This window comes from Cyrtonyx montezumae, unplaced genomic scaffold (genome assembly GCF_038088225.1).
Source record: "Cyrtonyx montezumae isolate F1298 unplaced genomic scaffold, pur_monq_1.0 scaffold_2, whole genome shotgun sequence".
In the NCBI taxonomy this organism is placed as follows: Eukaryota; Metazoa; Chordata; class Aves; order Galliformes; family Odontophoridae; genus Cyrtonyx; species Cyrtonyx montezumae.
This window is the reverse complement of record NW_027071936.1, coordinates 23,078,339-23,222,517: the sequence shown is the minus strand read 5'-3', so window position 1 is coordinate 23,222,517 and position 144,179 is coordinate 23,078,339. Positions and strand designations below refer to the sequence as shown.

General features: G+C 34.7%; 1 protein-coding gene and 1 non-coding gene across 2 annotated transcripts; both read left to right on the top strand.

Annotated features, from left to right (window-relative positions):
- The first annotated feature begins 27,026 nt into the window (after positions 1-27,026).
- On the top strand, positions 27,027-114,648 carry GPM6A (glycoprotein M6A). Its single transcript, XM_065736583.1, has 7 exons — positions 27,027-27,503; positions 87,167-87,359; positions 99,178-99,334; positions 107,368-107,521; positions 109,016-109,092; positions 110,337-110,402; positions 113,869-114,648. Exons 1-7 carry the CDS (start codon positions 27,467-27,469, stop codon positions 114,019-114,021), a joined length of 837 nt encoding a protein of 278 aa, XP_065592655.1. The 5' UTR covers positions 27,027-27,466; the 3' UTR covers positions 114,022-114,648.
- On the top strand, positions 83,609-83,734 carry LOC136049098 (U6atac minor spliceosomal RNA). The gene has a single exon (XR_010622266.1). It is a non-coding gene; the product is annotated as a U6atac minor spliceosomal RNA (small nuclear RNA).
- Positions 114,649-144,179: the final 29,531 nt, after the last annotated feature.

Genomic DNA, 144,179 nt, shown 5'->3' with positions numbered 1-144,179 from the left:
CTGAATAATCCCCATGAAAGTTAGAACACTGCCTCTGCAGACTTCATGATAGAAGGGAACTGGAAAGTCTAAAAAAGATCAACTTCAGATTAAACAACATGTTATTTTAATTTTGCCTTGATTTAGTGGGTGAGGTCAAATCAGTGGATTTTCAAGAATTGCTGCTACACAGTTCATGTAGCACATCCAGTGCAAGAGATTCAGCAGAGGTTTATATTTCCAGGAAGCTATGTACTAGATTGGAATAACCCAGCTTTGTTTATTCTTAAGGGATAGAGTTCTTACTTTTAATGAGCTTGAAGATCTTTCTGCTTAATTGATTAGGTAGATTTTAAAGTAGTAGCACATGATTTACGTAGCTCAAAGTTATTTCTGTCAATGGATCAGGATGTTATCTAGTACAGCCATAGAAGATGCATAACTTGTTTTTGTAGTGTTTTCTATTTCTCCCTTTTCCCCTGATTATTACCTTGTTTTATCCCTTGGATGTCTAATAATTTTTAACTTTAAATTATTAGTCTGATACTATTTGTATCCTAGATTATCAAGTCAAAAGATCAGTCAGTGGAAGACTAAACACAGTGCTACATTGAATATAATAGTTTTGTTTACAGTAATATTTGAGTAGTTTTTAGCATCTTCAGAATTTTTGCATCTCCTGTTACAATCAGCTGAGAATACTTTTTATTATTTGTAATTCCTCAGTATTGATATCTTTTTGAAGATTATTTTGTATTAATGGCTTCAAGTAGACTTCTACTATTACAAACATCAAGAAATGGCAAATAAGGTAAAACGAGGGTCTTTTGAGGCTGATGTCACTTGGTGTTGAGTGTCAGCTGGCTTTCAAATTTCATTTGTATTTGACCCTGAGGGTAGTCAATATTGATATCTTGTTCTATGGGAATAAAGTGAAATGGAGCAACACAGATAAAACCCAGCCAAGTTAGTAATGACTAACCCTATTAAAATCAGTGAACTTAGGCAATGATAAAATCAGTGCTGCATGTGTGCCAGAGTAAAGTACAACACTATTTAGGACTAAGTATTTCCAGTGCTATTTCTACAGCCTAGTACTTGTTTTATTGTCACCTGGAGCATCATTGTGGTGTCAAAGCTCTCCGTAGTAGCTCTGTGCCTGGCTTGATAGTAACCAAATAATTTTGAGAAGTAGCTGACAGAAGGCCTTGTTCATAAGCTCTGTCCTAGTGTGCTATAACCAAACCTGTAAATAATCTGCCTCCTCTGCCTGCCTGCTACAATGTTTGCTGAAGCAGACTTTCCCTTTTTTAAATAGCATAAATTTGTGTATAGTGTGAATAAAGAAGACTAGGCTACTAAGGTCTATTACAAATAATTGTTAGCCAATTTCAGATTTCTGTAATGGTGTAAATTTAATAAAATTTCTCTTTAGCAGGAGATAAGTGGTAGTATTGCTTTCAGTGAACTTTCCTGAACTGAAAAACTGAGTGAGAATTTAGATGAAAAGGAATTTATGACTTAAAAATAAAAGGGATGAATGATTGTCAAAAGACTTCAGCAAACTTAGGCAGTTTATGGGATGGTTATTTGTTGGAAAGCAACAATGCAGAAGATCTAATTACTAATGAATTTGTGGGCTGCAGCTATCCTGATGTGGAAGGATGTCGAAACTTTTGATAGAATTTCACAGAATGTCAGGGTCTGGAAGGGACCTTGGATGATCATCTAGTCCAATCCCCCTGCTGGAGCAGGGGCAGAAATAATAACAGTCATGATAGACAAGTGACCAGTGAGCCTAAAACCAGAAACCTCTGAAAGACCTGAATATTATAGAATGATTTGAGGGTTGGACTAGATGATCTCTAGAGGTCCCTCCCAATCCTTACAATTCTGAGAAAATGTGGAAGAAAACAAATATATGAAAATGCAGAGAATTAGTAAGACTGAGAAGGTTAAGATACTAAATGAATTAAAATAACTGATGAACAAAATAGGAGTATTTATTTCTTGTTTGCTTGTGTTTGAGAAAAGTGCTTATAGCAATATAGAGATATGTCTGATGTGGACAAAGCATTTAAACTTCAGTCTTCTCAAGCAAGATCATTTTTTGGGTTCTTATCCTTAAAAATAAACAGCTAGCAAATACACTAGTGCAGGGGAGCTAAAGACTGAAGAAATTCAGGTCTGGTGACCTGGAGTAGTTACTGTGTTAATGGATGCCCTCTTCAATGTTGAGGATTTGAGATGGGTAGAGGAAGCCCTGTGAAAGGCAAAATGCAGTCAGCTACTGAAATGTCAACAAGTATAATTATTTATCTTTGTAATAGCTGGGGTAACTGGCTAGCACACAGAGGAAACAGCATATCCAAGGTAGAACTTTACTGACAGTTTCATACTGTCTCATACAGCATGGTAGACTGGGGGGAAGGGGCGGGGGGGGGGGGGGGAGGAATTAGTTTAATCTAGCCATAAGTTCAGTGCACCAATAGCTGACAAGTTCTATTCAAAACAGATAGGGAAGTAGTTGTGTTTTATGCACGCTGTCTTGACGATTAGGAAAGGAATGGTTTTTCAGACCTCCATGTTTTTTCCTATGGTGCCTTATTTCAGCTACATAGTTTAAAGTACATAGCATAAACGAAGAACAAAACAAAGAAACATTTGTTATACATATGCATATTTAAAAAAAAAATCAGTAGTTTTTTGAAGGCCATTATTTGAATCATATCAGTAAAGAGAGTTAACAGCCTTCTGCTTCAGTTCCTTAGGGACTATATTGTAGCATAATAAAGTAAGTGACATGAAAACCCTTTTAGCATCTTGGAACATGAATAATTGTTTAAACTTTTATGGAGTAAACTGATATCAAACTGAAATGATCTGAATTGGTATTCTAAATACATATGGTTATGTAATGAGAACATCAGACCAAGTGTTTTTCTTCCTGAAAGGGTAATACAAGTGAGGCATTTTTGTTGATAAAAGCTGCTTTTCCTTTCAAGTCCTTCAGCTATTTTTCTTCTCATTTACTTCTGTTTCTTTATTCTTTTCATCCTTGTCTTTGACTTATCTTACAGAAGAGAATTGTGTCAAACTGATTCAGAGGAGGATGTTTTACTTATTCTGTATGTGTTTGTTTTCTCCTCATCTCGTTATTCATTTTCTCAGCTAGCCCTAAGCAAAATAGCCACTGTTTCATTTATTCCTTTGTGCTGTTTTACGTCATACCTGCTCAGGTAAACTGCAATCAATTCTGTCCACTTTGGCTAGAGAGTCAGTAAAAGCTGCTGTTACTTAGCTGAACCATGAAATGAGTAGACCTTAATCCTTGCATGACAGTGCAGGCTAAAGCCAGTCTAGCTTTCTCAGGTAAGAAGCTGAGATTTACATTTTAAAGATTTAATTGAACTAGGAGTTTCAAAGGCAGTCTGTAGTGACCTGGTTAATTTGTAATGTGTTTTTTTTTCCTGTGTATTTCATTAAATTTTCTTAATGCAAGTGGTGGTGATGCCATTTAAGTGTGTGACCCCTGAAATATATTGTTTTGGGGGGACTTTTCTTGTGGTAATACAGAAGACTGTAAACTAACTGTGTCTTTTATGCACCTCGTTGCTCTTTGGTGCTCTAAAATCTAATTTTGCAAATGTGGAGCTGCCCTTTCTAACCTAGAAGAATGGTGATGGTGGAGAGTTGTGCTGATCTGGATCACCAGATAAATCTGCAGCCAGACAAGTTGTGGGATGCTGCTCTCTGTGTTGCTGAGGAGTTGGCACTCTGATAAACATCTAGATATGTTAATTTGGCCCCAGTGCACAAGGAGACCTGAGAATAACTTTGCTTTTATTACAGGATCTGCAGGATGAGAATACGTATTCATGCTGTGTTCTAAAAATCTAGATACAGCATCCCAGGAGTGTAACAGAAGTTGAATTTGGGGCAAAATAAACTGGTGGCATAGGATGTCAGATACAAAAGCAAGCGTACTACTCAAATTATGTCATTCTGATACTGTCCCTTGCCTGTTTGATTTTCAACTCATGAAAACTGAAGTGTCTGTGGATTTTCTAGTTCTTTGTTACTGTTTCTTTGTTCTGGGACTTTAAATTTGTTAGTGCTGACCTGTTGCACAAAAGTATTCCCTTATATGCATTATTTTACTAACACTCCATTAAAATATTGAGTACCATATAACGGATCTTACTTTCTAAAAATGAATAGGTATTAGTTGCGTTATAAATACAACCCTATTGTCCAAAATAGGATACTTTGCCATATATTCTTGCATTGGTTTTTGGCTTGTACTTTTTTACACTAAGGTGATAAATTGAATGAAGATTTCATGAATAACATTAAGATATTAGTAATTATATGAATGTAATTAGACCTTGAAAATATTTCTGGTTTCTGGAACCATTAAGTTATTTTCATTGGCAGAGCACGAGTAGATGAAAATTGAAGTCATAAAGGGTATACTTCTGCTCTTACTAAGTTTTTAGTGCTTTCTGGAAGCTATGTTTATGGTTTCAAGAACTGCTTTGTTCTTTATTATTGGCTTATTTAAAAGTAATCTTCCATTGGAGGAATTAACACTAACTCTGTGAGTGCCTGTTGAGATTATATATATATAATTTAAAACACCAACAAAAAGCAAATGAGAACACCTATTATATATTTCAGGAAAATCATGTCCTATTTTTTTTCAAAGTTTAAGTATTACTTGCTACATTGAATCTGCCCATTTTTAATGTACCTTTGTTCCTCAACCTCTCCTCATTTCCAGTTAATGCGACTTTAGCTTTCTGGTAATTACAGGGACATGACAGATTGTTTTGGCCACTAGGGTTTGATGTCCTTAATATACTAGTGCCTATTGATAACCTTCAGTTTAAGTCTGTTGCATTTTATTGATGTTTTTCATTATTTTACTTAAGGCAATAGCATGAGAGATGACTGGTTAGATTTTTTTTTTACTGTGTTTAGTAAAGCTAATAAATAGACAATCAGGTTTTTTGTAAATTGATCAGCTTTGGGAGTAAACTAGAAACTGGAATGACTACTCAGTTGGAAACTGAAGACTTGAAGTTGTCATAATTCCACATAGTTGTTCTGACTAACATAATAATTTAAGCTAATTTGTGTGACTCATTCTTACTTTTCAGTAATAATTGATATTAACATGTGTATGCCCTAATATTCCAGCTTCTGGCATCTACCTTGCCAGAAACTTGCAACCTGGTTATTTCTACAATAGTAAATGACAGTCATTAGAGAACATAGTTCTAACATGTGATAACTGTTGTGGATGAAAGGTCTTCCAGAATATGAGGGTTGGATGTAACTGAGTGGAAAATGAGCTGATTACTTTCCTTGATACTGATAAAAAGTAGTGGAAGTGGGTCAGTTAGCTAGACACTTAAAGCATCCAACGCAGGAGATTAGTAGTAAAATCATATTTTCAGGTCTTCACTGAAACAACCTTGTCTACATCAATGGGCAAATAAACTGTCCAGATAATAACTGAATTGGAAAAACAAAAAGTGTAATGTTGTGAAATGAAAAATGTTTAATAACTCATGATGCACCGAGATACAGGCATTCAGTGATCTATCAAGGAGGATGAAGTTAACATGAGAGTACACACTGAAGCAGTAGAAAACTTTGCTGCAGTAATCAATAAACAAAGATGTGGTTGCATAGGGTTCATTCATGTAGCAGCATATATTTTAATTAAAAAAATTCTATGTTTCTTGTAAATCATATTTAAGCTTACCAAAGGCATGCAGAGAAAAATTTATTAGCGGACTACATATGGTTAAAATTTGCATTGCAGAAAATTTTTCTTGATTCAAGGCCAGGTTGGTTAGGGCCCTGAGCAAGCAGATCTTGTGCCTGTTTTAGTGGTTGGCAGCCCTGTGCAGGGCAGGGGAGTTGGAACTGGGTGGACTTTTAGGTTTCTTCTAACCAAAGCCATTCTATTATTCAGTGCTTAATAGTTTATTACATCAGGATTTGAAGAAGCCTATAGAACAAATATATCAGATGATCTGACTTACTATGTTGTTGGTCACTGGCACCTACCTTTAACATGATGAATATGATGATTTGTTGTTAGCCTGAAGTTTAGTTTTGCTGATTAAAATTTTGGATCTTGATTAGTTTTATTCTTTCTCTTTTGTAATGTTGTGCATTAAGTAGATGGCCTTCTCAGGCTAGAAAAATATGGGGAAACTTGTAGTTGCTGAAGAATAGCGTTCATGGGTATTCTTATAGAAAGGATGTATTTCTTTGAAATAATGATGTTGAATATTATATGTATTTAATAGGAAATAACCCACATTTTTTGCAGACTTGGTTTATGGTGCAGCTTCTATAAAAGGTAGGTGTAGAGAGATTATAGAAAATGTTCCAATGTTTGTACCCCAGTGGATTTTCTGTAATAGCACCAAGAGTTTGTGTTCACAATTATATTAAAGCAAAGTGATCTGAAAGTATTCTATTCTTCCTTACTCTGAATTCCATCCAACTCTTCTTATGAAAAGAATGTTTTCTCAAATCTGAATGGGACTTAATGGCTGTGAGTTATCATTCATCAGTGTAACCATTCAGTATCATGAGTACATCATGCACAGAAAAAAGTGACATGCTTCTATTCAAAGCATGTACAAATCTGGCCATATTTGGCTAGGAGAAAATTCCTTAGGTAGTTCTACTTTGTGTAGAGACATAAGTATGTAACTTAAGCCTGTATTTCAGTGTTATTTTTGCACTAGCTAGCCTAGCAAATTGACAAAATGAGCGTAGCTCAAGGTGTAATATCTCTGATCAATACTGCAGTGGATATTTAAGTGTTAGGTCAGTGATTTATCTTCAATTAATAAAAATGAATGAACTTTTGGTCTTGCATGGAATTTCGTCACAGTACCAAAGTGGTCTGAAGTTTGAGAGCCCACTAGATATCATATTAAAGTTATGAATATCAAACCTGTGTTCCTAATCCCCAGATGTTTACTAACTCTTTTACCTTATGTCCTCTTGAACTACTGTCCAGATCTTTTCTTGGCCTCTTATTTTTAGTGCTATTTCACGGGATATGTAAATGGCTTTGTTTTTCCAACAGGGGATTTGCTTTAATAGCTCAGATGAAAGAGACATGGCATATGCCTTTGATTTTTCTCATTCCACAGTATATGGCATTGTAGGTCTGTGATACTTCACTGGATTTCTAGGCATCATCTCAGTATTGCAATATGTATTGTGGTTCACTTTCACTTTATATGTAATTAAGGTTACTGATTCAATAGGAATTTAATATTTTTTACATCCTCCAATGCAGTATATGGACTTTCTGGAAGGAGATAAAATAAGTAGCATGATATTTCTATCAATATTTATTATAGGAAGTTGTACATATGCTCAAATACATATGCTATGCATGTACATATGTTACATATTCTGAAAGTGGGATCATCAGGCTCTGTTAATCACTAGATAAAATGCTGCTCACATTACAGTTCGATGAGACATGGCAATGTTGAATTTTCTTTCACAGGTTATGCCATCTGGCTTCACTTTCATTTTGTGCATGATTAGTGTTAACTACTAATTCTTTGCATGTGCAAAATGCCTAAATTAACTCCTTTATTTCCTATGTCTTCTAAATCATTAGCCTAATTAAGAGCTCAGTTTGCAGAAAACTGCATATTAATTGCTTGTCCTCTTTTAATAGCATGCTAATTTGATTAGGATAAAATAATGTTGTAATATTTCAAGAAATGGAGGTTCTGTGGTGTTTCTCAATTGTCAGAATTATCAGTGGACATCATCCTTACTGAATTAAATGTGGTGTCAGTACTTTGGAACAGAAATTTAATTTTCTTCATGGTTATATTACTTAGTGTTTTGTTTTTGTGACAGTGCCAGCTGCATAATATTGACCTCCTTCAGAAAGAGATGTCTTTCTGTTACTCTGTGGTTTAATCTGTCATTTACTTCAGGAAACACTGAGTGTATGTGTGCCTTTGAAATTTAATTCAAAACCCCCAGAGCTTCTCTTTTTATAAAAAATCACCTAGAAAACTAATTTTCAATGTCTGTATCACCTAGTTACTGTTTGTTATTGTGGAGAGTACAGGAAGTATGATTTCATTTTGAATTCTTTTGAAATAGTATGAAGAATGGCATTTATCACATTAATTCAATGAAATAGTCACAATTTTTTTTCCTGGCATTATGTATCACTAAGCTAATATGGTTGTGTGAGTGGTTTGATCAAAAACAGTTTGGCTGGTCAAAGAAACGTATGGATATGGTTTAAATAAGTTGAAATACTAAGGCTAATTTGTACTTAATGAACTTATGTTGTCAGAAAAGTTGAATGATTGCACTGGGTAAACTGGTCAGAAAACACAATCTATTCTGTCTTTTATAAGTGGCACTAAGAGCTTGTAAATTTTGTTTGGCAGCAGGGTTGGTAGCACCAACTGTTGCTCTGTGCTCAGGTGCTTCTGAATATGCAGATATATTTTATATACTGACAATGTTTCTTTTAGCTAGTATTTGGGTAGTCAGAGCAAACAGTGAGTTTTCAGCTCATCTATTTAAGCCATACTAATTAAGTTTAGTTTTATTTTCCATGCTTGGAGGTTATGATGTTCAGAGACTTTCCTTGCTGTAAAAGCATGCATCATGTTTTTCAATTTCTTTCTTATGAGAGATGAAATAGAACTAGAAGGCTTTTTGCAGGCTAAAAACTAGATTTTAGGTTCAACTAGAAGGCTTTTTGCAGGCTAAAAACTAGATTTTAGGTTCCTAAAATTGAAACAAAACTATCAAAAAACTTCTACTAGTAGCTTCTGAGAACCAGAAATAGTGTTAAAGCTGTTCCAAGATCGGAAAAGGAATGAAAGAAATTAATATTTGCATTCTGAGTAGCGTGATGCTGATCTCAGGCAAGAGATTAAACAAGTCTCCTAAGAACCATTTCATCAGAAATTGAAGGAATATAATCTAATTAATTCAGTCAGCTGGGATAAATGGGAAGTAGATCTTGACAAAAGAAATGCTGTAAGAATGTATTTAAAAGCAGGTTGGGGACACCGAAAGTTAGATTTTTTTTTTGGTACTTGACATTTTGATTAGAAAATGTAACATTTAAAATAGTACAGTTTAAATAGAATAGAAATTGGTTGATGGCTCTCAAATTAATTCTCAGGGAGCTATAGACATGTGCTGTGTTTTAAGGAACAGAATGGATTATATACTGTTGAACGTTTTTATCAGGAATCTGGAGCAAAATATATAATCAACAATCATAAAGGTACACAGCAAGAATGAAGAACATCATCCATCTATAAGGATGTTCTGAGGTGACCCAGTCACAGTCTTAAAGATATAAGAAAAACTATAAAATAGGAAGGTGATTCAATGTAGTCAATCAACATGAAGACCAAAATGCCAAAAGTAGAAAATATTTTCAGGACTGATGTTGAACTAGATAGAACTTTAATGCTTCTGATAGTTTTGCACTGGATCAACTTCCTAGCTGGTACTGTGCTGCTTGCTTGACTTTGCCATGATGCAGTCTGCATAGATGCATAAATGGAACTATACAGCAGGAAGATCTGATGCTTTCCAAATGTTGGCAAGCCTCAACTTTTTAATATTTTTTGCTTTTTTTACCCACTTTTTGTGCCTGCTGTAGTGTTGATGTGTGCAGAATATCGGGTTGATGTTACTCCTATGTTGGAATAGGGCTCTGACAGAATTCTAAAAGCCACGTAACTTTACTGTCGTTACTGTCTTACTTGTCTATTATGGCCCAAAAATTCTTCTAAGGGAAGAAAATTCTATACTCTTTTTCTCTCATGAGCTTATGAGGCTCTGATTTTCATTCTTTCATAGCTCTGTTCTTCTGCTGAAAACTGAAGAACAAATAGAATAGTTCTAGGATCTTTTTTGGCATTGAGAATATTTCACTTGTATTCTCCTTTTATAGCAGTGAATTGCAGCTAATAACTTTCTGAAGTCACAGAATTAAAGTGCCTGTATATATAAATTTCTCAAATAGCTCATAGCAACACTTTAATCAACTTAATCCTTGCTAAGTTTGGAATATATTTATTATGCATTATATATTATACCCAAATAGTTTGATGTCTTTGCTATATCAAAGATATTTTTTTAAATATTGCACTGTGTTAAACAGGAATTCCAGAACTTGTCGTAACTTCTGAAGTATGCGATTCAGTGAAGGCTTTGTAGGTATTTTTTCCAGAGTTTTGTTTGAGACACTGGACACCAAAAAAAACCAAACCATTCTCTTGGGGAGAGAAGGGAGACAATAAATAATATAATATAAATAATAATAAAATAAATATAATAAACTAATATAATCCTTATTTGTCAAAATAAGGATTAGAATTCACAGACTATCAACACATCCATGAAAAAAAACTTTAAATCAGATTTGCAGTTTATTGCTGCTTTTCTGTACAAAATTTTCAGTTTATGGGGATGAAAGAAAATGACAAAGATCTTTGTTGTATTACAACTCATACGATTTATGGCCTCACATAATAGGAATGACATAAACATCTAATTGTAAGGAATCAAAGGCTGCTTTGTGATAAACTGTTGTGATAAACAGATGGGATGTAGGAGTGAGGTGAACAAGAATGTTCTAGATTAATTCTCATTTGAGATACTAATTTTACTCCTGGATGAGCCCCTTGTCTTCCCTTAATGTTAAGTTGCAGCATGTTTTTGAGATTAGACTCCTGCCCAATGGTTTCCACTGCAATTAACTCCTTTAATCTGAGTTTCTTCTGATTTATAAGTAGAAGTAGGGAAGAAGGCAAGACTGTTTATTCTCTAGCCATATTTCTAATAGATTTATGAGTTCACTTTCCTATATAGCTTTGTCATTTTGAGCAGAACAAAGATGTATCAATCTCACTGTATATAATGCAGTCAGATTGGTTGAAAGTATATCAGGTACTGAGAATATTTATGCTTAGAAGAATTCAGAGTTGGAAAGTCAAAATCCGGCAGGATGGGATTGTAACTCCATCACCATTGCATCACAGTAGAAAAAATTCATTCTTTCTACTTCATTTAGATCAGTTTTGGTGTCCAGTAGAGTGAATGAAAATTAGTGGAACTATAGTTTGACAGGAAAGGTATGTTGCAGATAAAATCTATAGTAGTGACAAGTATATAACACAAAGTAAGTGGCAGGAAATAAATGCATTTTTTTCATCAGCCTAAATTGAATGCATTCATTGTTCTGTGTAGGAGCCTTTGCAGCACCACTATCTCCTTGAGCGATTCTAGCCTTTGTGTTTAGTCTTTCAATAGATTTATCTGCAATGGTGCTATATTGTTAGCAAGAAGACTGAATTGGAAGACGGTTCTGAAAGTGTTCAGTAGCCACTGAAAGAAGACTCTTTGGGAGTTTAGAATGTTTTAATATACTTCTCAAATTTGAATTGTCTCTATTTTCATTGGCTGTTATCCCTCTTTTCATTGCGAAAATATTGTATCACCACAGGATACTAGCAAAGGAAAGTTTGGGAGAAGTGATTTTTTTTTTGGAATAATTTTCTCCTCCTCTTTTAGAGGGGCAATTTCTATTACTCCTTTCCACTGCTGTAGTAAGAAAGGGTCCTGAGACCTGTCTTAATCTAAGATGTTAGAGAAAATACTATTTTTTCTATTAATCAGAAGAACTCTGCAATACTGTGTGCAAGTAAATTAGACACCATTTTAAAAAGCTTAGATTTTACTGTCTAAGTTGACAGCTCTGTACTTGTATAAGAATGAATTCAGAAAAATTATACCTGATTTAAAACCACATCTAAATTTACATACAGATTGGAGGATTTACCTTGTATGTATATATAAATTCTGAACTGGGAAATGATATGGTGAAATAGCTTGTATGTGTGCAATCTTACATGTGAGCAAGAAGTAAAAATGTCAAATTAGGAGTTAGTAAATATATGTTTAAGTGATACTTTCATAGTAAATAAGTGATGCTGTGATAGTATCACTCAAATGTACAAGTCAATGCGATGCAAGCTTTTTTCCACTGTGTGGAAATCATAATTTTTTTATCCATATATTACATTTCCACATTTTTAATTTATTCTTTGAATTTAGTATTCATAATTTCCTTCAGATCATAGAGCTGTAATAGATGTCCTAATTCCCTTAGAACAGCATGCATAATGCAGTGTCTGTTCAGGACTTTTGCCATGTTTTAGCATACTGACTTGGGATACCACATGGCTAAGTAAATAGTTGATTCATGAGTAGTTTGGCTCTAAAGACTAGACAAAACCTACTAATTGTGTCTTTAAGAGTTAGAGGGTTATTCTGACTCTGAAGGAGAAGTTGTGTGTGCATTATATATAACAGTGGTGAAGAATAGGATAGCTGTCAGTCTGGATTACAATCTAGAGATGTTTCTACAGAGCTCTTTGCATTAGTGTGTGACCTCTGTCAGCCTCCCTTTATCACTTTTCCTTGATGTCAGTGGGATGGAGTGAAAGAATGTTTATTCATTTCACAATGCTCGCAAACACAAGTCTTCAGGGTCTTGTTTCTTTTTTCAAAGTAAAAAAAAAAAAAAATTAAGCTTCAGTAGTTATCTCCTGATTGTGTTTTCAAACTATTATACTACATTCAATTACTCTTTTTCTCTTTATAGTAGAAGTACAACAGGAAATGGAACGTGGTGTTAGGAAATTGCTAGCAGTAAGCAAGGCAGTGATAGAACTGTATGAGATGATCATACATGCTGGCAGTTATTTCAGGTGAGCAAGTATGGGGAATAAAGTGTTGGTGGACCCTAACCCTTTGTGAGAGAGGCCAGCCAGTCAGCTGCAGGTTAGACGTGGGTTTTCATGTAATGCATGCTATTCCTTTTAGTGTCTTATGTCAGAAAAAGTTGTGGAAGGGTGTCAAATTAGCATCATCTTCCTAGTGGCCAGATGGTTTGGTCTTACTCCTGTTGGAATTGCTGTTGCTTTTTCTGTAACGGGTAAGAAAACAAAAGATCTAGAATTACACTTCTGGTAGTAGAGTTTCTCCCCGTTATGGTAAATCATTTTAAGAACTGAAATTATTATCCTACAGTGTATCCAAAAAAGAAAAATCCATAAGGAAAATTAAATTTCTCAAGTATTTTTTTTTCTGCAGATTTTCCCTTCCCTTTTTCTACAGTCCCATTTTATGTGTATGAAGTGAAGTGGAAAAGATGTTAAGAAATAATTAACTTAAAGGTTCCTGTCTCTCATTCTCCAGAGCTCAGATGTTGTAAATGGAGAAATGAGGAGTCAGATCATAGCTGCAATGAAGGAGACTTTATGTAAAAGATAAATGACTGACCTCGGTACATTTCTGACTTAGGCATGTTGCTCAAAAATATGGTCTTTCTAAGAGTTAGAAAAAAGGAACTGGAAAAATACTCTGAGAACATTTAGGTTCTTTTTGTTTGTCAGCACATTCACCAAACACTTGTAAAGATGTATTTGTCTGGATCTGAAATAGACCGGCAGGCTAAGGCATGAAATGTCAGAGTAGGGGGTGGGAGGGCATCATTGGGACTGAATAGATGCTCAGAAACAGCAAAAACTAGGTGTTGAGTGTACAGGAAGAAGCCTGCTTTGCTCGATAGCTGCATGGTCTGGAGCCAAGCCAGGCTGGATGACCAACCAATAAGTTTGCAACTAAAACTGTGCTGCTGGGAGCATTTCACGAAGCACTGCTATAGAAAGGAGCTTTCCAGAGTAACCAGATTATAGCTTGTTTTGACAATTGTTCTGTAAAGGTGGCTGCAGGCACTGTGCTAGTCAGTCAAGGAAATTGGGACTGTACTTTGAGAAAAGGGAGGCAGATATTGGGCTGTCTTTAAAAATGTAAAGTGGCAAAGAAATGCCCTGAAGGTGCTCATAGCTTCCTTGCATAAACCATTTAAATAAGGGAAAATGAAGATTTGTAGGTTCTTCAGGCTGGACTTGTAATTATGTGGTTGCGTATGTGGGGAAAATGGTGAAACAATGTGTTAAGATGTAGAATTAGTGGAATAACTACTTAAAGTCTAAATAGAGGCTTGCAGTGTTTATGAAAACATTTAAACAGATTTAAGACTAGTATATATCTACCTACTTTTGTCTACAACTCTAGTAACCACCATTGCTGGTTCAGCTCTTGACGCTTCTATTCCAAGGAAAGGTGAAAAATATTTTTCTCTATGACTTAAATGTTTTAGTACATCAGGTATACAAACAGTACTACAAAATGACAACAGGGAATATGTTGGAGTTTGACTACACTTGCTGAGTCTTCTCTTGCATGTTCTCACTCTCAGAAGTAAAGAAATTATTCTGTATACTTCTGGACAACAAAGTGGTAGTGCAGTATGTGTCTATTATATCTTTAGCACTTAAGCTAGTAGACTATAGCTTACCTAAGGTCAGTTATCATGGAAGTACTATTGTAGTGAATGCACTGATCTCAAATGTTCATATGCCTTCCATGAAGAATATAATCAAAATACATCAGTTTTTCTCTTTGACTTAATACCAAGTGGCTTGTTAGGTTCCAATTAAGGCATTGATGCCTTGTGAAGTCTGGCAAGGTATTTTGGAGGGAGTTCGCAAGTAGCAGATAGTTCTTTGATCTGAGTGAGCAATTTCCTACATGAAATTGTTAAAACTAGCAGAAAAGTATAACCTACTCTGGGCAATGTCAGGAGGATGTGTACACCCTTGAAAGGGTGAAACTCCAACAGTTGAATGGACAACTGCCAATCATCTGAGGCTACATACTTGTATTTATTTCATTTAAATAAGATTTGAGTAATTCTTCAATTTTGTTTTTTTTTCTCTGACCTCAGCATTTTTTGTGTTGAACCTGTTTCTCTGTTCTGGAGTTGTATTTCTTGTCTTTTCTGTATTCCAGGAAAACTTAGACTTTTTAGTAGATGGTCATTGTTCTCCATCATTTTTAACACAATCAGTCATATGTTAGTTATACCATTCAGCATTTAGGATCTTCTGCTGTTTTACAGTGGATAGTTCACCTTTTAGTTACCTTTTTTGTTTAATATTTATCATTTCCCACTGACATGGAATATTGTTCCACTGAACTAAAAACAAGCACTTTTACACCCCATTAAGTGTGCAGTGTGAGTAGTGCTAGGTGATCTAGGTGCTGATGGAATGTCCCATGAATGCCGGATGCTTAAAATGTACTGTTATATTTAGTATGTGTCAATCTGATTTAGTTCAAAAAATTGTAATGTATCAATCAGACATTGGTCATATATACTGGTAGAGTATGTTAACAGTTCTCACCTAGAGTATGTTGTATTACAAGTTTAGAAGCTTATGTTCCTGGGATGTTTTAAAAGTGCCTACATTCTATGAATGTTTATCAGTATCTTGGAGCAGTAGTAGTTCTAATTTTTATTTTTTGAAGGTAGAAAGGCAGGAAAAAAAATTAAGTTATCACTTTGCACAAGAGAAAGGGAAATAAGTTCCAGAAATATTTTTTGGTACATAAGAAATTAAAAAAAAGGAAGAACTATGAAGTGAGAAGGTTGTTGGGTTTTTTTTTGTCATTGATAAAATGAAAGGAAGTACTGGCAGTGATGAAGTTGGATTGGGTCCTGAAATTATGGTACTGGAAGGGTGAGTCAGGTTCACTAGCTTAACAGCATAATTTAAGCTTACTATTATATAGCTAGAATTCTGTAATTTTATAATGCTGAAAGATATTAGGGAGAATAACAATATGGAAACAACATCTTGTTAAGATGAAAGGTATTTAATAGTGTAAAATAATGTGTTTCTCTAAGAAACTAAAAAGAATATTTTTTGTTCAGAATGGGGAATTTCTGTAAGGTGACTGTATGGGTACAGCTAATGTTTAATAGGAAGGCTGGAAAGTAGTGGAAACCTGGTTCTGTTTTTCATATGCATTTGGCTAAATGTGTAAAATGCTGGGACATATCATGAAGATATGGTGGTTGTATGTGACAATTAACAAAAATTTATAGAGCTATAAATAACAATGAGATACTAATACTAAGAGATTACAATACTAAGACTGTTGTACAAAATTACATTGGTTATCTAAATGAACTTAATGAGAATGGTTGTACAAGAATTTTGTTGGATTTCTGCAGTTTTTTTTAACTGATTGGGCATCTGCAAGGCAAATGCTTTCACTGTGTTACAGTAATTTTCTTCCCTTTAAGTGCAGTGTGGCTTTCTTGCTTACGTATCCAAATAAACCTTTATTTTATTTCCTTATCAGTTTATGGAAGTTTTCAGAGGAGGAACTTTTCTGTTTAAAAAATAAACAAATAAAAATGCAGCCAGTGTACACTCTGATATAGAAAACAAACCCTTTTGAAGTGTTCTGGCCTTTGATGATGTGCATCTGTTGTCATGGAAATGGAGAGGCTTTTTTCCAGTTAGTTTATTTGTTCTACTTTGCTTTTGAGTCTTTTCATCATAAGTTTGGTGTTGTACTAGCAGTGATGTACTTCACGGAAGAGCAGTCATCCTCTTTTATTTCTCTTTTATGTCCATTAGGATTTGATGTTGAAAAGACTTGAGGAAGAAACAAATGCTGGCAAATACCAAGATACCAGGAGTGTACTTCACCACACTGAGGCAGTAGTCTCAGAATGTCATATATGTTGCTTTTGTTCTGATATGGTGCTTTAATCTCTCTTATAATTTTTATATTATAATAGCAGTTGTGAATGACATCTACAGCTGAGATTCTTAGAGGTAGATCTTTCAAATGTGACATCAGCAGTTAATTTTTGTACACTGTTTGGAGAAAGGAAAATGTGGGGAAATACATGCTAGCAATGATTTGAAAAGATGTGCTAGTAAGTTAGTATTTCCTTTAATTGTCCTTTGAAATTGGTTGTAAAGGTGATTATTTCACATTTGAACATCTCAGATTACCAAATAGTACCTAGAAACAGTAAGTAATTGAGATATTTTGGAATGACTAGAAGAGAGTTGAAGTGGATAAGCTGTCTTAGAATCTACAGTGTTAGCAGATAAATTCAGTAAGACTTAAAGAATCACGTGCAATAAATTATAAAAAATGTAGGAAACAATAGTTGAGTTAGTATTATCCACATTCAGTATCTTGATTTAAAAGAAAAGAATATCTTATGACATCTACCCTACTAGCAGAAAATCATGTGCTAATGACAAAGAACTTATGATTTTTTTCAGTCAGTAGTTTCTTCTATATTTATTCTTCGGATCATAGTTTGAGACATAGGCTTGGGGAACTTCTTTAGGGTCTGTAAACCAAATAAGTCTTGTATTTAAAATTATTCCACTTATCCAAGAACTTGTGGAAAAATATTTTTATGATACTTTATTTGGCTAAGTTTCCACATTGCAGATTGCAACTTTATGCATGTTTAAACATTACGCCTCCTTTGCACCTACTAAATTGTAGAGATATCCAGTATCTAAAGTATTCTGATTTTTTTTTTTCCAGAAAAGGTGGTAGTTCAGGAAACGTGGTTTGATTTGCAGTGTTTTTAGATCACTTTTTTATTTTTGGAGGGAAGGAGGTCATCTGAAAACTGATCGGCAATCCATTTATGTGATTTAATTTTCTGGATTAGGAAGATCATCTAATTATGCTATATTAAGAAATTACAAGTAGAATTTGCAAATGAATCTTAGCTTGAATACCACCAAAAATGTGCTACTTAAAGTCTTTGCTTTGTTTCCTGCTACCTGTGTTGCAATGTAATAAGGACATTGTATGCCACTTTGATCCTAAGCATATAACAGATTAAACAAGGGATTATAGGATCCAGTGAGCTCGCTGAACCAGCATCACTAAATGAGGATATATACAAACTGCTCTTTTGTAGCCTATGATTGCACAGTCCATTTCAGTTATGATTTGATTAACTTTTTTCCTAAGGAGTGGTAGGGGGTGGGGTGAGGGATGCAGTGCTACACTTCACCTACTGCATCACTCATGATCTGCTAGGATGTGATTTACAGGCTTGTTTTTTTTCCCTGGGCATCCATATTGCTGAAAGCTCTCATTTGCTGAGTACTTTGCAGCCAAATAGAATTGTGTAGGAGTATGTGTGTGTGGTTTGTGTGTCTGTACATGCTTAGAAACATATACAATAGAACTATAAAACACATTTGCCTTAGCAGTTCTATTCAGATACATGGAATATGCACATATATGTGTATGTGCATGCGTATATAAAACATGTATGAGTGATCTTTATTGCTAGCAACGTTTTCTTCTAACAATGAAGAAGAGACTGTGTACCTGTGAAAGCCTGTCACTTGCTTAGGAAAGTGATGTTTTCTTTAGTTTTGTTATGAATGCTACTTTAAGATATCTGTATACAATTTATATTTTATGTGTAGAACATCACATGGAGTGATGCATTTCTCATTAGAGGATATGCTAAGGAGTAAAAAGCTCGCTGGTGAATAAGCATAGTTCAACTTGTATTTTATGAATCAAAGATTTCAGATCTCTCCAGTTTTTAGTAAATACAGGCAACTAAACTTGACACATTAAAATAAGCAATAAACATCTATGGTTTTTATCAGCTTCTTAATTCTCCATAGTCCTTGAACTTTCTGTGCCAGTGGGAAGACCCACCCAGCATGTTTTTATTTCTTTTTTTTACTTGACTGCTAATCTCCCCTTTTTTGGGAGGCTGTTTTTCTTCTGTATTCCTTTCAGAGCTTGGATAAAATAGATGTAGTTCGAGGAAATGTAGCTGGCATCTACACAAAGAATCTACTGTAGTTGCTTCCTAACCAGGCCTTCAAGAGCCCACAGTGGGACATCTCAAAATGTTAGTAACCAAATATTTACTTCCAATGCAGGGACATCTTTTTTTGTTGTATCTTTTTCTTTCTCTATCTTCTTGTATTCAGAAAAATTGTGCATTAGCTGACATTAAACTTCTCTTAAGCCAAATGTACTCAGTACCTTGCCTGTCTCCCGTAAACTTCATGATTTGTGAATTATCTTAGAAACATAATTTTCATTAGTGATTCTAGCTTTAATTAGAAGGCTCCTCTTTTAATGAGGAAGTCAGAATTGTATATTATACAGTCTCAACTGTATTTTTTCAAGTGTGCAGTTACCTCTTTTGCAGTTCTAAAAAGCAACAGTTTTATAAATCAGAGCATTTTCATGTATGTTTTGTTCATTTCAATTCTGAGTTTCTGTTGAGAATGTGTCAGCTGCATGTGAAATCATGTGGATTTTTTCTATAGACTTCTGATTTAGGATTTGGCTGTATCATTGATGGAGTTGTATTGTGCGTTCATAATACTTTACATGACTTTTTACTCCAGAACATGGAAAGCCAAGCACTGTGAATTCCTTATTATACTTAACTACAGAAGTTTACAAAGACTGTTTCTGTACCAAATAATGTGTGACTGAAGTGTCTAAACTATGATTTTTTAGAACAGTGGAGATAATTTCAGCTGATTTGGGTACTGCAATTAGTCTGCTTAGTTTACTGTTCTATGGTTTGCTTGTTTCATGTGAGAAGAGAAATAGATTTTTGTAGTATTGTGGTTTCTGTGGAGAAAATATAGAAATTGAAGTATAAAGCAGAAGGAATGGATAACAGCTAGGAAGGCAAAAGTAGAAGCAGTACTTAATGATTTTGTAGATCAATCTTTTGCATTTCGTAGGTTATGAGAATGAGTCATAAGTTTGAATTATTTGGATTTAGAAAAAAATTAATGTACAGTATATAACCCATATCACTAAGTGCTGTATATTAACAAATAGAGAGCCTTGAATAAACACCCTGCTTACAAGATTCAGATTGAAGTATCATTTAAACTTATGATTTCTTAAAAGAGAGCCATGAGGTAAGATTTAAATGAGAACTGTGTTTTGGTGCTGGCTTAGTTTTTGTTGCTTGGACTTGCAAGAAACAAGCAATGATGGAAGTGAAGTAGCATGAATTCTACTGGAAAGATTTGGTGTTTCCTTCTTATGCGGCATCTTATAGAAATCTTTTATGTTGTTTAATAAGGAGGAAGTCAAACATTTCTTTCTCTCTGATAAGTAGAAGACATTTCTGAATGAAGATCCTTTCCTCAGGGCAAAAAAGATCCTTTGTTGTCTGTGCATTATTCTCTTATTATTCTTGCTACTTCATTTACATGTTGTCCTGCATATTCTTCTGTGCCTATCTATCATCTCCACTCATAATTTGAGACAAATATAGTCCTTGTCAAGCCACGTTAGGTCAAACTCAACCATTTGAAACCATTAGTAGATACTTCCAGAAGTCTCAGGCTTTGAAGGCATACTGAAGGAATCAATGAGAGAATTCCTATGACCTAATTAAAACAAAATATTATTACAAAAGATTTTTATTCATTTTTCCTGACAGAGAATCTAATCTTAGCAAATTTTTCTGGTGTTTTAAAGAAAATTGTTGAATGTAATATCTGTTGTGAATTTGTCTAAATCAAAAATTCCAGCAATACTTACTAATGTGACAGATTTCCATTAGATTATCTTCCTTGTAAATACTTCAATGTAAGTGCTTGTTAATTTTTTGTTAAATTTACTTGACCAATTATTTTAAGTTTAAGGATGTTTCTTTTAACCATGTCTGTGGGATTTTTTGAAGCTTTTTTTTTTTTTTTAGCAGCATCTTCACATTGTTGATACCAAAGCTGTATGAATATGGGTAGGGAATGATAGAATACAACTGTAGTGTGGTTTAGTTGGAGAAAGACTTCTGGAGACTGTAGATCAAGTCCCCTGATAAAAAAAAAAAAGTTGGGTCAACTAGAACATGTGTATACTAATTTGTGAAATGTTCTTTGTGTATCATAGGAACATGTTGCTATCACGAAAACATGGGATAAATTGCACATCTGGGGTACTATAACTGAGTGGTACAGACTTTTCTGAAGGTATAGGTAGGGCAAGAGAAATAGGAGAGACTTGTCCTTTAGGTCTGCTCTCTAATTTTAAACATCTGGTGGTTGGGGTCTAAGACAGGCCACCTGATTGAGGAGTGACTGATGACAAGGCTTTCTTGCTTTAGCTATGAGATGTTGCACTTTCAGGCTCACATCCTGATGGGGGATGATGCAGATAACTGAACTTGGCAAGGGATGTGGAAAAATGAATTGGGATTCAATAAATACATTGGTGAAGGGAGAGTTACTCTGTGAATGGAAATGGAGATCTGGCTTCCTCAGACGCTGGAAAAGCTGAGGTCCTCAATGAGTTATTTGGCTCAGTGTCCAATGACAGTCAGGCTTCCTGTGTTTCTCATGTAGAAAGCCAGAGCAGGTGACAGGAGAGCAAAATCCCTTCAATTGTGATAGAGCAAGTCCAGCACTGCCTCATGAGGCTGTATCAGAAGAGGTGATTGTCCCTTTCTGCCCTTGTGAAGCCCCATCTGATGTAGTGTGTCCAAGGCTGGGGGTTGTGGGTGCCCCTACGCTGGAGGTACTCAATGCCAGGTTGGGTAGAACTCTCAGCAGCCTGATCTAGTGATTGGCAGTCCTGCTGACAGTAGGGGGTTTGGAACTATTCTCTATAGTTATATATAGTTAGATATCTATAACTACTATCATCTTTAGGTCCTTTACAACTGAAGCCTTTCTGTGATTCTATGGTATCTAATCCCCTCATTACACTTTAGAGGGGAAGAGCACTCTTATAAGATCATAATGCTGTGCTTTTGGGATGTTCTCCAGTAATGGAAAGGGATGCTAGTAGCCAGCTGCTGTTAGGCTGTAGCACTTACATGCAGTTCATATGAGTCAGGTTTAGAGTGCCTGTGTTGGAAAATCTAGCCAAGCGATTTAGTGTGCCTTATGTTTAAATGCAATGAGTGTGGGAGGTTTCCTTGAATTCTCTTGTGCAGCATTCATGTTCTGTCCTCCATCGTCCTCTTCTCTGACAGTATCCTTTGGTTATGTGTCTAGCTATTCTTGCTTCTAAAGGCTTTACTTAACACGTGACCATTTAAAAAAGGCATAATTTTATTTTTCACTAGTGAAGTAATAAAGTGGGTCAATGTCGTAAGAATTTTGGGAGATCAAATTAGAGATAACACTGCTAAGTTTATGTATTTTCAAAAATAAATCCTTACTGATAATTATCATAAAACATATCATGCAGTCAAAACTGGAAGTAAATAGTTAATAGTATTAACTATTACAGATAATAGTCTGGAAGTATATTAGGAGTGGTTTTCTGAATATAAGGTCCTTTTAATCTCTTATAATTCTCCTCTTGGTTAATAAAGCATAGGAAAAGATATATTTGACTACTGAGAGGAGCAAGTTCTTATTGTGTTTTAAGGCTGGATATCATATGCAGTAGTGAAATTTTCTCACTAAAAATTTTTTTTAACCAAATGGTAATTCCTCAAAGGTGTTAGTTTCTTTCTGAACATTATAGCTGAGTTAATAGGGATTAGCTTACAACTTAAGGGCATCCCCCTCATGCTTGTCCCTTCAATCTAATTTCTTTTATTAGAACTGTTATCTTAAGGAAAGATTTAAAAATAAATGTGAATAAATTTAAGATGTAAAAACAAAAAAGGTATTACTGTCAGTTGTAACTCAAGCAAAATATGAATGTAATAACTTCTTTAACCTCTTTTATAGTATTATGGTATTTGTGTGTCACTTGTTTCTCTCTGTTTGGCAGTTAGTTACTGATGTTAGACGGACTGAATATTTTAAGTAGCAATAGACACAAATCAAGTGAAGGCCTGTTTAGAAATATGCCTATCACCATCCTGCCATTTCTTTGGTTATAGTTTGATTTAAATTGCTGCTGTTCCTCTAGATGAATATATTGTCAGCTCAATTTTTAAATTTATTTTTGATTAACAGAGCTATGTGCATCCCACCACTGGGATGAAAAACAACAGTCAACCAAAGTTACATTTTAGTGTCCAGTTCCTTCCTTTCTCTGTTAATATTCCATTTCCCTACTCATTCTGTTAATTTGTCATGTCATTAAGCATTTCTCCTTTCCCCAAGACACTTCCATAAATGTCTGGCATGAGTAAAGCTCTGGGATGGACTGTTATTTATTTGACAAGCATAATGTGAAGCTATAGATAAGAAATCTGTGTCATAGAACATGTGACTACAAAATCTGTCTGATTACAGGTCTTTCAGTATGTCAACTAAATTTATTTGGGTGTCTTTGTTCTGGGATTTTATAGTTATTATTTTTATATTCAATAAAAAATAAATACTAATTGTGGAGCGCCCTAAATACCAAACTTGATAATCCAGTTTTAGCTTTCCTGTGACCCTTTCACAGATTTCCCTAATCTGCTGCCTAACTTTCATAAAACTACTACAGATTTGTTTTTGTTTATATCAAGAGTGAGCACTTAGTATGTCAGTTTTCCCATCAGCTGTGTTTTGGCTTGCTTCATGAGATATTTCAGAGACCATAAAATGGGTTTTTCGTATATATATTTTTTTCATATAAAGAAATTGGACATGCGTCTCAGGAGTATGCCTAATTCATCTGATCCCTGTGGGGCAGTGAATTCATGGGAGTTAGCATGAAATGAGTTCCCCTGAAAACAAGCAGCACCAGTAATGCTTCCCATTCATATCCATCCAGCTAAGCTTATGCAGTCATGGTAGCAAAGAGCTGGGATAATTCTAGCTGGCTTTGATTTTTTTTTTTCAGTTATTAAGATAAAAATACAATTTTACTTCTGTTTTTCTAAGTAATGTTTTCTTGTGCTGATCAAGACATCATTGCACCACAGCATTATTTTTATTATGTACTTGAAAATCAATAGGGTAGAAGCATAAAGTGGTAAAACTGATTTGGAGGCCTTATAAAACTGTGAGTAAAAGTCAGGTCTCTTGTCATACTGTTTAAAGCTGTAAGTGCTCAACCACATTTCATAATATTGTAATGGATACCAGGGGATCTGTTAATGTCATCAGCTTCCAATTATTATCTTGATTAACTGTTTATTTATTCATTATACATTTGGATGTTCTGTCTTGCTTTGCTGCTTACAAATGGCATAGTTATCCAATATCATTTGCACCCATAATCTCATTTTGTGTTATGAGGAAATTTTAGGCTGTCATATGCACCTTCTACTAAAATAACTTACTTGTGTCGGAAGCGTGCCCAGTAGAAGTTTAGCAGTTTTGGGCTGGCTTCTGGTTATGACTTTAACAAAGCTTCTGTGTCATTGGTGTGCAATGTTTCAGTGCACTGAAGAATGGAAACCACAATGGCTGCATCCTAGAAAATCATTTAAGATAGCATTTATTGGTTTTTGTTACTCCTGATGTTTGCAGGATTTTCTAATTGTAACTTTATTTAGGATTAACACCTATTTGTAATTTTGTCTGTGGAGGTTTTCAGGATAGTTCTTCAGTGTCTGGGAGTCAGATTTCTGTTGTAACATGAACACGTTACTAGAATGCAGCTAAATATGATGGAAGATGGTGAGATCTGTGGTACTGATTAATAACACCTGAAACTAACCCAAGTCTTCTTAAGAAGCTTCAGTACTTATGTAGAGTTTTGTTGAAGCTTTAATGCATTTATTACAATGATATCTGCACAGGAAAATAAACCACTGGAGGGAAGAACAAAACAAAAAAACATTTTTAAGCAATTATTTTTGCAGTTTTCAATTCTATTTTACTGGTCACTGAGATTTCACCTTAGCCTTTGACATATGTCAGTATTCTTTCAGAAGTTAAAATCCCATCATCAAAATCAAAGTGTGTTTGAAAATGACCTTACTGGATGAGATCAAGTATTCACAGAACCTGAGATCTCATCTCTTTGTGTCCCAGAGCAGATATTTCTGGAAGCAGTACAAAAAAAAAAAGTTTGAAGATAAGAAATTCTGTAGAATATTCCTTACCATTCAGTAGTTTGCTGCTCTGGGACCTCCTGATGTAAAGGTGCATCTTCAGATCTGTGAATTTTCATGTGATCCAGATTCTTCCTTTTTTCCCCCTTTACAAGGCCCTGCTGCAACAAGGTTCACAGCTTAACTACATATGTTACTACACCTTTGTTTTCTTCTAAGCCTCCTTTCTTTGCAGCCCTCTCCTTTTGAAATAAGCAGTAAAAAAGTTGTTTCTTTACTTGCCCCTTCGTGATTGAAGTTCACCCACTCATGAGTGTCCAGATCTAAGCTGTAACCTCTTTCATTTATCCATTTCCAGCCTATTTTCTATTGTGTGCTTTTTGTATTAAAAAAAAAATCTGTATGTTTGTTTCAAGAAATGAGGATTTGGCGCTATAAGGAAGCTACAGATTCACATGTTGAAGACAACCCTGTTCACGTAGTCAGTTCTTGAATTTTTGATGCTACCCAAAAGAGCCAAACTTTAAAAAGTGATAATCAAAGCACCCTGGTTTGTTTTTGTTTGATTTTTGGTATACGTGAAGATTTAATAATGTTTACGTAAGAAAATAAGTTGAACACAAAATACAATTGTTTAGTAGCAGCTAAGAATGTAATACAGAAAGGACAAGAGACCTGTTATCTTCTAGGCTTTTTTTCACTTGTGGTATCATTTCTGGTTCTGTACAGAATTCCTTCACATTTTTCCACGCTCAGGATTTTGCTAGATCATTTTGGTTACGTGAACTTCCCCTCCCTCATTTTTTTTTTTTCCTTTTCTCCAGAATTGGTTGTGGGGCTGGAGTGATTGAGTCAGAGGTCACTTCTATAGCAGAAGAAACTTACACAAGAGATACTGTGTAGTGGAGGATGTATTATTTTCTTTCTTAATTGTTTTATTTTCCTGAAGAAGTAATTCCTTAAAAGGGGGCAAGACAAAGAGAGGCTATGTTGTTAGAGCACTTCCATGTGTATGGAGAGTCTTTGAGACACTCAGTTAAATCTGAGAACTAAAACTACACATCATATTTCTTATTCCAGAAAAGGGAATCCTGGGAAAGTGAATTTAAAAGAGGAAAAAGGGGCAGGATGTACATTTAACTATTCATTCAGTTACTAAATTATATATACGTTAAAATGTATATAAATTGTTCTGGTGTGATTCTGGCTTGAACAGTTTGATATGCAGAATATATAAGAACTTTGTTTGGTGATGTAGAGTGGTCTTTTGCTTCCTCCTTTTTAGGCAGTATAAAGAAAAGGAAGTTATCATTTACTTTTAAGTAGGAATTTTCAGCCATAGTAGATTTTAATTGTATTTAAGTTTGTCACATTTTTGAGGAAACTTTAAAGAAAAAGTTTATAATCTAATTGCAGTTTTGGTGAGATAATGAATCTCTTGAAATGATTCTACGTCACCCATAGACTAAGGTACAAAAATGCTAATTTACTGCTAGACTGCAGCGTCTGATTTGCATTCCAAATCAGACTGCAGAGCTTCCCAAATGATTAGGTGCCCTCACAGTGTATTTAACCTATGCTTTTCCTGAGTCAGTCCATAAATGTGTGTATACATGAGGAAGCACATGTGTTGTGCTTCACCATTTTTAGACTATCTACTTCTTAAAATGCCGAGTAGAAGTATACAGATAAATTTGAATTCTAGCAATCAGATAAAGAGTTTATACAAAGATTATTTTAAAGCCCTGAACCAGCCCTGAGTTCCTGTTTGTTGTGACACTGATGGCACAAAATGTATAGGGTGTGTATTATTTACGGTGATTAATATCATATATTAAATTCTGCTTTGTGTATGCAGAAATGTTCACACGCATACATAGATGTTTGCTATGTTTTCTAGTATATTCTAAATATGTGCATATTTGTTGTTAGCTCCTGATGATGCAGAATATATGAGAATGAGGGAAATGAAGACTGGTATTATTCCTAAATGTGCTGAGAGAGGGAGGGAGTAAGGGAGGCAGAGGGAGACGAGTAATACAGCATAAAGAACCCACAGGCATCTGGGCTTTCCCACTTCAGTAGCAAATAGGGGGAATTATGGGTTGGTGGTCGGCTGCACATTAAGAGGACAACCCCCCTCATCTGTTTTCAGTACAGCCTGTTTCCACTTTAAAACGCAGATTTCAATACAAACCTCAATTTCTTTTCTCCATTTTTATATGCAAAGTGAAGTTTATGAATTAGTGTCATTGCTGTAAGGGCTCAGACCAAATCTTTCCCCCAAAAATTCAGAGGCTGTTCATTTGAATACCTGCTTACAGTGGTACACAATGGGCAGCTTTGAGAAGAAAAATTGATAATCTTCACGGAAGAGTAATTTGAATGAAATTACACTTGACAGCCTGTCTCCAAGCAAACAAGGAGAGTGAGGAAGCCTTGCTAAGCTCCGAGGACTTGCTTAAGCCTCTGCTGTTGGAGCTTCCCAGGGAAAAAAAATCAGCACTTTTTCCTACATCTGACTGAAACCTTTGATTAATTCTCTGTAGCTGTTTCTAGTGAAGAAAGGTAGCCATGGAAGAGAATATGGAAGAGGGACAAACACAGAAAGGTATTGTGATAATTGTTTTCTGTTTGCAAAGAATGATTTTGCAGTTCCTTATTTGCTTTAGCACAATGCTGTAAGGTTAGTGAATGTCCTTATGTGGCAGATGGGGGAAGATTATTTTTTCTTTCTGTACTGCTTACATTCATTTGTTTCTATGCAGTAGCAATTAGCATTAACATAGTGATTGTTGTCTGATGTGAAATATTAAAAGGATCTAAATAGTGAATTTTTTTTATACTTAAGATATTGCAAGCATTTAATGCAGACTGCTTCCCAGACCAGCCTTTGTTAGCCTTCATTTATTTCATGTTTTCACGCTTGTCTAGCTGGGTCAAGGGAGCTGAGTGCGAACTATAAGAGAGCTACTCACACAGCATTTGAAGCTGGTTGCTGTTGGATATATAACAATGTAGCCAGTATTTACACCTTGAATGAGAGTCCAGGCTGAACAAAGACATGGGGTATATTTTGTAGATATTCAGGAAACGCTGATCTTTCTGCATTTTTCATCTTTTCCTGTGCTGTATGTTGAAGTAATCTTAATATTTGCACTGTCAAAATTGGAATCTTGTTGAATTTCATTTTGAATATAGCATCTGAAATTGCTTTAGCAAGATGTACACAGCATGTTCTGAACATCTTTTTTCTAGAGTTTCTGGTTAAGCTGATAATAACACTAGAGAATGTGCTAGCAGTTAAAGATGCAACGTAAGATGATTGCTGACTATTTATTGATTTCTGAATCTTTGAAAACTGCAGGGTTTATGAAGTCCTTGCATTCATGTTATTCTATACAAGTGAGGTTACAGTAGTGAAAGGAATCGAGTATTTTTTCATTTTACTGCAAGCACAAAGAATAACCCTAGGTAATTTTTGCCACATTAAATCATGTATGGGCTTCATTTTGTATTTTGAGAGGGAATGAGGAACTCACCAAGTTCATTAATATTGTCTGCAATGGCTTATTTTTTTCTGAGATGATGCCATATTCTGTTTTCTGCTCCCTGATCAGTCTGTTTGCTACATCTAAATGTCATGCTTTCTCACTGTAAGTGACCCATTTAGACTGAATACAGCTTTGGATTGTTTATGGTCTTAATTTTGTCTAGAAACTTAGTCCATAATCATGAGAAGACTGAAGGAAGATATAAACACACTCTGTGTGTACATATATATATGTATTATATATAAAAACACTATTTTTTGTGATTTATAGCAGTCTCTTCAGTTTTATAATGTGCAAATGACAGAAATAATGGGAAATTACAAGAGGCTTTTCTGAATGTAAAATCAATACTTTCATTGCCTGGTTTGTATTACTTACGTTTAGAAATTGAAGACATCCTTTTTCTTAGATCTGAAGTACATTGAACTGTTTGGTCACTGAATGAAAATGCTTCATTGTTATTGCCTGAAGAAACTGTGAAATTTTTTCTAGTAAGGATTTGGAAATATCAGGAAATGGTAATCTATTTGTATTTTAAAAGCACATGTTATTGATGAACTGTGTCCTCATTGTTCATATGGTAAGCAGCTGGATGACCAATAGCCTCTCAAAATTGTGTGATTAATAGTCTGATTACAGCAGCTAACACTACCTACTCCCCACCCCCACCCCCTTTGCATTTACAATGCAGCGATTTTGGCCTTTTTTTCCATTGGTCGTGTACCCAGCTGTCATTGTGGACAGTGATAAGAATGTTGAGATGACGAATTGTATTTTTTCCTGATTGGTGTGGAAGGGGGGATGCTGCATAGTTGCTGTCACCATATTTGTTAACCTGTCATCTCAACCTGTCTTGTTTCTGCTTTGGATTCTGATGACTTTAAAAATGTACTTAGACTTTGAAGAAAATGTCTAGTTTAGGAGCAAAATGAGAAATACCTTAATTTTCTGTGAATTCTTGAATATGAATTTAGGAATTTTTTGCAAAGTATAGGGAGATCATGACGTGATAGATCTCATTAAGATTTGTACTTTGCATATAAAAAGTGTTGGCTGTTATCAGTCTGCCTGGATGTTCTTTTATAATGGTTGTTGGTTATTTTTTTTGCTCTACTGTTTTACTGTTATCCGTGATATAGTTCCAGTTAATCTGGACTGGTTTTTCTAACTGTACTGCCCCAGTGATTTTATCTGTAATTTCTATGGTCTGATTTACATCTTTCTGACATCTTGAGTGAAACTGTTTTTCTCCTGTTTCCTCCAAAATCAATGGAAGTGTAATTTGTCACTGCTTACCAACTCCTGTGCTCTTTGCAGCAGATGCTTTGAACCTCCCACTGAACAGCATTACGTCTTGCTAGCAGCCATGATGGAATTGAATAGTTTCATACTGATGCATTTCATAAATATGATAATGATAGCTCTAGTGAGAGGCTTGCAGTTTTGGTACTCTTGTTATTTTAGAGAATGTTATGCAATAAGTTACTGAGCAGTGCAAACAGAATTCTTACCATAGAGATTCCAAATAATGACACTTTGTTTTACACAATTTCAGTACATTCTAATGTTTAACAAGATTTGTTTGTGGCTTTAACCTGAAAAATTATCAGGAGTGTCACATCGGGCTTCTGAAAATAATGCATTACTGGAAACTATCTGGTTCAAATTAATGATTGGAAATCACACTTTTATCAATATTTTTTCACTGTTTTTCACATATCCTTGTTTTATAAATGGAGCTAATGCTGTTGCCAAGCAGATTTCATATGTAAAAATGAAAACAAAAGCAGGAATATTTTTATTCTTTTTCTGCTTTAAACTGAGATTTTTTGTTATTTTTAAGTCACCTTTGGTGATGCTGTTCTCTTGACTCGCAAGCCAGTGCATGCTCGGGGGTATATTTAACATTTGTTACACAGTTGTGTACCCTTGCTGACCAAGAACTGAAGTTGTGCAGGAAGCCAGACTGACAAGTCTACAAGTGAATGCCTACAATACACTCAAGAAATACCAGCTTGTTAACAGTTTCTGTAACTCTGGCATTATGCTACATGCCTAGGAACTATAAGTTTCTATACCTTTGATTGTAAATTTGCAGTCTGAAAAATCTGGGTTAACTAAAGCCTGGATTTTAAGTGATTGACTTGTTTTTCAAAAATGATCAGCTCCATTTTAAAGCATGAGTTTTCCTGATGTCCGTAGGGATGCATGCTAATTCTGAAATTCTAATGCATACATTAGCGTGTGTGTTAGTGGTAGGTCTCAACTGCCAGTATTTGAAAGACAATGACGTCAAAAGCTCCGGCTCCTGCGGCACAAGTCCTCCCTACATGAAAGCTCAGGGATTGCAACCATGTCCCCCACTGTAGTCATTAACCCTCATAGAAAGCGTTTTAGAGGGGCAAGCACTGTAAATTTTGTATGGAGACTTACCAGAGTGGAGCTCAGAATATTCTCACTATGCATCTGTTTCAACAAACAAACAAACAACCCTAAGTATTCTGTAGCACAGCAAGACATGTTTACACAATTTGAAAATATTTTTTAATGGTATAGTAGATTGAATTCCTTTTTAAAATAAACTATAGAGCAACTATATTTATGCTGCAGCAAGTGCTGTAACTGATTGTAATCTCTCTTGGCTGTATAGTACCTGACAAATATAGGCATTGTTCTGGTGGTAGCAAAATTAATATTTTTTGTGACAGGTAGTGGTTGTATACTAGAATAAATGAGTTACCAGAGCATCAAAAGGGAGAGTTAAGCAGTCTAGGATGGCCATCAGCCCTATACACATAGATTCTGCTTCTTCAGACATGAGAGAGATTGAATTGCTTTTTTACTTTGGAATTAGGTAGTAGGCTAATACCAAGTAGATGAAACTAATTTTTATTCCATACTCAGAAATAAAACATCAGCTAGAATATTGCAAACATTCCTGGCATTTTTACATTCTTCTAAATATTTCTCTTTACCTCTAAAAGAGAACAGTTGTCTATTCTCTAATTTGAGTATTGTTAGAAAGTTTATTAAAATGAGCAAATCACCTTATTTGGCGCTTTGATTTTCTTGGGTGGCTCTATTTGTGAATGTAGGGTTAATTTATTTCCTTTTAGTTTAAATACCTAGTAGTAAGTGTGGGCCATGTTTGTGTCTTCAGTTGGGTTCTTCTTGAGTTCTTAGCAGTCTGGCCCTCTAGAATCCCTGAATTATAATCAGCTTTCTGAACTATTTGGAAATTGTTTTTAAATTTGGCCTTGTAAGTCGGAAGTAGTGTAGTGGAATTTTGCCAACAGATATTCTTCATTCTAGATCTGTCTCTTTCAATGCTTTCATCTTAAGGACAGCTTGATGTACAGAGGTCAATATAAAATACTTGAAAATTGGAGAGCTGATAGCAGAGTAATTTTTTCTTAAAGTTTAGTATGGAAGTAAATTTTAGCATCTGGCAAAGTCTCTCACTCTATTTCCTTCTTAATACTCCTTCGTTAATCAATACATTTATCAAAGAAAAAATCCCACAGTATAATTCAATATGAAGTGGTAATTAATTGTTCTGATATTGTAAGTTATTCATATTTTATGTAGTAACTGTGGACTAAATTATGTAAGTTTCTTACACTAGCATCTGTAATTTGAATATCTGTTATTATTCAATCCATTATGCTCTTAATCACAGACTATGATGGAAATAAATTTAGCCTTCCTTGTTTATTTAATCTTGAATATTGAAATTTCTCTTAGTAGTAGAAAATAGTATTTCTTACAGGCTTAATGGCATACTAATTATAGGCATGAAAAGTCAGGTTTGGTATGACATATATTCTTACAAAAAGTATTCTAGCTGTCCTAGAGCAGGATCCTCAGTTAAACCTGTGGGAATTTAACTCTGTATGGTAATTTTGACACTTGTTATCTTTTTACAAAAATGTTTATGAAATAACTTCATAAACTAAGCTATTTAAATATTTAGGGGAAGGAACACTGAAGATATTACAAATGTGTATAACAATTTTTCAGTGATACATTATCAAAGTACTGCTCTAAATTTTTACCAAGATTTTTGTACAATTTGTGAAAGTAAAAGTTTTGCAAGGAAAACTATTTTAGATTTCTAATTACTGAGACAGTCAACAGCTAATGACAATCTTCATATATGGCTAAAATAAATTATATTCAATTTAGTGCTTAGGCTCTAAGAGGAACTTACACACCTGAATTATTTATTCTAAACTATGCATACCTTACACGATTTTGCCAATGTATTTTTTGACCTGTTTGAATGATCCTCAACAGGTTAGAGAATATGCTCTTTCCTGTTGATATTTCATATGGAGTATGAAGAAGAAAGCAAGAAAAGCAGTTGTTTGGGTTGTTCTGCCTCAGTTTGTGGACACTGGGTATAATTATAAAAATTAAGCACATCAGCATCTGATTTGAATTAGAATGTAAAGTCAAAAAGTGAATATGATTCCATATCAAATGTTGCCTCTTACTTTTCAGTTTGAAAATTCTGTCAGAATCTTCAGCCAATTCATACTACTACAATGCATAATTCCTGCTAATAGGTTATGTGGCTGTTTTGAGACATGCCACCAAGCTCCACATTGATGCATTGTCACAAGTCTTTTGGGTATGCAGGACAAAAAAGAAGGAAGCTATAGAGACAAATTCTATTGTGCAAAGAATGGTTAAGAATGTCATTTTCTATTGCTGATTGATCAGACTTGGGGTATCAGAACAGAAATAAGGCATGAAATTGCTTCCCGAGGGATTCTGAAGTTTAAAACTGCTATGGAAAGAGAGCAGAATATTTGATTTAAAGTAATGAGCTGTTTGATCTTTTAGGCCAGACCTATGGGAAGTTGATAATCTCCCTGTGAGTTTCTGTTCCAGTTTCTAACCATTCTTTCAGAATGAAAATATTAATGGAAGTGTTGGCGGTCAATGCATGAAGTCAGTTTTGAAGTAGGGTGTTTTTTTAAATGGCTTCTAAATCTTTGCCTTTTGCCTAAAAATCTGTTTAGATGTTAATACAATGATTTCAGCTTCAATCATCTTAAATTTAAAAACGAACCAAAGCCCTACAAATAAACATTTCAAGCAGAGTAATAGTAGATTGATATTGTGTGGTCATGTGTTGGAACAGGCTGTTCAGGGAGGTGGTGGAGTCACTGTACTTGGAGGTGTTTAAGAAATATTTGGATGTTGTACTGAGGGATGTGGTTTAGTGGAGAAATACTGATGGTAGGTGGATGGTTAAACAAAATGATTTTGGAAGTCTTTTCCAACCTTGGTGATGTTTGTGTTATTTTCTGTACTATGTTAAATAAAACATATGGAAAAATGTTACACAAAAGAGCTACCATAGAGTAAGTTCAGATTCCCTTTTTAAAACTGTACCAGTTTTTTTTTCCCACTAGGGAAACATTCAATATTCTACATTCATGGCAACTACATATATGGTAATATTGTGATTATGAGAGGTGTCAAAGCTATGCATGGGTAATTGAGAGAGCAAGTTTGGCTTTAACTGAAAACAATGAAATAGGAAAGATTTCATACTTGGAAAAAGTGACTATACATCTTCCCTTTACTGGAGAAAAGCTCTCACAGTTGACCCATTGGCCTAGTTTCTATGGTGAAGGAAACTGTGTATCTTGCCTAGAGAGGTGATGTAGCTAGTCTAAGGAAACTTCTCTAGAGCAGTGGCACCATTTTCTACTGGTGAATCAGATTAGCTTTTTCTTTTTTATATACATTAAAACTTGCCACTCCTTGATTTCCCACCAAATCTTCACGTCTTCTTAATATTATATGTAATACTAAGCAGCTGGTGTAATTTTAGGCCAGTTTAAAAGCCTTTAAAAATCTACTGTAGGAAGAGCTTGCGGTATCTTTCTACAACTTTCAAATGAGCTATCTGAAATAATTTTGGTCACAGCTAAAAATTTAGTCTTGCAATTTTTCACATAGGAAAGAAAAAGCACTAAGTCCTGAGTTTCCAAGGACATGGATTTGGTTTGTCTCAAGAGATAGCTGAGGAAGCCTGCTCAAGTGAGGGCCACATGCCTATGTTTTGATGAGAAGGATCTCTGATTGTTGCCTTTTCAGAACAGGAAAGCTGATCTGTCCATTCTGTCAATGTTCAGCTTCCATTTACCAAATTATTTGCTACCTATCTTCTATGCCCTTCTGCACATCTTCTCAAACAGCTCTTCACCTTCTAAGCTCTTTTTTTTTGATGTGCAGGATACAAACAGTACCTTGGTTACTTTGGTATGCATTCATAATTGAAGGCTAGAATCTGCATGCTGAATTGATAGTAGTTTATAATAGTTATATTATTCCTGTTCTGTCACTAAATAAGCTCTAATTCTTTAAGGCTCTTCTTTAATGTTTACTTCACATCAGTAAATATCTAGTATTTCAGGTGTTTTAATTTTTATTCCAGAAAATAAATATGGCCAGGCTCTATATTATTTATGGTGATATATAAAGCACCAAAAGACCTTGCAGACAAGTCTCTCTGTTAGCCTGTAGAAATATGCCACGGAGACTTATAAAGCTCCTGTGTTTCAGATTTTACCTGGTTGTCTTTGCCTTTTGGTGAAATCAGGTCATGAGGTTTTTATCTACCCTACTATATGATGTGAAAATTTAAGGAGTACCTTGAATTTTGTGCTAATGTAGGTGTGCTGACAAAGATGTCTATGTAGTCAACTGGCACAGTTCTCCCTAAATATTTTTTTATATACTGCTGTCATTTTTTGTAAGATTTTAGTTTCACTAGCTGGAACTGCAGAATTTGCATGAAATATTCCTGTCAGATAAGTGGAGTTAAATACACAGTTCCAGTGATATAAAATATCACCTATCCTTCATTACAAATATGATAGAATTAACATTTAGTTATTAGAGATGCAGAAGAATGTTGTCTCCAGTGGCAGACAATACTCTTGATCTTTCTTGAGAGAATGTTTATCTGTGGCATGACTCACTGTTAAGTGGTTCATTGAAAGACTGCTTTCTCTGTTGGTGAGTGGCAAAGGACCTTAATTTTCCTGGTAAATCTTTTCAATTTTCCACTTAAATGTAATATTGCACCCTTGTCATATGTATGAAGTGATTAATATTGAGCAACTTCTTAGCTTGGTACTGACCTTCTTTTTCTGTGATGTCATTAGTCAAAATTGTATTTACAACTCGTTTATGTGCACAACTTATTTACTATGGCTCATGGGGCAACCTGGAGGCTGGACCTAGTCACTAAGATGCTTAGATCTGATAGGCTCCTTTTTATGGGGAGGATGGGAACAACTCATCAGTATGGCAGCAGCACCTTCTGATAAGACAAATGCTTATGGGCCCTACCTGAGTGCAATGTCAGTTAGGGCAGGTGGCTGCTGTAAAAGAAAATGGGATGCAGTTGTTGTATATAACTGTTATAGCAGTATAATATATAACAGTTATATGCTATATGTCAGCATATAACTGTTGCTGTGCACAGTGAGCCCAGTTCAGCCTCTCTGGCTGTTGAATTGGTCAATTGTGGAATAATCTTAGCTCAGGAGATTTCCCCAAACGAGTTTTAATTTTTGCTTATAATAATGGTAAATTGTACCTTTTTGAATCCTGCATGTGACACAGACTGTAAATCTTAAAGCAGGGGTGTTTTAATTAAAGACTATATACCAACGATAAGTGTGTACTTTATGGGGCTAAAGTTGTAAATAGCAGATCAATATGTATAGCTGAGGATGAAAGTAAATGTTTGAAATTCCTGTGAGACTGCTGGCCACTGTGTTGTTCAAAAAGATATTCAACCATTTTATTGAATGCTGTTTTACTGAGTTTTAAATGGAGTAGATTTAGCACAAAATGCTTTCTTCTTAACGTGTTTTGCTTTTGTCCGTGACTTGATAAAACACGAATATCTTACATTTCTATCTCAATGGCATAAGTACTGTGATTTAGTTTTTTGAGGAAGTGCTAATACTTTTCCTATTTGTTGTGATGCTTCAACATGTCTTTAGATTTTTCTCAGCCTTCTAATTTCTCATTGAGAGGCTGATGAGATCAGCCAGTCAACATGATCTTACCTATATTCTTTGAAAATTATAGCCAAGCATATTGATGCTTTACCCCTTTCCTTTCCTCTTAGTAGGTTGTAATTCTTTATAAAAATCTCCAGATTCTTTGTGGTTCTCATGCTGTTCAAAAGTATCTTATTACCATTTTGCCTAAATAGATTGCTGAACTAAACTGGAACAGGGAACAATCTGTTGTTTTCCAACTGTTCTGACATAACTAGTTTGAGATCTACTCTTTGAGCCATAAAATATTTCGCAAGTTCTGTTGCTACAGAGTGCTTCCCCTTTGCTGGAGAATTCATTGTCCAATAATTAAGGACCACTTTCACTCATGCTACCCACTGCTTATAAAAATAATAGCATTTGCTTGTAAATTCATACATTGCCATTGATGTTTAGTGTAACATTATGTTGCTGAAATAATAGACCTACGTAACTTCAGTATTTGGAAAGTCAGTAATCAGGATTTTGGTCCTGGGAAGACTTGCATGACTGTTTTTGCTGTCATGTACTGTCAGTAACCCAAATGTTTTATTCAATTTTTTAATTTTTGCAGAAATGAAGCACTTGTGCAGTCTTTAACTTTGCAATGGAGTTATTTACTATCAGGTCTTGGGCAGAAAATCGGTGATAGGGCATGATGATGCGATTAAATGTGATCTGAGTGGAGACTAGAAAGGCTGAATTTAGTCTTCTTCATTTGTTTGCATGATGTTACAGTACATTAATATGCTTTTAAATTTACAGTCTTCTTTTTTTTCAGAAAGTAATGTTCTTTTTATTTTGGCTGCTTCGTTTTTTTTGAATTTTTCCTTTGAGGTTGTTAGATATTGGTCAGGACAAACTAGACCTTGTAGTAGCAGTACTGATATATATTGCTGGCATATTTTATTCACACGCTTAAGCTAAGTTGATCATCAAATTTACTGTGCAGAAGCAACTTTCCCCAAGGCAGACTATGTGACCTTTTTACCTCTCCCCTGTAACATGGCATGGTATGCTTTCCAAGATTATCTAGAAGTTTAATTTCATGAAAGTCCTGCTTCTAGTGTGCAAGGGCATACAATATTGGTGTTATCCTTCTTGTCATCCTATAATGAATTACAGGTGAGAATTTGGGGCTTTTAATGCTGATCTGATCTGATGAAGAGTGCAGGATAGTTACCTGTCTTTCATTGTAAGAGTAGATCTCTGATTAAAGCCTTCTGAGTGGAGTGTCTCTTATGTGGTTATCTGTGATTACTGGACTCTGACAGTGACTGGTGTGAACACAGAAAATGGATGCTTAATTTTTTGCTTCCCATACTAGACTGCATTACTAATAAAGAAGAGGATACGATATTTAGCCATTTGTAGAGTTAGCAGGTGTACCTTCATTTTATAAGACTGTTCGGTTACAAAGAAAAATATCAAAAAAGATGCTTCTGTTTGTGGCTAACCTAAGTTTACTAAAATATGTATACTACAATCACACCCATAGCACAAAGTGTGGAGGGCCAGAAAATCAAATTTATTACAGTTGTTCAATGGTACATGGAGGCTATAATTTGCCGAAGATGCAATCTTTCAAAATTATTCTAGGTTTGAGCAATGTTCACTTGTGAAAACACTGCAGTAATTATGACTTAGCGGAGATTAGGCCTTTCAGGTCAGCTGTGTTTATACTATTGATTCAGACAATATATGTTTTTTGCCCAACCCATCTGCCACACTCATTAAATATTTAAGATGCAGGGAACCTTTTATGTACATTTGGAGTTCTTCATCAGCTTTGTGGATGTGTTTGCATGTGGGAGACTTTTGCTGTTAATTTTTCATTTTTTTGGTCTGTTACGTATGGCCTGTACCATCTCCATTGCCCCTGCTACAAGCAGATATCTTTCCACTTTTACCTGTCACATCCCATGTGAGATGAAAACCACTATTTTATATTTGTTGGCAACCTTATTGATTTCAGGATGAATCTCAAGCACCTCCATTCTTCCTGACTGACTGGAATATGGAGTTTTGATGATCATGAAGTACCTGCAACTATCTGTCTAATATTTGCAAGATATGTTGAGAGTGGTGGAATACACCATTCTTTACTGATTAAGAAGTATAGTTATGTCTGTACTTGTGGAGTTATCTTCTAATGCACAGTTACTTGTCTTCCTTGATTTATTTCGTATATAAGTTTGTTTTCATAACCTTTTAGTGTAGTCTCAATTAGATTTGATATAGCTGCTGCAGTTGCTAAATCCTGTAGTGTTCCTTGTGATCTTAATTTTCTCTTTTGGTTGTTCTTGCCCTTGTAATTCCTGGTCATTTTTTTGTGTGTGTGTGCCTAAAAACTTGGTATTTTTTGCTGGTAAGACTGACCTTCTGCTATGAGAGCTTTGGAAGTACTGCCACTCAGGAATGGCTGATCTGCAATAATTCCTTTAATCTACTATCCTTCCAAAGCAGTAGACTTCAGTGTTACTACAGAATGCTGTTATTTTACTTCTAAGGGTATAATTTTATAGTATTTTATAGTCCTTCCAGGACAGTGAATTACACAGGGACACAAACGTTAACAAGCAGTATAAAAGTAGAAATCGTTAAACTACTGCAGTCATCTTTACTGTTTGTAATCTGTTGTTTTTTTTCCCTATAACAACCTCAATATGATAAAATGTATAACTCAGTCTTTCCTTCAGAACTGTGATGAGTAGTAATTTGGTTAGAGCTAGTAGTGCGTAATCACGCTGCTGAGTTTTTTCAGATAGGTTTGGCCATAAATTCTGCAATAAATTCGGCTAGTATGAAGAAAAAATACTTGCATGGGATGAATGTAAAGAAACAAACTTATTCTTTTCAAGTGGGAAGGTATATGAGAAAAATTCATGTAAATTTGTTCATTATTGTCAGAATATTAAGAAAGCCTTACTTTTTTGTTTTACTGACATATGTAAACAAGGTCAATTACTTTCATTTGCTTTACTCTACTACTTTGACTGTTTTTATTCTTTGTCCATTATGGCTAGCTTTCTGAAATTATTTTTCCTTTATTAACAAAAATTGAGGGTACACTATTCTGTTTGAGTGCCTTTATGGTTGAACAGCAGTTGTTCTGTCAGTGCCACAGTGTTTATTTTAGTCTGAACTAATTTTTTTTGGTTGCTAGGCAATTTTACTTCATAGTTTTAATGGAGATGACTAATTCAGGGTGCTCTCATTCCAGAATCTGTGGTTGTTTGAAACTCGATTTGTGATATAATGCTTGACAAGTACTCCGATAAGAGTACTTGTACGGTTCTGGATTGTAGGCAAGAAATGCCTATATTTATAGTTAATAAAATGCTCACACTATGTCCAGTTCTGTATTCCTTGTATGTTCTGATAAAGCCACTGTAAATCTATGATATTAAACAAAGGCAGAGTTGGGCTTTCATGTATGTATGTAGGGGGGGGTTGTATAGTATGTGTTCAGAGCTGGTAACCAGCTGGGCCTTCCTACCTTTGCAATGGCAGTGGTATAATAAAAGGTGCATGTCTCAGTTAACTAGCTTGTTGATATTGTCAATATATCTTGGTATATTATTTAGTAGTGCAGGAAAATAAAAAAAACTATGAATATTCAAAGTACTGATAATTGTACTGCTGAATAAAAACTCCTAACAGTATGTTGTTCTGGAGCTATTTTTGTACTGAAATATATAATAAGTGAGGACAGTTTAAAATGTTTTCTATTTCCTTCTTAATTTTGAAGGACAGATATCGGGGAATATATATTCCAGAAATAACTGGAAATGTTACTTGACAGAATCATCAGTATTGAGATGGTGCAGAAATATAAGCTTTGTTTTTCTTTGCTGTCGTCTATACTTTTACTTCTTCCAAATTATCTGCTAGTAAGAACATGCTCTTTTGGCTTATCTTCACTCTGTTCTTATGTTTCTGTGTGAATGAACTGCCCAGTTTAGAAGCAAATGAAATTCATGTTGCTTGCTTATAATGAGAAAATATCATGTGGGCCTAGAATGCCAATGACATCTTTTAGGCTTTGTGTTCCTAGCATTGGTTCAAGGTTTAGCAGCTCAGTTTCCTTACCCTTACAGGCATCATTCTGGCTGCTTAATTGTTCTTTATTTTAATTATCTTTATAGCAAGCCTGTCTTCTGGTCTGTGGCAACCTTTTTGGTGCAGTTGGTGGATTGAGGCCTGATGTGTTTTGTCTGAATGATTTGCTATCAAAAATTCCAATTTGGTCCAGATCAAAAATATGTTATCAAAACAGAAGACTGAAGATATTGTGTATATTAATAATTTTATGTTAAGCATGTAATTTGTCTTACCTATTACTACAGCTAGCCTCTGGCAAAATCTCTCAATTGCTGTTTTACAACTTGAACTGGAGCTGTAGCTGGTGTTAAGAAACAATACTGTGCTATTTTAGAAGTCTTAATGGAATTTCAGGAAAAAACTTCCAAAGAAAGCAATCACAGTTATAAGGATTTTCAAGGCTTTTGAGTAGGATACAATCCAATAAATTATAGCTCATTCAGCTTTTACTCCTTATAGAACAATGTTATTTTTACAGCTATTTTTTGTACATGAGATAGTAAGGTGGACAGACAAACTGTAATGTTTGTAATCGTAATTATAGGGTACAATGAAAGAAGTTGGCTTATTTATGCTCAACATCTACTGGATTTTTTGAAGACCTAATTTCTTCATAGCTGAGAGATGTAATGTGCAGCTAAAACTCATGTGGTACTGAGGTGATTGTTTTCCAGTTTGTGAAACTGTTTATGAAGTGCTTTCTGCTACTAAAGGTTAAATAGTGTAATTTGAGTATACCCAACTTTAGATTCTTTGAGTCTTGCTTAAACAATGGTAAAGAAGGTGAAGTCATTATAGATATGGTATATGTAGTGTTAAAATTAAGAGTGACAGACAGGTAAATGCTCAGTATGCCAAAGGAGGGAACAGTTCAGGAAGTTGTAACTTCTGTCTTTTACTTGAACTCAATATCTTAGTGATAATAAACATGTGATATGGAAAGTCCAGGACAAATATTATTCTAATAGGTATCAATCTGTTTTTGTACTCATTTTGTAGAACTGATGCCCAAAAGGAGCACGTGACCTATGTTCACTTGCTTGTTTGTTTAAAAAAGATCTTAATTTCTCAGAGTAACTTATTTTTCAGGAAGATGACTGCAGTATTTTTATTGAATGTTTTTGATAGCACAGCATAGAATGTAACCTGAAATGTATAGAAAATTTCAGACTTAGGTTACTTAACGCGTATTAGAAATATCCTCAAAAGTCTGTTTTTGTATTCAGAGGAAGCAGATAAGTCCACTTGGTGTACTGACTACACAAGAAGAAACCCTGAGTGTCTTTTCCATTTGTTTTCAGTCTAAAGTACTCTTACTGAAGTAATCAGACTTGAAGAAAATTATGGCAGTTGCATTTCAGGCTTCATGATTTTGGAGAGAAACTTCTCCAATTTACATATGTCATATTCCATCAATAGTATACATGTTACCTGGAGGTGTTGACAATGCTGCTGACATGCATATGCCCTATTATTTTTCATTTGCATGCTTCCTAATAACTTGAAATGCTGTTTGTTTTGTTGTGATAAATGAGTAGCCTTCGGGGTTTTGCATTTCAGTTTAGTTTCAGAGTCAAGCACGTGATGGACCTAGCCCTAGTAGCTAATGTGCTGAATAATAACGGCAAGCAATTTCGTCTTCCTTGGGGTCTGACTGCCCACAACAAATGTGATTGAATAGAGCGTCAAGAAATTATCCACCTCCTTGTGTGTGTATATATAAATATATATATATGTAAGGATGTATTCAAAGAAAACGGAATAAAAAGACTTGAAGAGAATAAAGAGTAAATAAGGAGACTTGAAGGTTTCTGAAATAGGGCTCTCTAGTATGAGACTTGAGGAAAGGAGTATGAAATTGGATCTTCAACATCCAGCCAAGAATTTTAAGAGCATAAGAAGCTCACTAGAGAATATTAATAACACTAACAAGTCTGTCCAATAGATCACCAATCTATGTGCCACAAATATGATGAAATATGGCTTTCACCCTGAGTCTGACACAAGTCTGTATTTTTTTAATGCTTAACAGCATTTTTATTTTAACAAACTTTTAAAATCCTCTTATTTTGTGGGGGAAAATGTTATTTCGTTTTTTGATTTTTCTTTCTGATAATAACTGAGTGTCAAAGGAAAGTGATTTCTCCAGCCTTCCACAGAAGGTGCTACATTTTTTTCTTGGTTATTTTTTGAGGACTGCAAATTTTTTGTAATTTTACTTACTCCAAAATCATTCATTTCCTTGAACAATAGGGGAGGATTTAGGAAGTAAACAAAACAAAAAACCAAAGCTAAATAGCAGAGTTTTCATAATAATCCAATACTAAAATGTAGACTAGTCATAATTTATCAGTGCACTTGTCACTGCTCACAGTGATTATCTGAAAGTTGATCCAATCATTATCAGAATGATCTCTTTGAATTAGTATCCTTGTAACAGTAGAAGGATTAAGCTTATTTAAATCCGGCACATCACCAGAAAATGTGAAGAAATTGAGATAACTGAAACACAGATTATCAAGAGCAAGCAAAAGGAAGGCATTATTGCTCTGAATTTGGAATGGTTCTTTGCTCACAAACAATGGACTTTCAGCAATGAAGTTATATTCATCAACCATTTGTTCTTTGTCACAGATAACATGAATGTGGATACTCATAATTTGGCAGAAAGTTTTCTGGACTTTTTCCTTAAAAAAAAAAAAAAAACACAACACCACCTTACTACTACAAAGCTATCTTTTTCTTAAAAAAAAAAAAAATTTTGCTATGTATTTGAGAACTTAGAATACAGAAACAGCATAAACATATCCCTGGAGGGTCCAAAAATTTTTTGAATATGCATAAATTAAAATGAATTTTAATTGTCAGTATCCTGAAATGCTGTACAACTAAGTGTTTGATTATGCTAGAAATTTGAAAGGAGAGGGTAATGGGAGTGGGAGAGGAAGAAGGAAAGTAAAAATATCATTGCTGGGTGTATGCAATTTATTTTCCCTCAGTATTTTCCTACTTGTATTAATTTGATACAAACCTTTGGGCTTGTAATTAGTAATTAAAATGTTTGGAAAAATATGATTATTTTCCAAATTCTATCTAATCTTATGTCAGTTCTTGGGGAAGGCTGAAAGTTCAATATTTTTCTCTATGTAAGTAGTGCATTGTTTACATTGCGACACACACAATTATTTAGTCCATAAGTAAGCACTGCTGTTTCTTAGGGAAATATATAGGTGATAGAGGCTGTAAATATACAGTAGGCTTTTCTTATTCATAAAAAGAACTAATGCTTTCATGAGTTGTGAACAGAGGCAGATGAAGAAGCAAAAGGTGCTCAGAAGAGAAATGTAATATGTGGCCCTGCAATTTTTCACCTGGGTACACTAGATGAGTTGGGGAGTCATGGCAATTTTATCTTTTTCTTTTTTGTCTCCAGACCAATAACTTCTGTAATATTTTTATGAAATAAATTTTCTTGTCTGTAGAAAAGCCAGGCAAGGACCCTGTCCTTCCCATGATGATGAATGTAGCTTCAGGAGAATATATTGAGGAAAGTGCACTTTGTAGAGCACCTGTCTTTCTTTAGAATCAAACATTAGTCCATCGTGCTTCAGGATCATGATATCAGAAGACCAAATGAACTTAGCAGTGTGGGTGAAGCAGAGTTGAATGTTGGTGTTGAATGTTTGTATTTCTTGCCAAGTGAAATGAGGAGAGAATAAAATGGAAAGTGATTGCCGCTTTCCCATGCTGCGCTGTTCAGCAGAGCCAAGGTCTATGGGTGAGCTAATCTGGAAGAAAGAAATGATTACCATTATTAATTGTCACGAGCAACAGAGTGAATAGGAGTTGCATCATGAAGAAGCTTTGAGCAGCTATTCAGTACACAAGGTAACTGATGCTTGTTTTTTTTATGGTATGTCTGCTTCATCTTACAGAATTTCCAGGCACTGCCTAAAAAGATGCAAAGATCAGTCTTCATGTCATAAATATAGAAAACATTGAAAATATGAAGTGGATGCATTGGAAAGGTTCAGGAATGAGAAAATGAAAGAAAACAAGCAATGTTTTCCATTTCAACTAAAAAATTCAGTGTTTGGCAGCCGCTTTGGTGACCTGGCACAAGGGGCCCAATTTTCCTTCCTTTGTATTTTAAGGCAATTAATATAGTCTTACAGGGATAATTAGTTTACAACAGCAAAGTTTGTGACCCTACAACAGCTGCTGCTTGAGTGAAAGCTGTCCTTCAGTTATCCCAGTAGTTCCTTTTATTGAGCCATGCACTTTTTGTTCATAAAGCAGGTAATAACAGGACTGTTCAGAGTAGGAGCTTAGAGCCTGTGTGTCTAGGGGAGCTGTAAAATGCAGTGGGAAGATAGATACTATGCATACAAAATTAGGTCATTGTATCAGTTCAATGAAGACCTTCAGTGCTAGAAGGAGCCCTGTATTTGACAGACCAGATACTGCCTGGGCTGGATGGTGATTGAAAGGGAGCTGCTGGAGTTGCCAGCGGCTGTCAAAAACAGTGTATAGATGCAATAGGAGTGTTTAGTGCAAGAGGGAGCCATTAAGCTGGGAGAGACTCTTTTATTGTGTATCTAGTGTGTGTGATATGATATTTTATTTCTGCTATTTACTGTTGAAACAAGGGAGCCAGAATCACTCTTCAGCTGGAAGGCATTTGGTCGAGGTTATGCTGAATCTGTGCAAAGTGGTGTCAGGAGCGGTGCTGGCACCGTAGCTTTAGCCAGAGAGGAAGCCTTGTGGACTTCAGCATTTCCTCTAGGCAACAACAAAAGTGAGACAAAAATGCTGACTGCTGTTAGCTGAAGAGTTCTCATGAACTCTTGGCCTTGTATCACTAGTTACCTTGCTGTGATATGTAGGATGTGCACATTAATTTTTACAAAAAAACCTGCTTGCTTGGAGTGCTAACTCAATATAGCCCAGTGATAAAGCTGATTTTTTTTTTTTGGAGATACTTACCAAAAGCTGAGTGCAGCATTTGTAATCAATCATAAAGTGTTTCTCTAGTACAAAAGAATGAATTATCTCACTTTTACTGCCCTCAGCCTTTGGCTTTAAGAAATGCAGCACATTGTCAGGAAGCATTTGTTACTGGTGAATGTGCTTTGCTACTCTTTCTCATGGAGATGGGAGGAATTGGACTGAGATCTGCTGGGGGTTTTCCCTGTTCTGCTAACTAGGAAAAGGGGCCAGAATTTCAGAGGAATTGCTTCCTTGCAGTGTAAGGATACAGAAGAGTCTTGTTCTCCATTATAGAGGTGATTTGAGATGAGAGGAGAAAGCTGCATTAGTGCTTAATTCTGCTCCTGTAGGCAGTGATGCCAAGTAAAATTTGTGAAGCTTGGTTTCCACATAGGCAAAAAGAAGTCCAAACTGTTCTCTGTTTCTCTGTTAGAGACAGGTTGATGATAAACTAAGGTACCTGCTTTTAGACAATGGCAGAGGAAAAGCGTATGATCTTGGTGAAAAAAGTGTAAACTTTTTTCATGTCCTGCAGTCAAGGATAGCAGACAGATATGCTAAGTTTCCCACCTCTGAGGGCAAACAAATTTCTTTTAATTTCACTCTTTGGAAAAGCAGGAGGGCTTTTTTTTTCCTGGAACTTTGAAAATTTCAGCCTAGAGGGACATCCTATCATCCCTAATAGTTAGCTTAGAAAAAGGAAGAAATAAACCCAATGTTTTTACTGTGGAAAATATTGGTATAATGACAAAAATCCCTAATTCTGAGAGAAATTGAGTGTGAAAATGAGGGGAGAAGAGTAGAAATGAGTACAGGTATGTATTCATTTTGCTGTTGTGTGACATTTGTGAAGAATGAGAGGTAAGTTCAATTAAAAAATATACTATGTAAGCCATTAATAACGTGTATTTTTACAAAGTGCTGTAAAATTTTAAACAGCAAGCATGGGAATGAATGTGCAGTGAAGGGAACAAGGCAAGATTATAGACTAAAACAATTCTCCTGGAAAACAAAGTAGAGCATGTGTCTTACTTTTGCATGGCACAGTAGTACATATTCTGGATTCTAGAGGAAAAAAGGGAACTAGAAAAGCCTAGAGAAAGGTCTGAGTGCTCAGTAGCACAATTCAGAAGGTATGTGAACAGGACATGTGGCTGGAAGTAAAAGAAGTGTGAGTGGTTCACCATCTATGTACTTCTTTAAACCAAAAAAAAAAAAAAAACCAAAAATCCACAAACACCCTACAAAAAGCATTTCAGGTCTGGGAAAAATCAATTTCATGATGTGAAGAAAACACCACTCATTAAAAAAAAAAGCCTGCTGTACATACTGCAAAACGCTACTGCTCTGTTTTGCTCTCTCATGTTTTTCATGACCCTCAGATAATTTCATTTGTTAACTGGTGAAAGACAAGCAAAAAAGTCATTTAAAGCCACAGGCAGGACTAAGAAACTAAAGTCTACCCTAAACATGTATAATTATGTGTATTTTGATCTCTTGATGGTAGCTATTTTTTTAAAGCAAAGTATTTAAAGTAGTGTAATCTATTTCCAAAGAATAGAAATAACAGGAAAAAAACTGGGAAATGAAAGGAGGAGCCATTAAAGCTTGACCATGTTTATATTAGTGTACTCATGAAGGTGCAGAAGAGCCTGGAAAGCCTGTAACTAAGCTGTGTGTTGTTTTAAATATAAATGCATGACATAACTATCTTGCTGAAGTCATTTTTTTTTCCAAAGATTTGCTTCCACAATTGCTGTCTGAATAAAATGTGCTCTAATTGAGCATTACCTCCTTGTAGCTGGAAGGAACATTTGTATGTGCTAATCTGGACAATTCTGGCCAAGGATGTAATACTGTGTTTATTGAATTAGATTTGTGAGTGTAGTTAAAAGATGAACACACAGATAACGAATGAGGATGATGGTGGTGGAGATTCCCTCCGTAAAGCCCCAGACATGCAGGGGATTAGGAAGCATTAGGGCTTGCTGTTGGTAAGAGTCCAGCCCCTTATCATGGCGACTGCCCTGCGGGAACTGGGTCACAGTATATCCTTTTGTGCTTTTGCTGATGTGGGCTGTGCCATCACCTCTGTCCGTCCATCTGTCTGTGTTGTCCCTCAACAGTTAAAGAAGGGCTAAGAAACTGAAAGGGAGAGTTAGCCTTGCTTACTGACACAAGAAGGGGGAGGCAATCTGTGGGCTGCCAGTTTCCGTGTCTTTCTGTGCTCTTTACAATGAATGCTTTTGAGATGGTCTTGTTGAGAAGTGTAGAGAATGCTGAGCAGTTTGTTTTTCCAGTGTAAACAAAGTCTGCAGGTTCTTCTGAGTTTGGTCACTCTGAGCTATTTGTGATGAATTGGTCAGTGATATTAGGTAAAAATTAGTGTTGCTGACCTCTTGTGCAGTCACTGAATTTCTCAGGATCATCTTACTTTGCGTCAAGATGTCTTACTTTAAATGTTATTATATTCATAGACTAAATTATAACTTTGTTGGCTTAAAAACAAATAAATTACTAATAGTATAAGCCTTTTTAGAGTGAGTTTATAAGAATGATAAAATATGCAATTCTGTAGTATAGTAATTAGTGATAGTGTTAGTAGTATTACAATAGTAACAGCATGTACTGCTATTATCACTTATTGCTATTATAGTCATGCTATAGCATGTTCTCAAGGAGGCATGATGTAGCCACATCTGTAGGTGTCTTGAAAATTTTATTTATTCCAATATGTAGTTGTTGGAAAGTTATTTTGAGGTAAAACTGAAAACAAGTCAGAAAGCTGGGATTAACGAATTTCAGTATTTGTAGTGGCATGATCTTGATATACTTAGAGACAACTGCTAAATCACCAGTTAAGTAAAAATAACTTGTGCCAGCCAGCTTTATTTACAGTCACAAGATGGACTCAGCATGTCTGCGTAATTATCAACAATGATGTTTAAAGCAAGTGGAACCATGTTTGATTCTTACTTAAGTGAAATAAGTTTGGACTCTATGTCTACATAAGAATCTCAAGTGAGAAAAGAAATTCCTTTACCTCATTGAAGAGGATTTAATCTCTGTCCCACTAGTGTATCTAGGACTGTGAAATAATATGTGGAATTAGTTGGAGGCTACCAAAATGTAATTGTTAAAATGCTTCTCTATTTCAAATCATGAAAATATTTTATTTTGACTTGAGGCGGTTTTGTTCTCATTTAAACAACTAGGAATGTAAGAAATGGTTTTATACTGCATGGTGTAGATGCTTCTCTCTCCATAACTTAGGAATCTTCACTGGCAAATAAGGTAGATGAGAATAAGTGGAGCTGTTCATTATTTCTTTAGCCTTTCTCAAAGCATGAAAGCTTCTAATCTTTTCAAATGGAATATAAATTGCTAGCACTTTCTATTTATTATTAGCATGTATACTATAAATTGACTGTTTTGTTTTAGCTAGAAGATTCCAGAGTAGATAGTACTGTCATTTTATCTTGATCTTTATAAGTTAAACAAGGCCTCCGACATTCAACAGAGATCAGTGATAATTGAATTCATTTTCCTAAAAGTGGTTCAAGTACTGAGGAAACTGATTTAAACATCCCCAAATTCATCACTGATCTAATTAACTGATTTCTGCAGTTGAAGGTGAAGACTGAATATTACCACTAAAATGCTTTGTGAGAGAAGGACTGTGAAGGGAAGGGGTTTTCTAATTGAATGGAGATTGAAATCTTTCCCCTGACCCAAGTCATCAATGGAAGTCTGGCATCTACAAGAAACTATCTTTCTTAGCCTCCCAGTTACATTGGCTTCACATTCTACAATTAAGTTGCTGATTATTGCAAGTGAGGATGATTCAACTGTTATCTTGAGGGGCTCAGCTAAAATCATCATAAAAACATTGTGGCGAACTGAGGGGCGTATCATTTTCTGTAGCTATGAAGGTTTTGTTTATTTTATTTTCAATGGACAAAGCAACTCCTACCTATAATTTTTCTCATGGCAGCTGTTGTAGAACTGGTTACAGTGGCAGCAGCTTGTAGCATCACTGAGGCTTGTACAAGGGACCTGGCTCCCTTGCATCTTCTCTGTAAGACTCGGTTTTTCTAATACCCTGGAAACGCCAGTGTGACAATGTTGCACATCAGGACATTGCAGAGCATACTACTCTTGTCACCTTCACAATTCCTGTGCTTCCCATCCCCATCAGCTGTTCAATATCACTTGCTTTTGCTGAAGAGCTAACTCACACTGCATTACAAACATTTCACACTTGAGGCTGCAGTTGTTTCAGAAGCAGCTTTTTAAAAATATACTTTGGAACCCTGTTACATATTAACAGAGTTGAAACTGCTTTGGAATTTCAGAGGGGTTTTAAGATATTTCAAATTACATACACTTGTAATGAAATAGCACACTGGAGAAATAAGGAGGTAAGTTCCAACTTAAAATAGAGAAAAATGAAGGCTGGAAAGGTATTTATAAATATTTAAAAACTGTGGGTAGGTGAACATTGAGTCATGATCTGGTGCAATGCCCATTTATACTCTGCATATATTTTTGACAAAACTGGAATAATGTGGTGCTGGCAAGTCTTGGTCTTCTCAATACCTTTCTCCTTGTTTTCTTATTAACCCTTCCAATCTGACTTGGTTCTTGCTCTGCATAGTTAAAATAAACCAACATTTGAATAGGACGGTATAAAGTTAGTTGATTCTTATTCCCCTGTGAGGAGAGGCTGAGAGAACTGGAGCTCTTCAGCCTGGAGAAGAGCAGGCTCTTAGGAGATATTATAGGGGTCTTCCAGTACCTGAAGGGGGGCCTAAAGGAAAACTGAGGAGGGACTTCTTATAAGGGCATATAGGGACAGGACAATGGGAAATGGTTTTAAACTGGAACAAGGTATACTTAGACTAGATGTTAGGAAGAAATTCTTTACCGTGAAGGTAATGAGACTATGGGACAGGTTGCCTGGAGAGGTTGTGAATGCCCCCTCCCTAGAAGCACTCGAGGTCAGGCTGGATGGGGTTTTGAGCAACCTGGTCTAGATGGAGATGTCCCTGCCTATAGCAGGGGGCTGTAACTAGGTGATCTTAAGTGTCCCTTCTAACCCAAACCATTCTATGATTATGTTTGTAATGAGAAAAGTGTATTAGTGAGAGAGCTTCCAAACTAGTTAAATTGCTTGTTTTAACCTTTGTTTTAACCTTTCACCTTTATTGCATAATTATTTCCTAGACAATTACAAATCTTTTTCAGTTAAAAACAAAGCATGTGTAAGAACTTTTAAAGTCCATTATACATGTATTAGCTAGTATATTTGTTCTCCTTGGTCAAAAGAGCATGGAAAACTCTTGTCATTCATTTCATGTATATGTTTGGAGGAATTCCATACCATTTGAAATAATTAGTTATTACTTGAATAAAATAAAAGTATATTTTTAAGCATTTTACTACTATTTTCATAAAAGGTTTTCTTCTTACTTCTGTAATTAGGTTTCATTTTCAGTAGGTTCTATTCTTTGATATTTTGTGTTTGTCTTTTCTGAGTAAATTAGGCAGATGTACTGCTCTTCTGTTTTATCCAGCTGGTTTTGGACTATTTTATCCTTGTGGCTAAGAGCTCAGTGTTGTCTTCATTGAAATGCATTTTGAAACTTCACAGGCTTCAGTTTTATACTCAGACCTTAAATTACCTACCTCTGCAGTGCGTTGAATTTCTTCAGGTCACAGAGTAAATATTCATGTTTAATTGAGAAAAAAAACCTAAAGAATCTGAGGGATAGAACTGCAAAAAGAATGGAGAGTAAATAAAAAGTGCCACAACTCCAGTCTTTTGCAGGAGGGCCTCAGACTTTTAGAAACTGTGCTGAAGGAGTTTATGTTTGAGACGATGCATGAGATAGTGGAGGGCATATGCTATTAAATCTCATTGTATCTCTCCCTTTTGTTTCTTGTTTTTAGCAGTGTAACTTCCAATGTGTTTATGCGTTTTCAAAATGAACTGTTGATTTACAGAGGACTTGGGAATTTGATTTCATTCACCCATAGCAACATGCTGTACTCCTCTTGTAGCAAGATACCCAGTGTGTATATATCTGTTTAAACAAGTGGTCAGCAGTGAGTGTATATGAAGCTAGTGTCAGCTTCTAGTCAGCAAAGGCTCTTGGGGATTAGGATATCTTTAAAATGTTGAGGAAAGTAACGTTTGCCGCAGTAAAAATGTCTGGGCTTCCTGAAATAAGTCTAAAAACCTGAGCCTATTGATTTTTTTTGATGAGTAATTTGCTTCATACTTAAAATATGTATTTTTTCTCAGAAAAAAACTAGAGAGGCATTTTCAAATTAAAATCATTTTTATTTAAAATAATCAATTTATCATGTTGAAGTGCCTTTTTAATTGGCATGTTCATTATGTCTTTCTGATGGCCTATTGGAAGTGAAAGGTAGACCAGAGAAATTTAAAACACTGTGGAAGATCTTTGTACTGCCTTGGATTGGGCAGGGCAGGTCTTCTCCTTACAGAGTGGTTTCTTCCAGTTATGCTTAGTTTGATTGGTAGAAGTGTCAGAAGCTTTGGAAGTATCAGATGCGACTCCTACTTCATTCTTGAGAAAACAGTCCATAGCCTAATGGTTCTATACATCACAGGGTCTGTGTACTTTTTAAAATATATTTTAAGATATTACTAAAGTTAATGGAATTGCCTCTAAAGCATCTCTCTCCTCATTTCCTATTTGCACAGTACGTGGAGTATTATTGGATCATATTGCACAGTTCTCTGTTTTGAAGTTTCCTTGGAAACTCAAAGTGTCGTCTTTTATTTCTGGTCTGTCACAGGGAAGAATAAAAAATAAAGCAAAAAAATATGAAAGCAATAGGGGGACAGGTAATTTTTGTTTTTCAGATGCCTTTCTGGAATAGGGATGCTGAGGCCTGACTATAACCTTATCAGTGCATATAAAGAAGAAAGGGGAAAAATACAGAAATATACACAGTCCTAATCTGCAAGTTACTCAGTAGTGCAGTTCAGTGGTTTGCATTAAAAAAAGTCTCCAAAGAAGCTAAATTTAATGACTATCTATCTAGGATTAATAAAAGCTAGTAGGGAATACAAGCTATCCGATAACAGTGGAGTCATCTAAAACTTCTCAGTGTTTGATATATTTATCTTTTTTTTTGCCATTCTCATCTTCCCAAGCTTTCCTAGATGTTTATCCCTGCATGGCCTGCCACAACTTGGCATTGGATTTTACTGGTGGGAAGACTTCTTGGAATCTGTTGCAGTAGTTCACGTAGGCTATGTTGGACAGAGACACTGTGTTTTTTAGGTTCACAGCCTGAATCTCCTGCAATTGTCCACATAAAGCAAGAGGATGTTTCAAGACTCATCCAAAAAGTGCTTAGAATGATCATTTTAGATTTCTGATCCTTGTTTAATTGGTTTTGCTTAATTCTGATGATTTCTGAAATCTATATTTATGCAAATATCTAATCTGTATTAGAAATGTCCTGAAAGAAACTTATCAGGTTTCTCATCTTTGTGCAGTTCATGTACATGCAGGGTTGTAAAAGGCCAGCAAGGATTTTGGGGTATTGTGAATGAGATGTGATACCAAGGTTTCTTTAGGACCTGTATCTTGGTGCATGTATAATCCAGGCATCTGTACTGAAAAAAATCTATATTGTAATATAGGATTAGTAGCTACAGTGTAATGCAGTAAAGGTATACTGAAAGTGCTTTTTGGTTAATACAAGATGATGAATGTGAAGATCTCTAAAAATACATCTGGTACTCCCAGATGCCCAGCTTCTATGGTTGTTACTCCTTTACAATTTTTACAGGAGGGTTCATTTTAGCATGCACAACTGGATTTAGTCTTTCATAGCATTAGAATACACAGGACAATGCACTCCAGATCTTAATGCTTTTTGCATATATTATTAAAGCACTTTAAATCTGGCCAAATATGTAATAAATGTAACCTCTTGTCTAAACAGCTTAAATCTTAAATGATGATGCAAATTAAAAATGTAAGATGAAGATGAAGCATGTAGTTGACACTTTCCCCATGCAAATAATAGACATTTTAATATTTTATGCATTTTTTCTTTGATAGAATTGTAGAAAAATAAAAGTAGCAGTTCACAGTATTACATTGAAGATATTTTATGATGAATGTGCTGAGGGACAAACAAAGCTTATGTAATGGGTGAGACAACAGCAAGTGAAACAGTGAAAGCCTTTGTTCTTAAAGTTTCCATGTGAAGCTGTTTTATTTGGAGCTTATTGTTAAATTAAGTATTCGTAAGTGAGGCTTGAATAATACTATGAAATGTGATAAAGAAACAAAGTTCCATAAAGTTCAAATTGTTGTTTATTCTGTCATTGACGATGGTTTTTTTTATGTAAGTTCCTTCCAAATAACTTTAAAACTCTTTTTCAATTACTGGCATTAAATAGGATGAGGAGACAGGAAGAAACTGGCTTAGTAAGCATCAAAAATAATACATTGTGAGCTGATAAAAGTAAACCAACATGGGAAAGGGAAGCAATCTTAATTATTTGGATTTATTGTTGTTATTACAGCCATACTTACTAGTTTCCTGATGGTCTGAAATAGCTGTTTAGCTAGTTCATTCAAGTATAGACTTCATCAAATGGATTTGTACCACTTTCCTGTGATCACAATTTATTTTGTTTTTCTGGAGAAGTTCAGCGACACTGATCAAAATTGATGATTGTTTCTACCAATAGTTAAAAATTATAGCCTCATTTTACTGGAAGTGTTCAGAAAATGTGAATAATTACTTCAAGTTAATTAAACTGAAGATCATTTGTTTACCAGTTAAAAAAAATGCATAAGATGGCATAGAACAATTTTTCTGTAGTATAGGATGTTTTTCTGAGTGTGCATTGAAAACACTTTATACCCACCTCATCCTTACACAGCAAGAAAAATAATAAATCATATTAATGATTAACTTGTAGTCTGTCTGCAATTTATTTTATGTGACTCACAAAAATGTAGTATGTTCCTGAGTGGATTTGCCTGTGGTGGCTGCTGGTTTGCATAGCCAGAAAATGCAAATTTATAAACATGCTGTGTGAAGACAGTGTCTTGTAAGAAGCCACATAATTAACACTTGTTATGACTGTCATGCATTTCCAGATTTTTTTATTTAGCCTATAGTATCAGTAACTGCATCTCTATTCTTTGCAGTTCATTAAACAATGGTTTTCATCTTGTTCTAGCATTATCTGAATTTGCTGGTGTGAGTATGCTGCAAGAAGCTGGCCTCAATCAATTTTGATAGAATCTAGCCTTTATTTTGATCTATAAACAGTCTGAATTTTTTCTGTTGTTTACTATTTGCACTTTTACAGTCCTCACAAGAGCATCTTGTATTTGCATTGCTAAATCCCTGGTAGAGTTTGTTTTAATACACAAGATTATTTATAGAATTATCAAGACAATAAAAAGACTTTAAATAACCTTCAAATCACACATACCCCTTTAAAAATGAAGTTCATTTGTTACTGTTATTAAAAGCTTGTCTATTCTTTATTGAGCCTTGTTTTATTTATATAATGAGATGTAGGCCCTTTAAGCAAACAAAAGAATATTAAAATGTATCAAAACTAGTTGAAAAGCCATAGTTGTATATAGTTATCTTACATTATTAAACCAAATTTTGCAATAATATAGGATAAGTAGTGGTTAGATGGTTCAAAAATGCACTTGCTGTTATTTGGCTTGTTAGATCTATTTAGCTTCTGATATTTTGAGGCGGTCATGACTGTTTTTTCCCAAACTATAGAGCAATCTGTAATGTTATCCATGATTGATTTTTTCACTCCAGCTTTAGCTCTGCAGTGATTTTGTTGTTGTTGCTGTTGTTTGATTACTGGTGTACTTTCTTGAGCTTGGTTGCCAAAGCAGGTAAGTTCCTCAGGATTTATTCAGCTAAGTTATTTTTCCTCATATAAAATTTGCTTCTGAGTTCAGTTGTCTTGATCTTGGTGTTAATTGATACTGAAAACTAATCCAGAAAGGCATGTTGCCCTTCACATCCTGTACAGTCCATCCTTGTAGTCTTTGCTGATTTAATCTCAGTTGGATCAGAATGTCGAAGTCCCTAAACTGTTCCTTAACCCAGACTATTGGTTTAGTTAGAGCCATGCAATTCATTTAAGAGGGAGCCTAAGTTTCTGGTTTTCTTTAATTTAAAGCCATCAGATAAATGATATTAATTTTTCTCAAATTTTATGAAGCCGTGAACATGGACTTTAATCACTCTGAAGATGCCTAATGGAGATACCAATAACTACTGGTTTGTTTGAAGAATTTAGATCAAGTCTATGGCTTAAATAAGTCTTCTGGTTTTCAGATTTTCAAAATTGTGCGGTGAAAATGTGGTAAAAACAGAAAAATTTTATTTTTTTCTGTCTTTTGCAGTAGCTGCACAATGAGAAGGGAATGGGTATTGCTTTTTAATTTAGCTGATTTCTGCTTAAAAATTTTATAGCTCAATATGGTTATTACTTGGAAATCTGGACCTGCAGACTGTAGACTGATCTATTCTGTAACTAGATTAATTTTTGAATATTTGGTATTCACTGGTTTTCATTGATTTATGATTCAATTTATTCTGTAAATATGCCTGTAGTGCAAAGCTGTGGTAGACATACTGACATCTAGACTGGCATACTTGCATGGTATTTGCTAGAGAGATGTCTTGTTGACTTTCAGGTTTGCAGTTTTTTTCTAAGAAGCTTGGATTGTCTTTTGTCACTGAAAATTCTCTTGTACTTATCAGTACAAAACTACTGTATTTGAATGTGACGGTGCTGACTTATACTTGCAGTGAAAGAATCAAATGCAGTTCTTCAGTGTGCTTTTCCTGTTGATACGGTCTTCTACTTTAAGAAGATTTTATACTTTTGCATCACGCCTGTACAGTACATTAAACTGGCAGTGATTCCTCCTAGCTTCAAGATTTCTCTGATTCTGGGATCATAGCCAATTTAATTCCGAAAACTAGAAAATTTAATAAATACTGGCTAGTTAAATTTTCTAGTTTTTTAGCCACACTTACTCTGAAATGCTTCTTTTTTTTTTCTGTAAAATAAAGCTACTTTGATTTAGCTACTGTATTTTAAAACTGAGTAAATGTATACTGTAGGATTCTTGATTTATTAATTATCTTAAATGTTAGATATCAGTTGCTGGTAATCAGTTCTTTTAACTTCACAGTATAAGTAGTAAACATAAAAATTAACTTTGAAAAACTTTGTTTAAAAGGAGCAGATAAGCTTGTTTTTCTGTCCAAATAGTATATGCAAACTCAGAAGTTATGACTTGCTAGTTGTAAATTTCTGTAGGCTACTATATGTATATAGTTTTGTTTGAGTAACTGTTGAAATATGTGGAATAACTTAAGTTTGTAAAACAACGTATATATCTCATCTTACTGTGACTAACTTATTTAGTATACTTAAATATATTGATAGCTCAAGAAAAATCATGGAACTAGATAAATCATCATGGAGTATGGAACATCTTGTTGCTTATCAGCAGAGTCCTGTTTCTTAGGCAACTTCCAAAGTTCTGTCTGTATATTTAATCCTATGAAGATAACAGTTAGATTTCGTTTGTCTGAAACAAAATTGTAATGAAACAAATTGGTCAATGGGAGGATGTGCCTTGGCTTCATTCAGGAAGAGAGAAAAATGGCTTAAGATGATAAGAATTGGGACAATCACTCTTTATGAAGAAAACCCAACTTGCTAAGTGAATTTAATTGAATTGTAATTTTCAGCTTAAGTTTTTGTTTATTTAACCAATATTTAACCTAAATTCACAAATTCTTTTAACCATAGAAAACTGATTTCACATATGTCAGGAATATGCAAAGAGTGTTTTCTAGCTGTTCTTGAGATGAATTTCTGTTATAGTGGCACAAAGGACTTACTGATCTGTTCTCTAATGATTGCTGGGGGAGAACCTCTGAAGTCTCCAGGATACTCAGGGAATGGGTGCAGCCTTCTGAGATACCTGCATACACTTCTAGACATTCTGCCTATCTACTCAACTACATTCCACCATAATTTTGAATGTGAAAGCAAATGTAGGACAGACAAGGAAGTTTTTTTAAATCTTGCAATTTTATTTTGCTTAGTAACTTGCCAATATTGGAGAAGAATACTGATCTTTGCATCATGAGAGAGCATTCTGGCTAGACTCAGCCATCTCATATGCTGTGGTAGCTGTGGATCTGCCACAGTGCTAAGTGTAGCTGCTCATCTTTTTCCTGAGGCAGGTGGCACTCAGGAATATCAAGCATTCAGCTCACAGAATATATATTTTTCCTGTAAATCAGATGGAAAAAATAATTTTATGATGAAAACAAAGAGTATACGTGCACTGGTCATATAGCAGTAGAGATCCGTAGTTAGAAAGTACTGTTGAGGTTACAGCCACTTAACATTTATCTTTCACAGTTAATTTCTGCTTATCTACTGTCTTACTCCTAGAAATCTATGTAATGCTGATGATATGCTCCTTTGGCAATGAGCCTACCAGCATGCCCTTTGTACAATTAAGCAAACTTTTGGAGTGTTTGATATGTACTTTGACATCTGGTTGTGAGATGGAAGCCATTCAGTCTGCTGATCAAGCTCTGGTGTTTTGTGTGTTCACTGGTTGTTCTCAGATGAGTATTGTTTTTCTGAGTTGTGAAAATATGGAAGTTAAGCAGTAGATATTTAGAGCCAATAGTGATATCACTTTCCAATTGCTTCACCTTGAATTTTTTTAGGTGTACACACTGCGCTTATTAAAAGTTTCAGAAGTAACACAAGGCTGCTTCATGTGTGCTTTCTGTATTTATTGATATTTAGCACACCTTGCATGATAAATTATTGAATATATTTTCAAGGCTTACTAGTGAAATTGATTATTTTTTCAACATGAAAACAAAATATTTTTTTTGTTCTAGGAAGGTAATAAATTATTTCCTTCTATCTTACATATAACTGACTTCTCATTGATACAGCTTGATATTTAGCCACAGAAAGTTAAAAGCACGTAGAGTATAGAAGAAAGCATAGAAAGATGTATGAACACACCAAGGTAGAGCATGCTCTGATTTGTTTGTTCCAACTCTGACGTATGGTACAGGGGGAGTATTGGTAAAAAAAAAAAAAAAAAAAAAAAAAAAAAAATCTACTTGTAGAGTATTAGAAAGAATTGTTGGTTTTAAACATCTATTTTAAAACTATAGTTTTAGCAAGATAAATCTGTTTGCTGCAAAGAGGGAAAAGCTGACTTTATTTTGCCTTAAGGGAAAAGGATGTGCAAAGTGACCTGAAATCTTGTCCAGTCCTTCTTTCTGTCATCATATAGCTACAGATAAAATAAACAAGATCCAGTTTTATTAATGTCTTTTCTAATAGGAAAAGATGTGTGTTTCTGTGTGTGCTAGAATATGCTATTCATTTAAGTAATAAAAATATTTTCTTGGGTTTATGTATATTTACAGCTCTTAAAGCTCTGATTTTGACTGACTAAAGAGTATCTGTGCTGAACTTAAAAAAGCAGATCCATGTAATTCAAACTGCTAAAAGCTTGGTTTTAAACCACAGCCCCACTGAAGACCTACTAAAGTATTATGAAATAAGTGTTGAATATTGAAAAAATTGTTTGAGGAATGAAAAGCATGGTGCTACTACTAAATTTAGTACCAAAAGAAAGCATACCCTTCCTGTGAGGCATTTAATGTTGCCATAGTTGCAAATTCAGGAGAGTGAACATTAAAGACTTTGGTCAATGCTGAAATGTGACCCATTTTCAGAGAGCTCTAGTTTTCAAATGCTTGAATTTCAGTCATGGCAACTATAAATTGAAGTCACTGGCTCAAAAGATAAGACTTCCTACTCAAAATTTTAAATATTAGTAGATTAGAAACAGTATAGTAGGGAACCTGCTGTAGCTGGGGGATGGACTTGATGATCCCCAGAAGTCCCTTCCAACACTTGTGGATCTGATTATGTAATTTTAATATCATTTTTTGCTGCTGCTTATTGTATGCTTTAACCACACATTACACTGCCTTGGCAGTTTGTAGAGGAATGGCATTTGCAAGATATGCTTCATCTGCAGCTTTGTTACTATAGAAACTGTTGCCTTTTTCTCCTATATCTTGTGGTATTCTAAGTTATGTGGGCAGAATGGTCCAATCCATTCAGTTTGTTTATATGAATATGATTAATTTTCAACTCCAACAATTGTTGGAGCAACATTGCAGACAAATGTTTCTGAATTGTTGCTACAAACTCTTTAGCTGGAGAAAGTCAAGGAGGAGGGAAAAGGATGTGACAACTCCAGTGTAATTTGTGTTACCCTGCCTAAAAAATAAAAATCAGTGGTAGTTCCTCTACGTTGCTTCCAAAATTTCTATATGTTTTGAGTTGCCAGTAGTAGATTGTATAGCTCATGCCTTTGGATCTCTGGCATCTTTTACATTTGTAAAATAATCTTGAATAAATAAATGTTTGCTTGCTTTTCATTTCTGTTCAAGTAATCCAGAATAAAAACATTGTTATCAATGTTAAATACATTGATATGCCAATCCAGTGGTTACAGGGTGAGCAGGCTTATTTTGGTTTCCATTTTCATAATTTTAACAAACTGTAAATGGGATATAATTTGTTTATAAACAATTTCTACCAAAATGCTGTAGAAATGCAGTGTGTAGCAATGAAGTTTTATTGCCAGATTACCAAAGGCACTTTCCTTTGGATAAAATAATCTTGGCATTTGTTTAAGGAAATTACTTTTTTTCCTTAATCTTTCTAAATGTACAAGAATTTCACTTAAAAAAAATAATATTCAACCTATAGTTAAATCTGTTTGAGCATTTGTGCATGCATAAGACGTAAGATTCAACCTTTGTTGTTGTATTTATTAAAGGTATTATATGCCTAATTGTTGAATTATTTTGATTTTGTGTAAATATTGTAAATGTAAATTTTGTTTTTTATTGCCAATTTTTTTTGCCTTGTAAATATTAAGATAGGATAAGATCTATTTTGTTGAACTATGAATTTTAAGCTGTTTCAGCTTTCCTTTGTATACAGTGTCCCTCATATTGGACACTTGTCCCATACTGAGTGTCAGGAGATTTGAATATAGAGATTTGTTGGAAAACGTTTACTTGCAGTGTAGTTCTACACTGCTTTGTATCCATTAGAGAAGAATTTCCTAAAGTTTACCTTTATGAGGAGAAGAGACAGACATCCTTGCCTTGATCATAATTTAAGGCCCATGCTGGATATCTCCAAGCCATTCTTATCGTGTTGGAAACCAAGACAACAGCTGTGCTTGTTTTAGCTTGCAACAATTTCTTTTTCAAAGTTGCCTGAATTTTTTTAATAGATGGCTTTTAAATGCGTGTTGGAATGAAAACATATATTCCATTGGATGTTCCTCATAACCTCATTCAAGTTTGAAGTGTAATTGCCTGTTACTGGCACTGTCTTATCACACTAGTTGTTCATGCTGACCAGATTTATTTCAGAATGGATTTTAATAACAGACCAAAGATACTAAACCTACTGAACCTCAACCACTTTCTTCAACTCACGATGCATTTATAACTCAAGAAGATAATATTCATTTTTGATAAAAATATGAATTTTGAAAATATTTTGTTAATTTACTATTGCAATAAATGATAATTGATTGTTAGTACATGCTGTAAAATTTATTCCCTTGAGACTTCTTTCTCTACCTTAATTTCATGCAAGGAGAGGATGTTTTCCTGATACTTACCTATTTTTTAGTTTTCTGTGCTCTTCTCGTTCATATACAGGAATCTAGAAGTTATGGCTCCATTTTCTAGACAGACAGTTGATTTTAGAAGCCTTTTTTTGCTGTCTGCTTTCTGTGGAATAAAGTAGTGACATGCAAAGAAAGCATTAATGCTGTTTGCCTTAATAGGCTTCTGTATTTCTCTGGAAATTTGTTTACAGTGTCTGAGTTGATGCATGAGACCTCTCTAAATTTTGCATCTTTGGATTCTGTATTGCAAGTTTTGTTTTTCTTGCAAAGAGGAGTATGAGATTCAATGTCCTAAGGCACTGGATTTAATATTTCTGTGGAACAAAAGCCATTGCTTCAAGGCCATTCATATGATCTTGATTTTGAGACAAGATCCAGGTACATGCAATACCCATTGTATTTTTTTCCCTCAGTGCTCTGAAAGAAAAGTAATGAAAGCTGAATATGTGATCTCAGTATCTAACAGTATTTTCATTTTACAAAGGAATACTTACGAAAAAGGCATTTTGTTCTGATAGGAGATGTGAAATGGATAACTGGGGAAGTAGCTAACAAAAAATTACAGAAGGAATGATAATGAAAGAATTGAGGAGAAAAGTTTATTATAAAGAGCAAAACTTGACAATAATAAAGCTGCAGTAAGCTGACTCTATTAAATGTTAATGATTTTCAGTGTTTCAAAATCTATTTACCTATCATGTATGTATCTCTGGATAACAGGGAAGGACTTGATGATTATACTGATAGTTTGCAGAACAGTATTGAGAGTTAGATGGCCATCTAGAGACTAAATATGTTTCTTTTTGAGTACTGAAATCCCTGTTAGCTATATGGATACTCCTTCTACATCCTGTATGAGTACACAGTGGACTCTAAGGAAAAGCATATTTATTAATGTTCTCCAAAGGAATTTTATGTGCCACTCTATCCCTGTTTTGTGACTTGACCTATTAGATAAAGAGGGAAATTTATGTGCATCGTCAACAAGAAGTGGCACAATTGAATCAGTTTGAAATCTGGCTTTATACTAACGTGAACTAAGTGTATTTGTAGTAGAGAGATCCTGCAGGATTTGATCAGTTTTGTTTTTTTTTTCTTTGACTTTTTTAAGCATTATACATCAAAGTCAGTTATTTTTAGGTATATAAACTAGTGTACAACAAATATATAAATAGAATTGTTTTGTGTTGATTGTTTGCCCCAATTTAATTATTTAGTTTAATTATTTTTCCTTCAAAAAAGGATTGTCGCTACCTTCATGTAGGCTGAAATATCTCAAATGCATTGTCATGTGTGATGCTGGCATGCTGAGATTTGTTTCCCCTACTAAAAGGGTATATTTTTTAGTGAGATATAAATTTGGAGTAAAGGCCTTTTTTTTTTTCCAGTGGTATACAGACTCCATTGTGTTTTAAATTCATCCCCTTAAGAAAGTGGCAGTTCATTTTTAATATTTCCTTCAGCTTTTGCATTGGAAAATGGGCTGGAAATTTTAATAAGTATCTTTGTACAATACATGCATTATGACAGTTGGTGAATGTGCATTAAGAGATCATCTTCCTGTCCCCCACAGGAGATCACCTCCACACAACATATGCAGCATTTATTTGCCAAAATTCACAAGTCTTTTGAATCAAGCTTGAAAAAAATTCTTCCATCTGGAGCTCTTAGTGTTTTCAAGAGATTCCAGAAATTCTTCCGAAAGAAATTCTGGAGTGCTTCAGAATCTATAGTTAAGCTGAAATATTTGTTTTAAAAGGGAAGTTCCTTTGAGCATTGAGAAGGGTATCCTCTGAAAGCTGTGTGTACGACTTTGTGTGTATTTAGTTTGTGATATTTTCACCGTGTTACTCTACTGGTAGTAACAGTAATTCCAAATTCTTTAGTATTGGCAAGTGAAAACTTTATGGTTACTTAAGATGAGAGAATTTGAAAAAGAGAAGCAAAAACTTAATGAGAAAATAAATGTAAGCTCAGGCCCTTTATTCTTCCCAGAATGTTCTCTTCAATTAACATACTCAGGATCTAGCTTCCTAGCTGCCTGAACAGGATAAGAAGGGGAAAGAAGTGATATTATGAATACTAAACATTCTCTTCAGCTTTCTGGCTGGGAAAAATTCTAATTTTTTTTTTTTACTTGCTCTGCTACTGGTGCTCAGCATTGAAAATGCATACTGAGAAACAGTGGGTAGGGGAAAGGAACTGCTGTGCTTTTTTGTTGTTGTTTTATTTTTTTTAAAAGTTCTCTAGACTTTGGACCGACTATTTTCAGTGCTAATAATTTGGATAACGGCAATTGTGGACTGTGAAAATGGTCAACATTCACAGACTTCAAGTAGCTTTAATTGAAATTAATAAGTAATTTGAAACCTGCCTCATATCAGCTGACTTTTTTTAGCCAAAGGCTCATTTCATAGAGTACTTGTTTCCTAACAGGTTTTGACAATCTGAATTTTAGAAATGGTTGTCTTGGTAACTCACTTCTTTCCTTACATCTATGAAAAAGCAAGTGGGGAAACAGTGACCTGATGAAATTGTTTCTTAAATCTTTAGCTCTCTTTACTTATCGTTATTTTCATGCTAGATAGTGCAAAACCTGAGACCTACAGTGGTGTAAATAGTAATATATAACACCAAAACATGCTGTCTGTGTATCTCACAGACAGATAGATGCAATGCTCTCACTTGGTATATAATTCACAGGGGGTTTAATTATAAGCTCTTCAAGGCAGTGACCTCATTTTCAAAGACATCTTTAAAGTGCTGAGCACAGTAATGGTGCTATCTAAAGAATAACAGAATGGCTCTACAAAAACACGTTTATGGAAATGGAGTTGAATTTTATTTTTTATTGTTATGATTTTTATTTGCATATGTTTTTAGTTCTTATACAACACATTTGAATTTTTATTTATATATCATGTTTATGACATAACATTGCCAGCATGTGTAATAGATTATATATTTGTAGTATGAATGAACATTTGCTTATTTATTTGCTTACTGATTTAAGTTCCAGTATTCTGAGGGTAATAGGAAAATTTTTCTCCACAGGAAAACTTAATTACAATAAATGTAAATAACAAGAATACTATTGAAAATTATTAGAAAAGAATTATTTGAAAAGAAGGCATTATAATCACTTGAAAAAGGTGTAGAATTAGGAGATGTAATAGCTATGTTTATAGTCATATTGCATTCAACCTAGAAGTGGTGGTTATAATAGCATATGGCCACACAAGACTTTTAGAATCTGAGAAAGCAGATATGAACAAAGAGAAATTCAATTAGCAAAGTAAAAAATCAGAAAATTCTGAAAAATGGAACACAGTTCAGCAGTCTTAAAAAGCACACTAGTTAAGGCATGAATGATCACATCTCTAAGTGAGCAGAGTGAAAGAAGCAGGAAAAAAGCCAAGTGCCTTCATGATACTTTTTAATGATGTAAGGCTGAGAGAAAAAATAGCTGCTGAAAGAAAAGAGAAGCAACCAAGTAACAATAAAAATAATGTCAGCATGAGTTAAACTGGAAAGGAAAAAAATATAAGGAGGGAATAAGAGCAAATGATTTCATTTTTATGAATTAATAAGGGGACATACAAAAAGCTTTTAGAAAAGGAAGGATGAGTAAAGAGAAAACAGAACTTATAATGAACTGTACCCATTAATTAATATATTTCATTTAAAAATAATATACTAGTTCTTAATGCTAGGATTTTAATCACTTAAATTTGACAATAGCATTTCTATTTTTAAAATTGAAAAAAAAAATCTTGATTTTTTCTCATTTCTCTCTTTTCACAGTGATGATAATTTATAGTATTTAAAATTGATATCTTAACTCAGATTTTTTTCTTTTTTTTTTAATAGGGGTGACTGTGAGAAATCACCATTATTTTTCCTTTTTTTTTTGAGGGTTTTGGAACTGGCATTAAATTCCAAGCCAATGGAACCAGTAGAAAAAGTGTTGAAGAACCATAGACTATTTATTAATGGTGATTTTACAATTAATTTATATTGAACATTCCATTATTCTGAATATGGCAAGATAAAACACAAGTTAACTTTTTTTTTTGCTTAAGAAACTGTGGTACTGGCCTGTGTGGTTCAACTTGTTGATTTCTTTGTGGATTGATTACTGTCCCCTTAACCCTCTTCTATCTCCATGGCACTTGAGATTCTGGGGTGTATCCCAGCTTCTTATTGACAGGCAGAGTTTCTGAAACCTTACCCAAATCACTTTTGCTTCTCCTGCTTCCTGCCTTATCAGCCCTTATCTGTCCTGCACAGCTCCAGCAGGGTCCTGCTGGTCCTACCCATTTGATACTGTGGAGTGTGTGCTGGCAATAGAAGGCATTTGTTAATGTTTTCCAAGGCCCAGCTTCTAAATTCTCCATGCCCTTTTGTGAGAATTTAGTTATTATCCGTTCTCTGAAATCATATTGAACTCAAACAAAAAAAAAAAATAGAAATGCAACTATAAGCATATATTTATAGCACTGAATCATTTGTTCTGCCTGTGTCATAAGATGCTCAGGTAAAGAATTGTAACAAGCTATCATCTATCTATCAGCGTATGAGACTATTCCTTCTTCATCTTGCTCTACTAAATGGTAGCATGTATTTCTCCATTTTTTGTCTTTTTGTCTCTTAGGGTGTTAGCTGTTATAGCCAGTCTGTCTTTTCAAGTCTTCTGAAGTATCGTGATTTGTTTCTTCTTTATTTTTTTCCTGAAATTCTTTCATTACTTTCCCTCAGTAGGAGGCAGTTGCTGTTAAGCATGATAAGAAGTTTGAGTGGCTTTTCCCTATGTCTTTCTTTAGTGAAGAACTTCCTCTGTTAGTGAAAATCACACTGCCAATGTCATAGTTGCAGCAGGGAGTGTTCAAAGTCCTTTATTTCTCTGTTCTGTGTACCCTCCTTCACTTGATTATGTCCCTAAAATGCACCAGTGGTCTTTAGATTGCTGTGGGCATATGAGTCATGTATGAATGCTGTTCATAGCTGTCTGGGTATCCAAAGTCATCAGCCTGTGCATTTGCTGAACAGGAGAAGGTCCTGTTACCTGGGCATGTCTGTGCATTGTGCTATGGTAAGATCTTGAGCGTGAGCACTTCATATCTTAATATTGACAAGATAATTTTACAATGTATGACAAATAGGATAGCATGCATTAGGTTAAACTTACTAATACTCATTTAGAAATATGAGTACTCTGTAAGACTGCATACTGATAATCTTTACATGACTATTGATTGTGTATATTTATATTTTTTCTCCCCTTAATGGAACAAAACTCCTAGTGGAACTGTGTCTTTGTGGCTGACCAGTAACATAAAATAGACCTGTACTTTTGATAACTTTCTCTCTGGTATGAATTTTAGGTTCAGAAGTGCTTTTTGGCATGAGCAAACAAACTCATCTGTTTGGTAGTGCTTTCCAGTCAATTAAATGAGTATGATAATAATCTCATCCCTTTCACACAACTATTTGCCCCCCAGAATATAAAGAAGTGTTCATTCTGAGTGCAAGATAGACTGCTAAATTTACTGTTTAAAAGCATCAGCAGAATAATGTTATGGCTATAGAAATAAGTGTCCCAACTGCCTTATGTGACTTTCTAAGTTATTCAGCACTCAGAGATATTTGTCCTGAGATTATAATAGTGATAGTAATGGTATTGATAATATAATGATACTGATAATCCTCTCCTGCACACGACTTTTATTATTTGTTATTTGTTGTAAAGCTATCAGAAGTCATCTTGTCAGTCTTTACTTTCTTTGCTTGCCCTGTAACTATAGAAAGATCATGAGATACCATATGAATAGTTGTACTCCTTTTATCTGTTATAAGTTCACTTGATGGATTATAGAATACTTTTTCTCTCTGAGAAAGTTTAGTTGCTGAATGGGAAAGTCAAAGACACCTGTAAATTCCTTACACTGTATTGTTTCTTCCATGTTAAGGGTAAAGATGAGCTGAATTCCTATGTGGTTCCAATGACCTGTCAGCAAGAAACTTGATAGTCACCTGGATATGATGCAGGCAATCTTAGGGGGTTTTGTTGCATGTCTTTCTAATAGCTTTAGATTTCTATATTCTGAAATTATGCTAGATGCTGTTGTCATTTCAGGTGGACTTCTGTTGAGAAAAGTATCTTATACATTCAATTTATGCATTCCATTTATAAAAGCTTTATGTAAGCCAGCTTATTCCAGCCACATGAAGTATCACTTTTGCTCTCTTAATTACATGGCTGTCATCTGTCAAGAGCTTGGAGTTGCAGCACAGTGAGATTTGTTCTGGATCTATCACCACTCTCCCTTAGCTGGCATACATTTTTAATGCAGGGAGACTTCCAGGGCTACCAGAACAAAATATCTGCATTTCTGTAATATTTGCACTTGAAAATACACGCAGAATTGAATTGGTTATTCAAATGAAATTTCTCAAGAAATGCCTAGTGTTTACTGGTTTGGGTGCAAAAAATCCATGCCAGCAGCCTCCAAGGACTGATTTCTACATGAAAGTGACTTGAATGCCTCACCAAGTATTCAAACAGCAGTAGGCAGTCTGAGCTTACTCAGAATGAGATGGAAGCAAAATTCAAGTCCCAAGGGTATATGCAGAGCATAGCTGGTTTCTGGAAAATGTCTGGAAGATAACTTTATAGGCTGAACTAAATCTTGAAGTGAGACCCAGAAATGAAACTTTGCTTCTGTCATGATTTTCAAGGAATGTGTTAGAGGGTCAGTTATCTTTTGCACATAGATTTGAGCAAAACATGTCATAACAGACATGTTTAGTCATATATGCTTATTATATTTGCTAATGTTTGAGCTCAGTGAGGAGGTGATGACTGATCAAAATAAAAGTTAATTGAATAGACTAGTATTCGCTACTTCTCCTAGCTAGTGTATGTTTTGTTACCAGGTTTATCAAATAAAAATAATCCCTAAAGTAATGAAATCAGTATGAATTTCTCTGTACTTCTGTTTGGTAATGTTTTTTGTTTGAAGTGCTTATAGACACGTGGTAACAAGAAAAATGTCTGTCTGACTGAAATGTAGATGTCACCATCTGAAGATCATGCAGAAGCCATTTAGACAGATTTTATTGAATGTCCAGAATCACCAGTCATAAAAGCAATGCCAATTCTTGTTGCAGAAACCCTCCCAGTAGCCATAATCTATAAACAATATATACACAAAAATATCTTTCCCAACCACAATGTCTGGAACCCTCTTTCAGTTATTTCCAAAAGAGTCTCAGTATAATCTGGCTGTACATTGCAGATTTCTGGTCTTTTCTAAGCTCCTACAGAAGGAAAAATCTGCAAATAAAGAGCAGGAAAGCACAGTAGCAATTGCATCTGACCAGAATCCTAATGAGGCTCCAGTTTTAATTTTTCCTCAACATTCTGTTTGTCTTGTTTCATGCTGAAGTGTTTTATTGGTAAGGAAAGTATGATTACTGTGGTATGGGACTAAAATTTACATCTCAATAAGTATGTTAGTAGCATTCCCTGGTTGGTAAGGCAGAAACCCTAGAGTTTTTTTTATTTTATATTGTTTTACAGTTGTGATTATTTTCATTTAATGATTCACATCAGTGTACACACTTTCTTGTTGAAAATTATAGCATCTAAAAAAACCCCACATCTTTAAGTGTTTATTTGTGTTATTTGAAAGTTATACACATATAGATATTACTGATATCGTAACTGTAAAATACATGTATATGAAAATTATTAGTTGAGACACTGAAAAACAACCTATCATGGATCTATGTAAGGGAATTTATGTAAGAACCCACAGGACAGGAACTTTTTCCCTGCTTGACTATCACACATCCTCGCTTCCTCAGATGTCCCAATCCATTCCGCCATCTTCCAACACAAAATAACCAAAGCTTTTTTGTCCTGGTTTCTTGTAAAAATAAAATGTTGGATTTTCTCTTTTCTTATTATATAAGAAATATAAATATTTAATAAAACACTCGTTTTATGTTAGCATGTTTTAATGTCTGAGAATAAGCAATATTCATTTATCTCAGATGCGGTCTTCATAAGGTACAGACATCCTCTGTGTCTTCCATAACTGTGTGTTCTTGTGTATTTGACAATATGCATATATAACTGTTTTTATAGCTACTTTGGTGCATTGAAAAAGTCAAATGTCCCAAGGAATCACACAGAAGACCCCAGTGATAGTGAGTCGAGTGTATCCTTGTGATTATTTTTCAGAGTCAATACTTCACTAGAAAACTATTTATTTATTTTGACCGCTGCACAAGAACACACTTCTGAATTCTAATTTTCAAGAAAAGAGTGTCTTGCAGGAAAAGCTTATACAAGTAGGTTGTGTTAGAGGGAATTAATATTCTATTCATATCCCTGGTGACAGCTGAAGTGAAGCCATTCAAATGATTTCAGGCACAAAGCTGTACTACTTAAAGCTTGTCCATGAGTTTAGCCATTTTGGAAGAGGAATAACTACTGCTTCTGATTTTTCATGTAGTAAGCATTGATGGATGATGTATTCAAATAAGTGAACATGGAAAATGAGTGAAAAGATCTATTCTTATTTTTTCTTTTCTTTTTAAATGATGATCCAGAACTCCTCCAATTCGTACTTAAGATAGTGTACACTGACAGTCTGATGATTGCCTTGTTTTCTACCTTCACTGAAATGAGTAAAAACTTGAATACTCTCCATGAAATTTATATTTCAAACATAAATTGCAAAATACTGTAGTACAGAAATGTATTCTAGTGTTATTTGCATTAATACTGGATATGAAGGATTCTGCTTTTCAGGATTTCCATTATAGTGCGCTATTTACAAAGTCAAATGAAGTCACATGAATATGATCTTAGGTAATGTCTAGAAACAACATGACTGTACACATTTGTGTGACACTAAAGCAACTACAATTACTGGGCAAAATCCTAGATTTAAATTAGGTATTTAATCCCAAGTTTGCTGATTATAATTTTGTTTATTTTCATTGATGTTCAAGAAATCCTTAGTGATCAGAAATATTTATAACTTCTTTGGAAGATTTATTTTGGGCTGAAAGGTTTTGTTTTGTATAGATTCCTGTGTATCATATAGCCTGTGTCAGATAAATGCAAGCAGGAAATAAATATTCAGGAAAAGTTGTAGCCTTAGCAGTGTCTGGGAGTATAATCGGATCTTCTTTGAAGTTTCTTTAAAACTGGTTGTAGAAATATATTGATGCCAGATATGTGAAGAACTGGTGGGGTGGATGAAGTTGAAGTAGCTGGCATCAGGTAACAAAACATTCTGGTTCTGTTCAATTCTGGGTTCTGTTTCTTATTATTTAGAAAGAGCTTGTTCCCATTTCTCCCTTGAGATTTCGTTCCAATCTGAAAAATGTCTAGGAAAAATTATTTTAAATCATTATAGCGCAATGCAGATTTATTTCTCACACCTGCAATTTTCAGTTAATGGAGGCATTTTATCAGTGTAGCAAATTTCAAACAAAATTTGCTTCTGTAACTTTGAATATCAGGTGAGCTTAGAAATGATTGGGTTGAAATGAAGGAGTTTTATGTGGTTTTAGATCAAAATATATTTAAATATCCTGATTAATCTAATCTGAAATCTTATAGTATTCCTGACAATTGAGAAAATATCAATAGGTTTTTCTGACTTCTCAAGAACTGTTTACTTAAGTCCTGCTGTCTGTTTGCTATAAGGTAGGTCACATTGTTTTTTATTATTTTTTACAGTGTATAAGTCTGAAGCTTTGGGCTTGAAAAATCATACATATGGTAATTTCTTCTAGCTTATACTCCTGAAGTACAAATCATTCACTTCTTCACTATTTACATACTTTTGTATATTTGATAGAGTCCTAAAACTTCTTCATAAAAAGATAATTAGATCATTAAATTTTTTGTATTGCTAGCATGCAAAAATTTAGTCTGTGTTCTTCCTCTTTATAATTCAATTTCTTCTCCTAATTAACCAATTGATTATTTGATATTTCCTTCATTCAGCATTTCTAACGCATTTCCCTGCATGAGTTTAGGTTCCAGATCTTATGTTGCATTTAAATAAAGTATAAGCTTTTTGTAGTTTTCCTGCCTATTTTATTCCTGTGAGTTTCTCCACTTTTTTAAGACTTTTGTCTAGAAGTAGAGATGACAAATTATACTTTTGTTGGCCTTTAGATGAGTAGGTAAGAACAATGACTGTTAGATGAGAACGTAATGAAAAGCTAAACTAAATAAATTCCTCTCAATAGGAGGTGATAGTATTCATTTATAGGGTTTTTGGTGTTTTTTTTAATCTAAACTAACAGAAAGTTGATGTGAGTAGGTTAAATATGACTGTTTTCTCTGTGGTAGCAGGAAATAGTGTAGATGGCTTCTGGAGGTGGGCATTTTTTTTTTCTCATTTACTATTTTAGGATAAGAAATGAAAATTTCCACATCCCAAATATACTATGCTCAGTGTAGATGTTACAGACAGCTCTGTTCCCTTCTGGTTAGGGAGAAAAAAAGAATCAGCATATGTTACTCCTTCTATACGTGTCTCATGACATGTAGTAGTCTTTCAGTACTCTGTGCCATCAGTATGCTTGCACTGGAAATAACCAATACCTTACACTAGCTTGATAGGTCATTCTGTTTCTTTTAACTGTGTGAAAAAGTAAAAAGCTAGCACAAAATCTGCTCTTCACAGTTTGTGAGGTGCCAGGAAACTCATGCTTTCATAGCTGTTATGGCTGTGAAAACAAAAAAGACATCTACTGAGATACAGATGAGTAGGCCATATTCTGACCAATGTGATTGTTTTGAGTGGTAAAACCCTTAAATCCATACAAGTTGAAATTATTTCTCAGTTGGAAGTCCTGAAATATCTTTAGGCTATTATCTTTAAAATGAACCTCTACCCTACTGATTTCTGATGGCCTTCTGTAGTAGGAGATGTGTAATTAGTTCCCCCAAAGCAAATAGTATGTTAACCAGACTGAGAAAAGTCAATCTATATGGCAGTGAAATACAACAAGGATTTTTTTTAAATTTTTAAAAGCCTCTTTGTTTGTGGAAAACCACCCCATCACCGCAAGTCCCCTCTCTGCCCCGATGATGGAGGTGGACAGTTGTTCAGTTTCCTTCCTTGTGCAAGAATGTGTGCTCTCAAAAATTTTGTATGGATTATTCCAGGTGACAATGACATGGGCATATACACAACCAAATTCTGTAACGACCCTGCTTTGCGATCTTCAAGACACAGATGTTTTGTGGAAGAAAACTGTAGGCATCTTCTAAGGGGCTGTCTGACTCAACCCAATACACAAAGATAAATCGAACAGGAAAATGAAATTTTGGTGCAATTCTGAAAGAGCTTTGTTGGCAGATCATTGGCTGAAAATAATACTCAGCTGAGCCAGCTCATCATTTAGTCTTGAATAGAGTAATGTTTCTAGCAAGTTAAAAACCAAAATAAAAAACCAAAATAAAAAACCTTAAACTGTCATCAGCTAAGGAAAATTTCTTATTTCCATTTATAGAAGAAAGCTACTGTTAATACTGTCCTTCATAAACAAGAGAAAATAACGCCTTTTGGTCTCTTCAAAACTGAGTTTACGATTCTGTATTTACAGATGCCAGTTAGGTCCATGGAAATTGTTTTATTGCAAACATCCAAGAAAATTACATTTCTGAAATATACTGACAGAATGCTCTGTGCAAGTACTAAGCCAGAACAAATCTGATAGTGATCTGAGAACATAATTTCACTGTTAATTTTGGTATTAAATATAAAAAAAACACTACTTTTACTCATTGTAATTTTCTCAATAAATTATTTCTTGGAGATATTTTTTTCACAGTAGATGTTCTTAGCTTTTCCATTATGAATATATTTTTTTCTAAGATAAGGAGAGTTTATTAGTTTCGTGCACTTTTACTTTCTGAACAAATGTCCAAGTGCTGTTTTATATTTAATTTTCACTGTGTTTGACTAAGATAACATGTTTGAGTGAGTAATCCAAACTTCTAAAACTCAGACTTTCAAACACTTTCAAGCATACACTGTACATGGCTTTAAAGTTGTGTATTCAAAAACAAAGGCTTTTGAGAACTAGTTACTGACCTGAAGTATATTTCCCCATTAAAATTTAAAGTTAAGTTGTTTCTGATGTTCAAAACTGTACTTTAGAAATATAGTTCTCACGAAAGTTGGTAGATGACCATTCATTTTTTGCTATATCAGAAATATAATTCTTAAGATTCCAGAATGTTTGCTAGTGTGCTGTCAGGAAATGACCGTACATTTCGTCTGAATGCTTTATATAAAGCTTGTAATTTAGTATTAGTGAATTCTATCTTGGTGTTGATATTTAAACAGAAGTATTTAACTTGCTATTTGTTATTTTTAAGCCACAGCTCCCAAAGTGAATGAAAATCAGCTGCATAAATGTATTTAATGATTTTGTGACCTTCTGTATGTGTTTTATATTTGTTTATAACTTACTCCTAAGTAAATATTTAAAAAATATTATGATATAATAAAAATATATATAAATATAGCAGTAGGTTATTGCTCCTGAAATTCATCTGTATTTTTTCCTGATGCTGAGTTTCTTTTCCTTATACCTATCTAATATCTTTTCCCCCAGTCTTTGTTGTCCTGTTGTGTCAGATTATGAATTCCTTATAAGGAGGAGGAACAGTGAAAATCTTATGTAGGGACATAGGAAAACAAAATGATTTATGAGCAGGAGTACATAATTCCTGTAAGTTCTCTGGACATTCTATTTTCAAATACTTGTTATTTATGGGCCATGTAGAATTTCTGTAAGGTTAACTCACATCCTAACAGGTTATCAATTTTTTTGCTATTGATTGTCCTAAATCTTTCATGTGTAAAGACTGATGTTGGATTTTTTTGAGAATTTCACAACTGAAAATATATTTAGTAAACATTCCTGAATTAAGATTTTCAAAGCTTGCTAACTTCCTTACAGTTTATTGCACACTAACCAATAGCAACATGCTACACATGTAGGGAACCAGAATAAACAGGGAAAACCATATGTGTAATTGCATGACAGAAGAAAAACTCCGTCTGATTGCACAACACAGAATGTGACAGATAATTAAAGTCACCTTTGCATAAATATTTTAATTTCAACTACTAAATATGGGTTTTTAGGGGAAATGTTGTACTAGATTACATTTTCATTATGAAGTAGTTTCACCAGTTTTTCTTCCACATGAAGAATAAGGAACACATGACTCGGTTCTGATTGAATCATTACAGTGTATATTAATGAAAATGAGCTATTTTCTGTCTGTTACATAGCAATAGAAACAAAATATCTTAAATCTTTACATTCATACATTTGCAGAGTTTCTTTAACTGTGTAATTTTTGAATGTTAGTGTTTAGTGTGTGTGTCATCCCGCATACACTCGCGCACACACACACACTTTGGCTGAGTTCTACTCAATTCTTTGTCTACTAAAAACAAATTATTGTCAGCAATTTTAACCTGTACTTCAGTGGGAACAAGTGCCTTGGCAAGTGGCCATTAGAACAGATTTTCTGGGTGACATACTCATTTTATTGTCATCGTGCCAAAGCCTGGCATTTGAGATAGCTTCCTTTTCAGGAGCAGGTGTTCATTTATTCCACATCATTCTGCAACCTTGGCAGATGAGCTAAAATTCAGAAATAGTAAGAAAACAGTGCTTTCTATCTCCATAGAAAGAAAATCCTAACGCTAGAGCTTGAAGAAGAAAATCTAGAAAAATAAATGTGTGAACTTGGGTTGTAACTGGGTGGGGATAGGGAAGAATAGTGAATTATAAATGAATACGTTACATAATCTTGTATGGGTTCTGCATGTTTAAAAAAATATAATGTTTTATCTATTCAGTTGTTGCTTCAATAATTTATGTACTGATGAGGTTTGTCTGGACATGAAAAGTGTCACTAAGAGACATTTTACAGCAGTTCTTTGACTGAAACATGCAATACTTTTTCAGGTTGCAACAGTTTTATTCTTTGTTATCTTCTTTTAGGAGGTACAGTTTAGTTTCAACATCTGGACTTTATTAACATTGTTTTAATTACACATAACAAAAACCATCAAATTTGTCATTAGTGAAAAAACATAATGCATATAAATGTCTGAGACCTTATGGCAAATCTATGCCTGAGAACTATAGATATAGTAAAAAAAAATACCCTTCACTCTTCCAATAGCAAAAACATTCTCAAGTTGTGCAGTTCTGTGGATGTCACACACTTAATAAATATTTGATGTGTTTCATCCTGTAGTAAACTGTTTTCCATTTATTTAGATTGCCACCATCTCTGATCCCTTGCTTTCTAAACTTTAGATGTTTTTTATCTTTATAGCATTCCTTCACCTTTGCAGAAGCTGTCTTGGGTTAAACTAACTGCAACAAAAGTTTGTCTTCTGCACGTTATTTATCTTTTGGCCTGTGTAAATGCCAATATTTGTTTAGCGACTTTTAAAATTTTTTAAGAGAGAAAATAAGCTTGCCATAAAAGCTACGGAGAATACATATGAATACATACATATAAAACAAAAGCATTCATTTTGGGACACCTGACTGATGCTTTGTGGACTGTAGACTTTCTGTGATGGTGCAGAATTTTCTTGTCTCAATTATATGAGAATGAAGTAGAAATATCCAGAGGACATAGTGTGAATTGATTATAAATTTAAGGGCAAGAAGAAATAAGTTAAAATATGACTAACTCTGGGAGTAATTTCTGATAGTGCTTCATTCAAAAAGAATGAGATATTCTTACCACTACACACTGCAAATAATGTAGAACAACTAACCAATTAATTAAATGGATCTTTCTTGGATATTATTGAGCTTGTGTTGCTACATGTTGCATGACACATGCTGACCATAGCTGTAATATATTTCTGTATTATTTAGAATTACTGCAATACTGTTATTTACATCTATGAACTCTTGAGCTACAAATGCTACGTTATCATTACTATTTGCATCTTGGTGAACACTTTCTTTTTTAGAAGAACAAAACAGGGAGTGAATTTTCTACTTTTCAGAAATTGGGACTCAAAAATTATTCAGGTAAAAGCTGAATTAAAAAAAATAGCTCATGAGTAGTAAATACCTGCCATCTGAAAGATTCACATTTTTATGTTAACATGAGACAGTGGTCTACTGTTACCATATTTTTTCAGTAGATATTCCAGAAGTTACAGAGGAAAATTTTGTAAAATAAATATAGTCAAAACAAATATATTCCTTCAAAATATTTTATAACCATTGAACTGGCATTTTTTGAATGATTTTCAGAAAGCTAATATTGAAAAAAAGTCAGGTATTTTTAGATTATCAGCAAGTTTTTCTTTAAAGCTCAAGACACAGATGTGAAGTTGGATCTTTTTCCATCATCGTACTGGTGTCAACGCCTCAGTGATAAACTTTTTCTCCTACATTCTGGAATTCTGTCTTTTCTTGATCTGCAAAGCAGTATGAAAAATATGCTAAGTTAATACATTTTTCCAGCAGGCTTAATTTATCTTAAAATGATAGAGCTTAATATTGCATAATTTTTTGTAAAAGATAAAAAAATAAAAATTCCTGAAGCACTTAAGTACCATAGCATCAATGCATGCATGCGGACAAGACAGCAGATGGAATGTTATGGAAAAAATCATTCATAAATATAAAATTAAAATTTAAAGCAAAAAAAAACCCTGAAGTATCTTTATTGGATTTTCAACCAGATTGAATTTAGCTTATGACTTCAGCACAAAAATTGCTTTTAGGGAAGAATTATATTTGAAACATTCTAATAAGGTTTTGCACAGTGGATGTTAAAAGTGTATGTAGTCCTCATAAAAATTTACCAAGAATGTATTTTTCGTTCCATATATTTGTCTTATGTTCTTGTCCAGACTTTTTACTTTTCTGGGTCTAAAACAGGATATGTGAAGTAGGTCATGAGGTCTCAAACACAGGTTTTCATTTAAAGACAGGGCCTGAATTTCAACTTGCATCATCTCATTTTCATTCTTGTTCTCCCACCTCATATCCTTTTTGTGTAAGTGCAGTGGCTTTTCCCTCAATCCCTGGCTGTGACCTGCTTTCTTCACAGTCCTTTCACTTTCTTCCTTTAGTACATTGATTCAGAATGTACATAATCCATGGAAAACAGCTGTGTTGTATGTGATAAACAAGATAATCAGGGATATTGGAGAAGCCAGGGACTGTGGATCTGTTTATGAGGGCTTTCACGATGAAAGGAGGAATTCTAGCTGAAAAGTGCCTGGGGTTAGGGAGGTGATAAAGAGCAGAGTAACTATGATCTGATGCAAGAGCACTATTGTTATCTTTATTCTATTGCAGGTGTGAAATGTATTGACAAGTAACCCTGCCTATGGTGACTGTTAGGGTAATTGTTTCCTCCCTCTCTTTTCCTCAAATATTCTTATTTACCATGTTGCATGAGAAGGATTTGTACTATTCAAAATGAGTAGCAATTGGTGCCTTAAAAAAGAAAAATGTAGTCGTTTCATTTACAGTGTCTGGATTTTGCGTAATTTTGTTTCTCAATTTATCTAAGGACTCCTTCAGCTTCTGCTTCAGGTATTGGCATCCTATTCATCGATCTGTGAAAATAATGACAGTAATATAGTACTATTATGTTTATATAATAATATAAAATAAGTAATAATAAAAATAACTAACTTTAGGAGTTGAGTTCTGTTGGTTTTTGGCTGCTAGTGGATCACAAAAAGTGCGAATTTGTGACTATGAAGGAGAAATTAGAAGAACGTTTGATAAAGTGTATAGCATAGCCCTTTATTTTTCCTGCCAAATGCTAGTGGGGCCTTCAGTAATTTGCTCTGCTTTTGAACCCTGAAGAATTGCAGTTCCCTGTATTGGCCTGCAAGAGAGAATAAGGTAAATATCTCCCACAAGTCATTCTAGTGACTGATGATGGACTAAGTCACTTTGTTAGTTCCCTTTATGGCTTGCGATTGCACCTGGGTTATTTCATGATTTCTACATTTTTATTTTTGAGTTTTTGTAAATATTTTGTGATGCAGCCATCACTGATTCTCTAAGCAAAAAATATCATTTGTATACCATAGACATCTCGGCTTATTTTGGCTGTACAAAAATTTGAACTTTGTGAACTTGTCTTAAAAAATAAAAAAATAAATATAAAAAAATCTCCACGACTGTAAATAATTAACTGTACAGCTGATTCCACTAGCAGTAGCCTGAGTTTTCAGATTTCTGAAAAAATATGTTGGAAAAAAATGGTGATATTTCACATTCAGAAAAGCAAATAATCTGTTGGGTTGTTTTTTTGGCTGTATAAACCTTCTCTTGGTGTGAAATATTGAAATAAGGATAAGAGAAGGCATGTGAGACATTATGTAACCATAAAAAAAACCCAACAAAAAAACAAAAAACAAAGCCACTTGCCTTTACCTTATATATGTGCTTGTGTGCTCAATGTGGTAGCTAGTTTTAAATCCTTTTGCTTGTTACATTTGAGGTAAAACTTTTGTAGCATTGCTGGTACTCTAAGTATCTTTAAATACAGTCTGATCATGTACAGCTGCTTCCCTGCATGTGTGTCCTGCAGAGCCACCCTGAGATTTGCATGGGAGAAATTGGGTATAGATTCAAAATGTGACTCTATTCCGGCTGTTCAGTGATGGCATCATTTACCACAAATTGATTTTTTTCATCATCTGTTTGGATGAATTGTAAGGTCAGGAAGCTGATTAAATCCCTGGAGGCAGCTGAATTCTTGTTCTCTGTGCTAGCGGCTTGAACCTTGCTCAATTAAAATTAATCCATGACTGAAAAACAATTCACAGAAATCTTTCTGCAATTGCATGTAACATACTGATCTGTTCCCTGAGTTAAAATGAAATTGAATATTGGATTCCAATTTTTATAAGAATGCAGTGGAATGACTAACAGTAGGCATAATTTTGAAAATTTCTCATGTTGTTTATCTGAAGTATGTGGAATTGTAGACTATTGTAGTTGTCACAGCAGCAGCTAGAGCACTTTTCTTAGTGTTCCCCAGTGATATTTCAGAGCTTTATGTCCTGCAGGCAAACCTTTGTTTAGGGAAGAGATCATTGGCACTGGAGAGAACTTGCGTGCATTCTTCAGCCCCCAGGTGCTCTTAGATTTGTCTGAGTCTAATGGAAAAAGGCTAGTGATTTACCTTTAGCAAACCAGGGAAACAGTATGAATCACTGTTATCAGTATTTCAAACATTGTTTGCAGTCTGCTTGTCTTATGTGTCTTAGTTTTTGTAGCATTTGTAGCTTTCTATGTTTTGTAATATACTGTATATACAAAGGAAAATCTCATATCAAGTGTTTTAAAAAAAGAAGTCAATGGAAAATGTCTTCTGTGACTCCTTGGCACAAACTCATCTGAAATGTCATTAACTTGTCTTATTCTCTTATGCATAGTTGATCTTTTGCTTGTTGTGCTCTTGGTGTTGATAACTAGTCAGAATAACTACACTTAATTGAAAATTCAAGAAAAAATTCAGTTACTTTTAAAGAAGAATCATCCCTCAGACAATGAAAATACTGATAACTTGACTTACCAGCAGTTTCTTGATGATGATATTTAGTGTCACTATTTTTAGCCTTTTTTCCAGACACAAGATGCCTTTGAGCACTGGTAAAGATAAGTTGTTTTTAGGTATTGTATTGTTGCCTTCCCTGAGCAGAGCCTCTGCTTTTTTAGTGCATCTTGGGCTCAGTTTTTTAAGTTATTAATAAAATGAGAGACCTGATTGTATTTATTTCCTTCTATTTGTGACCATTTCCCTTTAGCAAAGGGAAACAGAATTTGAATACAAGGATTGGAGGTGCCTGTCCTGGAAAATATGTTTTTTTAAGTATTACCAAAAGGAAGACAGTTACTAGGTGGTGTTCTGAAATAATGACTGAAAACAGAATCACTAAACTTAATAATAAATATTATAATATTTAATAAATATTTTAAAATAATTAGCAAGTCTGTTTCATATCATATATACTCATATCATATATACATATATCATACTACTTCCCAATGTGATGTTTAGGGCTGTGTTCCATGTTGCACATTCACAGAGGACACTGTGTACTTAACAAGTGAATCAGAACAAGCTTTACTGGGATCCAGGTAATATACATTATTACAAATATCATATATTCAGTGCTTTTCAAATACCTACACAGAACAGGTAATGCAAGAGGCAAAGTAACAGTGTTGTCTTAACCTTGATACTTGTTTTAGAAGAAGTCATCAGAGAAAATCAACAAGAGATAATGACATAATGACCCCAAAATCATTTCTGTCATATTTTCTCAATGTCTTACTTAAAATATAAGGAATATGTGTTGAACACCTCATAAAAACTTTCTCTATCCTGGAAGAGCTAGCATTTCATAATTCAGAGGGCATAACATGGGTTTATTTAAAAATAAATAAATAAACTTAGTCTGAATTTGAATCTTTATTATGAAAATAATTTTTTAAATAGAAATCTGAGTTTAGACATTCATTAGAAGATACCGAGACAATTAAAAATAAAAAAGCAAAAGATCTCTGGAAAATATGATAATCATAATTTTCCTCCAAACAATTTTTTTAATGAACATTTTATGAAGTAGTTGTGGAGGGAAGGGTTACTTGAAATACCATTTAACATATATGTAATTCCTTCTTCCCAGATTGTCTATCTCTTTGAAAGTATCCCACAACTGATTAATTCTATTCCAAAATTTCATGTGTGTTTTAATTGTGGGTATCGTGGCTGTGACCTCTTAGCACACTGCAGGCAGCTGATGAGTGCAGCACAGCTCTATTTTTGTGTACAAGAGGTTTCCCATGTAAATGTGGGTAAAGGTGTGTGTTTGAGTGGAAGAGGGATGCTGCAGATCCCAGATGGTAGGATTCAGCTTTGCATGATAAGTACTGTTCCACAGAGACTTTGTTTATGACTTGTACAGAAAATAAATTTTTAGTTATTAACTTACTGAAGGTTCCAGGGGTTTTGAGTTCCTATTTTCTACTTCTGTCAGCTAATAGTTACACAACATACAAACCCTATTCATTGTAGGAGTTTGTAAGGAAGCAGAGCATTTAAGGCAGCTGAATATTTGGTGTTTTCTTTATATACCTCTTTCCTTTATGTCCTGAACAGCTGCTGAGAACAAAGTATTCATAAATCATCTAACTGTATTTACATTTTTTTCTAAGTGTTAAGCGTGTGTAATGGTGAATTACATCAGTAAAGTGTGCTTTGGTTATATAAAACATAGAATATCTACATCTATATATATATATGAGAGATTATATTCATGCTATCAGGAGTACAAGCATGGAAACTCACTTGCAAAGGACCTGTTTGTCTCTCTTTTCCACTACTGGAAAAAGGGAGAGGCTACCTTTGCTAAAATGAGAAAAATTTAAATACGTAAAAGGTTTGGAGACCATTCCAATTAAACAGATGACTGCACAGAAAATTCATGTAGGAATGCTCTTTGAGTTGCAAGAATTGGATAATGCACTAAAAAAAGAAGTGGCTTAAAGCCCAGTGGAACTCAGCCTATTTGTGAATGAGGAGAAAAGAAATGCTGCAGGATTACATTTGATTACATCTCTTTTAGTAGTTTTCCATTTGGGAGAGACAGCTTTGCTAAAGGATGAGGAGGTGGAATGAGCTTTATGAACTCCAGATGAGAAAGATGAAAAGGATGCTTATTTTCTTAGTTTTGTGATCTGTAACATTACCCTCATTTTAAAGCTAATGATACAGTTCGATATGTTGTTTTGAATTAGTGTTCTTACAAACTGTTATTGTTTCAGGCAGACCAAAAACATGGTTACAGCCATTTATATCAGTTTCAATCATCATTCATACACTATTGACACATATGTCGAATGTTTATAACCTAACTATTACTGATAGTAAATTACTAATTTATTCACCACACAATTTCAAATTATGTGACATAGAACATGGGCAAAACATTTGAAATAACTGCCGTATTTTGTTAGTGTAAAAAAATAAAATATAAACCAAATTTTTCTTTTTGTCATATTTATGGAATTACTTTTCATCCCTATGTCTTCAACTTTAGAATGATTTTGAAGGTGACAAATGTCTGGCGTTATTTTTTAAAGATAACAAAGGCTGGCTGCATATGCCTGACTGGTTTGTATTTCAAGAGAGGACTACTTATGAACTGTTAGATTAAGATTTGTTTAATTAAACAGAAATAAACCTAATGTACCGAGAAGTACATGACAGCTAATCACAACACCATTTTCTCTACGTTGTCACGAGTGTGCATGTAGACTACTCGTATCTGGCTGTGTATCAGTTTTCCAGGAGAAGAGGTTGTAGGTGGCCTTTGTTTCTTTCAGATTCAGAAGTATGGAGCACAACAGAAGCGTGTTTGGTGTCTCTGGGCTATGTAAAGATGCATATGTGACTCCTAATCTAGAGCAAAGAAAGGATCTCCTCTTGCTGTGTAAGTGGCCAGGCTGCATGCTTGGAAAGGATTAAAAATATGTTTACTTAAGTTAGATACATCTTCAAACTTAGTTGAAAGCTTTTTTGTGTTTGTTTTAATGTCAGCGGAGATATAAAGTTTACCTTTTAATTTGTCTTTGAAAGATTATTATATTAGAGGGTAGAAACACAGAAATTATACATCTCTCTGCCAGGTGGATTTTCTAAATATAGTTGTTTGAATAGCACAGTGTTATTCTATTGCAGGATTCTTGAAATAATATTTCTTCTCTAGGAAACATATTTCATATTTCTACCATGGTACATTAAAGCAGAATTGGGAAACAATTTGAGCAATCCATTTGGGATTTAATTACCTTGAATATAATTGAAAAGTGTTTTGAAGGCTTATGATGAAAATGTAAATCTATTTTATATAAATCTATTTTATATTTCTGATATAAAATGTGCTGTGATGCATTATTAATATTACAGAATGGAGTTTTCTCTCTAGCAGTTTATTTTTTTCAAACATAACCATTTTAAGTGAAATTCTGAATATTTAATAAAATTAAGGGGCAGTTCTGAATGAAATTATAGCTAATTTTGAGTTGTATGAAAGGAGAGAAAGTTTGTTTTCCTTTATAATGATGGGAGAGGCCATAGTGGCCTGCACAACATACATACGGTGAAGGCATTGCCAACTACTTCATAGGATTTAATCATGATTTGGGGACCCCCAGCACAGTAAGGAAGCAGAGCTGTTGGAGCAGGTCCTGAGGAGGGCCATGAAAATGATCAAACGGCTGGAGCATATCTTCTATGAAGAAAAATTAGGGAGTTGGGCTTGTTTAGTTTGCAGAAGAGAAAGCTCCAGGGAGACCTCAATGCAGCCTTCCAGTAGTACTGGAAGGGATCATAGAAGCAGGAGGATGGGCTTCTTTACACAGTCTGACAGTGGTAGGACAAGGGGGAAAGGATTTAATCTAGATGAGGATAAAGTTATGTTAGACATCAGGACAAAGTTCTTTACTCAGGAGGTGGTGAGGAACAGGAACAGGCTGCCCAAAGAAGTTGTGGATGCTCTATCTTAGAGGTGCTCAAGGCCAGACTAGATGGGATCCTGGGCAATCTGATCTAGTGGTTGACAACCCTGTCTACTTCAAGGGGTTGGAACTAGACAATCTTTAAGTTCCCTTCTAACCTAAGAAATTCTAAGATTTCATGATTTAAGCAGTGTATAAAAATTACAGATTCTATTGGCCTTGTAAAATTTTAATTGCTATTATTCATAACTCGGAGCAAGAGTCTATCATCATGAGTAAGACTTTTTTTTTCTTGTTCTAATAGTATTACTGAAACACTCTATTATCTGCAGTTCTCCATAATTTATAATGAAAATAATCATGAACAGAAAGAAACTCACAGCTTATGTATGCACTCAGAAGAAAAAAGGTGTTGGTAATTGGGTTTGTAAAGCAGTTATTTGAAGGTTGTAATAGTGAGTACTCTGAGAAACTGTATTGGAGTTTATTCATCATGAAAGCTGTATGTCTAATGGTACAAATAGTGGTACAAATTTAGATATGAAAAAATGCATGCTTAGCCTGGCATGGAAGGCAAGGAAGATTCACTTACTCTGTTGTCCTGTCTCCTAGTATTAGGTAGAAAACCACTTAAGAAAAAATAGATTAAAATGTCATTGAATTATACTGCGATCTTCAAAACTACTAGCTCATTTTGGAGATTTAGTTACCCGTAATTAGTAATGGACTCTCTCTTAGAAGTTCTAGCTGAAAATGTCTTGTGAAGGAGAAAGAGCAAGCCCAAAAGATCCTTCTGTACTGTTCATTTTTTTTCTTCTATGTTTATTTTTCCCATAGAATTCTGTACTGGTTGAGTTTTCTTAATAGTTTATTTAGAAGACAGTAACATAATTGCATTCTGAATCTGGTTATATTACTGATCTAAATTTCTCTTTCACAGTAGCGAGAGATATGTCCTGAATCTTTTATCTGTCTATTCATCTGTCTGTCTAAATGTAGAGTCAGTATTTGAAGTTTGACTTTATCCACATAACATGAAGTTCCTTTTCTTTCCGTCTTCATTATTATATTTTCTCTGTACAATGACTTATTAAAAAATGTGATTGATGCAGTTCTTTGTGCTGGAAGTTCCAAAGAAGAATGCTAATTTGTATTACTTGCTATGGCTTACATAAAAATACACAGTTCCACTAGATCTAGGATTCCTGCCTGAGGGGAAATATCGGAAAACATCAGAATAAGAGTAAATGCTGAAATTTATGAGGTTAAATAGGTTTATTTTGCAGAGTGAACTGTTCTAATGCACTGATGTCTTTATTTCCTGATAAAAATAAACATCAATGCAGCATACATTTTTTTAATCTTTCCTAGTAATTATTTCTGTGTCTGTGTGTTCTAGCTACCTTGTGAAGATGAAGTTCAGAGCCCTGAATGACTGTCTCTCTCACACAGACACATGCTATACACACATGGTACAGCTGACTCACGCTCTGTACTGGTTTAATAGTACTGCGCTACTTAAAATAGCTTTTCTATTGTTCTGTTTAAATATCTATTTTCACATTCTGAACAGCTGAAAAAAAATAATTGGAGGAAGTGTAACCTACAGAACATTACCTTTTGTGGTGTATGATTGATAAGTGATATCCATTTTAACATCTTTTTCCTGACACACCGCTTTTCTTTAGTTTTGATTTGGTTTGACAACACAGCATTACTCATGAAGTAAGCAGTTAGAAAGGTAATAGGCCTGCAGAAGAGCTGAATAAGTCAGAAAGGCCTTAAAGGATAAGCAATTATTTGAAAGCTATATGTGTTTAAAGGAAATTTTCTGATAATTTCTCTGTCAGCAACAAATTCTTGAACTGGTAACAGTATTTTATACTGTTGTATAAGCTTCTGTCAAAGGCTTACAAGTGTGAAAAAATGTAATATGAGAGAAGAACAGAAACAATTTTTCTTATTCACAACTTATAAGTGTTTCAGTTAGCCTTTAAAATTTGAACAATTGAAAAAAATATTGATTTTATTTCTGAGGAAGTTTAGACAGCACTCTATTATCTGTATTTTTGTTCAGCAATACTATTCACTACAGTATGACACTTTGCTATGTTATTTCACTGTATTGTGTTTTTCTATAATAAAGCCAAAATAATATTGTTGACATGGGGTTTTTGTTGCAGTTTGTGGGGTCAGATTGTGTTAGCTGTCACTGGACTAGTGGGTAGGATGACAGTAGCTTCAGGATACAGTGCACAGACAACTGTTTCCAGATAGAAATACTCTACTAATACAGTAGTTGTATCTGAAAGTGACCTCAATCACATTCACTCTAATTCAGAATATTTGCACACTGAATATTTGTATTTGTGAAGCTACTTGTCTGGCTAAGCAAAGTAGTGCCAGAAACTTGAGCAGCCTTGCTCCTAACTGAGCATCAGCTTAGAACTTGATGGATGGAGGAAAGATTGGTCTGGTATAACCAAAGAGCAATTGCTCTCACTTAAGAGATATTGCAGAGGGTAAAATAAGTTGGGAGATATTTCAACTGCAATTATTTATGTATCTGTACCATTTCAGTGGTATCTTCATCTATTATTGTTAGATATTTTAGTGACGTATGATCAGTTGGTTACATCCTCAAAATTGGGCTACAGGATGGAGAAATTCTGTCACTGTGTGCAGATGAAAAAACCATAGCAAACTTATGGTGATGGAAGGAACTGAATTTGATGCTTCCCCATTATTGAGGATCCATCTCAGAAATCTGGTAGCTGAGTAACAGGAGTTGTGAATATTGTTATAACCTGAAGTAGGCACTGTAATCTGCTCTTGAATCAAAATATGAAACTGTAAATGGAATAATTCAGTGTTGAGCATTCCACATTAATCAGCTGTCCTGTCTATGTTTAATAGGACAAATAGCAGCTGGGAAAGCTCAGAAGTTGAATTATCTTGTGTCTCATAATAGGTTTTCTGAAATAGAGTTTTTATTCCTGATCTAATCTGTGTTTGGCCTGCAATCTTCAATTTACAGAAGCATTTCTCAAGAGGAAAAACATTTTTTTCCTTGATATAACATATTAACAAACAATTTTCTTTTTTTTTTTTTTTTTCTAGGATGCTTTGAGTGTTGCATCAAATGCCTGGGAGGTATTCCCTATGCATCTTTGATTGCTACCATACTGCTGTACGCTGGTGTTGCACTGTTCTGTGGTTGTGGACATGAAGCACTTTCAGGAACTGTCAACATTCTGCAAACCTACTTTGAGATGACAAGAGCTGCAGGAGATGTTATTGATGTCTTTACTATGTAAGATACTACTTTATTTTAATTGGTTCCCTTTAAAACTGCTGAAAATTTCCCCAGGGGATATTAATTTGACTCAAGAAAATGTGTTACAGTAAAAATAGAAACATTGGATAAGCTTAGCAGATGAAATTTTGATACAGTTGATATTTTTACTGATTCGAAACAATTTATGATGCTATTTAATATAATTTAATACCAAAAATTACTTCATATACCTATAGACCTGTTCCTTATGTTTTTATCCTGTGACATTTTCTTCACTGAAATGTGTAAATTTTTTTTCTTTGCAGTTCAAAAAGATGGAGTGTGTAGCAAGTAGCAGATTACTTTTGTGAAGAATTATAATTTAAGAAGTAACTGAAGTGTTGTATAGAGCTTTAATTATTGAAGTGTTAAACATTTTTTCTGGTTTTCCTAGAATTCATCTGCTTTAAAGGGGTCTTTAAAGGTAGCAAAGCCTCTTTTCCCAGGTAGGAGTGACAGAATGAGAGGTAATGGGATTAAGTTGCACGAGGGGATGTTCTGGTTGGATGTCAGAAAAAAATTCTCAGAAAGAGCAGTGAAGTATTGGAACAGGCTGCCCAAGGAGTCACAGTTCCTGGGACCTTTCAAGAAGGGGATAGGTGAGGAACTTAGGAACATTGTTTTGTGGGTATGAGCAATGTTATCTTAGAGGTCTTTCCCAACCTTAATGATTCTATGTTTCCCAGTGTATGTAAGATAAATTGTTTCTTGCTTCCACTGAGAGGAAGAGGTGGCATCAGAGGCAACTAGTAGATGTCAGGTTAAAAGGCACTAGTAGTGATGTTTTTTTAATCGAGTAGCAGACTTACCCAGCTCAAAAAGTCCCAGAGGCTGGAGGAGCATTGAGGAGTTGTGCTATCGACTTCTATGCTCTTACACTTTTATATTCATTTTTTGATATAATTGAATAAGAAAGCTTTGCAATCTTAGTGCTGCAATTTTCACAATGTTTTGTGTGTTTCATGAATCTGAAATCTTGTGTGGTGCTATATCATCAACATCCTCCCCAGAGCTTCTCTGAGAATATTGAATTGTTTCTGGAATTATTAGCCAGAAGGGAGAATTTTACCAAGTAAGTATGGCTTGCTTCAGTACATACAGATTTAGTCTCCTTAGGACTGAGGAATTTAAATGTTCTTGTATGGTAATATATTAGGTTCATGGGAAATATGTGACTTCAGCTTTGAGCTTTTTGTCTTGTCATTTGGAATAATGGGTCTGACTTGACTTGACAGCTAAGGTTCATTGTTATCCTAAATAAAAGGTCAGTCTTTTTATTAGATTCTAACTTATTTTATTAGTCTCTAAGGAAGCCATTACTGTGGGACAGCCAAAAGTCGATGCTTTCTCTTCATAGCAAATTTTCCAGCTTCCCTCTGTCAAATTCTTAAGTACAAATATCAATCAGGAAGCACCATTGTTCAAATGCAGACTATTCTCTGAAAAGATAAAGGAACTTTAAAGGTGATTTATTTTATTTTATTTTTTTTCATCTGCTCATTAGTTAAATACATCCCAGACCTAATTATTTCCTTGGAAGACATACTAGGGTCAAAAGTGTTCCATTCACTGAATAGTGAAAGTTGTCTCTGAAATTTTATCTTGAAGTTGTTTGAACTGGATAAATTGTGTGATTCTCAAAGACATTTATAATCAGTTTTCTACTTACTTAAGGAGATAGTACTCTAAATTTTAAAATAATCTTGTGCGCTGAAACAGTGCTTGATGTTTTGTCATAACTATTGACTGATTAACAGTTGGCAATACAAAAGTTCTATAGTAGTTACTCCTTTAAAAGTCTAAAAAGCAGGAAAAATATGTAAGTAGAAATAAGCAGTGTAGTTTCTACATTCTTAAAACTGCACATAATTAAATGGACATCTAACACAGTTGTTTATTCTTCAGATTTCAAAAAAATAGAAAGATATGGCAGGGTGTTCTGCTAAGTTGCTCTTAGGCTATTTAAGACATACATTTTTGCTCTTGAACTTTCTGCTGCTCTGAAGCTGACCTGGAGACTTTCCCTTGGTGACTGTTGTGTAAGGGTAATGTCCCAGTGAAGTGAAGGGTGTTCTGTTTCATTGCACCTGTTATTGCTATCTATATTTTTTATTGGCCCAATGGATTTCAAAAGCCATTCAGTATAAAAATCAATTCATATTTGAGAACTACTTTTGCAAGTGGTGAGAGGTAAGGGCTTTCTTAGCCTCCCTTAGTACTACTGCATTCATTCTGAGCTCAAATAACACAGCTCACAAGTCATTCTTTATAGTTACTCATTGCAATTTAAAAGGAGTAAATTCGAATAGAGAATTCAGCTTTTCTCCAAAGAATAAACAAAGAAGGTCTGAAACACCCTTTATATGCCTGAAAATGAAAGACAAAGTACCTAAATCCAACAAAGCCATTCAGAATTCTTCATGTTACAGCAGCAGCAGCAGAAATTTTACATTGGAGGGGAGCTACCAGTCATTGCTGTCCCTGCAATACCTTCCCTGGGATCTCCTACACCCTGCTCAGTTTGCAGACAGCCCCTATCTCTCACAGTCATGGGTTGGGGAATGCCCCAGCTGCCCTGTTCCTGGCTGGGGCAGTGGGATTTGCCCTGGCCATGAGGTTTAGCCATTAATTCATTAACGATGTATGATGAGTCCTCCAAGTTGCCTCTGAGGGATTTGCCCTTGAGGGTTCAGCTAAGATATGCTTTGGGAATATTAATAAGTAGTAAATATACATAATTAAAAAAAAATCAAGTATGAGTTTTGCATCTTGTTTTAAAATTCCTTGAATGTGAGACAGTGAAATTAATTTCTTCAAATCTGTGATTTTGTTTCCAAGCTGAAATATGGAATATTGTCACTACTTCTTACACCTTTGAGAAATCCTGCAAAAACATCAGACGGGGTGAAGATAGTGCTTTTATAGCAAAGGGTTACAGTAATGCATGAGCTTTTGATTGCTTATTTGGAAAACAAACAAGCAATCTTTGACTATTATGTGATAAAAACAGTAGATTCTTAAAACTTTATGTTCTAAAAATCAATAAGGATTGTATTAAGAGAACTTAATCATCTTAAAGTACTGGCTTGCAGCCTGGCATGAGCTACTTCAGGGTGCTGTGGGCAAAAAGGTTATTCTAAGCTCTTGAAAACTAGAATAAATCAATTATATTCCAATACTTGACAACACACAATGTACAAACATATTCCTTAAAGAGAGAATGTCTTAAATTCAGAGCTGAATGGGGTTTTGCTTTACAGAAATGTTGGAATGCGTGAACCTTTAATAAAGGCCATTTACTGAAAACAAAATGAATAAACATTGTCAGTGAGTGGCCTTTTGATCAGAACTACCTGCTCCTACATTGCTTTCTGAATCACTTTTGTGAAAATTAATTCCTGGACTTCTTCACTGCCAACTTTATCAGTGTTCAAAGGTTGCACGTTCTGGGAATTAATTTATAGAAGTCATAATCTGTGTTTGGGCTATGAATTCCTTCAAGCTGATATGGAGTGATTTTTAGTTCCTTGTGATTCAAAGAGATTCTCAAAAAAAAAAAAAAAGAATATATATATATATATAAAAGGTGGCTTAATTGATCCTGAAAACTGCTTTTATGGTATTTAAACTGTAAGAGATCAATGGCTTCTGTTGCCTACTTTATTAGTTTAACAGCTCTGTAGCCTTCACTGAAACGGTATAATCTGCTTGAGGTAGATGTATTCAGTTGTTACTCTAATAACTTAATAACTTGAAGTGAACAGTATATCTGCAAAGTAATGGGCACTAGGTTCTCTTAATCACTGATTTAGACAAGATTCCAAAGTCAGGATAAATTGGTGGACAACTGTCAAACGTATTTTTTGGTTATTGGAACAAATTCTAGAAGACAGTCTTCAGGCAATCAACAGCACAAAGTACATTTGGTGTATTTCCCAATAACATATTTTCAGTTCTCTTTTCTCTATGCAAGGCCAGTTAGTGCCATCTGTCACATATTTGTGATACATAGGCCATGAAACAAGGAAATCGAGCTCTTAGAGTAGAAAATGAAGAAACTTTCCTGATAGAAACAATAACCTTTTCCTACTACAGTCAGGGCTACTTCAGGTCATGGCAAATTCACTTCATTTTAAAGCTGTGATACCAATTAGTAAATTAAATGAGCTTACTATGTGTGAGTCCATTGATACTATCCTTGCTATGTGCTATGGATACTCCACAGAATCCATCTTCTTACAGCTAAAAAATGACATCTTTTAAAAAATGCAGATCTTCTGGTTTGGGTTCTGAAGCATCCAGGTTTGATACTTGCCGATAACCTTCCTGTCAGTTGGAGTGTATTCATGGTTTATTGAAAGGGTATTATTTAATAAAAGGCATGTGTATGCAGCTGTTTTGATTTGAAGGAAGAAGAGCATTCACAAAAGCTTTTTTGTCCCCCTACCATGCTGTCATACTGCTTGAAAGCAGAGTTTTGAAAGGTAGATGAATGGATGTTATTCTGGTCTTTTGTTTTTCTTCATTTATGTTTATTCTGCAGTTTTCACAACTTAAATATTAGGATAACTAACAGTAGCCTTTTTATCATTAAAATTATGACATTAATATTAATGACATACTTTGAAAGGTTTTACAGTTAGATTTGTATTAAAGGCTAGCTGATATGAAATACAATATTTATAAGTATTTGAATTAGACCACATTATATTTCTGTTTCAGTCATCTACCTAGTATACAATAGTACTGTATGTGTTTGTTCTGTTACAAAAGTCTAGTCTTCTACAAATGGGAATTTTTAAACACCATATAGGAAACAAAAGTTGTAAGGCTCTATGTCAGGCTTATGAATTGCAAACTTAGACAGTTCTGTTTCATAACATGTTTGGAAACAACAGTGAGGAGAGTTGGGAGGTAACTGTAAAAGTAATGATTTCATGGTACTGCGTATGAATATCAGCAGAATGGTCTTATGTGAATAGTTCTATAGTCTTTGTGCAAATACACTTCACTACTTTTAGGCGGACAAATATTTTATTTAGTATGCATTAATCAGCTTTATTTCTTAGTTACACGGAATTTTAGATTGGTTGTAATAACTGCGTGCCTTTCTCAGCCAGCAGTTCGTATTCCTATGATTTTTTTTAGTTTACTTTGCACAGTTGATCTTCACATGTAAAATGGAAAATGTATATGCCTATGTAATGTACATCTTTCTATATACTTCATGCGCTATGTGAAACTAAGGTAACTGGCCTTTAAACAGAATGTCTGAAAAGCGTAGAATTATCTATCAACAATCCCAATTTGGAGTTTTTATTATCGTGTAATAGCATATTCTTTATGTTATTACTATTAATAATAATTCTATAATTATATATTATTATATTCTATAATTATAGAATAATGCTACATCATTATATTATATATTCGTATGGAAAACTGACTGGAAATTCAGTACCCATAGTAATTCTATGTAAAAGAATAGTAATTTCATATAATTCTGTTGAAAGTCTGCACCCTGCTGTGCACTAATTCCAACGATTTTTGGCCTTCTGTAGGCAAAGAGGGTTCAAAATTTCTTTTGTAATTATGCTTTTTAAAGATATCTTCAAGAAAGTAATTTTGCTAGAGATAAGAAGACACAACAGCCATAGATCAACAGAAATAACACTGAGACACAACGTAATCCACATCATGATCAAAATTTTGCATTTTGGACTCAAATAGTTGATATTTGTAAATAAACTTGTAAAGTTCTTTTCCTATTCCAAGAACATCTGTTTGTGCTGCTATTGCACAAACTCTTTAGGTTGTGAATTCTCTGCTGGTTTTAGAAATGCTTTATCAAGTCTCAGTTCGACTGTCCCATTCCTAGGAAGGATGCATTCATCAAAGTCTTAAAGGAGATTGACTAAAGGTAGTTGCATTGTATACAGTTGTATGACTAAAGGTAGTTTGCATTTGTATACAGTCGTATGCCACAAATGACTGTTAAAAGCAGTCATATTATCATATTATCTGCTGTTCAGAGTGGAAGAACAGAATGCAGAATACAAGAACATTTTGCTTTTTATAATACAGTAATCTCTTCATTATATAATCTCAACAGTCTGACTTCAGTTTTGAGCAAATGTTTGTATGATTATTTCCAAAATTTCTTCCAGAAATACTGAGTCAGATGTATTACTCAACCTGTTTTCATTTTCACATTTCTCTTCCAATTAGATAAATACTTTTCTGTTGTCATTGTTCTTATCATTTGTCTATTTTTCATTCTTTCTCCTTTTATCATTTTCCCACACACTTTAATTGAATATTCTATAATCTGATTTGTTTATTTCCCACCTGTATTTTAGAATTTTAGATTCTGTATTAAATTAATCTCTGAAAAATCCCCTAAGGAGCTATGCTGACACATTGTTACTGGTCTCATTTTTCTTTTCACTACGTTGAGAATATTTTAGTCTCTTTTACCTCAAGTATTGTGTTACCTAGTGTCTTTTAGTCACCCTATTATAGTCACCCTGATTTTTAATCCTCTTTTTTTCCTTCTGGCTGTATCTTTTCCTTCTGAAGTTTGTCTTTGCTTGTCTCTCCTCAGTTTTAACAACTCCCCTGTGCTTCAAAGCACCAAAACCTGTTTAGTCAAACCATTTAAGTGAATAGTGTCATCAATAAGCTCTCCTGATGAACAGGAGAGGTTAAGCACCTCTTTTCAAAGCTTCCATGCAGACCCCATACAAAACTTCTTGCTTACAGATAGCATTCTATACATTGTTTATCTAAAAAAAAACCAACCAACCAAACAAACAAAGCAAAACAAAAAACCCAAAGCAAACACTGCAAAACTGCTTCTAAGATCTTGTGATAGCTTGAGGGGCAGGATGCTTTCTCAGTCTCTTAATAACTTCTGAAGATTAGTCTCTCAGTGGGCAAAAGGATCATCACGAAGGCCAGTTAAAATTCTTGTTCAGTAGCAGAGACTACTGTGAATTCTAGATGATAGCATCAACTATTCAAAGTTCCTTGTGATGGGAAAGCAAAATATGAAGAGAAAAAAACAAAAAAAAAAGCAAAACTAATCTTACCCAGTTGGTGATGATTACATTCATTATTCTGTGCCAGTTATAATGAAATTCCAATTGTACATGAGAAATCTTACTATGATGACCTAGCTACTTTTGTATTTGCTAGTACTGGTGTTGTATTTTCCTTATTTCAAGTTCATCTTTCAGTATTATTATTTTTACTCTTGAGTATAGGTATAATTACCTGAATTTACTTGCACACAGATAATATAGGTATGGTTTGGTGGCAATTATGTGCTACTCATCACCTGTAGTATCCAAATGACATTATCTGTATTTGGAGAAGTTATGTTATAAACTGAGGAAGTGTGAAATAGAATTGTAAATGCTGAAAAACTGCTTTTGCGTATATACCTGGTATACTGATTGATTAGACCGACTCAAACCTCTGTAATATGTTTGGGATTAAATGTACATGTTTTCCAGATAGAAAGGTTTTCTGGGAAACATGAGAATCATGTGCCAAACCGAAAATTTTTTCTTTGTTTTTATTGTAATCATTGTTGCTGTTAATTGCAAATAATTGACTGCAATACAGTTGTACTTTAATGGAGTTGAATAAAAATGTCCCTAGATAATATCTTGATTGTTCCACAGTAATATTAATTAATTTTGATTGAAATGCATATGTTGGTATGCCCTAGCTAAGTGTCAATCTTCCGTACTGTGGGTAGAAAACTTACTATGATTAGACTGAATAATGTAAACACCTCAGACTTCCTACAGTTTGTAACCCCTTGTTGAATAGATAAAAGACCAATGGTAAAAGTTCTTCATGGTATCTGTTGGTGTAATAAATACAGTGATTATCATGGAGCAGTACTGACTTACTCCAGTGAAGCAAAAAGTTCCTCAAGCCCAAGGCATTGTTACTTCAAGACATAATATTAAAAATTAGCTCCTGTTAAATACTGAAATGTGCTTAAAAAAGGATAAAATAGTTATAAGCTCAGTAGACTGAAAGAATCTCGAAGAAAATTAATAGCTATACTATTATAACTTTCTTTTCCCCAAACCGTGCTATACATAGACATGATCGTTCAGTAATTAATCTTATTACTTGTTGACTTTTTTCTATCCTTGAATTTGCAGAGCACCACAAAAATTCACAGCAGGAAATCTACAACATTCAACTCACTTACTGGGAATATTTTCATTCACCTCTGACTCGTCTCTGCTGGGATAGTCTACTCTGTACTCAGCTACAACCTGTTTGTTAAGATTTTAGTGCTGATGGCTTCCATCAGTGGCTTCAGATAGGGAAAGAGAGTGTTTTCACTATAGCAGTTTTAACATTCATCTTTTTGGATAGAATCCAGATTCAGATTAATGAATTAGAAAGTATGCTCAGTATGGAATAATGAATGGCCCAGCAGAAGACAAAGAAGTGAAAGATCACCTTGATTTACATTACAAATTGGAAGATGTCACGTTTGTGTTGTTAGTATTTCTGAACACAGTGTAATGAATAAATCAGGATTGGAGCCTACAAGAGGCTCTTCAAGATTGAAACAATATGTAGCACATTTTAGATTATTCTGTAAAAAAAAAAAAAAAAGTTTATATATAAATATATAATTATGAAATCTTCTACTAATTTCAGGATTATTTTCACCATTAAATTATGTTTACATAATTTGACAGCTTATTTGATTCAGCAGCCTACGTTAATATGTGAAGACTGCACTATCAATTTTAATTTGTAATCTTAATTCATTGTCTTTTTATAGAAACATTTTATGACTGTGAATGTATCATTATGTAATATCCATAGGACTCCTATATTTAGTGAATAACTATTTAGGATTTCTTACTGTTCCTCTCATTTGGAGCAGCTTCTTCATTTGCCTAATGTACATCTTTCCGTGCACATCAGAGGTACAGAATTTACCTCTATAATTTTGTTTCTGCTTCCTTTGCTCCTTCAGGACCTCGTTCCACCCACCCCAGCCTGCACAAGTGTGAGCCTTGCTTGTCCTTCTCTGTGCCCTTGTCCCCCTTGCTATTGGCTCCTGTTCATTGCTCCTGCTATTCACTGTTACCTTCTTGGCTGCTCTGGTGCTCTGTCTGTAGCATTTGAGACTTTACTGAAACACAGATGGCAATTAATCTCTCTGAGTTAATTCACAAAGAATTAAATTTTATTTTTGAGAATGTCAATCTCTGTTTTACAAGGCCTACATTTTATTATCTATTATAATTTCATTGGAAGATCCAAGTTTATGTGAAATTTATTACATGCTCTAGAATAATACCAGTGCTATCTTCAAAACTATATGTGATTAAAAGGCAACCATTGTAATATGTTTTCTTTAAATATAGCATACCTAGTAGATATATTGCAGTGCAATTCTATCTGATGTCTTAAAAGGCAGTGGAATTGTTATTTCACTATTTTTACTTCTAACTCTTTGCATTATGCAATATCCATTCTCCTTTCTGTAACTCTGGCTATTTAATCTTAAATAGTCTGGCCAGCAGAGATTTTTCTATTTTTTTGAGTGTACGATGAGAGTGTATGAGAAGATTGATTTATATATTTCGTGTTTAGCTCTTTATTATTTTCCTTGTAGATATATTAATGTAAGCTTTTCCTTCAGTTATGCATAAGGTTGAGGAAAAAACAGATCTGTTGGTCCCCTACTTGATATGAGCAGCTCAGTGGGAAGCCCAGCACAGATGGTTTACAGAGCTGTTGCAAAGGCTGAAATAGACTCTGGACTTTCCAAAACCTTAATCCCTTTAGGGCAATGATAGCTTCTAGTTTCTACAGCACTGAGCACACTGAGGTCTGTGAGGAGCTGCTGCTGGCATAACTCCCACGCTTCAGCCACTGGCAGAGGTTGTGCTTTTTAAGGTGTATAATGTAGGAGAGGCATGTGCACCAAGTTTTCTGTTTCCTGCAATACATTTATTTTCATCTCTAATAGAAAAATAGGCTTAAAACATGATTTTCCTGTTAAACAGTGTTACATTGAGTGAATTGATATAAAAATTAGGAAGATGGGAGTTTTACAAGATAATCAGTAATTATATCAAAATGTCATCTTGTGCATTACCTAATAGTGTCTACAGTGCTAGATTTATTTTACCACTGTGAATAGTTTGTGCATCTCTTCCACACAAATTTCAACTTGCATTATTTTTCACTTGGCTATGAATTAAAGGGTGATGTGGAAGGAAACAAAGAGGACTTTTGTTATTTGGGTGTAAGAGAGAAAGTATGTTCATTTTCATTCCCAGGACACTTCCTTCATTGCCCTGGGAAAAATGCTGTAACAGATGCTTATAGCATTAATTTATTACACGTTCCATCCCCCACCCTCTCAGCTAGGTCATAAGTTTAACTGAATTTTCATGAGAATAGTGCAAGCCTAAATAAATTCAGTGATGCTGTTGACACACTGGTACATCTGAAACATCAACTGTAAACTTGAATCTGACTTTGAATCTCTTGAAAACCATTCAAATTCAAAGACATGTTAATGGGCTGTTGAGCCTTGTTACTGTCAGCTGTGAATTGAGAGTTCTTTTTGGGTGACAATTAAAGTGTGAACCTAAAGAAATGTTATTAAATATTTCTTTTCATAATAACAGAGGTATCAATCTTTATGTATTGAGAGACTTTCAGTGCATGTTGAAATTCATCTTGTAGATCTTAACAGCACCCTGGCTTATTTTTCGTCCTACTTCCAAATGAGCTGTTTTATCATGAAATGAAATTTATGACTCGAACTCACTAACACCTGAAACCTGCACGTACCTTTATCTGAAGAGTTGCAGAACTTACCAAATTACATCCACAAACTGAAAGCTCACTATGGCTAGTTTTGTAGAGAGGCCCAAGTATAAGACTTACGGCAGAGAAGTCCTTCTGAGCATCTCTTCAGATACATTTGTCAAGAGAGAACATTTAGGAGGCAGTGTTGTGTGTTTCCAGACAGTGCTGGGTAGGCCAACCACAGCACAGCCCAATAAATCTTTTCAATTGCTTCAGCCTCCTGGGGGTCTGCATTTTACACTGCGAACCATCCTTCAATTTCTTGACTCTTGGGTTTATGAAATGATGTTTTTAAAACTCCACTATAGAAAATCACTGGATGATCTGTCTTTGTTGCTTTTGTTTGAAAAACATATCTTCCTGGTTTGAAGTTAGGGATCTCTATTGGAGGTTTTATTATTACGTGTCAGGAACTTTGATCACTGGGGAATAAGCAGAAAAATAATAATGAGGAGATGATAACAGTGACTGATATTGCAACTTGAGAACTACTTTCGAGTGTAGAAAGATTTATTGAAGATTATGACAAAATACCTCATCTCTAATGAAGCAAAACCTGGTGCTAGGTGCAATGTGTTACTCAGGGGATTTGTAACCTTTCTGTTTTTCCTTTGCCACTTTATCTAGATGAAAAATGAATTTGATGTGATTTTCAAATCTTTCTGACAAATTGGGCTCTCTTACCTGCACAAATCAATGTTTAATTTTTCTTTCAATTAGATGGTCCAATATTTTTATATTGATGCTGTTTTAGTCAAAAGTTCACTCCTTTACTCAGCTTCAGCTGTTATTACAGTATATCAGCATTTAAACTGACTCCAAAGTAGAAACTTTGATTCTGAATCTAATTATCTCACCACAAAATTTCAGAGTCAGCTTTAAATAGCTATGTGGATAAATAACTTTTGCTCTTCCTGTACAGGATTGACATCTTCAAGTATGTGATATATGGTGTAGCAGCTGCATTCTTTGTATATGGCATTTTGCTGATGGTGGAGGGATTCTTTACAACTGGTGCCATCAAAGATCTCTATGGAGATTTCAAAATCACCACTTGCGGCAGATGTGTCAGTGCCTGGGTAAGTGTGTATGGTTTGCTGCTTTTGTAGTTGTGAGAATTTTAATACACTTTGTATGTTTGTGATGTATCGTGACGTTTTTGTTTAACATTTTCTTAAACTTCAGCGATTAAAAATCCTAGCAATGAATAAACCGACTATTTGAAATGCTCTCCATGTCAGTTAATCACAAAGTAACTAAGAAAAGAAGTTAATCCTACTATCTGGGAAAACAAAATAAGCTCTTTGACCAAAAAAGACCAAAAGTTTGTAATACCTACATCTGTACTAGGCAACAAATATTTCTCTTATATTTTCACAGGTACTTAGAAATCTTGTCCACTCTAGTTTGGGGCAAGCTAAGTTCTGTCATCAGGTTTTGTTTTGTTTCATTTTTAAATGAGAAGCAGCCCATTATTTATTCCTACACTGTCTCTGGCTTGAAGAGCCCGTTCACTTTTTGCCCTGAAAATCTGATTTGTACAGGGACTTAAACAGAGCTTTCTCATAGTGAAATTGCTGACTATTCAGGATTGTTTTAAGGGTGGTGGGCAGACCTGTTCCATATCAGTTAAATAACTAAATGTTTTGTCCTTTGTCACTTCTGGTGAGAGGCCTGAACATTTATTAAATTGGAATACTGATTAGGAACAAATATAAGCTTGTCACATCTCCCTGTCATACCAGTAGCTATCAAAATGAATACTTTGGAAATCCCAACACCTAATGTTAAATGTGAACACAGGTAATCTACATGCTAGAAACTGGGAAACACAGCATATCTGTAATTCCTACACAGATGTAGCATGCTCTGCAGTAATGCTACTTTTTCATCTTTTTTATTTTGTGCCAGATAAAAAGTCATTATGTGATCTTGGCTCTCGGCCTGCAAATAGTTTTAAAGACACTATCATTGTCTCGTATATTTAGTGTTAAGGAAACACTAAATGAGTGTTTTAATCCCTTTTAATGAGTGAAAGGGATTTTTCTGCTTTTGAAAATTGTATTGGCTACCTAAATACCTATGTTTTATTTTGTTCATACTTTTCAAGTTTTTAAAGTAAAACTTGAAATTTCCAAAGTATTTACCAATTTATTTATTTATTTATTGCAATGAAAATTCGTAAAAGCTTCACAAAAGCTTTGAAAAAAATAGCTCTGAGGGGTATTGTCATTTCACCTTGTTCTGACTGAATCAGTTATTTCAGAAGCAGCAAAACTGCATCATGATGACATTTGATTTTTTATGTAACAGAGGGAAGAGAGCTCATTGCATGCTTAGTTGTCTTTCCCACCCAAACAGATGCATCATATCTAAATGCTAGAAATGAAACTCATTTCTCAAAGTCAGATACCATATCTGAATTTTCTGATGACAAAATGCTGAGCTGAGAGACAGAGAGGTACTCCATTTGGTTGTATAGTATCTGAGGAGCACAGATAACTACTGCTCCTTCATGTTAGAGAACCTTCTCTTCAAGAAAGAAAATGAGTCTAGACTTCCTTAATCCATTGTTCCATTCGGAAAGCATTTAACAAAATAATTTCCTATCCTGATACATTCTAAACAGGAGTACCGTAATTATTTTAGCCACTGACCAGAAAAGTGGGCAAGATGAGCTTCATATGGTGGTCTGACCTTTCAGATTCCATAGTTCATAGGTTGTTGTATACAGAGCCAATTTATTGGCTGCTTCTTCTGATAGAGTAGTGCACCAGACATTTTGACATGCATTGCCAGCAGCTTTTCAGATTTTCTTTGCTTGCTTCTTAGTGACAGAAGTTTTATTGTCAGTGACAAACTGGACAAAATTATTGTGCTCTAAGTGTATCTTTCATGTTAAGGACAGCGTTTTTCTTTGTCATGTAAGCTCAATCAGTAAGAAATCTTTCTGATAAAACTGTTTCCAGAAGACACGATGCCACACATTTCCAAAATGTTTCATGGGTGACCTGTTGACCTTTCTGATTGGGCTTCGCCTGTCTGCTATGAAACATAAGTTGGTCAAGCTGATAGCTTTTATTTCCCTTTCTCAGTTTTAACTTGAGTACTCAATCAGATGAATGTGGTTTTCCCTGAACTTTGTGTTCACCTGGCTGCCTTTATGTTTCACTCCCATATAGAGGTGCTGTCACCATCACCAAAATCTGAAGAAACCACATACAGCTCTTTTTTTTTTTTTAATCAGTTTGTGCTATTGATATCTCATAAATTTGTAGCTGCTTGTGTATTTTCTTTGTGATAATTGGTAAATGTTTTCTGGGACTGCTTGCCCAGGAAGAGAAGGGCAAGTACAAGTAATTTGCAGACTGGATTTATTCCTTCACTTCTTATGTCTTTTAATTTGTGCACAATGATTTAATTAAGTTGGTTAGACTTAGTCAACAAGCTGGGCTTTTTAAAAATATACTTCTTTCAACTGAAGAGCTTTAACATTTGTGAAGATCAAATAACATGTTTGTTCATACTGTGATCATGAAGACAATCTTAGCAGTTTGGCCAGTCAAATGAATTTCCTGCAGTTTCAGAAGTAATACTTCTCAGAAGAATGAATGGTCATACATTTAGAATCTACTATATTATTAAAAGTTAAATCACTGACTTTCACTGGGAGTCCATATCCCCTGATTCAGCCTCAAGCTTGTCTCTGCTTGCAAACATCACCGAAAAGAAATAGAAAAGGAGGAGGAAATTTTTGAAAATTAAAATTGTTTAAATAAACTTTATCATGTATTTGTGATGTAGCTTTGGAAATCTACTCCCCTAATGCTGCCAATAAATAATTCACAGTAATTCAGGAAGTAAAGTAAACAATTGTTTTACAGGCAGCTAACAAGTGTCTTTATCATATGTATAGAATTTCAGCCTTGGAAGACACTCTTAAAGGAATTTTAGAAAAATATATGTGCAAATGAAAAGTGAACAGTAATGATGATCATTGTTTTTAAATTTAGCAAGATCAGTTTTTCATCTATTTGAGATATCTGTAAAAGTTAAATGTTAAAAAAAAAAAAGTTAAAACGAAACAAAACAACAAAGATTTCCATGAAATGAATGCTTCAAAGTTTAAATTTCAGGATTTCATTGTTCTCTGGTAACACATTTTAACAATCTAGAGAATGTCTCCTTGACTAGTATATAGATGAATTGCAATTAGGCAAACCTGAGAAGTTATTTTGGCAGTTACAGTCTGTCCTGCTATTAAGAGAAATTTGGACCAATATTGTATGGCTTTCCTTTTCTCTTGAAGCAGTTGACTTGAATGCCAGCCAAGAATTAACCACACAACAGTAATAACATAGCATGAAATGTATCCATGTTTCAACAAGAGTCTTGGAGCTGTGCCTTGGAATATAACATGTCAGAGAGAGAGAGAGGATGAACGTGTTTTGTAGAGGCAATAATAAAGACCAACAATTGAGTACTAGAAGTAGTGAGCATAATATTCTAAACCAAGCAGAAGAGCCTTTGCAATTGTGATTTCTAACAAATTCAGTAGTGATGTCGGAACATCAGATTCTTTCTTCCAGCAGTATTATCTGTAAAATGAGACAGGTTGAAAAATGTGTGTTTCGTCATTTTCTTCTGACCAGGAATGGTGCATTGGGGCATCAGTGTAGGAGATACTAGTTAGAACAGAAACAAGTATGCAAGCAGAATCCCTTAGGTTGTGAGCTACTTAATAGCTATTTATCATATGTACATTTCAAACAATGCAAAAAGAGAAAATGAGGATATCTAGGATGACAAAGGATGATTTACAACAACTTAAGCACTGATATATCAGCGAGTTTAAAGAAATCTGTATGATCAGGTTTTATTAGCACTGAAATAAAATCTATAGGTAGTCAAATGCAAATGTGATGTTATAGAGACAGGACGGTTTAGAAAGAAGTTGAGAAAATATTCCTGTTCATGCTTCTGAGTTGCCATCAAAAGAGAGCTGCAGATAATTTCTGAGTCTGGGAAGAAGTATGGAAGGAATGTCTTAGATTGTCAAGTTGAAAATAAAAATATTGTTTGTCACAATAGATGATAAATGTAAACCAGATATAAACAGAGCAAAGCCTGCATCTTTTCATAACTCTGTGGTAAAGCTCATGGCAGGGAGTTCATATAGAACAAGAATGAGTGGCTTGAAACAGATGAAATTACATGTCACCATGAGGTTTTTAGAGTTAAGTATATTTTCAGGCACTTCTGAATTTATTGCTATATTTCTGTATGTATATATATATATATAATAGCAGCAATTTCTTCATGCTATAAAGTGACTAGAGTAACAGTTGGAGTTCATGTTATTTCCATTTCAATCCATCTCTTTGTATTAACAAAACTTTTAAACATGATTTTGCAGTGTCTTTCCACAGTGAATGAAGTAGTAATTAAATGTTTCTTTAAGAGGATTAAAATATTTATTTATAACAAAACTAAAATAAGGACAGCATTGGAAAGTCGATCAAAGTGCTTTTCATGGGACCAATATCCATATGTTTTAAAAAGAAAGCATTAACTGAAATCTTGATCTTATTGTAACACAGATTTTGGTAACGTTTTCAGTGGAAACAGGATTTTACCCAGCTGTGGTCACCATGAAAGCTGTTCTACAATGTGCATGTTATTTCAGAATGTACAATGAAATCTCTGCTTACTGATACTGGTTGTGAAACAGATTTTATCATAAAAGCCTTCCCAAAGCGTTGGTGGCTTGCTTACTTTGATGCATCATGATTCAAGACAGTCCTTATTGCCAATGAAAAACTTGTAAAATCTGGCAGGAAGGTTTTGCCAGCCAGAGGTAGTGCAAGAACTTCGCTGCTACAAATGATAAAGATCTGTTTTGCTGAAACTACTATCCACTTCAATTAAATGAATTTCTCCATCACTTCCACTTTGTTTTGTATGTTTGTCTTCCTACAGTGACAGTCGAGATGACCAGAGGAACTCATCATCACTACCAGTACAATACACAATCTGTGGTACCACTTTAAGATGTTGCACTGCTATTTCATAAATCTTTGGCCTGTCACATAGCAGAATGCTACTTCAAAGGAGAACGATCCCTTTGAATCTCTGAAGACTAAGTTCTGAATTTAATTCCTGGAGTGAACAGGCTCCTTCAGCATATCTTGCAAGCTGTCTGCAGCAGACATAGCATAGAAATTATTTTTGAACATACTTTAGTCCTTCACCTATGGTTTTCAAACAAATATATTTCCAATTCACCCCATTATAAAAGGAGTTTGTAACATTTCCTGTTGTCATGTGTAAGGCTAACCCTTTGGTTTTTGTTCTGAGAGCAGAAAATGTTGTCATGCCCAGGTTACAAACCTTGCCTCACAGATATCAGTGATAGCATCTTCCAGGAATAGCAATTAATTATCATGATTTAACATGAATTTTTGCATTTCAGGTATTATTCCATGAGATGGAAAAAAAAATCTATTTTTTTTCCCATCCTTTTAGTTTTATGACAAAAATTTGAGCATATAATTGACCACTGGCTCCTCAGTCAGAACTGACGGGGGAAAAAAAGAAATTCTTTTTTCTAAATTATTTCTTAAAATTAAATCAGCATTTGATTCCTTCCCTCTGAGCCTCTAAACCAAACATGTTTTTAAAAGAGAATCCCTTCCATAAACAATCAAGCATTTCTCTCTGAGTAGGCAGCTCCCAGCCATCATCTGACAGATTTCTGCTGCTCTTATTCTATGCCCCAGGCAGAGGTTGACTGCTTTTTTGTTTTTTGTTTTGTTTTTTAGAGGCTAATGAGCTCCGTTTTTTCCTCTTTGCTATACCAATGCTTTGTGTTATCTCAGTACAGATTTTTAAGCAGGCTTCCTATTCTATGCTACAGAGAGATAAATTCCTACAGCTCAAAAGATCCATAAATATTAAACAGTGATTGCAATGCTCATACCAAGGCTGATTTTTCTCCTCCCCGTTAAATTATTATACATTACTACACTGAACATTATGCTCAGTTTTTAAAATGTTGTTTAGTTCGTAATTTCTGGAAGGAGGCTCAAAAAATAAGGCCTCAGCTTTAGCTATCTTTAGCACACTCATAGAATACAAACTAAGGAAGCTGTCTTTAAAGTTCTGCCAGAAAAATGATGAACTATAGAATATAAAATAGTAAATGGAGACTTTAGAGGCTCTTCTGAGAATGCACAGGGAGCCATCTGTCTTATTGGTTGTTTCTGCTTTACAAAACCTGTTCGTAACTCTTTAGCATGATAATAAATGTGGATCAGACATAGTATTTTACTTGGGCAATAGTCCTTAAGTGAATACATTTCCAAGTAATTTTCCATGTAATTATTTGTAAATAAATGCCCAAGGTTCAAATAGACGTTGCCTCACCAGCTTTAGGACTGTAACATGAAACAAAGAAAAAATGTTTCTCTTCACTGTTCCTCTTACAATTTCTTGAATCCTTCTGATAATTATTTTTAGAGCTATAAATACTCCAGTTTTTCAAACTACTGCTGAAAGAATAATCTTCCAAGGGACAATTGGGAAAATCTGACTTAAATTTTAAACTGGATTGATTAAACTACATTAAATCTCTATGAAAATACACTTCCTCAGAATTAAAATGGCTTTTATTAAATATTCTTTGGAAGTAAGTTAAGTCAAATTAAGGTCTTTTTAATGTTGCTTGAGAATGTCCATCCTATACCATCATAGGAATAAAACTACCTCACCTAAAATCTAAACCTATTTTGTGCTTTGGATTATTTTTCCTGAACAGGTGCATATGGTCAAGCTGTGCTTTAGCAGTTTTCAGTACCATTTACAACACTTTATATTTGATTATTTGATTTCAAGAACTAAAAACTGTACTTATATTAAGCTTTTTCCTTTATTACCTCATATAGGAGTTCATTCATTAACATAACTAGAAAATATCTTCAATTTTCTCTTTTTACCATCTAATTTTAAGCACACTGTGGACCAGCTTATTTTCTGCTTTACAAAAATAGGTCTTATTTCTTATTCTCAGACTCAGTGTTGTTTATTTTTTTCTGTGGTAAGCAGTTGAAAAAACGTCAGCGAGCTGAATATTTTTTGTTTCAGCAGTGTGTTTAGATTCATCAACCTTTCTGAAATCATCAAATCTTGAGGCTATTTGGATTCAACATTTAGAGATTGACTTATCTTCCACAGTTAGCCGTGTGGCATCTTAATATCCTTTACGTTGCATAAAACAGAAAAGTTACTAATGAATGTCTGCTAGTTATCTGAGGTTAGCAACCGTGTAGTAAGGTGGCAAGCTTATCTATTTATTTGTTTCACGTATTATGCCATGTGCCAGCATAACTACCAGCCCTAGAAGCAAACAGTTCAATGCTTCCTACAAGCAAACAGCTATACAAGTGGATTGCTGTATTCTTGAGGAGCGTGGCTAAAAAAGACAATGTGTAGTAAAACATGTAGTTTAATGTATTCCTTACTGACAGAGATAAGCACCCTGGTTTGTTCATAATGATTAATTCCCTTGTATTTCTTTTGATCTCAGATTTGTTTGTGTAGCAACAAAATGACAAATAGATTGGTCTCATTTTTTCAGTGTCAGTGAAATTCGGTGATAGCCATGGATTAGGAGTTGTTTTTTGTAAGACCTGGATTTTAATAGCAAAAGCAAGCTGAACGTACAGTATTTCACAATATGTGTATTTATTTATTATTGTGAACAAGAGCAGTAAAACCAGTCACTGTTGCCTCTTGATTTAACTCTGGAATTGTGGTGTCTGGGGAGAGGCAGAGACATTCTTCACAGAGTGTGCATCACTGTCAGTACTTCAGGTGTGGTGCTTTGATTGATCGTAGATCCAAGAGTGGCAGGAATGGGGAATAAGCTTGCATTTCTGAAAGCATAACTACTCTGTCCTTCCAGTGAGACCAAAATCATAATACTAACAAAGACAGAAAGAGGCAAAAGCAGTTTGAAATCCATTTTTTCTTCTCTCTCGACTTCTCACTGGTTCTTTTTCTTGCATGTGAGTCCCAGTTAAATTCTGACTTGTTTTTCTCTCTTTTGCTACAGTTTATTATGCTGACATACATCTTTATGTTGGCTTGGCTTGGCGTTACAGCCTTCACTTCTCTGCCTGTTTACATGTACTTCAATCTGTGGACCATTTGCCGAAATGCCACCTTAGTGGATGGAACTAATCTCTGCTTGGATCTTCGCCAGTATGGTATGTGAGTGAAGGACACTAAATATAGGAGGATTTCAGAATAGAAAATATTATGTTGCTTTGTTTCCAAGTATCTGAATGTTTCCAATCAATGTTTCCAAAATATTTGTTTCAATGATATTACTTACAAATCAAGAAAGCTTATCAGAGATTTACTGCATTTCTAGGCTTGGTGTAGGTAAAGAATACTAATAGGAACTTTCTAAGAGGCTTATGGAAAGAGAATGTTGGGCAATAGGACGAGCTGTGGAGTTTAAAAACGATGGAAATATATTTATTTGGAGTATGGGGAATTTGGACAAAAAGGGGTTTGGAATTTTATAAAAGTCTGAGAATTCTTGGATTTGATGTTGATAATTCCTTTCTTTCATGAGACTGAATTGAGATTAGATACCCTGGCCTCCATAGTTTCTCAGCTCACAGAGTCTTGGGTAATCTTTCTCTTCTTGGGCACTTCTGTGAGCTTCATTCCTTTGTCTCCTTAGCCAAATATAAACGTGGTATGTTTTTAACTTGCTGCCTTAGGATAGAAAAATGCTGTATTGCATGGAAGTTAAAGAGTTTGATATATGTTGAATATTTAACTTAACCTGAAACAAATTACTTCATCTTATTGTTTTCTGGAGTGATCTTTTTTTAAAATTTATTTATTTCCCCCCCAGCATGATAGGGGAGTTGAAAAAAAGCAGTTATCTGTACAGAACTCATCAAAGTATTCATATTTCTTTCTCTCAGCTTTTGATTCCCTCATATTTATTTTGTTCATACTCATTTTTTATTCTTATTTTTATTTAAAATGTGCATTCAGCACTAGCATGCAAAATGTATCTTCTGTGAATATATCTGTTTCCTATTAATTCAGTTTTTAAACTATTTATTTTAAATATAAAACAACACTACTATTTTTCGTGATAAATGAGTTATATCAATTTTCTTCAAGTCTTTGATTTAGTAAGCAGTATAAATTCTGGTTATTCTTGCTGATAGAAGCTATTATTGCAGTTGAATATATGTTTGGGTAATAGTTTGTTATAACTTCCAGAAAAAGCTTTGTACCAGATCAACACATCTGGATACAATATACAGCACAGTTCTCAACACGAGGGTAGTGAATATTTATGAATATCCATTATGATACGTGTACATGCTGCTTGCAAATTATTTTTTAATGTTTCAATTACCTTGTTGATTAAAATGTAGAATGAAGACTTTAAAAAAAAAGGTCAAAAAATGCTTCCCTGCATGTTATCTAATAGATGATACATTTTTTTGTTGTTCTAGTTGTTTGTTTGTTTGATTTTGCTGACTGAAATTAGGAAGAAATTATTTTGTTAACTAAATTTCTATGTAGGAGACAAGAAAAAATGATTTTGTTGTTAACTAGATTTCTGTGTAGGAGCCAAGGATTGTTATTTCTTAGCTGTCCTGGCTCACATGGAATAGACTGCTATCTACTAGGAGTACTAAATAGTGTGAATATTCATTCTGCACTAGGTATTGTAACAATTGGAGAGGAAAAGAAGGTTTGTACCACATCAGAAAGTTTCATCAAGATGTGTGACTCAAATGAGGTAAATATGATCATATTTTGTCAGATCCATAATGTATATTACAGTAGGAAGTACCTGATGTGTGTGCTATTTTCTTTCTCTATATGTTCTAATTCTAGCTAGAGTGAACAAATGGTGCAGAAAGTAGAAAATAATGTGATCAAGTGCTTTTCCTGCTCTTTTACCATATATTGCATTTAGCTACTGCAGCTTTTCTGGCCATTATTTTCTAAATACACTTATATTTTATTTTTGTTAAGAATTCCACTGAGTCATGTATATTTTTACTGTGATGTTTTTGAAAGCTAATGCACCTTGCTACACAGTGAAGCCTATATACAGAATTATTGTTTGATGATCTCAGTTGCTGTTGTGATAGGAGAGTAACATTTTCAAATGGATTAGACCAAATTTTGCAGTGCATCAGTACAAATGTGCCTCTTTTTATTTAAGTTTTCTTAGACTAGACCACTTATTTCAGTACAGCTGAGATTTTTAGTTCAGTTTTTAAATGGTAAGGATAGAAGACAGGCCAAACAAAATAATGTCTATGTAAAACAATAAGAGAGGCTAAAATTTTGATCAAACTGAAGTCAGAGGGTTGATGACCAAATGTTTCACTGGGTCTTACTCTGCATAAATCTTCCTAGAGTAAAGTTACACAATAACTTTGTTTATACCAAAAGCATCTAAGCAAATGCAACCCTTGCTGTGCAGTCAGTACAGTGAGCATAAACCAGATCAGTGAACTGAAGGACAGAAGTGATTGTTTAGTATGGGATGGAGTGGGGAAGATAGTTTATTTGGATTACTTAAATAACTTCGTTTACATTATATCACTGTGAACAAGTTTTATTGGCAAAACTGAGAGGAAAGTAAATCAGCCTATGAGCATATGAAATGCTACAGCTTGCAAAGGGAACCAAATTCTTCTTAGACTCTCTCTGCCACCAGAGAAACCAAAGTTTTGAAGAGCTAGCTAGATAGTATCCTAACTGTATGCATAAAATATTTGTAGAGGCCTATTTATTTTTAAAAATTTGTTGTTATTTTTTTTTTAATTTATTTTGACCATGATATGAGTATTGTAAAAATAATGTCATGTAGTAATTTCAATCTTTTGAAAGAAGTATTTGTAATCATCAGTTTTGTAGAACAGCGGAACCAGGAAAGTAATCTTTTGTTCTACATTATTCAGAGTTTTTGGTTCAGTTTCCATTTAGTATTAAATCCATAAAAATCTCTTTCTTTGTCCCTCTTTGCAGCTAAACATGACATTCCACTTGTTCATTGTGGCACTTGCTGGAGCTGGAGCAGCAGTCATTGCTATGGTAAGCTGCCCAAACATCAAGATATTCTTAGAGTAGGGATTCTATATTGTATTACCTGTACTATTAGTAATGGTGATTGCTTTAATACCGAAACTAATATTTTGTCACTGAATTCTAGAGCTATAGCTTGTTTGCTCTCCTTAGAATCACATTTACAATTCCTGTTGCACAACCCTTCTTTTTTTTTGGTTTGGTCTTCCATGCCGTGATATTATATGGCACCCTGACAAACAAGGAAGGATAAACAAAAAATACACATTTTTAATGTAATGATATGGTGTTGTGTTTTGGATTTAGGTTGAGAAAAATGTTGATAACACACTGATGTAGTTGTTGCAGGGCAGTGGTTACACTAAATCAAGGATGTTTTACCTCCTCATACTGTCCTGCCAGTGAGGGACTGGAGAAGGGTGAGGAACCGGGAAGGGGCAGAGCCAGCTGACCCCATATGGTATCATGCAAAGCAATAAAATTGGAGGAGTCAGACAGGGAGATTTCACTATTTGGGGCTTACTGGGCACTGATCAATGGGTGAAGAGCTTGTTTCTTCTTCTTTCTTTTCCCTATTGATCTGTCTTTATCTAAACCCGTGAGTTCCATTTATTTTTTTTCTTCAATTCTCTCCCCAGCCTTCTAGGGGGATTTGGGTGGACAACTGTTTGATGCTTAGCTGCTAAACTGTAACAAGGAGGTAAAAATGTACTTTCTGCCCTAAATGCTTCATATATTAAGAAGAAATATCCTTTACTTCAAATGTTGACAGTTGGTTAGGGTAATGAACGCATTGTAGAGAGGTAATTTAAGTCATTGGAGAATCAACATCCTTCCTCATATGTGTTATTGCACAAATAATAGCAACTATGTCAAGTTGATAAAGTTAGTCTAATGTCCTTGTACAAATGCATAATAGTAGCAAAACTCCATGTTTGTGAAATTTAACAGAAAAAATGGGATTAAAATACCAGTCCTTTACAAAGGAGAAAGTTTATAAATTTATTGCAACTTTAAAACAGTTATTAGACATTTACTTTAAATTAGAAAAGTCCATCTGACTGAAGTAGTAAACATTTTGTATATTTTACTATTCAGTAATAATACTATTTTATCTTCAAGATTGGTGAACAATTGAAATGGTAAAATTCCCACTTTTAAATGACATTTTGATCGTTCCATTGATGTGCTTGTTTCTTTTAATATATATATATATTTATAAATATTTAAATATTTATATATATTTATATATTAGAGAAATGTATGTATATATATATATTAGAGAAATGTAGGCATTTATTTCAAAAACAAATAAAGGAATTGTTAGAATTTGCAAAACTATTTCGTCACAAGTCATATTTTTCCCATAGCTATTATTTTAATCTCTCTTTTTGTCTCAGGTTTGTACAAGAATGTTGAATTTATTTATTTATTTATTTTTAAAATTAATTAGCTGCCCATTTTGTCTCCAAAGGAAAATGCTCTCGGGTTCAAAAAGAGTATACAAATTAGCATAGAAAAACTCATACTTTCAAAATGACATGGCAGGGAAAACTTGAGTTTTCAGAGAAGGAAGGTGTTGAATACTCTATTTTGAATCATTATCACTCTTAGACTTCAGTAGAAAATGAAAACAAGCCTGACAAGTATTCTTAATGTCATAGATGTTTTTTGTGAGCCCTGAACAGAGGAAAAATAGCCAGGGTTTTGAACCATACTAAATTGTGTATGATTCTGAACATTACTGTTTTTTTCTTATGTCTGAGTAGAAATAAAGGGATACACAAATGATCATTGAAGTAATGCATGTTATTTTTATTGTTCTTATTGTTGTACTGGGTACAGATGTAAACACTGCCTTGTGTTTACATATCTGGTTGACTATTAAGTATACTGCCCCTGATATTTATCCAAAACCACTACATCAAAACTGATATATAAGATATATATTTTCCCTTCCCGAACGGTATATTCTACCTGAATTTCCACATAAACTGGGCTTAATTATGTTCATTAGAGATTGTCTGAAGAGGCAGTCAATTGTCTTGAAACAAGAAGCAGGGAAATATGTAAGTGGGCTAGCTCCTGTCACCCGATAGAATTTTGTTCCACTGAAAGACGTTAGATGTAGGTAAAAGGAGGAAACCGGACTTTTACCCTGCTGAGATAATGAAATGTCCCAAAAGGATAGAAAAAATATATATATATATATATATATATATATTTTTTTTCTATATATATTGTTCCAAATTCTACAGATCTGAAAAGTCAAAGCATGCTTCCTTCTTAGGAAGAAACCTAAGCAAGAAAGTTTCATAGATTTTTGGAAAGACCCTGCGCTGTCTTGCATATGCCTGTAATTGAAACGTCCCGAGGCCAACTGCGGAAGCTGCCCTATTTCAATTTGAATAAGCCTTGACGCGGCCCCGTCGGCTTCAGGCTATTCAGGTCAGGGAAGTGTGAAATGCAATTAGACAGCCACTTAAAGATGACCTCTCTGTAACAGTGTTATCGGGGAATTTGGTGTGAAATTAAAAAAATAAAAACACCACCAACAACAAAGGTGGTGGATTCTTCAACTAATACGTATTTATGTAGCATGAGTATTTATTTGAGACAGAAACTAAAGGAGTTATTCCCAGTAAAGTCATCCTACTTACAGTGAGCGTGAACTGTAAGAGATTTCAACAGCTATGCCAGAACTTTGTTTACGTAACTTTTTTTAGAGGGAGAAGAAATGGAGTTTAATGAATACCCGACTGTAGGCAATGTATCATGAGTAGTTTGCCTATTTTTTTATTTTTATTTTTTGGTGTGTGTGTGTTTTTGAAAAGCCAAGTAAAATACCATGCAAAAATGCAAGATTCTGGTACAGTACTGGAATATTTCCAAACATTGTGTGTCAAGAAATCAGGGCCTACATGGTCCCATTTTCATCACAGAATCTTCAGCTGTGAGGTTTTCTGGTTTATGCATTTTAAAAGGATGATGAAAGTACACTGCTCAGATACCCTTTGCTCGCAGGATTCTCATCAGTCTACCTGGTCAGATATTATTTTTGTGAGGTTCACATGTTATTTTTCAACTGAAATCATACTCTCCAACGAATAGCAATGGTGTAATCGTTTGAAATTATTAGGGCTTTCAGTCACATTTTTTGATTTTTCTCAAGAATTTTACTGTGGGGGAAGAAAAAAAAATAAAAGGTAAGGACTTTCATTCATTTGGATGGAGATATAATGGAGTTTTGACACCATCGTCTCTCATTTGATCTAGTAATCCCAGACCTGGATACAACTCATGGTGGCGGCTTTTGGATTAATTTACTTTGATTTCGTTTTCCTATGTAGTAAATGATGACCAGTAAGTGCTCCAAAGCAACACAGTCAACAGCAAACAGCCCTGTAGTTTCTGTAGTTTGAACGTGAATCTGATTGGGTCTGTTGGCCCTAACTCCGTGTTACCTCTCTTACAGGTCCATTATCTCATGGTCTTGTCAGCCAACTGGGCCTATGTGAAAGATGCCTGCAGAATGCAAAAATATGAGGATATCAAGTCAAAGGAGGAGCAAGAGCTTCATGACATTCATTCTACTCGCTCTAAAGAACGGCTCAATGCTTACACATAAAAGAAACCTTATCTTACTTTCTAACACGTGAATGCTTTGTCATTTAACTAAAGGCCATCCAACCATTTCAAAAACAATTGAAAGTGCTTCTCACAAGAGATAGTTTGGGCGACTTTCATGTCGCCCATGTGCAATTCTTGGTTGTCTAGCACTTGGTTTCTAAATTAGTTCTTACTTTGTGTGATCATTCTCTACCACAGAGCTCCTAATAGCCTTTCCTGAATCCTTTTAATCTAATTAGTTCCACTAGATGAAGGATACTAAACTATTGTCAAATACAAATGTGTTTGATTTTTTTAATCACTTTGTATGTGTTATGCATAACACCTTTTGCATTGTTTCTTATATGTTTTTGAAAAAAAGGTAGCTTTTTATACTTTTTAGTTTTGAGTTCAATAACTACTTTAACTACAGGTATACTTCAAAGGGACCATTGTACATGATGTACAATATATAAAGAAAACACTGATGACTTTCCTTTATATTTGGAAATCTTGCCAGATGGACCCTCATCAACTTGAATGAAGGTCCTAAGAAAGTTTTAAACAATCAAAGGTGCAATTTCTAAATTTGTAATAGTGGGTAAAATAAAAAAAAAAAAGGGAAAAAAAAAGAAAAAAAGAAAAATGAAAAAAAAAAGAAAAAAGTGCTTCTTATCTTTGTTAACATTGTATTATTATTGTTGTTTTTAAAGAATATTCTCTTGTTCCAAGTTCCATGGTTGATAGTTCCTGTTTGTATTGTGAGCATGCCAACCGTGGTGCTAACAATGCATGGACACTTGCCTTTTGAAGGAGTTCAATACCACGGTTACCTGTTAAAGAGTTAAGGTATATAGACAATTGTTACTTAAGTGATATAGTTATCCATAGTTTTTTACAGAATGATCTCTCTTTAATTCAATGATGGTTATGCTAAATTGGAGTTGTTCATGTGATGATGTGAGAAATTACTGCTTAGCTACATTTATGAAAGTAATATATCAAAAATACAGTAACCGTAGGAATCAGAAGTCTTTTTACCTGCTTTAAAAATTTAAATGGATTGCACCTGTCTGAACTGTACAAGATATATTAAAGGAGACTTCCATAAATGTTATAGCTTGGCTTCTAGCTTTCCTACGCATATTGGTTTACCTGTATTATGTTAAAGTAAGGTGAAAGACCACTACAGAGCTTATTATTTGAAAGTGTAGTAATATATTTGAACATTTATTTTGATAGGAAAATGTTATCAGAAAGACAAGTCATCTTAATTTGAAAGGATTTCCTGCATCAAAAACAAAACCAACCAACCAAACAAAAACAAAACAACCCTATTTAAACAAAATCAGTATTATCAAACCGAATTTGGTGGACTTTTATTTTATTTTATTTTTTGCCTATTTCTAATGCTACAAGAATGCTGTAAAGTGTCTTTTAAAGTGATGTAGCCTGACAAGACATTTTTGTCAGTGTTAAAAACTTAGGTAGTTTGTGCACTTATTGGACCATTGTGAATTCTCTCTCAGTGTAAGTGCATTTCTAATAAAACTTCTTGAGTAAAACTCTTCTTTGTACTATTACTAGTCATGCATCATCAGTAATTTTTAACAGTTCTTGTAGTAAGTAGAGGGTAATACTATAGTTATTTGTGTGGCATGATAATGCATTAAGTAGTATTAGTTGATTGATTGTTTTTCTTTTGCTTCTTTTGGGGATTTTTGGTTGTGTTTTTGATTTGGGGTTTTTTTTTGTTTGTTTGTTTTTGTTTTTTTTTCTCTTTTTTCTGATTTTTTCTTTTTTTTTTTACACTTAGGCTGTCCTACAGGGTCAACAGTTTTCTGATAATGTGCAGTACCAGTATTACAGTTCTGCAAAAAGTATTAGGAACCACTTTTGGATTCTATATTGTAGTGTTTCAGTTTTGTGTCTTAAAACGTTTGTGCTGATTTTTAAAACTATGTCTTTTAAACTCATGTAATGATGTTAATGCTTTTGGCTCTTCTCTGGTATTAGAGTTTGTATTTTCACAAAGAATGCTTTGTAGCAGGCATTACAATTAATCTGTTTTGTACATAAATGTGCCAACAGCTTGATGGTGGCGTTTTTGAAATGTAGAACAAAGTGCTTGCAAAAATGTAATAAACACACTTGTGTACTTTGTGTACTTATTAATTGCCCTGTAGTTTTTTTTTTCTTTGCCTATACTTACCTAATCATTCACACCAGAAACAGAAGAGTCCTGTTCATTCAGTTACCCTTGCTACTGGAGCAGTGTTTGTTGCCACATGTATATTTTTGTTCAGCCCAGCAGATAAATCCTTCAGTGAAACCTTAAATTGAACAAAACCTTAAATGAGAAAAAATATGCTGGAAATGTTACATGAATTATAGAACATGTCTCTGTCAAATATGTGACTAAAAAAAATCTTATTGCAATGAAAACTGACAAAGGAAGTAAAAACTGAGTAACATTTTCATCCCCTATCATGACTCTGAGTTCCCTCTGGACTGTATCTCTTACAAATCACACATGGGTAAAAATATGATAAGCAGCTTTCCTATGATGTGGGATTCAATTACGGGTAGTATGAGTACTGCATTAAAACTTACTATCATTGCCAATTTGTACATTACTTCCAGTCTAAGTCTTAAACAACTTTTACCATCATAAATGCTATATCCTAAGAATAATAGTGTAAAAGGTTTCTAAAAGCCAAACTCATACCCTTGGGAAAAGCAAAGTAGCATGGACATACTTGTTATATTTTTTACCTGTAAGTCATAAGAAGAACTATGCAAGATTGGTGTTACTTTGATCTCATTTGGAACTGTTTGCCAGAAGCTGGGCTTGGTATCATCTTGAAGAGTGCTGAAGATACAGTATCTGGACATTACAGTAGCTATTACTTTTAAAACCACGATAACAATATATTACATGCACGTAATGTAAATTAAATGGCTAATGCAAATCTATTGATATGTTAATTTGTGATATCACTAAGGAAAGATAGTTAAAAATCCAAAATACGTTCTCATTTGATTGCTGCTGGGTAGGTCTTTGTTCACTGTTGGTGAGAACACATGCCATAACGGCAAGTGGTTTTCCATAGTGCCATAGTGCTTTTCTGAGCAAGAAAATCAATTGTAGGTAAATGTTTGGTGCAAGATTATTACTTGCTTATTTATTTGTTTATTGTTGAAGAATGAAGACCAGTTACAAGTTCCCAACCCTCAATCCTCAATTTCTCCTTCAGTTTACTCTTACCCATCAATAGTGCTAAAAGCATGTTACAAAACAGATACAATCCTCTTTGAGTTGCAAGATCTTCCTACCTTGATTGCCCTTATTTCAATCCATTCTTCTATTTATTTATCTATTTATGTGCAAGATACCTTATATCCCAGCAGGACCCTATCATCTTCTCTGTTTTCAGCAAAGCCAAACTAAACAAACCAGCGTAGTTTCAGCAATGGCAAAATGCACTGCAGCTGTGGGAATGAATGTCCATGGCAGAAGGGACAGAAAGAGAATTTTTAAAGCAGTTTTTTTTTTTCCTGAGCTCAGCTTATCATGTAGTTCAGCTAAGGTGAAAAAGAGAAGACACTGATATTTGCTAATTTCATGTTATCAGAACAAGAGAAATGGTAAAAACTGCAAAATGAAAAACAACTTTCAAGTGTTATTTCTCAGATTTTGTTATACTATTACGGTTGATAAATTAATCCCTTTCAGCTGGACAGGTCTTAAGGGATAATAATTTGACTTCACCTATTGATCAAAATAATCTCTTTAAAAAAGATCTGTGGCTGCAAAGCATCTATAGTTGGTGCAGTACATTTGTGGGCAGAACTTCTCTGCACCACACTTACTATAATAATCAGCGACAGAATATTATGTAGTCTTTTCCACAGTTAAGTTCCAATGCATTGTTCAAGTTAGTCATTTCTGCATTACAGCAACTGATGATTTAGCTGGTTTTCTGTGGAACATTAGGCCATAAGAGAGTAGACTATAATGTATTTCATCCCAAGAGAGGAAATATATTGTAACAAACTCTCTCTTAAACGTAAGCAGTTTTTTATCTCCATTGAGTTGCATGCAAATATGACAAACATACTGTTTAGGCAGCATTTATGACTCCAGGTGGTATCCTTTCTCAGCACCACTGACATTTTGGGTAGATGTCTGTTGAAAAGAACAGCGCTGAATATATTTAGCAGCTTCTTCTGTCCCACATGAAGTGTTTCTGACTCGCATTCTTTGCAAGGGAATTTCTGAATGCTGAGGTATCCAACTATAGTTTCTTGTTCTTTCAGATATCTGCAGAGGATTCCAACACTTCAGAGATTTATTCCTGCAATTAACAGGTATCAGCAATGATGGCAACAGGTAAGTAATGCCTGCTGGTATGATGATTACCTGGTTAGTAGTGGATCTTTTTTGACTACTAGTAGACCGAGCATCAGCCAGGCACTTGGTAGCTATTTTGCAGGGAGAAATCTGTTCTGAGAAAAAGGTTCTGCTCAAATTGTGCAATTTGTTGTAGATTCCTTCCCCTCGTGTCATGCTGAGTCTGCCCAGATGTATGTGAGGTCCAGGCATGATGATCTCGGTTCTTCTTGGAATTGGTATTTCTGATCTGCCTGCTTTTCTTTGGTGTCGATGAACATTCCTTGGCTGGAAGGGATGGCTTGGAGATGGTGTACCCCCTCTAAAAGTGGGGAGGTGGTGCCAAACTTATGCTCTTTTTATAGCAGCTGCCACAGCTTTAGCAATAACACAACAATAATGGAAATATTACCACTGGGTCGCAGTCAAGCTACAGAAAAGATGACTTGAAGAAATAAGAAGCTTGCATGCATATTCTGTGGTTCTTTGTGTTGAGTTCAAGCCAGAAATACTGCTTAGACCAGAAAAATAATGTCAAGAAATGTTTTTCCAGACCACCTATCTAAATGATTTTCTTACTCAGCTGTCCAGGAAAAGGGATACTTATGCATAAATCATTTTCCTAGAGTTAATAGAAGATATTTTGTTCTCTGAAGCTGTTGGTCCTATATCTTCTAGAAAGCTTTACACAGAGCTTATTGTATTTCTTCTTGAAGACAATCATCAATTTAAGAATGGAACTCACCAGAGGACAAACTATCCTGAGAAAGTCCATGTTCCAATTAAAGCAAGCAAACCATTTCCTGGAGTTTTCTAATTCTGTCCTTTTTATTTGCGTGTACATCACATCTCACAGGCTTTTCCAGAAGGCAGCCTTGAACCCCTCTCACTGAGACTGTGATACATCTTTCATGGCTGTGCTCCCCTTTCAGTATTTATTTTTTTTTTTGTCCTTGTGCTGCTCCTTGTACCAGAATTTTAAGTGGAACTAAAGTAACATAAACCAGGGATAAGGACAGTGACAAAGAGCAAGAGAGGTGTGAAGAAGAAATGCTTTGTTACTTACGTATTAATGATGTTGTATATTTTGCAAGGACTGCTCTGAAAGTAATGCCTCCTATTTCATGATGTTGGCCGATGAAATCAGAGGCAGATGTTGGTGGTACATTAGTAGAGGCTGAATCTTCCCACCAATACTCCATTACATGTAGATGCTGTGTGACAGACAGCAGCAGAGGGGCAGTCTGACAGAATGGTGTCTGATATGGGAATGCGTATGAAGCAAAGTTTTGTTACTGAACTCCTCCATGTGGCAACGTTTGCACCCACTGACATTCACTGACACTTGCTAGATGTTTATGGATACCAAGCACTGAATGTGAGCACAGTAAGCCAGTGTGTGATGTGTTTCAGCAGTGGTGACAGTAGGTCATGTTTGCTGATGCAGGTTGTCATGGTTGTGGCACGCAGGCTCTTGTACACTGCCGGTGAAAATGCATAGTTAGTGGTTATGACTATATTGAAAAATTGTGTTTTGCGTTTATTTATTTATTTATTGCTATGTCAAACAGTGTTATTGTGCTCTTTTTAGCTGTTGTCTTTTCTGTAAAACAATAAAATAAAAATAGGAGGCATTACTTTTCGAGCAACATGTGTGTATGTGGCCCAAGACAATTTATGATCACCAAATGTGGCCCAGGCAAGCCAACAGGTTGGACAGCCATGGAATAGTGAGAGCCTCCTACAAGTTCAGCAGTTCTAAGGCATCTTTCTCTTTAGAGGAATTTAAGAACAGATGGCTGAGATAAACCTGTAGCTACAAGTTCACTTTAAGTGTCACAGTAGGATGAAGCAGCTGGTGGTGTGGCTATGTGCTCTTACTTTGCCTTCCCAGCATGATGGCATGGCAGATGTGTTGCTTGTACAGCAGCACGGAACAGTCAGGTAGAGCTTGTAATTTATGAATGCTTGGTGGATGATGCAGAAGAGGACCCTTGTTGCACAGACATAAGCTTGATTCTCTCTATAGCAAGGCTGCATTTCACTCGCAGAAATGAAGAAAGTCAGGGTTTCAGGGTCAGCAGTCTAGAAAATGATACAAGCGTTTGCTGAAATGCAAATGAATAATGTTAGGATTTTTTCAGTGTAGTAGTTAAAGTTAATTGATTACATTTTCATATTAGCTGTAAGAACACAGTATAGATATAAAACTTGGATTAGTTTGTTAGTTTTGTTGGTGCTTGTTTTTGGTTTGGTTTGGTTTTGTTTTTAATATGCAATTAACTGGTGCTCAGTTACCTGAAATTGTACTGTCCAGACTAGGGAGACTTTTGTGGTATTCTGATGTCCTGTAGGACTGTAAGCCCATAATTTTTATTCAGTTGTTTCTTTTAGAGAAACCTCAGTGAAAAATGCAATTATTGAACAACTGTATAAGTTAAATACACTTGAGAAGACACAGCATGACTTGTACAAATGGAAATCGATTAAGAAGAGTTTATTTCTGATTTATATCTTTAAAAAAATCACATTGTATCTTGTTAAAGGATTTTGAGCTTAATTAACCATAGGAAACTTCTTATATAGGTTTAAAAAAAGGTATTGAATAACAAATAATAAATACTAGTTTGTACACTAGAGGTAGGTTGTTTTGGGGCCTGGAGTTCTAGACTCTCAACCTTAAGCATGGTTAATCCTGCAGCTGCATGAATACATCCATCCCTCTGATAAAGAGCATTTTGTCATTTCTGTGGAGTTGGACTTCTCTGTCTTTTCCTAACCTGAATTTATATTGTCTTTGCCATTCGTGACTCAGGGGAAAATGTTTCTGTTGTAGATAATGAACAGAGATCAGTTTAATCAATGAAGCCTCATCACTTTATGACCACAGTCGTTCTCCTTAGCTAATTGGCATCTGCTGTACTGAACATGGATCCTCTTTTTTAAGTTCCTTCACCAACACATCACTGCCCCCAGGCAAACCATCACAGATCTTGCCTTACACGTTCTCTCTGCAGGTCAGGTCTGCTTCAGCTGTGAACAGCTGAGTGACACTGGGACTGATGTTACCCAACTGAGCTAACGTGAGACTGTACCCAGTTAAGTCTCTGCCACAATTATTCATCATGCTTTTTCTAGCACATTCTCGTCCTGGCTGCCCAAATGCGAGGAATATGCAGAGTATAGCAAGGGCAGGTAACAAGCAAACCCAATGTACCCTGGGAAGGCTAAAGAGAAGATGTTAAGTAAGGAAAAAAATCTGAGCCTCATAAAGAAACTTCTATTGTCTTTCAGTATTCAAAGTGTAAACACGTGAAAATCAGGAAGGGGAAAAACCTACATATCTGCTGTGTCACGTTACCTTAGACGCTACGTTAATCTGTGCTATGTGCTGCTTTTCACCTGGTGTTCAAGATTCATTTTTTCTTTTCTTTCTAGCATTGTTTTGTATTATTTAGTTTGATCTGACAAAAGAATATTTTGATAAAACTGGGTAAGAGTTTCAGCTGGGACAAAGCAATTGGTAACTGAAAGAGCATGTGCATGGAAGGAGGCATCAGAATTTGTGAAAGCCTTTTCCCTAAGTTTCCCTTTGTGGCATGGGCAGCTTGTTATCTCATATGTACATCTCTTTAACCAGGTTAAAATATTGAGGAAAAAATATGTTTTGCTCCTGGACTTGTACACGAGCCAGACCTGTTGAACTGATATTTATGAACAGACATGCAGACAATTTGTTTCTTTATGGTCTGGAAGATTATGTGCAAATAAACCATTTTCTCTGTTAATCTGCCTCACTGATTTTCCCAGGAATTTAACTGACTCCGTGGTCTGCCACTCTCTTTAGGAAGTCATAGAAGTTATCGATGTAAAACATTATTTTACAACTTTTGATGGCAATGACTTGAAACGATTGTTATATTTGATACTAGCATTTGTATAATGCTGACATCTGGTGGAAAAGAATACTAAGAGCAGAAAGATCAGTTGATGATCGCTTTCAGAGTCTGACTTGAATTAATCACTTTCAGCTGATTATTTTAATCTGTTCCTTTTCTGGTTTTGCATATTGGGAAATTATTATGTACCATAACTTAAGGATTTCATACATAATCACCAGTGTTTTGCTGCTGGCTTCTCAGAACAGAGCAGGACACAGAGACAACCCTGCTGCTGCTTCTGACTGCCTCCAGCCCTGGCTCCTTGGCAAGAAGACACCACAGCCAAACCCATCTGTTGCTTTGCAGCATCCCTGCATGGAGGACATGCACTGTGTGCAAAGCACTGCTCTTAATACAGCACTTCCTCTTTCCAGGTAATGAAAATGCAGATATGAATTAATGTGGAAATTTTCAGTAAAGGGTCTTAAATATTAAAATGTAGGAAACAATGAACAATAAAATGAGAATATTATTAATAAAGATTATTAATAAAGATTTGTTTATTAGGACAGATGAGAATTTGAACCCTTTATGGTCTGGTGCCTTCATAAAGCAGAATTACTCAGTGACTGAATTGGAAAACATTTATTACTTTAGGATCAAGGAAAAAGACTTAAAAAAGTAAACTCAGTTGGTTTGTGTTGTCTTCAAGAAAGGAAGAACTATTCTGAAATTCAGTCATTATCAAACCAATAAAGAGGTGAAAAACCTTTGAAAATTGATATTTTAGCTAAATGCATCCACATGCATGTGATTCTCTTTAGTTTTCACTTGATCCCATTTTACAATCAATATTTCCTTCCAGGGAAGAGGCCTATAGGTTAGAGCATAAATAGTATTCTTAATAAAATTTTTCAATGACCAAATGTGCTTTGGTCATTGCTTAATTTTTGGGAGATTCATACATTTTCTTTCAGACAGATCATGTGTAGATGACAGTAGCTGGCATATTAGTTTCTTGTTTGATAGAAGCAATTGCTGAGGAATTGAGACATTCCTCTGAAAAACATTTTATTCCGTCAGAATGACAAGTACAAAGAACTCCTTTGTTGTCAATAAGCATGTAGCTATCCTTTCTTGAGCCATTTTTAAAAATACCTTAAAAAGACAAAGAAGCACAACTTTATATATTCACGCTAGGCTCCTTAGAACACAAATCTAGCAACCAGGAAGATTTGGGATACAATTCTCCTCTCTCCATTTATTTGTTGAAACATGGCTTCTTTTCTCTTAAAATCATTCAAAACTGTCTGCAGAAGTCAAGCTTCTAAGTGCAGGATAAGGCACTAAAATAAGGGACTTGGCAAATTAAAAGGCAAAATATCTCCAGTTAGATTTCTAGTTAAAGTGGAGATGTTGGCAGAATTTAAAAGCATTCTAGCTGCCAAAGCCTGACTTCACTATCATCAAAAATGTGTGAAATATCTTCCAGCTCTGCCCTTGGTGTTAATTCTGGCAGCATCTGCATTCTGGGGAGAGGCCTGGAGCTCAGCTTAAATGCAGGTAAAGAGCCAAGCCAAAGCTCAGTTTTAAAATATTCTTCTCAAGCATTTTATTTGGCTCATTTTGCTTTCCATATTTTAATACTTCTGATGATGACAGTGTCTCCTTAGCTGACACATAACCACATGTGCCTCTGCATGTGCTGTTGGTGTTTTGCTGATTTGTGTAGGCCCATGTCAGAGCAGATCTTGGGAGAGGGACTGGTGGAAAGCATTAATATGCATGGATGGAGGGAAAGAACTGGATGGATGTGTAAAGCAACTGATGGAAAAATGGGTGAATGTATATTGCTAGTGTGGTAGAGGATGCAGAGAGGCACGACAAAATGAAGAATGACAGGGTGAAAAATCTAAGGGCCTTAAGGGGATGGTGATGAATCAGAAGTTGATGCAATACAGCAGGGAGCCACGGGAGTGAACACAAAGCAGGGACAGGTCATGTCCAGAACAAGGGACAGAGTATAAACCCAGCCACAGGGGTGTTAATTGCTCTCTGACAGGAGGCTGGAGGGCAGGTGTGAGTGAGTGGGAAAGAAGGGGAAAAGCCTATGTGAATAGAGGTTTGGATGGGACACTGTTAATTGTTAATGGAACTGTTAATTGTTTGCAAATCTCAGGTGTGAGTCCAGGAGACAGGACCAGTAAACAATTTACAAATACAGGCCTTGAAATAAGAAATAGAGCTCTTTTTTTAGCTAAAAGTATCACTTGACATTAAGACATAATTTATTACCATGAAAATGTAAATTTACTTTATATTCTTGTTTGACCAGATTGCTGTAGCTTGCATTTCTGCCCCATGGCTTAAGAAATGGAAAATATCTTCCTTTTCAGAGTCTGTGTGTTCATATTTCCAACTCAGTGTACCACTGAACACTAAAGACTGTATAGCCTGTGTGATTAGCTTGGGACTCATTGCTGATAACAAGAAATAGCAATAGTAATGAAAAAGGTAAGTCCAACAAAACCAAGGAAATGAAGCATTGTGCAAATGCCTGCTTTCAGGTTCAGAAGGTGTTACACAGACATATTGTTGGCAAGATATGCTGTTTATGGAAAATGAATTTGTCTGCAGTGCTACTCAACCAGGAGGAAAGTAAGCAGAACTGTTCTCCCAGGAAACATAGAGATTTTCCAGCTTTCAGACAGAAATAAGGCTCGTGGTGAAACATGCTGCTGTTGGCTGGTGCCAAAACCTTCTAGCTTCACCTGAGGAATGTTTTTGATGTGAAGTAAGGGAGAAGTCAACAGCAGTATTTCTCTTCCTGCTTGTTTTGTTATCTAATCATCCTAGTTGTCCTAATCTTACTCTGATTTGTCTTTTTTTAATTGTTTGGGATGATAAGAATTGTCTTGTGTGTTCCTTGTCTGTGGAACTTGCACACCCACACTCTAGACAGTAACATACCCACAGCCTATCACATCTTATCACCAGCTTCCTTCTGTCTTTTGCATCTTCCTTTCTACAAAATTATGCCTTTTTGATTCTGTTTGTCAAGCAGTAAGCATGAAACTATGCTGGCTTGAGGATGCTGTATGATAGCAAACAAAAGTTAGGAAAGCTCACGTAGTGCTTTACAGGTGTTTCTGGTCTATTATTTAGTGACTCTCAATTTAGATGGGGGAATACTGAAATAGTCAGAGAGAAATGGTAGTTAAAATCCCCTGGTGCAATTCAATATTGCCTGGCAGGGCTTACTGGCCTGCAACGTGGAGGTTCAGACAGCATTCAGAGCCCCAGGAAGCTTAGCTGAGGAGACTGCAAAGTAGGAAACACGCATTACCACTTTACCAAAGGTCTAAGGAAATGAATACAAGGTTTCAGAATTTGTAAATGTAAGTTTGAAATGAAACATGTCAAGTAGCTTTGAGTTAGGTAGATCTAATTGAAACCAAAACTTCTCAGATTCAATCCAAAATGTTGGGGAATATTTCTCGGTTAACATTTTGGTTTGAAAGAAAAGTGTTTTGTTTTCATGAAAGATATAACTCCTCTAGAAGTAGCTGGTCACTTGTGGAATTGATGCTTTGGGACCAGATTTTGTTGAAGGATAAATACAGATCTCGTGCTGCCATCTGCTGTTGACATACAGCGTGGCTCAAGTAATTACAGGTTCACATTTGTGTTGTAACACCGTACTTCCTAGGCAGTCTTTAAACGAGGGGAAAGAATATCGTTGTTAACAAGCACAAGACATTGTGTTTTCAGAAGTAGAAGAGTATTTCAATCCCTGTCTTCTGACTGATTTAATAGTGACGTAAAAATGGCAATGATATGCTAACTATACTGTCTTTCTACGTGTGTATAAACTCATGTAAGAAAGGATTTATTGGGTTTGATGCTAAACCAGAATATCAGCTGGTAGTCCATTCCTGTTTCTGTCCAAATTGTGCCTGCACACCTGACGCTTCCCAAAGTTCTGCCTCTCCTGGGTAGCATTATACATGAAATAAAATATCCAACTCTCACTAAATTCAACATGCATCATTATTATTTTTTTTATTATATGCCCTTACAAATATACATAAATACAGCTATTAAAAATATATTGACTGCTGTATCAGTTTTTTTTTCTTTTTTACTTACATGCTCAGCAAAATTAATTATCTTTTGTAGACTTGAAAATAAACAATAACATATTTACTACAAATATTACATAGAACTAGAGGAAAAATAAGAATTCAAGAGATAAATATCTCCTGGACATACCACAGTCAGGCAGGGTAGGCAGTTTCTGAAGAGCTGTGATGTAGTTATGATAACCGAGAATAAATATTTTATTTTGTTAACTGTGAATAAGCAAGATTAGAAGAGACTGGTAAGATCTTATCTAAAACACTGTATGCAGTTCAAAGAAAAGGAGATGACTCCAGAAAAAAATGCATAGAAATAAATGACCAGGTGAATGGAGAATAGGACATGAAGAGACTGACATATTCAGTCAACCAAAGGAAAAGCTGAGGGAATATAAGAGAATGGTATGCTGAACACATGTGATGAAGAACCTAAGAGCTAACATTAAAAAGAAAAGAAAAAAAAAAAGAGGAAAGAAAAAAAGAAGTAGAAATAGCTAACAGTTAACCATTGTTCTTTTTAGATGGAAAATAAGTCTATGGACTGTTAATATAAATTATTTCTCTAACAACCTTCTAATGTGAAGCATTAAAATTGAACTTAACAGTATTTCCAAAATGAGTTTTGTTTGTTTTTCTTTAATGACAGTAAAGATGCAAATGCAGTCGTTCTAGTGATCACACTAGATCTGCTTTTCTGCCTTCATTTCCAAACCATTAAATGGCAGAGGAAAATTTGTTCTGGGAGCCAGAAGTGCAGCTGGAGAAGAGGGTTTCACAGAACTGTCACTTCAGTTTTAAATAGCTGGACTCTCACCTCCAGAGTAAGGTGAGATTGGTTATTAGTCATTTATCTGTGTTCCAGATCACATTCTGCTGAAATGAACTCTTCAGTACTTCAGTGAATTGTTTTGAAGTTGGATAGGATTAGTGCTCAGAAATATAGTGGTATTCTACAATATCCCACAGTATCAGTTCAGCACAGTTCAGCATTCCATAGTTTTGTTTCATATTCAACTTTGCATTCAATGATTTTGAGCACAAAAACCTGAGTCTTAATTTTGAAATGCTCTGGCATTTCCCTCCTCACTTCTCATCCCCCTGGGTTTCATGCCCATCTAACAGAGAACCTACTTTTGGAGCTGTAAAGTACATGACAAGACAAATTTAAGAGGATCTATGAATACACTGAGTACTACAGCTACATTGCTGGAATGGTTTGGATCATGTCAAGATAGTGCATGCAGACTTCCACAAGGTGGAGATGAAATAATGTTTCATATCGAGGCTTGCTTCATACAGGACTTAGTTTGTGCTCCTTTACAAAGGTTACAGTATAGATATTTCATTGTACAATTCAAGGATTCATCTTTGAGCAGTATTTTTATTTCAGAAGGTACGCAAGAGGTTTCAGAGCAACTCCACTTGCATGTTTGAAAGAGTTTTTATATATTAAAGAGGAAGATAAGCATTGACACGAGCTACATATAATTATAAATGATGTAGAAAACTCACTGCATCAGGAACAGAGCTCTAACTTAACCATGCACCGTATTATATGCATTATATTATATACATGCATTATATTATTATGCACTGAACCATCTGGAAATGGAAGAAATACAGTGACTGAAGCTGAAGAGATGTGTATCTCAGTCAAACAAGGAAGAGGCTTACTTAAGTTTGCTTGTCTGCAAGCTAAGCACAGAAATATCCAGGCTCAGCTATTTCTACATAAAAGTATTAAGTTATGTCAGGACCTGATACTCTGTTGAGAATGTTAGATTTTTCACATGTGGGGGTTTGAATGCTTTAATACCCAAATAAGAACATACTGGTAATAGTATATAATCTTTAATGGCAAAAAGGAGCTTTCTTATACGACATCTTATATGACAATATGATGGTGTTCCCCCCACTTTCTTTTTTTCTTTTAAATATGGGAATTGAACCTGAACCTTCCACTCCCTCCTTACTGAGGAAAAGATTGAATTAGGCATACCCAAATGCAATTTCCCTTTGGGTTTGTGAACATGCTGCTAGTCCTCCTCTTTAACAGCAACAGAAATCCAGTTCCATGTTCTTTCCTACTTCTGACTTTGACCACCTCATTGACGCAGTACTGGCTCCCTTAGTCCTGTCCCAGCATCCTGAGGGGGTCCCAAGTCCAGAACTGCCTGCATTCTTTGGCCAGATCTTATGACCTTCCTTTGGGTGGGAATGCCAGTAGCTTCCAATGAGCTGACTGGTGTTACCTGACAGTCCGCTGCCAGTAACAACCTATTGTGCAGCAAACCAAAGCAACATATGCTCAGTTACTGCCAAGACCTGCCTGTTCTTGTGGCTGTGTACGACTAGAGGCTAGCTGCATGTGGCTGGTTTGCAGACCCTGCGTTAGGCTGTTCTGCAAAAGGTGCCTTTTTTCTGCCTAATCAGACAATTTGAAATGAATTCTTTGCTGTATGTCAGTGTGCTAAGAATGCATATTGAATCAGTTTCCTTGGGGAACCAGGGTGCAGCAGCTTTCACTTCCTGAATTTCAAAGTGCCTAAGGCAACTGATTCCTACCTCTGCCAAGAGAGCGGCACCTTCTGGCATATGAAGCAGTAGAATTTCAAGTACTTTAATGAAGAGTGTCAGCACATATCTAAAGCATCTCCCACTGTAGAGTTAGACAAATGTTGCTCTATGTTCCTTCTGTTTTGGATGCCAGTTTATGTAAATAAACAAGAAATGCTGTAGTTGTAACCTAGTGTAAAAAGACCTCTGCGTGACTTATTATTTGACCTATGAGCTACCAAATGTTAGCAGAAATAGAGTAATGTGAGAAACTTAACTGCAAGGGCAAGTTCACTGAATTATAGGCTAATTTCTACAGAAACAAAAATACATCTGTCATTGAAATTGCTCGCTTGAAAGTTAGAAATCACTACAGAAAAAGAAATGGAGACTAAAAAACACTTTTGAGGAGTCAGAGAAAAAATAGTACAACCAAACTCCACAGTAGCTATCCATCCCAAACAACAGTGAGAGGAAAATGTAGCAAGAACGTCTCAAAAATTTTATAACAGGTTGTTTTGGGCTTGAATTTGTAAATCAGTCTTATGTTCAGCTTTACTTTATCTACCGTTCCTTTTAAAGTGCTGCAGACTTCAACTCTATCAGCTTTTGACTGCATTAAGTCTTTCTCCCCTATATCACTTGGTGTGCCACTTTCACAGTAGATGGCTTATGTGAAAAGTTGTTAGTCTTCCACTGCTCAGGAAGACGGAAGGTCTGCAATGACTGCTCATGAGACAGAATGACCTGATGTTACATGTGGATGACTTATACAGACTCTTTGCTAAGTTTAACTTCTGGGAAAGTCAGTAGAAAATGTTACTACTCAAAAATTTTGAACTGAAAAACTGGTTCAAAGTAGCCACAAGATGTCATTGTGGGTCTGATGAGATAAATATCATCAAGGCTGTAAAAAACAAATGCAAAAAGGAAAGAAAACAGCTAATTTCTTATTTCATAAACCTATCTACAATAGAAACATAAGCGATTACTTTACTGTATAGTCAAAAAATACATCAGAATATTTAAAAAAATTCTCTAGTCACTTTGGAAGATACACAACTTCTTTACATCAGTATTTCAACACTGTCAGCCTTCTGAAAGGCATTCATGGCAAGACAGAAAACTATTTGGGGTGAACCGAAACATATGCTTATATGAGAAAAGCTCACAAATAAATAAAACATTCTAAGAAAAAATGTGGAAATCAGTGGAATTCTAGAAGTGATTAGGAGTTTTAATCATTCTTTTCACAAAGTCTTGAATCTTAATGATCCCTTCCAGAACAAATCCTGCACTTGGAAAAATGACATTTGTTTTATTTATATTGTATGCAGTTCTTGAAAGCAGAAACTTAGATTCCTTGTGAAAATGAGGATGAAATAAAGATATTTTTTTTTACTGCTGTATAATTTTATCCAATATATGAAGATTAAGAAATATAATAGAAGTTATTAAAATTATTTGATGATGGAGTGAAAAAAGGTATTTATACATACATTTAACATGTTTGTTTTGAAAAGGAATACAGGCAACACATTGGCCTACAGTGATCTAAGCTCAAAGCACACAGCTGGGTTGCATAGGAGAACAGAAATCTCTTTGGAGACACTGTAATATTTCTCTACTAAGAATTTTGATTCTATGAAAAAGTATGACATTTCAAATCTTCTTACTAAGGAAAGCTATGAACTGTTCCTATTAAAAAAAAAATGAATGTGGTGGAAAGTTGCCTTTTTGTTCTGATATCACAGATATTTCTGATCTAATTGCTCTGTTATGAATGTTCTGGAGCTGGTGTTTTTCCTAAGTCAGCTCATGTTCCCTTGTGAATTATATGGACTTTAATTTGCAGGGTTGAATGATCCTCATATTTTGTGATCTGACTTCCAATACAATAATTAGAAAAATGTCCAAACAGCATACTGATTTTTAAATATGAGTTCTTTTTTTTTTTGTTCTTTTTTTTTCTGATTAAAACAATATGCATTTATTCAACTTTTCTTAACCATTTTATGAACTTTAATCAAGATTAGTTTGGCTAAGCGAAAAAGAAATGTTATCGTGAAAGGAAAAATATAAATTATGTTTTTGTTAACTTGCAGTAACACATTTTCCTTATCATTGATAGGACTGAGATACGGTTATTGTTCTTTCCTCTTGAACATAAATAAAGACATGGCATTATAATAAAGAATATCTCTGCTTTCAGCATAGCTATATATTTTTTGGAGAAAAATCTTTAAATGGAACTAATTATTCTTATGTGTGACAGATCTTACTTTTCTAGTTTAACTTAATAATCTAACAACAGTGAAAAAGAATTAGGGAAAAATGTAGCAAATCTATAGCCATGGGGCACTCAATAAAAAATTGCACTTGGAATGCAAAATACTGAAATTTTGCTTATAGGAACCAAAAGTAGCAACTGAATGTTTTTATTTATTAATTTGTTTAAAATTTGCTTATATATACATATATTAGAGTCCAGAGGAAATATCAGTTCTTACTTATTATTTTCTTTTTTGCAAGGATTTTGTCCAAATTCTTTGACAGAAAGTTTGTATTTCAACAGGGATAAGGCTGAGAACTTAGAGCCCAAACTTTGCTAAGATTTGAACTAGATAATAAGGATTTGTAAATGTATGCAGGTTCAAGATATATTAGATAGAAGAGTCATGAGTCCTCAGAAGGCAGTAGTAATTTTATGGATTAATATCTGAAAATTATCAGAAAAATATCTGAGAACACTGTAGGGGAAAGGATGTTCAAACAAAGACATGGAGTAATCTGTTGTCACGGTAGGAACCCCTGCTGCTATGATGATGAGATACAGCATGGTGGTAGACACTGATGTTTTGCCAGCTGAGACATCTATAGCAGTGGTATTGAAAGAACTGCTGTGATGACAGACTTGTTTCCTGTTGTGCAGAAAGTGTTCCTGCCCTCCAACTATGAATTAGTAACTATATCTGAAAAATAGACCTGTAGTGAAATAGTTATATGCATAAATTATAACTTACCCAAATAGTGGAATAATTACTGTCAAGATTTTAACACATGGCATTGCTCTCCATCCTGTTTCAACTGTTTTCAGCTAGAGTAACAAAACAGTATGAAGCTCTTAGTTCTGTTTTTTTTTTTTCCAATTTGATTTAGAGCAAAGTTGATTCAGAGATCAAAAAGGTTTTTTCAACTCAGAGCCATTTTTTAAGACAGATACATTTGTGCCCTGGCTCCGTGGTTTATTCTGTTTCTATTCCTTCCTCTTCTACTGAACTCATCTGTCTCAGGCTTTCTTGTGTTAATGTGCTTTTGTAATAGAAACGATGGCTGATTCAAGCTAAGAATTTTAGGCCTGGTAGCATTATTTAAAAATATGCAAGGGACACCAGGTGTTCCCTGTGGAAGCATCTTTCCAAAGGAAACCCCATTGTGGACACATGAAATGTTTTCACTGTGCTTTGTGCTTTCTACCAAAATCACAGCATCTCTGGGAAACAAACAAACAAACATTGGCAGTAATCTCATGTGATATACTGTGTAAATTTAATCTGCACTGCTCATACAGCATTCATATTTTTGTGTAAACATGTGGAGCATAGGCACCCTGGATTGAAATTGAAAAGAACAATACATAAACCATGGGAATTTTGGATAAGTAATTCACATTTTAGCATTTAACAAAGGTTTTGTGGTTTTTTTCCCATTTATCAGTTGCAATAGCAATTGAAAATCCAAAAGTAATAATATAAACAACTGTATTTATTATTTGAGAGTAACATTGCTTTAGGTTTAAGTGATATGCATTTTTATGCTATTTTTAACCAAGTATCCTGAAAGACATCACTTCAGTTTTGATTCCAGTGCAGAATTTTAGTTTCTTACGTTTTATTTTGTGAGGAATTTGTAGTGAGGAGAAAGGGACAAATGCCTGGAATAACAAAGGGAGGGTTATTGTTTATGGAAGTACAGATATGTTTTACTAAAAGTACAGTAGTTAAGGTAAAAATAGTTGTTTGGAAATGGTCATTCCTTAACCCATTCTAGAAACACTTAAAGCTCATTTCTTGCCATCCCAGTGCTTCGCTCTCATCTACACTGTGAAACTCAACTAGGTAAGCTAGTGTCACCGTGTTATGCTAATCTCTAATGACATTTAGTATATATGAGTGTCTGTATAGTTAATGTGAAAATTTATCCTCTGAAAAATACGAATACTATCATTTGCATCAATTCAAGATCTTACATTGGAGGCCCATACTCAAAGCTGTAGATCATACAGGTCTAACCTTCCAGTTTTATGTTTTTGTTGCAGTACTTTGTTTTAATAATAATAAAATACAAATAATACTTAAGTTTTGATACATTCATTAATAGCATTATGTGTTTTATATGAGGCACAAGACAATTCCTCTACACTCACCCAGGCAAGACAAAAGGTTGTACACTCCAGCATAATCCTCCATCTCTCTGAAGAAAATACAGGTTTAATGAAATGTCTTATGATCTGCTTTTACATGCTGATACTATTTAGAATCTGAATTATTTAAATTGAAATAAAAATGTTTCCTGTACTGGCGTTTTGGACATTTCCCACGTTATCTTATTTGTATAAAGATTTAGGACATTTTTATTTTAACATGCAAAAAGTTGCGACAATGTTGGTCAGCATTATTACAAAATGAAGATGTATGACAAAAAAGAAAATTTCTGGATTTTAAGACATAATTGCATAATACACAATTAGATATACAGAATTCATATTAGAAGACTTGGCCTCTTCCTGGCTCTACCAGTTTAATTGGTAAATAGAAGTGAAAAACAACAAAAATCACACTATTTAGAAGTATGATAGTATTCAGTGAAATCTAAACCTCTTCATTCCGTAATACAAGTTTGTCTGTGAAATAATTAGACCTTTTAGATATGCAGTGATACCGATGGGATGATTTTTAGACAAAGATAATAAAGAATTAGTATACTGTCTCTGCAATTTGTTTTAATGCATTTTGCAACATATAACCTGCTTTGACTTTTAACATTCCAGATGTTCTTCTAGCTATAAACTTACTTTCATTTTTGAAGTTCTTCTTCCAGAGATCAGAAGGTAGCAAGTCCAACGAACAGAGATAAAAATAGAAAGAGCAATGCTAAAAGAAGACATAATATGAATATCTGTCTCTCATAACTTATGTAAAAACAAAATGAAGAGGAACTTTTGCAGTTAGGACAATCTGTGGTAGTATATTTGGTTTCAAAATCAGCAGAAATATTGCAATCCAAAAACTGTTAATGTAGTAAAGGCACAATTTGAAAGATTGGAAGGGTGCAGATCACCACATTTTGGGCTGCAATTTGAGCTCTTTCCTAATTCTTTCCACATATTCTGTACTTTAAAAAAGCTGAGCTGCAAATAGCGTCAGAAAATACACAGTAACAGGAAAAGTAAGAGGAGGAATAAGAACAAAATCAGTAACTGAACTGATATGGGGTGATTGATAAGGGGATAAAAAATGTGTTTTTTAATGACTTTTTTCTTTTACTTTCTGGAGTTCCTCAGTGGGATGGGGATTTTGATAGAGTATATAAACAGCAAATGACACTCTGGATGTTCTTATTTATGTGCTAAGCAGAAGTGATGTGCAAAAGCTCTGAGTGAAGGGAGTAAAATAGGAGATAGAAAGGACTCATGGAAGGCCAGTAGCCTAGCCATGAGTGGGTGAGGCTCTGCCTCTGTGCTGTGGCCTTTCTGCTGAACAATTTTGGACTGTTCTGATATTGCATTGTTAAAAGAATTTCACTTAACACATCATTTCCAGTAGTTCGTCAAATGCACCTCATCTGGCGTAATTATTTGTTTTTACCTCCAAAATTTGTTTTGTATAGTATATCAGCTGGTTAGGAAACTGTGAGAGAAGCATACAGTTAAGATTTTCATGAGCAGAGAAAGCTGTGAATGTACATGAAAAGTAGATTCCTGGGAGAAAAACAAAACAAAACAAAAAAAGAAAACCCACAAAAAACCTGTAGCAGAAGAGACTGTAGCTAAAATATGCTGTTTAGACCAATGCCTTTGGAATTATACATGTACACATCACTAACAGAAAGTGGAAACTATCACACACAGAGTGAGCTACAAACATTTGATCAATAAAAGAAAGGGTACTGTATTGAGCACTTATGAAGTAAAGAGAACATATTTCCTTCAGCGCTGCAATATCTGAATGATTATATATAAATATATAATAATTATATATAGATATACAGATGTAGATATATAGAAATATATCTATTAATATAAAGAATTAAAAATAAAGGCAATTAAATTCTAGTCTGGAGCAGAAGCAATTTTTGGCCCTTTCTCTTTTTTCTTTTTTTAGAAGATCCTAGAAGCAATTATGTTCATTTTCTGTTGAATTTCCACTTGATCAGTGAAATGGGCAACCAGCTTTTTGCACAGCAGCATCTTATGCCAGGTGTCAGTTTGCCAGGACTGTTTAGTACTGTTTGAACAAAGCTGGGTTTGTTTCCTTGCTGGCAGCTGAGCCAATGAGTTGTAATTAAGGGAATTTATATCATCTGTTCCACAGAAAACACAGCAGAATGACTCTGAACAGGTTATAAATGTGCTATGTTTGCATCATGATTTTTCATTTTTGGTAAAAATTTGCTGTTTTTATGATTCACTAATAAAATTTTATAGCCAGTTTGGCTGGTCAGCAAGGAACTGTTCTTCCATGCACAATACATGCTAAGAAGTGTGAATACAGAAAGCTTTTGGTACTGTGATTTTCTAGAAAAACAGTCAGACTGCTATAGTTGCCAATGGCAATGTCTTCTTATTTTGTTTAACAAGCTTTCAGCTATTGAATCATGCCAAGCCTTACTAAATACTGGACTTTGACAGTCATGTTTCTTAATCATAAAATAAAGACAGAAACTCTGGGACCTCGCTCCCAACTACAGTTTACTAATTAGATGATGAGTAACCAAGCAGATGAGATTCACATCCTAGTTGCATGGCACTCTGCTTGAAACAGGACAATCCTAACTATCCGTTTAAGTAAAAACACAGAGCAGTAACTTAGGAAGACATAAGAACAAGCAATCCCTCTTGTTTAGCTGCCAATGAGAATGGCTAAGCAGCACACTCCTTAACACTTCTTCCTTTTCAAGCTTCAGATTTGGTATTGCATGCTACAGTCAGATGGTAAATATTTACTTCTGGTAGAGCTTATCTGGGTTTATTTTATTTTTGGCTGAGAGACCTGGGAAGAAAGAAGACTCAGAGGGAATCTGATCCACATCTATAAATATCTGAGGAGAGGGAGGCAAAGGGATGAGGCTGGACTCTTCTCTGCAGTGTGTGGTGACAGGACAAAGGGAAATGGCCACAAACTGAAGCAGAGGAAGTTCTGCACAAATGTTTGTGGGAACTTCTTCGCAGTGCAGTGACGGAGCAGTGGCACAGCTGCACAGATTGGTGGTGGAGTCTCCTTCTCTGGAGACATTCAAGACCCACCTGGACGCCTACCTGTGCAACCTGGGCTAGGGAGCTGCTTTGGCAGGGGGTTGGACTCAATGGTCTCTTGAGGTCCCTTCCAACCCCTACAATTCTGTGACTCTGTGATTTCACCTGAGTAGTCAGGAGAGCCTCTCAGGCTCCAAGCTGGTATAAATGACAAGAGCAGAAGTGAAGCTTCCATAACTCCCACTTTTCACATGAGGAATAAGCTGGACTTTCCAACTTTTTACAAAAACTCATGGTATGCCATTTATTTACAAACTCCTTGTAGTGACTTGTTCTGGAAGATGAAAATTCTTATTTTCTGTGTGTATGAAAACACTTAAAACTTTTGTTCATTGTCTGTTTGTTTGTTTGTTTGTTTCTGGCCATGTCATATCCTTCCTTGAGATAGGGGACTTCATGCTCAACAAGCAGTTGTACCACAGATGTATATCTCTCCATGTTTATTTTTCCTATGGTCTGTTGTTTTGTTGTTTGTTTTTTCCTGTGATTCTTAAGATTTTTTATTTTATTTTATTTTTTGCCTTTCTGATGCTGAATAAATGAAACAAACATTTCTTTGTAATCAGTTTTAAGCTAAAACAGATACATCTGATTTATAACCCACTTGAATATTGTCTGTAATGCTCACATTAAAATGGTTTTGCAGAAGCAGATTTTCAAGAGGGATATAAGGAATTGACTATTGTTGTATGTAAGCTGGTAAATTGGTTCTGGATGACGTTGAGACTACTGTATTTTAGAAATGGTAGTACTTTACTATCTCCTAAACTGTATGCTACTGTTGCTGATGACATTGGTACTGTTAACAAGTAATATAAAATGTAACATATACATTTTTAATGGCATTTTTTACTGTGTTTACATGATTTTATAAATTTGGAGCCTTTCAGTGGATCCATGTAGACCAGAAAGCATAACATTGTAGTTGTTTTTTCTTAGAAAATGAAGTAAAAATGAATAATCTTTCTAAGCAATATTTTTATCCTTTTGAATATTCTACTTTTATCACTAAGGAATTATGTCCTTTTATAATTAGATTAGAGGAGATATCCTGATAACAGATGTACCTTAATTTGTTGTTGTTGTTGTTATTTTCAGTTTTACTCAGAAGCAGATTTCTATGGTTTTAGTTTAAGCAGGACAAGAATTCTTCTTGGAGCAAAGCTTTTATTGTCATAGGGAAAGGTACTCTGATATCAAGGGAAGCCTTATAAGATAAAGAGGTTTGTAGATGTGCTTGTCTGAAGAAATATGAAATTTACAGAGGGACTTTTGGGAAACCATCCTAAAAAGGAGGATGCAATGAAAATATGTTTGACAACAAGCAATGTCTGTTCCTTTTTTCTCACTCTTATTGCAAGCTTGCTCTTGAGTCAAAGTGGCTAAGTCTATTTTCTATCATTCTCCACACACACCAGCTTTAAGAAGGTGAGAGGGAAGGGGAAACTCTTTTCTCTGCAATAATATTTTGTCTCACTTCTAGCACAGACAGCAAGCCTTTGTTCTAGCCCGGAAAACACCATTTGCTGTAGAAGTGTAACCCTGGGCAGGGATATGCTGTCCTTCAACTCTCTGTACTAGAAAAAGTGGCAGAGAATGTGAGCCTGTAGGTGAGACTACACTGGGGCCAGTGGCAAGAAGGCAGCTGAGCTTCCCATTCCTCTGGAAGGAAGAAGGCTACTGAAGGAAACCCAGACTGGCAGAGTAAAAAAATGAAGAAACTTCTTGTGGGGCTTATTATGAAGATAGAAAGTTACGATTTGTTCATCTGCCCTATTCCAACTCTTATATATCATTTAATTCTTTCAGACTTCCTCATTTTAATTCTCAACTATTTTAAGACAAATTTGTACCAGCAGAAGCATACATCTGGATTTCCTCTTCACTCCTCTTCATACTTGTTTACTTGTGCTATTTATTTTATTGGTGCATTTTCTCACTGATGACTTTTCACCAGTTTGTACTTCTCATGAAGAACCAATGAAAATGGCATAAGCATAAAAGCATCTATAACACACTTATTTGCTTTATCTTAGTATTAAATAGTTGAAAGGTGAGTTAAAACAGCACGTGTACAAGCTGTTATTTCTTTGTGCATGTTTTTCTTCCTCATTCTTTTTAATCCTTTTGCAAATAGCAAATGAAAGATATTTCTTCTCCTAAGCCATTCTAAATTTCATGTTGATTCCAACAAGTAAATACATGCTATAGTAAATTAACAGTCACTGTAGTTTCCTATCCTGCATCTACAATTGATAGTTTTTTCAGCAGTGTAGGCAACAACATCATGAAGTGGCCAACTCTGGAGCATACTCTGCAGCCTCTGACAGAAAGTGACCCACAGATGTGTTGAGGAATGTCTTATCTCTGTATAATAATAATAACAGTATAGATTATCTCCATCTTGAGTACTCTTGTGTCTCAGTGGCATTTTCTGATAGTTAATTCTTCTATTCTTCTTCAACTATTTTCTAAACAAAATAATTTTATATCTTCCCATATATATAACTCTCAGAAGGTCATACAGCATTTCAGGCAGGTCAAATATTAATATTTAATTCAGTTTTCCTCTCTTATCTGATATTTTAACAGTCATCAGACAGTCCAAGTCAGTCAACATTACTTCATTTTTGTCAAATAATGATGACAATATATTAGGAATGAAACACATAGAATACAATTTCATGTATTAGGAGAACTATTAGTTTAGCATTTCCTGCTGCCAGCTTTGTGTTTTGAAATGGAGCTTGTTAGGCTTTGTCAGTGATGGACCATAAGCTATGGTTCAATGAAATAAAGCTGTTTGTGCCTTCTGGATCTATGCTGGCTGTTTGTTCTTCAATTTTGAAAGGAAATTTATGCTTTTTTGAAGGACAATGAGGTCTTTGAACTCTGTGCTTTATCACAGCTTTAGATCTGAAAAGAATGATAGGTTTTTCCTTGTTTGAGTTCTTTTATTCAGATGTTAGTAAATGGGCAAAACCTTGAAAACACCCAGGAGAAACTTCAGAGAGCTCTTCAGAAATTACTGTTGCTAGGAAACCAATTTTCTTTGTTTGTCTTCAAAACTGCTAGAATGTTTTATGTTTGGCTTCAAAGAGGAACAAGAAGATGAGAGCAGAAGGAAATACTTGTATGTTTAAAATGTTTCACATGCTCTCGTCCTTTTTTCCAGTACGTGAACAGCAATGACTTAATGCTATTTGGTAAGATTCAGCATATTTGAATAAAGGATGTAAGAGGCTGAGTGTCATTAAAGCTCATGTGTCTGTACATCATATGAACTTGAATATTTGGGTGCTCTAATTTTAGTAAATAATAGGATATTGTAATATATTTACTGAAATATCCACTTCTTAATTATCTTGACGAATGTAGTAATTCTGGAATTAAAATGAACCCGACTTAACTACCTTATCCTATTGTGGTCTAATATAACAAGACAATTGAGAATTGAATAATATCAATACATTTTTTAAAATCTCTTCCAAATGTTATATGAGGTGAGGAACAACGCACTTTGCATGTTTGTTCTGAACTTGAAAACATTCAAGCATTTAGAGGTATGCAGAGGGGCAGTATTGCAGGGTAACCTTAAATTATATTCTTCTTTTTCACAGGATAACATTTGTCCCTCAAAGCCACGATAGATCCCAGAGTCATACATTTCCCCACTTCATCTAGATTAAATTGTCTAAGACAGTGGCTTAAGATTAGTGGGAAAAGAGTGTGTTTTGTTTTGGGCAGCGCTGGAGATCGATGGTTTATTCAGAGTAGAGGAGTTCCTCTTGCCTGTTATTAACCAGGTATATGATGTTGTGTAATTCATGAGAGGAGGGGTTGCTGCTTCCAAAGCCTACGTAGATTTTGAGAAAAGCAGTATGATACATAGCATGTGGGAGATAATCAGTAAAAGCCTTTTTTCTTAGTGATGCTATGTGCTTTATTTCCTAAGTCAACGCAATTAAGGAGCTATTGTTTGCCAAAGGGAGCTTTTTTCTGACTAACCACATATGGTTCTTGTTAATATCAGCATGGCTTAAGTGGTCACCCCAGGAGAGAATCTGACTTTAATTCTGTTATTTGTAGTTCTAATGATTGTTGGTAAGACTTGGACAACAGGATTCTCTGCAGTCTGTGTTGCTATGGAATTTTCTTGAAACTGGTGATTTATCTGTCTCATGTCTCAGCAAATTCTTTCCTGTTATTTTTGAATTTTTAGGGAAGGATAGTTCTAATCATTTTAGAATTATGAGGAATTGTCTCTTGATTTCCAAAGCATTAAATTGTGTTCTAATTGAATTTAATGATCTTTGTCCTTGTTTATATGTAAGAGTTACTGGAATTAGGCTCTCTATTTATATAATAGCATTTTAAAGCAGTCCTTGATTTGACTGACTTAGCATGTATTCTTCTGTCAGTGACAAAATTAGCAACGGCATAACTGAGGCACATCTCTTCTGGCACTGTGTACACAAAATGTTCAGTTTACTTTATCATTTATGAACTGTCACAATTCTAAAAATACTTAGTGAAAATTCAGAAGCAGCTAATAAGAGAGTGTGGAAAGAAAAACAACAATCATTAAAAACAGTGTTTAAGAAGGCTCTCAGTCAATCGTTCCTTCAAAACCCTTTCTGTAATGATCAAACCCATAGCTGAAAATAATTAGGTGAGAATATTCACGGACAAATTTTATATGTGTCTGCTATTAACATTTTCTGACAGAGTACTGTGACATTAAAGTAAATCCTACTACCTCTATTATGCTAGTTTCTCTATTCAAAGCTTCCAGGAAAATACAGTTCCTATAAAGTAAATCATAGGAAATTCTAGGAGAAAGATGGAACATAGAAAAGCAAAATTTAATATGAAATACATAAGTACGACTTGCATATTGTCTAGTAAATATTCCATATAATTAAGATACATTATAACTGCACTGCTTTATAAATACTTTCAGAAAATGCAATGTTCTGCACAAATTATTCTAGAATTCTGTTACTTTTGTAACTTGCCACCATCATTCCACTTCTCTGCTTTGAGATTGGATAGTCAGCTTCTTTCTTTTTCTTTTTCTTCAGATATACAAATAATTTCAAAGGATATAGACACATAAGCAGACTACCATGTAGGCAGTGCATCAGCTGTACTATCTTCAGTTTTCCTTATGTAAACAGTGCGGTGGGACAATGGCTTATCATGGCAATTGAAACAAATAGTATTCCTTGAACACATGTATGATGGTTATGATAGTAGTAGTTTTTTATGACAAAAAGTCAGATGATGAGTTTTGGCTTTTCAAAACAATTGTGTCAAGCTAGCAGTAGCAATGGAATATGGGTTTTGGTTTCACTTAGACTGATATTTTTAAGACTGCACAAAGCCTGGTACAAAATAACAGTAACTAGAAAAATGAGCACCGAGCAAGCTGTAGAAACTGAATATTGTTCTTATACTCTGAGGTGAATCAGCTATTAAAAATGTTTCAGCTTGTCAACAGAATGTCTTGTGCTTTTGTGAGGGAGACAAATTATAATGGAGTTGGTAGTAATTGGAGTCCATTTTCTATTTTGTAGTGGTGGTCATTTTTTTTTTCCCCCAAAGAAATTTCTTAATGATTGAAATTGCCTCTGCTTACTTCCCAGGAACTGAGGAACTAACAGTCTGTAATGTATTTAGCCTGTAAAATCAATTCAGTATGAAAAGCTTTTATCTTGGGATGTGCTTAAATTTTCTGAAGAGGCAAGATGCTTCTAAAACTATGTAGGGTTGGTAATAAACTTTCTACAGAAAATTCCTGAAGGAGAAGGATTTGTTTTCAGGAACAGAATAATTTGTGAGCTAGTGTAGGTAGAACACCTTGAAAATTAAAAAAAAACAAAACAAAAGGAGTAAAATCTTGTTGATAGTAGGTAAATATAACTTGATGTCTTTTGGTTTGAAATTACTTTTCAGTTCATACAGTATAATAACTGTTTATTTATTTATTTTCCTGAGGACAAATAACTACACTGACTCTTTTACCAGAATATCTCAGCAGCTCCTCTAAATGTTATGCTAAACATGTCCAAGGGCTGATATTATGTTCTACAACTAGAGAGAAATAAATACTTCAATGGTTAATTAGCCAAACCACTTTATGTTCCTGTTTTTGTCTAAAATAAAACCCCATACACCGAGGTTCAAAGGGATGATATAATAAAATGGGAGGCATTACTTTTGGAGTAGCCTTTGTAACATACTTTGTATATTCTACTCATTAGGTATTTTTCCATTAATAAACTTGTAGATAATTGTAAGGATAAGTGTAATAAGTGATCTTGTCACTGAATGGTTATTACCATTCCAGCTGCAGATCTTGCCAGTCATATTAATAACAAATGCTTCATGATATATTAAATGAAATAATGAAGACCTGAATAATGATACAATAATGAAATAATGAAGAGCTGTAATTTTTCATCTTCTTTGCTATTTTGGAGTTGCATGAACGTGCTTTCTAAATGACTTTCCACTAAAAGTGTTAGGTATGAAAAGTTATATGATCTTTTGAAGCACCTGATAGCATGTTTTGTGTTGTAACAATGAATGCATGAAAACTGCCATATCTTCATGACTTAACCTACTGGGAACATTGTTGTGTTGAGAGAAAACAAGAAAAAGAGATGTCTAACATTAACTAATCCAGTTCCTGACAAATCTAATATCAGGCAAATACTGTTTTATTTTGAGACCTAAGGAAGGCTTTACAGACCTAGGGAGAACATTGTTGTTCGAGTCGGTAACAAAAATTACTCATATTATCAGGAAGAATTTTTTGGCAGAATTGTTCTGCTGAAAATAAAGAAAGGTAAGCTAAACTAAGAGCAGTGATACATGTTTGTGTGCCTTCTGGACAATGCGATTCTTTTTTATTTCCACACAACACCTCCAGAGTTTTGTAGGAACTTCTAGACAGTGGCTTTATTGCACGGACCCTTTTTTGAGATCTGAGTATCTGACTGGGTTTCTCAGCCTTGAATCACAGAGATTTGAGCTGAAGAGACCGGGAAGAAAGGATGGTTATATAAGTCTGATTTGATTATTCAGTGGTGAGAGTAGCAGACAGCAAGAGATTTCAGCTTGTTTCCTCTACCTGTCCAAGGATTTTTCAAATGCAGTTTAGCTTTCTCTAACCTTAAATCAGTTGTGCCAACTTGCTGGATTCATGTGAGTTTAAGTCTCTCAGCAATTGTTGCTGAACGTATTCTCCTTCATGTAACAAAACAATGACAATCTCAGCTCATCCTTGTGGATGCCTTTCTCATGTCAAATTGAATCTCTGTTTTAATGAGAAAGTGCCAACAAGTCAGTGTTGTTTTGAGCACTGCAGCAAACAATTGGAGAGCTGATTTATTTGGTTCAGCATCTACGTAGTTGCATCTATGTAGTTGCCCAGGAGCAAGGTAAAATAACCTAACTGAAATGCTATGAAATTGCTACAGCAGAACTACTAATTAGCCTGTGGTGATAAAAACCTTGCTGCTTCTGAGACCACAACTAGCTTGGGTATGATTGCAAGGCATTGTTTTAGCCTGAAATGCAACCTGAGACTCTTCAAAATAAAATGAAGAAGGGGAAAATTATTAAGCAACTCCAGATGAGCAACACTCTTTTTTTTATTCCACGTAA

Excerpts from the sequence above, each read along its gene's own strand:
- GPM6A (XM_065736583.1), top strand. The coding sequence starts at position 27,467 with ATGGAAGAGAATATGGAAGAGGGACAAACACAGAAAG. Across the intron at positions 107,522-109,015 it reads CTTGGATCTTCGCCAGTATG|GTATTGTAACAATTGGAGAG; the intron begins GTATGTGAGTGA and ends ATTCTGCACTAG. Across the intron at positions 109,093-110,336 it reads AGATGTGTGACTCAAATGAG|CTAAACATGACATTCCACTT; the intron begins GTAAATATGATC and ends CCCTCTTTGCAG.